Genomic DNA, 138,510 nt, shown 5'->3' with positions numbered 1-138,510 from the left:
GGAGCTGAGCTGTCAGGTGTAGGAGGCACTGGTGCAGACAACAGCCAAGTGAAAGGCACGGTCAAGCTGTCCGTGCTCACTCACTGCAGGAATACGAGCAAGGCTGCAGCAGAGAAGGCACCTCTGCCCCCTAGTTTGTATCAGTTTTGTTTTGGGGGTATTTACACTTCTTATTGTGTATATTTAAGGTATACAGCAGGATGTTTTGATACACATATAGAGGGTGAAGTGATTACTGCAGTCAAGTGAATTTACGTAGCCCTCATAGAGTTTACTGTGTGTGGGTGTGTGGAAAGAGCACCTAAGGTCTCTTCTCATTTCTAGCATACAGTACAGTATGATTCACTGTCATCCTCATGCTGTATGTTAGGTCTCTAGACTTACTCGTCCTGTGTAACTGCAGCTTCGTACCTTTTGACCTGCATCTCGCCTTCCTCCACCGCCTACCTGTGGTAACTACAGTTCTACCCTGTGCTTTTATATATTTGACTTTTTAAGACCTCACAGCTAAGTGAGATCTTGCAGTACTTGTCTTTCTGTTCCTGGCTTATTTTATAGTGTCCTCTAGGTTCATCCATGTTGTGGCAAATGGCAGGATCTCCTTTTTCAAGGTTGAATCGTATTCCATTGTGTATATATATGCCACAGTTTAGTTGTGGATTCCCTTTTGGATCACACAGATGTGGAGAAAATTGGCTTCAAGCTCCCCTTCAGCAGGAGGTCTCAGGTGTGGTGCCTGAGGGAGGACTTGGCTGAAGGAAACAGATGCCTCTGAATGAAGGCACCCAGCCAGGAGTGCACATAGCTCTGGAAGAGCATGGGTTGCGGTGGGGTGGACCGGCTCCTTGACTGCAGCTCCCAGAGCCTTGTCATGCACTGGCTGTGCACAAGTCAGGTGTGGGAGGGCAGCTTGCCCCCGTGAGGCCCACCAGGCAGTCTTTATGATTGGCCACGGTTTGGCGTAAAGATCACACACAGGTGTTTGGCCAGGAGCTGGACGACTCAGTCATAGCTAAGCATTCAGTTGAGTTTTGCTCTAGGATTCCTAAAGTACCTTAAAATGAAGACGTGTTGGCATTTTAACTCTAATGCAATTGTGCAGTAGGTTTTTGAAGGAGGAAAGGGGCAATTGGGGCCACAGGTACTTTAAAATCCATTTCAGGCCAGATGTGGTGGCTCATGCCTGTAATCCCAGCCCTTTGGGAGGCTGAGGCAGGTGGATCACGAGGCCAGGAGTTTGAGACCAGCCTGGCTAACATGGGGAAATTCCATATCTACTTAAAAAAAAAAAAAAAAAAAAAAAAATTAGCCAGACATGGTAGCATGCATCAATAGTCCCAGCTACTTGGGAGGCTGAGGTGGGAGAATCACTGAAACCCTGGAGGCAGGGGCAGTAAGCTGAGATTGCACCACTGCACTCCAGCCTGGGTAACAGACTCAGACCCTATCTCATAAAAAAATCCATTTCAGTGCAGTTGTTTAAAGTAATAAAAAGATTGCTTCAAGAATTAGACCCTCAATGCTCAATTGTCCTTTAAAAGAGTTGAATGCCACTGATTTCTTCACAAATGTCTATTTTTAAATCTTGAATAAGTTCTGAGCTGTGTATATATATATCAGATCCTTTATGTGGTAAAATAACATGATGATGAACAAGTGAGAGTGAGCCCCAAACATCCTGTAGTACCCAGTGCCCTTTTCATCTCAGATGAAACTGTAGAAAATACTTTCTGGGGTTCTTTCTGCATGGCAGTCATTCTCTAGTGAAATCGTCTGTGGCAGGTTTTGGTTGGTGGCGTTGATTTAGCCTGTATCTATTGGAGCATACTTTTTACCACTTTGACAAGAGAGAAGTGACAGGTGGTTCCCCCACGTGGTGTGGGTGTGCTGAGATGGGATGGTGGGTGGTTCTGTCAGCACCCATCGCCTGCTTGCTTATCTCTTGCCATACCTGGTATCCTCCGGGGCAACGCAGAGCTCCCTGGAATATATGCCATCTGGCCCCGCATCAGCTACTTTTGGTGTCATGGAGGAGACAAGTCTAATGGGAGACCTGGAGTGCTGCTCCTCAAATGCCAGGAGGAGAGCTGAGGAAGGGGCCTTGAGGATGGTAGCACTCTGACGAGGAGGTGGTGGAGGAAAAAGAGGCCATGGGAAGAGAGGGTGGGAGTACAGATGGAGGAAATGGTGAGAAAGGAAGAAGAAAAGTTCAGGAAGTGTGCAGGGAGTGAAGCCAGGAGGGCCAGAGCATCGCTGGGGAGCAAGGAGGTCCCTTTGGAAACCAGCTGGGAAGGAGGCTGAGGTGGGTTTGTGGAGGGCCTGAAATTCACGGCAATGTTCCTGCACTGCCAAAGGGGAATCACTTCGCCTTTTTTTCTCCTTTGAGAGAACAGTTGACGATTGAAATTACAACTATGTTTTTAAGCCATATTTTAGCAATCTTTTAAATATATATATACATATATATATATATATATATTAGAATCATAGTACATAATGTAACAAGAAAATCGGAGCTGTAAGTCCCACCGGCTTCTAGGTCTCAGGAACCCTGAGCTCCAGGGAAAAGTGTTTGAGGATCTCTCCATCAGGAAGGTAACTGAGCAATTGCAGGAGCAGGGAGTGACTAGAAGGAGGAGACCTGCCAGGTGGCTGTTGTAAACGGAGGGAATGGGACCCAGCACAGGGAACAGAAAGGAGGTATGTGTGAGAAATGTGGCCAAGCTCACCTGGATTGCGTATGATAGCTGATTGGCTGTAGGAGAGCTGGAGCAGGTATTAGGTATGAGATCCACAGGCTGCTGGGAACGCAAAGAGCCAGGAAGACTAGAAGAAAAGTTGGTAGAAGGAGGCAGAGACACCAGAGGGGTTGGCTTGGGTTTCCTTGAGTTTCAGGTGTTTGGAGCCACCTCAGATGAGATGCTTGAAACACAGTTGGCAAAGAGAGCTGTGACTCAGGCAACGGGTCAGCCTGCTGACAGATGTGGGAGGCTGCTGCATGGAAGGGGATTTGAAACATGGGCTGGGTCTGCACAGAAGATTGGGCAGGGAGAAGGCCAAGGCTCTATTGGAGAAACAGCCATCCAATTTTAAGTCAGAAGGAGGGAAGAGCCAGCAAAGCACAGATGGGTGGTGACATGAAGACAGCAAGCCAGGTACAGTGGGCAGGGACATTGGGGATGACCAACAAGCGGCCTCCAGGATAGGAGGACATTACAGGTGCCTTTCCCATGGCGTCTGGAGGAAACATGGGCTTGTAACCTTGCAGGTCACTGTACCCCCTGAGTCTCAATTCCTTTTTTTCTGGGACGGAGTCTTGTACTGTCGCCCAGGCTGGAGTACAATGGTGTCATCTCAGCTCACTGCAACCACAACCTCCCTGTCCCAGGCTCATGTGATTCTCCTGCCTCAGCCTCTCAAGTAGCTGGGATTATGGGTGCACACCACCATACCCAGCTTTTGTGTGTGTGTGTGTGTGTGTGTGTGTGTGTTTTTGGTAGAGATGGGGTTTCACTATGTTAAACTGCTGACCTGGTGATCCACCTGCCTCAGCCTCCCAAAGTGCTAGGGTTACAGGCCTGAGCCACTGCACCCAGCCGTGAGTCCCAATTTCTTTTGAGTCAAATTGGGGTCATTTTCTGCCCTACCAGCCCCAACTGCCCTTGTATGTTGGTTAAGTAAGATAAGTGTAAAAGCACTGGCCATCTGCTCCGTTCCAGCTATAACAGGAGCTAGACTGTGGACAGTGTTGATGTGAGGCCACCAGGGAAGAGGATTAAAGTATGTCGGAGCTCTTGTTCCTTTGTTCAGGCTTGACACTGGCTCCTTTGTCACCAAGTCGTTACCACAGGAGCACTTAACTTCTCAGACATCCCAGCTACCTTTGTGGGAAATACCTGTTGGGAAGTATTTTTGACACAAGTGTGTGCATACATTGGGAAGGGCTCTCTAGGGACTATTTTTTTAAATAGCATTTGACAAGATTATTGCCTTAAGGTGACAGTGAGAGCTAATGCTTCTATAGCTCCTATTCTGTTCCGGATACTGTTCTAAATACAAGTAACACATTTGATCCTCTCAGCCAACCCCATGAGGTAGATACTGAGAAAATTAGCACTCAAAGAGGTTTAATAACTTGCCCAAAGTCGTAGAGCTAGTGAGTGCCCAAGCCAGGTTGGAACCCAGAATCCCAGCTCCGGAGCCAGTGCTCTGAACCACTGTGGAAGAATACCAGGCCGGCTATCAGCATGCAAGCCAGGCAAACAGCCTGTGCTAAGACCGTCTGCGAAAGGAGAGCATACTGCATTTGTCCAGTCAGAAGACTTGATGGGAGAGGTGGATGTCAGCCAGATCCTAATGGATGGGTATAAATTAGTTAGCATTTATACTGTGCTCTCCAACCAAGCTAGAACTCCATCTCCTTCGGGGTGGCGATCTCAACCACTCCATCAAGATGCGATCATTATGAGGACAGTCAGTGGGCCATATGAGTGGAGGAGATTCCAGGCAAAGTGATGGGAAGAGCTATGAAAGTCCAGGGATGAAGTCAAAGGTGACTGTGCCACCCGTTTGCCTAGCTAGGACGGCCCCACCATCCTGCTATCCCAGTGTCACTACTAACTGCATAGTTCCCCCTTTTACTCCCAAGTGTCCCGATTTGATAAATCATTAGCCTGAGGAAGTCTGCAAAACATTGAAATCACTTTCAGAGTTTTATACACATGTGCATTGCTTGTGGGTATAAGTCCCTTACTCAAAACATGCCCCAAGGGGGCCATCCCCATGGTGTAGGGAGTTTATTTATTTATTTATTTATTTATTTATTTATTTATTTATTTTTAAGGAAAATGAGCCTAGCCTTTGTGTGCAGCACAGAATCCAGTGGAGGAAATACAGCAGATGTTGGTAGGAGGCTCCAGAGACGAGGCCCGTACTAGATGGGAGAGGAAGGCGCTCCCCCAAGACTGCCGAGGTATTGGTGGTGATGTTTATCTGAAGCTGGGAGGTGGGTTCCTCAGTGTCCACTTTATTATACCTTCCAAATATGACACACATGCTTATTATGCACTATTGTATCATACAAGTGATTAAAAACCACTGGGGAAAATATGTACATGATTCAGAGCACGGGCTCTGGAGTTCCTGTGTGACTTTGGATGAGCTGATCTTAAACCTCCATTGCTTATTTGTAAAGAAGACAGAATAGCAGCACCTGTCCAAGGATTTCGAGGATTCAAAACAATCTACCTGAGCCGCTTAGTCTGTAGGAAGAGCTCTATAAATGTTGGTTATGATTCTCTTCCCCTCTCAAAAAAAATCCCTTCTTCACCTCTATCATGCAATTAAACAAGGGTGCACAGAGACCCAAGAGTGTGGAAGAGGAAGGCACAGAGTGATGGAATCAGTAAGTGGTTTCCTTGAAAATGGATGATAGTCATTTGGTACATTTTCCCTCCTTTTTTAACACAAAGTTCATTGACCTGACTACTCAGGAAAAATAAAAACATGATATGAATATTGGAAGGATTTGATATTGTAGACCAGGTGTTTTCATGCCAGTTAAAATACATTGGCTAGTCTCCATTCAGGAAACCCCACAGACACTGAGTCTGTTCAGCCTCTCACAGAACCATCAGAACCATATTAGTAGCTGTTGCTAAGAGCTTATAAATATTTATAAGAAAGGATCAGTACATTGTTATTTATAAATATTGAAGTTTAATAGAAAGGCTGTAATGCATTCTCCAAAATTAAGAGGCAAGGAATAATAATCATCTCACAAAAAATTATTGCCACCTTTGCTCAATAACTTTGCAGGCTACAGAAGTAAACTAAGCCTTTCTTCTTAGTCTAAGTCTTTGGTTAAAACACTTTAAATGCAATAAAGCCGTTACTAAAACTTGAAAGTGATCTTTGAACACTAAGCTATAAAAACTACTGAACCTCAACACAAAATCAAAATGAATACAAAAGCAAAACCTTACGAAGAATTTTTCTGACATTTGACGGAAAACACAGATTAATACTGAGGTGCAAAATAATAAAATATGTTTTAAAAGAATTCAAGTCATGTCATTGTATTACTTTTGATTCAACACAGGCCATTAACCTTTTAAACAAAATAATCAATAAAATTAATCTCATAACCAAGAAAAAAGAACAATAGAATTAAGAATTCTATTAGAATTAGAAGAGAAAGACCATGATTTTTATGGAGCGAAGGCCTGTATTTAAAACTATGTTTTCCTGATGCTTTGATGAAATGTTGGGGCCTTGCTGACCCTGGAGGGACTGCCCCTCCCAGGGCTAGCCCATGTCTAAAACTAGTAAATTTCCTAGAGATAGCAAAGGACTAGCCTGCAAGTGCACCTTTCCTACACAAACCAGCCGATCCGGAGCCAACTCAGCCAGCCACCTCCTTTATGGCTGTCACACCCTAGGCAGATATTCCCCAGCCCTGATCAACCCCGACCGGGGCACCAGAGAATTAGGGACAGTTCCCACATACCAGAGCCTGCTGAAATTAATGCAAGCAGCCAATCCTAAACCCACTGAAATTACTCAAAGTAGCCAATCCTAAACCCACTTAATTTATGCAAAGTAGCCAATTTGAAACCCACTGGAATGATGCAATAGTTCATCCTAGACCTGCCAACATGATGCATAGTAGCCAATCCTAAAGGCACAGAAATGATTCAAAGTAGCCAATTCTAAACCCACTCAAATTATTCAAAGTAGGTAATCCTAAACCCACTGGAATTACTCGAAGTAGCTAATCCTAAAACAAATGAAATGATTCAAAGTAGCCAATCCTAAACCCACTCAGCTGCTTACCCTGTCTCTTCTTCCAGGAATAGCCAGAGTCAAGGCTCTTGCCCAGGCGTCCCCAAACTTTTTACACAGGGAGCCAGTTCGCTGTCCCTCAGACCATTGGAGGGCCGCCACATACTGTGCTCCTCTCACTGACCACCGATGAAAGAGGTGCCCCTTCCTGAAGTGCGGCGGGGGTCCAGATAAATGGCCTCAGGGGGCCGCATGCGGCCCGCGGGCCAGGCCATAGTTTGGGAACACCAAGTATTCCTCCCCTGGCTCCCTCTGCCTCCCCACGTGGCCCTGCACTGAGTGGCTGCCCCCTCCTGGGGTCTGTGAATAATAAACTGTCTTTTCAATGGCAGTCGTCTCCCATCTGTTGGCCTCCCCATACAAATAATAATAAAACCCATCTTTTTAAACAAGGCCTCTGTGACGGGCACTGTAAATACAGGAGTAAAACAGAGGCCAGGGTGTAACTTTCCTGTGTTTCTGCCTTTTTGTATTTGACTTTCATTTGCTCATCAAATATTTATCTAATAAGGTGATAAGCATCAGCCAGCCAAAGTTCCTTCTAGGAAATGTTTTGAAAAGGAAGGGGGAAGACCCCCTTTATTCGAGTACTGAGTTCATATCATTTTTCATTAAATCACTGCTATAGAAGCTTTAACAAAAGTTACAGCCACTTTTGGATCTTCTATGATAACTCTTCAGGAGAACTTCAAATTTATTCCTTTTTCATTTTCCCAGGACTTGATGGGACTTCCTAAAAAAGATTGAAACCTCTCTAGGGGAGCCAGCCTCGCAGTAAGACGGCTTTCCCTCTATGTCAGGAATGAAAAATTCATCCCGAACTCTCTGTAATTGTTTCTGCCCTCACGGCAAACCTTCTCCACCGAGGATGCCATCATTACTTTTGCCAAGTAAACAGTTCCCTCACACTGTCCCCCTCTATTAAGTTGAATCTCTCTTTTGTAATTTCAGAATATTGCTTCTTTGAAGCGAGGAGAGGAAAAATGGTGGAGGGAAGGTGTTTTTTTCATAGTGCTGTTTAATAGATAAAATAAAGGACGCTAAGGACTGCATTTCAGTTGGTTGTATTCAGTGATATTAGGACACTCTTGGTTGCAGGCTTCAAAAGTCCAACTTGTTCTATCTTTACATTGAAAGGGGGAAGCTCTTTCAGGTTATTGGGAAGCTCTTGGGGTGTCCGGTGCTCTTGAGAGAAGAGTTGAACGGCCATCCTAAAGGCAGGGCAGCAGCATCCTGGTCTCGCAGCTGAAATGCCCCCAAAGTGCCTGTCCCTACCCTGTCTGCACTCTTCCCTTCTAGGCAGAACTGGTTTTCGGTGTTCTTCCAAAAGATGCCAGGAAATCACTCACTGGCCTATCTTGAGCTGGCTCTAGGGAGCTGGGATCATGTTGGAATGATGATGGCGCCAGTTGGAGGTGGTGGTTGGAGCAGAAGGGATAATTCCTAGCAGGTATCAGGTCCTGTTCCCAGGAGGCAGTGAGTCGCACCAAGAAGAGAGCCGTCTTAAAGTAGAAGTTCTCATTTCTGTTTGTGGAATGCAGTCTGAAGCCTCTCTCTGCCACAAATTATTGGGGGCTTCTCACAAAATGTCTTTTCGCCCCATCTTTCATTCAGGCTTGATTTCTCCTCCCAACAGCACCCTCCTGTCCGCCATCCCAGATGGCTGAGCCCACACCGGCCCCAGCACCTCCCTGCTCCTCTGCCCACCAGGAAGGCCTGGTCCCTTCCCACCCCCACCACGCATCTCCTCATACCACACAGCACCTGTATGGCGCACCTCTGAGAGTGTTTCTGGGGGCCAGTCATGTATGTGTTCTCCTCCCCTGAGGCTAGAAGCTTGACACGCAGGGATCCTGTTCCACCCATCTTGGGTCCCCAGGACCTGGCGCACAGAAAGCACAGAAATCAGTTTCTGCCTAGTAGTTGGAGGGCCTCATGACCGACGCTTCCTAACAGTGTTCAGGCGATTTCGAAGGTGGCCATCTGCCCACCCGTCTGCCTTGTGCAGTCTGGATTCTTCTGTCAGTCAATCCATATTTACTAAAAACACCTTTGGGTCCAGCAGTCACGGTTACAAAATACAGTCAAGTCAGAGTTTTTGTCCTCAGAGCTTCGAGTCTAATTACAGAAAAACAACAAACAGAGAAAACAATTAGAAGGCAATTAAGTCCTGGCTGTGAGGTGCTGCCTGTGTCAAGGTAATGACTCGGTGCTAAGGGCTTGTCCCCACATGGTGGGGGGATACCACCTCACCTGTTGGGTCAGGCTGGGAACAGGTGACAAAAGCCTCATGGGGTCTCAGGCTCTCGCCTCAGGACCCTGAGCTGGGAGAGGCCTGGCATGGTGCCCAGCACATCTTAGTTGCTCAGGTGCCATGACTCCCTTCGTGTCTCCATAAGCCTGAAAAATGTTGACAAAATCCTACCCTCCAGGGCTCTGGGCCACTCAAGGACTTAGATGCAACACCAGCAGTTTCTGACACAGGATAGGCCCTGGGTAAACAGGTGTTATCACATGGACAGCAAAAGCAAGGCCATCACAAGGGGAGAGTGAAGCCCAGCCCACAGGTAGTATTTAGAGAGGCAGGTGACAGCTCTACCGGGCCTTTTCTCCCTGAGAAAAGAATGAATCGGAAAACAATACTAACTTGCTGTTTTACTGGGTCTTGGCGTCCCAGTCCATGGTTATTTCTCCGTCTGTGAGTTGGTTTGGCTTGCATTCGCTGGTTTGGAGTTCATGGTGATATTCTTTCTTCTGGGGGCCCGGCTTGGTCCTCACCTGTCTCCCTGCACCCTGCCTTCTCCAGCAGGGGAATCACAGGGTGGGCAGCTGCAGCCTGAATCGAAAGTTGGGAGGCCTTTCTCGATAGACATCTTTGCAAACAAAGAACATCAAAGCTAGAAGCCATGGTGCACACAGTCAGCACTTCAGTCTTCTTGCAGAATAAGGCGAATTTACATGACCCTAGAATTCCGTTAAGCCACGTCGGGGTAATGGAGTCAGGTGAAAGTAAAGGACTCCTGCCCTGGCCAGCGGCATGGACAAGCAAGGCTGTACGGCATCGAGAGGCTCACAGTTCTCCTGATGTTTACTGTGGGCTGAGGTTCGCATTCCACCGGCTTCAGAATTCCTGTTCAGTTCATTACTATGATGGGACACATTCGAAATTTTTATTTATTTTGAGAAGTGATCTCACTCTGTTGCCCAGGCTGGAGTGCAAATTCTAGCTCACTGCAGCATCAAACTCCTGGGCTCAAGTGATGCCCCCACCTCAGCCTCCAGAGTAGCTGGGACTATAGGTGTGTGCCACCACGCCCAGCTAAGTTTTTAAATGTTTTCTAGTGATGGGATCTCTCTATGTTGCCCAGGCTGGTCTCAGACTCCGGGCCTCAAGTGATCCTCCTACCTTAACTTCTCAAAATGCTGGGATTACAGACATGAGCCACCACACTCAGCCTTCAAAATTTTGTACTCAAATTTTGTCACAATTTATTTAGTTTCTGATTTTCTTGCTCCTGCCTTTAAAATACTTGTTTAAAAAGCATCGTGGATTAATATTGATTAATTTTGTACATAATTTCCCTAAACATAAGCCCTGGGTATCATGTGGTATGTGACGGGTATTTCTAGCTGCCTATGAGACCTCCCCATATGAAGGCTCTCCCTGCCCAGACTGACTCTTGTTCCCTCCCTCTCCTCCGCTCCTAGCCCTCCTGCCTCCTCATGTAGGATCTGCAGGGAAGCAGGGGGCTATGCTGGCAGCCCACCACCACAGAGCCATCTGGGTCTCCACTGGCCACTGCTGAGGCTGCCCTGCTTATCGGTAGAAATCTTTGTGGTTTTCTTGGGTCTCAGAAGAAGCAGCAGGAGAATCTGGTGGCCTTGCAAACTCAACCCCCATGACAAAATGGAACCACTCCTGGGTCGCTTGAGAAGGAGGACCACAGCGTCCTGTTGTGAGGGGAGTGTGCCTCGATGCTTGTGAGGCTGGAAGGATAAGACAAAAGTGACTCTGAAGGAAGTGTTCAGTATTTCTTTTTTTTTTTTTTTTCCTCTTTTTTTTTTGTTTTGAGATGGAGTCTCACTCTGTTGCCCAGGCTGGAGTGCCGTGGCATAATCTCAGCTCACTGCAACCCCCGCCTCCTGGGTTCAAGCAATTCTCCTGCCTCACCCCCACCCCACCCCCCCAAGTAGTTGAGACTACAGGCATGTACCACCACACTGGGCTAATTTTTGTAGTTTTAGTTGAGACTGCATTTCACCATGTTGCCCAGGCTGGTCTCGAACTCCTGACTTCAAGTGATCCACCCACCTTGGCCTCCCAAAGTGCTAGGATTACAGACATGAGCCACTGCGCCTGGCCAGATATTTCTCATTTCTAACACACTTCGTATGTGGCTGTGACCCCTTTCATTATACTAATAGCTCTAAAATCTTTTAGAATAAGCTTAAGCTATTTGATTAACTTCTGAGCTCAATAAGCACACAGTAACTATTAAACCTGAGTCCCCTTCATATTCTGCATTTTAAATCTAATTTGCCATATTCTGCATTTTAAATCTAATCTCAAAATAGATTCCTAGCCTCCCTACGAAGGTGTTGGGAGCCTCTAGAAGGGAGCATGGCCTGCCCACACATGCTGTTAGCGCAGCGAGGCTGTACCTACGCTGTTGTCAGACCTGACATGGCGCTGGTTTCAGCCACTAAGCCTGTGGTAATCCATAGTCCATCACAGCAGCCAGAGAAGCTGCCGCAGGTGTTCACAGAGTACCGGTTGTTACTTTTAGACCAGACAGAATGGAGACTAGTGGTTGTGTGTTTCAGAACAGATAGAAAGAATGAGGAAATTAGGCTGGGGCGACAACTCAAGGTGCCTGGGAGATGTTCCAGATCCAAACTCAATAATAGAAGTTTCTTTTCCTCCATGTATGAGGAAGCCTCTCTCTGGCCAAGTCTTGGGCCTTGCCCATGGATGGGTTAACTGGGTGTGGCAGCCTGGAGCCCTGTACTGGGAGGACTCAGAATCTGAGTTTCACTGGATGAGAAGGAGCACAGCGGGACTCCAGGTAACCTCAGTGGGGCAGGGGCTGTGAGAATATCTGCTGTGTCTTCCCAGGCAGTCCAGGCATGCACGGGTGGTGAAGCATGATGTGAGCTGGCCAGAGCATGGGAGTGGGGTTGCCCTCAGTCATGGGCTCCCCACGTCAGGGCGCACGTGCCCCTAATAAGCATGTTTCTTTCATTCATCCAGCAAATGTTTATTGATCACTGCCCCAAGCAGCCCTGTTCTAGGTGCTAGGGATGCCCCTGGAGCAGATCAAAAGCCCAGCCCTCATGGGACTCGCATTCCAGCCAGGGAAATAAGCCTTAAACTGAGCCAAGTACTTGATGTTCCCCCGGTAGAAAATGCCAGAAAGGAGGGAAGGGAAAGGTGGAGGGGTGGGAATGAAGAGGTTGCAACTTAGGATGATCAGAGGTCTCGATGCTGCAGTGGTGTCTGAGCAGAGGTGAGAAGGCAACCTATGCGCACATACGGTACCCGAAGGCTCTGGGGGCGGGGGGCGCAGAGTGAGCTCAGCTCATGCAAAGGCTGAATGGTAGGATAAGGAAGAGGCAAATGTGTCCCAAGCAGAGAGAACAGGGAGTAGATGAGGTCAGCAAGGCCAAAAGGCAGCCAATAGAGCCCTGACATTATTTAGGGCAGCAGGCTTTCCTTGGGTGAGAGGGGAGCCATGGGAGCGTTCTGAGCGGAGCTGACTCCTCGGGTGACAATGGAAGTAGGGCGGCCAGGGCAGTGGCTGCTGCAAGTCAGGTGACATAAGGCAGTGGCTTGGCCCACAGTGCTAGCAGTAGAGCTGGAGGAAAGGAGCCCGGCTCTGGATTTATTACGTTATGATCAGTTGAACTGCAGTAGCCTAATCTGTGTGGAGACAGGATTGTGAAAATTAATAGTGAGAGGGTGAAAGATACGTGAATAAGAAAGGGGTGATCTCACTGATGTTCTGTGTCAGTGATTCTGGAAGTTATATGTGCACCAGAATCACCTGGAGGGCCCAAGACACGTGACTGGTCCCACCCCCAGGTCATTCAGGGCACCCAAGAGAAGACCTGATGATCTGCATTTCTTTTTTTTTTTTTTTTGAGACGTAGTCTTGCTCTGTTGCCAGGCTGGTGGAGTGCAGTGGCACAATTTCGGCTCACTGCAACCTCCTGGGTTCAAGCGATTCTTCCGCCTCAGCCTCCCAAGTAGCTGGGACCACAGGCATGTGCCACCATGCCCGGCTAATTTTTGTATTTTTTGTAGAGATGGGGTTTCACCATGTTGGCCAGGATGGTCTCGAACTCTTGGCCTCGTGATCTGCCCGCCTCGGCCTCCCAAAGTGCTGGGATTACAGATGTGAGCCACTGCGTCCGGCCCAATAATATGCATTTCTAACTAGTTCCCAGTTGATGCTGATCCTGCTTGTCCAGGGACCCCACTTTGAGACCGCTTCTCTAGTTTATTAAGAGTTATCGAGTTATCAGGATAGGAACAGCATCAACTGAATGTCTCAAGTGGCGGGGAATCTAGGGATCATTTAATCCCGCTGTTACAAGGCAAATGCTTCCCCAGGCAGACATCAAATGTAGGGAGCATTGCAAGACCCTGGGCACCTTGGAGGCCAGAAAGTCTGCAGTGGGAATTTGGGGTCCCACTGATGTGCAATCTCTGACACCCGCCCCTCATTCCCTTTAATAGACCGGGAGGCCCAGGCCCAAGGAGACTGTGGTTGTCCTAACCACTATGAAAATATTTATAGTGAGAACTAAGCCCCCCAGCCAGCTGAATGGACTTCCTCTTAGCCAAGGGGACCCCAGAGGAACCTTAAAGAAAATTCTGGGCCATAGCAGGACAAGAGGTCGGACGTCTCGTTATATAATACCTTCTCCCTTTTGCAGTGTAGACACAACTGACCAGCATTAATGTTAAAATAAAGACCATAAGACTGACAGAACAAACTCTTTATGGTAATAAGCTACCAAATTATAAACGAGACCTAGGGCCATGGCAGGGAAGGGTTAAGTCACACACTCAACATTTAAAGAATCACCTAGATTCTAACTGCCAGAGATTGTTTTCTCTAGCAGCGAGACAAGCACTGGCCTTGACATAAGCAGTGTTGAACCAGCAGCAGCTCACCCACTGCCAGACACTGACTAACTCAGCCCCTTCCACCAGCCGTAACTACAGCTTTGGAACAGCATCAGCTGGATGTCTCAAGTGGCGGGGAATTCAGGGGTCGTTTAATCCCACTGTTGCAAGCCAAATGCTTCCCCAGGCAGGCAACAAATGCAGCAAGCATTGTTAAGACCCTGGGCGCCTTGGAGGCCAGAAGGGCTGCAAAGGGGAATTGGGGTCCCACTGGTGTGCAACCTCTGACACCCACCCCTCATCCCTTTTAACAGATCCAGAGGCCCAGACCCAAGGAGACTGACTTCTGTAACTTGCTCCTGATAAGCCACCACAGGCCATGGACTGGTTCTGGCTGGTTTAGAGAGGCTGCTCATGTGAGTGTGTTGACACCCTGCTTCACCTTTTGACATATAGGGCCTAATTATAATACATTTAAATGTTACGTCTCCACCCCAAGGAGAACCTGGAATGTATATAACACGCATGTTTGCCTATCACACATGTGCAAGACCCCCTTTCACGAATATTCATGGCTCCTCCTGTATCCTGTTGAATATGTATACCTGGCCATAGCTTTGACTGGAGGCTCCATTTCCCAACCTATTGGAATGTCCACCTTACAGGCTGTAACCATGTATAAGAAATAAAGCTCTACTTCCCAAAGTTATAGATTTCCTGATTGTTCTGTTTACAATAGCAACTAGAAAGTTGAACCTGTTAATTTTATCAAATGCTGACCAGCTCTCATTCCTGAATTGTGTTAACATAGTGATTTGTTTGAAGTGAAAAAAGACAAATTGTAACTAGTTCTCACCTAAGGCAGAATGCATGTTATTATGTGCCTGTATTTGCCTAAAAATATATGTGTGTGTGGATAAGTGTAGATAATGAGATTATGGATAATATGCTTGCTTCTTTCTTCATTTAGGTATGACTGGAATTTTTTAAAAACTTGTTTATGATTCTTAAATGCCTTGGGTTTCTTAAAGCCTATGTATAACTTTTAAGAGGAGAAAATGCAGTGATTTTCCATGTGAAAATAAGGGTACCTCGAGCTCTATTAGTACCCTTGTTTAACCACGAGATGGAGTAGTTTACAACCGAATAAGCAATTACACACCCAGAGACCAGAAGGAAGAGGATGCAATTCCTGCCCCACTCCTGGATTGAATCTAGGTGATTCATGCACATTTTAATGCATCTTGAAAACATCAGACGTATTAATTATCCTTTTTAATGCACCTTTTGCAGATGAATCTCTAAATTCTGACTTTTTCTTATGCTTATATTGAGCCTATAATTATCTCACCTATTAAATTGATTCCTTTCAATGAAAGAGGTAAATTATTAGAGAAGACTAGAAGCCAGAGCTAGGGTACTTAGCAGCAGTAGCTTGCGTGCTTGCTTGCTTCTTTTCTTTCTTTCTTTCTTTCTTTCTTTCTTTCTTTCTTTCTTTCTTTCTTTCTTTTTTTCTTTCTTTCTTTCTTTCTTTCAGGGTCTCACTCTGTCACCCAGACTGGAGTTCAGTGCTGCCATCACAGCTCACTGTAACCTGGACCTGCTGCTTCCAAGCAATCCTCCAACCTCAGGCTCCCAAGTAGCTGAGACCACAGACGTGCACCACTACTACTTCCAGCTAATTTGTATTTTTTGTAGAGATGAGGTTTCACCATGTTGCCCAGGCTGGTCTCAAACTCCTGGGCTCCAGTGATCCACCTGCCTCGGCCTCCCAAAGTGCTGGAATGACAGGCGTGAGCCACCACTCCCAGCCAACAGCAGCTTCTTCTAACGAAGGAGAATTCTTGCAGATAGGAGGCTGGGATCCACTTCTTCCACCCCACATTGCCCTGTCCCTAGCATAGAATGGCTGCCATTTGACTTTCAGTTCCATTTCAAAATGCCTATTGTATCAATATTTTGAACCATTCGTAACCTCTCTAAATGTTAGTGTACCCCAAAAAGAGAAAAAAATAAAGATAATTTAACTCAAAGTAGAAGAAGACAAATATTAAGAGACTAAGGCTTAGGACTGCAGTCTAACCTACGACTTGGACGCCAGAGAGGTTGGGATTCTATGACAAGCTGCCAGTAGGCTCCTCCAGGGACAGACCCCAATAAAATGAAAGCTATGTACCTGTGTGCTGGATACAGAGCTGGCAAGGACAGCTCTCTCTGCCCTGCCTGCCATTCGCAAGGCATGGCGCCTGGGCTGGAAATGTTCAAGGTTTAGCCAGCATCTTTTCTATTAGAAGCATCCAAGTATGCTTTGGACTGCAGGGAGGAGACACCCATTACCATCAACGCTCAATCGCAACATCAGAGACCAGGAGCTTCAAATGGAATTGCCACACCACATAAAATCCATCCTATTAGGCCTTGATACTGTCAGGTAGAGAGGAAAAACAATCCAGCGATATTCGCGCTTTTTTTTTGAGACAGAGTCTCACTCTGTTGCCAGGCACCAGGCTGGAGTGCAGTGGCACAATCTTGGCTAACTGCAACCTCCGCCTCCCGGTTCAAGCAATTCTCCTGCCTCAGCCTCCCAAGTAGCTGGGACTATAGGCACACGCCACCACACCCAACTAATTTTCTGTATTTTTAGTAGAGATGGGGTTTCACCATGTTGGCCAGGATGGTCTCGATCTCCTGACCCTGTGATCCACCTGCCTTGGCCTCCCAAAGTGCTGGGATTACAGGCATGAGCCATCGCGCCCAGCCCGATGTTCTCTTTTAAATACAGTACTAGCTAATAAGATATAAGGCTAGTTTTTGTTGATGTTGTTGTCTTGAGGGAAACTGTAGCATTAGGATTCAAAACAAGCTTTCCAAATGGAAAAAGAAAAAAAAAGTCAGCCGTAATCTTACCATTATCTCCAGCCAACAGCTAGTATCAGTTTAGGGATTCTCTTGTAATGTACTTTTATGGGAAAGTATACTTCACTTAGTTGCAATTAGAGTATACATACAATTTTAGGACTAATTTTCCATTTACTATCATAACCATGTTTCTGTGTAGCTGTAAGCTTCATAATTATAACTTTAATGACCACATAATATTGCATCCATTGAGCATATGTTCCATAATTTACTTAACTCGTCTCCATGCCATTAGCCACATGTGCTTTTTAAAAATAATATTGTAAATAATGTGCCAGGAGCATATTTGTATGGATGCTTTTTCTTTCATTTATCCTTAGGGCAGATTCCCAAAACTGACTTTATATCCATTGCCTAATGACTTTCCAAAAGTACTTTGCCGTTTCTGACATGTGTGTCTCAGCCTCGCCGTGTCGAGATCCGCTTTGAGCACGTGCTTTTTCCAAAGGTCTCGGCTTCCGAAGGGTCCCTGCGCAGTGCCTGCCAGCCACTCTTCTCCGGCCTCAGGCAGCCGGCAGCCCTCCTCTGCTGAAGAGGAATGCTCATAAACATGAGCTCCTCCTCTTGTCTTCTGACCTCCCAGGCCTGATCCCATGACCACGCTTCTGCACTGGTTTTTGTCCCTTTATCTGCGATCTTCCATTGGCCTCCCACAGGCCAGACCCTAGGAGCCACTGCGTGTCCCCCTAGTCCCCAAACGCCCACTTCTGATCTCTATACTCCATATACACCCACACTCTCCTTTATGCCTCAGTCCAGGGCAAGCTGGTCCCTGCTCCTACCCCTTCCATAGAATGTCCCTTTCTAAGGTCACCAGCAATGTTACCTGCAGAAGTGAGTGGGCACTTTTTGGTTCAATTTTATTTGATCTCTTTGAGACATTTGATGCCATCCTTCCAGAAATATTTCCTCCACCTCAGCTTCCATATCCTCCTACCCTTCTGAGGCTTCCCACCAAGTGCCTGCTGTCTCCTCTCTGTTGACCCAGTCCCTAATCATTGGTTTTCCCCCAGAAAGGAGCACAGCGTGGATAAATGCATATACGGTGATGCTGTGGGACCTCGCCCCCTCTCTGCTGTCATGTCAGTTCTGAAATTTATAAGCCCTGGTGTGTTTCCTCTTCCCCAGCTTTTCAACTCCCCATTCCTGAGTTTCAATTTCCATCTCTTCTTTTCAATTTCACACGCATGATCCATGGACAAGCTCATCTACTTCCAAGATTCTAACTCTCCCCTATGCTAATGACTTCCCAATCTGTGTCTCCAAGATCTTTCTATTGACTTTGACTCGTCCCTTACTGCCTATTGGACACTGTATCCAAATATCCTGTGGAATCTCAGATTCAGCAGGTACTGAATAGAATCTTTCTTTTCCCCTCCCACTATACCTGCCAATTGACCCATGTTCTCTTAGTGAGTGGCACCACTCTCCTCCTAGGTGATCAAGATCAAAAGCTGACGTCATCCTAGACCTCTCCCCTTCCTCACACCCACAGTCTCTCCAGGGAGCTTGTCCATCTCACTCCCTAAAAATCTCAAGTCTCTGGCCTCATGTCTATTCTTTATTGCTTCCTGAGCTCAGTTCACACCTCCCATCAGCTCCTGCCTGGATTATTTCCATGGTCCAGCAACAGCCTCCATGCATTAGCTCACCCCTCCCAGTCCTCCAGGAGAGGCCATGGGGTGCAGTGTGAGTTCTGAGGTTCTGCAGGCTGACTATCCAGATGCAGTTCCTGGGTCTGCCTTCTGCTATCTGCAAGCCTGGGTAGGTTTCACTGGTTTAAAAGTAAGATGGAGATAATAACAACATCAACCTCAAAAAAGTAGGTGTGAGGATGGGGCAGTTGTGAGGATTAAATGAGTTGATACATGTTAAGTACTTTGCACAGCACCTAGCACATATTCAGCACACATTCAGTATTAGTTGTGTTATCATCATTATCATCTTCTTCTTCTTCTGCACCAGCAGGGAGCTCTTTCTAAAGGATTTTTCCAACCACTATCCTGTTCAAAACCCATCTGTTTGAACAGAAATTTGTACACCGTGTTCTTAGCAGCATTATTCACAACAGCCAAAAGTGAAGACAACCCAGATGGCCATTGAGGGATGAGTGGATAAGCAAGACGTGGCATACCACACAATGGAATATCATCGAGCCTCTAAAGGGAAGGAGATTCTCACACGTGCTGTGGCATGGACAGACCAGGAGGACGCTGTGCTGCGGGAGACAGGCCGATCACAGAAAGACAAATACTGTATTTCCTCACAAGAGATACCTAGAGTGGTCAGTTCACAGAGGCAGAAGGTAGAATTATGATTGCCAGAGGCTGGGGAGAGGGTAGTAGGGAGTTACTGTATAATGATTACATTTAGTTGAATTACAATGGTTGAATTTAGTTGAGAAAGATGAAAAAATTCTGGAGACGGATGGTGGCGATGGTGGTATGACAATGTGAATGTACTTAATGCCACTAAACTGTGAACTTAAAGTGGTTAAAAGGTAAATGTTATGTTACACATGGTTATATATCTGTTTATATATGTGTTTTTATAACATAAAAATATGCATATTATATATATTCTATACAAAATACAAATCATATGTATAAAATATTGTACACATAGTATACAATATTGTGATATATAAAACATGTTATACATAAAACATTTTTAAAATAAAATTTATATATTGTTTTATATATTAAATATGCATAAAATATGTATATATTATGGGCATATGTATATATTTAAACCACAATAAAAAATTCAATTAAAAAAAATTCTTCGACCTCCTCTGCACCTACAGACATAGGTCAGAGGCCAAGGCATGTGCCGCGCCCTGAGGGATCTGTCTCAGCTCACCTTTCAGGCCTTGTTGCCCGCTCTCTCCGGCTGGCTGCAGCGACACAATGCTGCCCCTACAGTGTTCTCTGGGGCTGTGACCTTGGCCAACACCCAGCCTCTGCAGGGCGCTCCCCCGGTCCCAGGCCTGGCCTTCCGCATCCGTGGGACTGGATCCACAGCGCCTCCTACAGGAAGTCAGGCCTGCCTGTAGCCCCAGAAGGGCCCTGAGCACGCGCACTCACTGCTCATGTCCAACCCAGGCGTGGGCGTCCATTGTGCCCATCTCCCTTAGGTGACTGAGTTGTCATCTCTGCCGCAGCCCAGTGTATGATGGAGAGTAAAACATCAACTCATACTTGGCAAATGAGGAAATGGATCTTTTCTCAAGAGCTGTAGCAAGGCAGTGATATTCCTTGGTTTCGTTATGTCCCTTGGCTGTGGAATAAATGGCAGTTTTTAATTTCTCCGAATGCTAATCATAGTTATTACCCTCTAGTCCGTCTACCTAAACTTCCTTCTCACCCTAACAACTGCGGGTAATTAGTGTTTCACTGTGGAAATGTTTTTGACCAGGGGTGTGCCTGCAGGACTGTCCTGGCTGCCTCCTCTTCAGGAAGACTGGTTTAGATGAAGCTGTCTCAAGAGAAAATTGGGCAAAAGTTGCTAGTGCAAGATGCCCCCTCCCCAGTATATTGTCTCCCCAGCACTAGCGTGTATTTGAAACAATCACAGCCATTACCCTAAGTTCAGCAGTAACTGAAGAGCCGTTCACCAGGGAATGCCCCATGTGATTTGTGATGTGGGCACCATGCCCTGTGCTGTGCCAGCTCAGACAACAACACAGCTCAGTTCCCACTAATGGGAAGAACCAGGGGCTCAGGGCAAATGCAGAGAATTTACACGTGTTCATTCCCCTGTTAAATGAAAAAAAGAGCTAACTTCATTCTTTCCAACTTGAATCACCCATAGAGATAGGAAGCAAAACTTTTATAACAAATTGCAAAGCCAAACTGGATGGACTTCAGGGCAAAGCCATGTGTATTTGAAGATCTATGGAGATGTCTGCAGCAGGATTACTGGAGTCCTGTCCCCCATCTTGGAAACTCACACAGATAATGAATACTTCCATGAGGAAACCTGGTTTCATAGAATGAATGGAGCTATTTGACTGTAAATTCCCCTTTTGTAAAATGAACTAAGTTTTCTCGAGGGCATTATTAAACTTTTGAAGGTGTATTTTCACACTCCCTATAATTCCTACTTTGTACAGAGCTTTGCTTCAGCTCTGAAGACAGGGATATCTAACTCAACATTCACTTTTATCCTTCACTTATTAAACTCAGCAGTCAACACAAGTTGATTCCCAAGCTGTGAGGTGAATATACATGTTTACAGTATATAGACTGTAACTTGCCCATACAAAACCTGTCCATGGAGACCACTTAGAGACCTGAGACCTGGTGCTTTTCCTAAATGGGGATGAGGACGGTATCCAAAATCAGTCTCAAGATCAGAGCTGGACTTTTTTAGCCTTGCCAACAGACTTTCACTCAGACAAGCCAGCATATGGCATTGTGAAATATTAGAAATGATTCTTGTTGAACTCTGTCATTTAGGGAAAGGGTCATTGATTGCCCAGAGAATACACAGCAAGTTGGTGGGCGCAGCCAAAACAAGAAGGCAGGCTTCCTGCCTCCCAACTCTGAACTCCTGATGCTACATTTCAGCAACCATGATGTTCATGGAAAAGCAAGTCCTGGCCAGGAACAAGGCCTCAGGTCCCAGATAGACCCCAGGCACCATGGAGCTCCCAGGCTGATGGGGTCCTCCCCACACCTTAGAGCCACATGGGACAATGGGACAAACTTGTTCATTTGTTTTTTGTTGTTGTTGTTTTTTTGTTTTTTTGTTTTTTTGTTTTTTGAGACGGAGTTTCGCTCTTGTTACCCAGGCTGGAGTGCAATGGCGCGATCTTGGCTCACCGCAACCTCCGCCTCCTGGGCTCAGGCAATTCTCCTGCCTCAGCCTCCTAAGTAGCTGGGATTACAGGCACGCACCACCACACCCAGCTAGTTTTTTGTATTTTTAGTAGAGACGGGGTTTCACCATGTTGACCAGGATGGTCTCGATCTCTCGACCTCGTGATCCACCCGCTTCGGCCTCCCAAAGTGCTGCGATTACAGGCTTGAGCCACCGCGCCCGGCACTTGTTCATTTGTTGACTCAATCATTCACACATTCATGCATTCTCCAGCCAGTCACTCTCATTCGGCTGGGAGGTAGCACAGCCTGAGTCCAGATCCGAAATACTTGGCCTGAATCCAGGCTCTGCCACCTACTTGCGGAACCTTGGGTGTGTAATTTGCCTCTCCGTGCCTTACTTTTCTTACCTGTAAAATGAGGATAACACTATTGTTTACTTGATGCCATGGTTATAAGAAATAGCATATAGAAAATGCTCAGAACGATGCCTGGCACATAGCAAGTTGTAGAGAAGTCTCTAATCGAGCATTAAGTTATAGGAGAAATACCTCCAGTTCTGGAAGGAATGCATAGACTGGTCTGTTTGAGGCCCCTCTCCCAGCATCTTTGACACTGCCAGCATCAGTGATGATGAATGCGTCTACCTGTCACTCAGAGAGGCCCAGGTTTCACAGAGTGGAGGAATTTGGGGGTCAGAGGAGGTTTTGGCTTATTTCAATGCTCACGTATCTCTGAGCTTGAAATGAACCAAAATAAATGAATACAAGATTCAAACAATATTTTGATATTATGCACATAAGATAGAAAGGTTTGTTTAAAAATATTAGCATAAGCAGAATATAAGGTATTTGGATTTTTCTAATGAGAGAGACAAGAAATGAAGCCGAGTTTAATTTCTGCCGATTCATCGAAATGGTAAGAGGCGTTAGGGTGTTGTCAGGAGGAAGCGTGCCACTCTCTGCCGTGGTCTGGCAGAGCCTCCGCGTTTAAACAGAGATTTCTCTCTACTTCTATTCTCAAAAGCCATTTCAGGTGTGAGAGAATCTTCTTGAAATATTAATAAATTAAATAGAAAACTGCTTATCCTAACAAGAAATTTTCCTGATTATCCACTGATTCGTATTATCTACAAAGCAGGAAATAAGTTCATAAACGGCTTTTATTTTTAATTTTGTTAAGTGGGAGGGGGTGGTTATTTTTGCAAGTATTGATGAATATGTCTAATTTTTAATTTTTTCTCTAACTTAAAATATTTTCTATTTTGATTTGGGAATGACTGAAGCTGCTATGAGCATCCACGTATATTTCTGAGGATGAGCATAGGTCTTCATTTCTCTGGAATAAATGCCCAAGAGCATGACGGCCTGGTGATTGCATGTTTAGTTTTGTAAGAAACTACCAAACTGTTTCCCAGTTTGCTGTGCCATTTTATGTTCCCACCAGCAACGTATGAATGGCTCAGTTTCACAGCATCCTCACCAGTCTTTGGTTTCATCACTTTATTTTTATTTTAGTCATTCTTCCAGGTGTATATTCATATCTCATTGTGGCTTAATTTGCATTTCCCTAACGGTCAGCGATGTTGAGCATCTTACCATGTGTCTGTTGGCCATCCGTATCCTCTTCAGTGAAGATGGGTTATGTGTCTGTCCATGTCTTTCACCTGTTTTCTAATTAGATTGTTTTTGTTTTACTGTTGAGTGTTGAGAATTCTATATTCCAGATACTCGTCTTTTACCAGAGGTGGGATTTGCAAATATCCCCTCCCACTCTGTAGCTAGCCTTTTCATCCTCTTACCAGGATCTCTCACAGAGCAAAAGTTGTTAATTTTGATTGGGTCCATTTTTTCTTTTATGTTTTGTGTTTTTGGAATCAAGTCTGAGTTCTAACTCCTAGTCCTAAGTCCACAAAATGTTATTCCATATTTTTTGAAAAGTTTTATAGTTTGACATTTTGCATTATCAAAAGCCTGTGATTCATTTTCAGTTGATTTTAGTTGTATAGGTTGTGATGTTTAAATCAAAATTCATTTTTCTGCCTGTGGGTACCAGTAAAAATGAGCACACCAAGCACCCAAACCCAATTTCTAAATACTTGTGTTTATTTTAAAGAAATCCTGACTCCTTGGAGAAGTGGCGGGATTGTCTAGGACAGCGACTGTGCAAATTGAGCATGGTTGTAATATGGTAATGTCTTGTAAAGTTAACCACACACTTGTCATATGACCCAGCAATCCCACACCTGTGAAAACCATAATATGTCCACACAAACACTGCAAATTTCATAGCAGTTTTATTCTCACAAACCCCAAACTGGAAACAGCCCAAATTTCTATTAACAGGTGAATGAATAAACAAATTTGGTATATGTTACAGTGCAGGGCTAGAAATAACAAGGAACCAACTATAAATACACACCAAAGTGTAGATAAATCTCAAAAACATTATGCCAACGAAAAAATAGCAGACACAAAAGAACACCTAATCTGAGATTTAGTTGATACGAAAACTGAGAAAGACAAAATGAATCAATGGTGATGAAAGTAGATCGTGGTGCCAGGGTGAAGAACTCACCCAAAAGGGGCATAAGAAAATTTGGTAGGATGATGGAAATTCTGTGTCTTGATAGTGGTGGGGTCATAAGGTGTTTATCTTTGTCGAAAATTTCTGAACTCTAGTTCAAATGAGTGCATTTTATTTTCTATAAGTAATATTGCACTTGATGCTTTTAAAAAAAGATTAAACTAGATTAAACTGGGAAGTCAAAAGGGCACAGAAGCCATATTGAGGACCTTCCTCTGGTCAAATCAGGACAATTTGAACATTCAAGAAAAATAATCACTTTAAAATAAAGAAGAGGGGGCTGGGTGTGGTGGCTGAACTCTTTGGGAGACCAAGGTGTTCATTTGGGATCATTTGACTCGGGAGTTCAAGACCAGCCTGAGCAACATAGTGAGGCCCAGTCTCTCAAAAAAAAAAAAAAAAAAATTAGCCAGATGTGGTGACATGTGCCTGTAGTCCCCGCTACTTGGAAGCTGAGGCAGGAGGACTGCTTGAGCCCAGGAGTTTGAGGCTGCAGTCACTTGTGATCGGGCCACTGAACTCCAGCCTGGACAACAGAGCAAGACCTTGTCTCTAAAAATAAAAATAAATAAGGAATAAACAAAAACCTAGGGGACCATAATGAGTAAATGAAGAGAGAAGTGTGGGCAGAGAGCGGCTTGTCTTCAGGGATCCATATCTCAGAAGTAAACACGTCAGAAGAAGGAAGGAGATGATCCCCAGCAAAGTCAGGATCATGGGTGAGGAAGCAAGCACAGAATGTGATTTTGAGGTGCTGGCAATGTTCTATTTCTTGATCTAGGTAGTGGATATATCTAGTGTTCCCTTCAGAATTATTAAATTCCACATGTTTATATTCCTATTATTTTTTTCACAATAAAAAGTGTGTCCTCTGTATTCAGAGAAGCAAAAATCTAAGTAGCGCTTTTAAAAATACTATTTCAAGCCATGGATTCTATTTCTGTAATCCAAGCACCTACTATATTTGACAAGGGGAGATATCTGTGTAATTAAAAATAGAACTAATTCTTGCATAAATGTTATCAAGAAAGCCTTTTTTACAACTACAGATAGCCCTTCTTAGAGAATCCAAGATGAGAAATATCAAGTTGTCAGAAGAGAAATAGTTTTATGATAAATGATCTCTTCTCATTTTAGAAGGGTTTGAAAATTCCTCAAGCTATAAAATGTCTACTCTTTTCTGGAAATGGAAAAAGGAAACAGAATGAAGAATCTTCTTAATTTCAATGAACATCCAGCCTACTGAGGGTCTTAGGTGGACTGCGTTCTCAAGCTCCTTCTGAAAATATTAAGTTATCAAACGAAATTTGATTTTCATAAAAACAAGGAATTTGATTATGACCTTGAGAACTGATTGGAATCTAATGTGTTTGGAGGTTGGTGGCAGGGGCTCCAGCAGTGCCAGCTCGGGGCTAATTGATGAACGCTGTGTGTTCATTTTTGCTTCCTTTCTTCCCTTCCGCAATGGCGCCGCTCCCCCATCTTTACCTTGATAATAAAAAGCTGGATGATAAAAATTGAAAATAACAGGCAGATTCCATCTCTCTGAGCTCAATCTTGGGTGAAAATCTTTTCATCTCCAGAGGTTTCTTCTTCTTCTTCATTCTAACACATTTATTCTGCTTTGCCCAGAAAGTTATTTTGGTTTGAGACTACCCTTATTTATTCATTCTCGTGGATAAAAGCAGAAACCTGGATAATGTAAAATGATACAAATCCAGGAATCTTTTCTATTTGACTTTCAAATGTGGGCTTGTACTTACGTTTGATTATGCATATGTTTAATATTCTGGGGGCGTTCAATTCAGACAAAATAACCAAGTTGCAGGATAAGCATCTACCTGGGAAAAGTCTGAGAAGCCATCCGAGGTTCTGAACTCCACTCCTTCGCCAGCATCTAGGCCCAGAGGACAGGCAGCCTTACACCTCAACAGAGGGCAGATTAAAGCCCAGCCCCACCCCCAAGCCCATCAACTTTTCACCCTCTTCCCCGAAGCAAGGAAAGCCCGTGCCTCCCAGGGCATCCGGGTGATCTGCGCGCCCAGACACTGCTCATCATCTTAGATGCAAACATGGCACGCGCTGCTGATATCTGGGAAGGGACCCTCACCTTAAAGGAGATGACTTCTTGAAGGTCCAGAGAAGCCTTTATTAGTCTTTCCTTCCCTGCCAATTTTGAGGTTAGTTGTCGCCCGGGTTCCCCCAACTCTCAAGGGAAGCGGATTAACACAAGGAAGAAGGAGGATTACGGGCACCCCCCTACAGTCCTCCCAACTCAACTGCTACATTTACAGCCATCTGTCCACCAGAACAGGTTAATCAGGTGACAGGAACAGACATGCAAGCAAGTGCTCAAGCCGTTTGCAGCAGCCTGCTCAAAGCTAGCATCGCTGGATCTTCCCTCCAGACCATGTTAGACGCCCTCCTCACGACTGGTTAATTTAGAAAGAGGAAGGAGAAAGAGAGGAAAAAAGGAAGAAAGAACGGGAAGGAGGGAAGGAGAGATGGAAGAAGGAAGGAAGGGAAGGGAAGGGAGAGAGAAAGGAGAGGGAAGGAGTGGGGAACAAGGGAGGATATTTTGCAGTTGATGGCCTCTGCCTAATTGATAGAGATGAAACCCTCCCTGTCCTGAGGTTTCCTCCAAAGCTGCCTAGAAGTTTCAGGTGGGCATGGACATGGGCGTGTGTGTGGACCAGAAGGAGCTGATGAGTGGAGGTGCCTGTGGCCTGTGCTTCCTGTGCTAGGCACTGCCTCCCAGAAAGCGGCACATCTCCGTGTCAACCCCAGGCAAAATCAGCTTCCTCCCCTTGGAATCCTGGCCGGCCCGCTCTCCTGCAGTTCATCCTCTCAACCCCAGAGGGCTCCCTTTTGTCGCCTCCGTGGGGAATATCCTAGTGCCATTGCCCACTCCTGGTCCTCAGCAAGCTGCGTAGGACTCTCCGCTTGGTTGGCTCCTGATGTGCAAGAGAACGCTTTTGAAGCATAGGAGGAAATAAAAACAAATGGACCTTTTTCTCATTCCAGCCAGCTTTACAAGAATACATTCCAGCCATGGCCTTAAAATACCTCATTTGTCATGCAAACCTGAGCAGGGATCCTGTTTTTCTGGGCATTTGCAGTCTTCCTCCCAAGCTTTGCCTGCCACGGATGCCATGCAAGGGGAACCTACATCATCTACAAGAAAGGAAAACACCGCAGTTTAATAGCACAAAAGCATTGTGCCTGCAGAGTTCTTCAGAAAGATCACTCAGGCTGCAGTACAGGGCATGAATTAAGCGTGCACAAGACGGGAGACAGTGAGGCCATATGCTGTTATAAAAACCCAGGCAAGGCACGGTGGTGAATTTAACTAAGGCAGGGCGGTGGAATGGCAAAGAGGCAAATTAAAGAAATAGTAATATTTAGGCTGCTCTGCCTATGGAGTAGCCATTCTTTGTTCCTTTACTTTCTTAATTAATTTACCTTCAAAAAACAAAATAAAGAAATACTTAGTATTGATAGGGAGATGGTAAAGCTTCCTCCTCAGTCGTTGGCTCCAGGAGGAGACGGCATTTACACCGACTGAAGGGGCAGTGCAGGACTGTAAATGGTGCATGGTAAGGGCAGTGGGCTGGAAGGGAGGACGTGGAAGACGAGATCAGGCTAGGCCTGTTGACAGGAAACAGGACTTTGCCCACTGGCTTGGAGTCCCTGGCTGGATTTTCTAGAAGCAGATTCTGAGATGGAGCTTGGGTGCAAGATGTTCATTGGAGATTTTAATGGGCCCAGTTCTGTCTTCCCATTAGTCACATGTTGAAGTCCTAACCCCCAGTACCGCAGAATGTGACAGCGTTTCCAGATAGGTCTTTAAAGAGGTGATTAAGTCAAAATGAAGGCCTTAGGGTGGGCCTCATCCGATACGACTGGTGTCTTTCCAAGACGAAAAGGAGATTAGGGCATAGACACACTCAGAAGAGAGACCGCGTGAGGACACAGCAGGAAGGCAGCCATCTGCAAGCCGAGGAGAGAGGCCTTGGAAGAAGCCAACCCTGCTGACACCTTGACACTGGACTTCCAGCCTCTGGAATTGTGAGAAAATAAATTTATGTTGTTTAAGGCCACAGGCCTGCGGTACTTTGCTATGCAGTCCAAGATGACTAACACAGAGATCAGCACCTGTGAAGGGAAAGGGTGGACAGGGAAACTGTACTGTGACATGCACCCACACAAAGCTGTAACCAACCTGAAGCGTGGCTTTGGAGCAAGAACGGCTCCCCAGAATCACAAGACAGCTGTGCCTTCCTCCTCTCTCTCACTTAGTATGCAGATGTGAGCCGACCTTGTACGAGTGCGACCTCGGGCAAGGCAGCTCTCTGCAGCTCGAAGAACCAGAAGGAGCCAATGAGTGGAGATGCCTGTGGCCTGTGCTTCCTGTGCTGGGCAGGGCACTGCCTTACAGAAAGTGGCCCATCTCCGTGTCTATCCCAGCCCACCCTTCACCCTGTTCTGGTAACTCCACTTCTCCTGGACCCCAGTAGACCTCTGTCTCTGAGAGAAAACATGTCTGTGATACAACCAGTGTGTCCATGGTCAGGAGCTCACTGCACGCCTCCTTTGCTGTAATTGTCAATTGGTCCTCTAGTCTGAGGCTGTGTGGGGCCTGTTATTTACAATGCAGATTTTATTATTATTGAAGTATGGTGAGGCCAGCAGATCGGGAGATGACTGCCATTGAAAAGATCATTTGTTACAGTTCCCAAGAGGCAGCCACGCCATGCAGAGACACACAAGGAAACACCAGGGTCAGTCAGGAGGCAGAGTGGACGGATGCTGGATGGCATGGGCAAGAACCTTCATGTGGCTTCCACAGGAAGGAACAGGTGAGGCATGGTTTGCAAATTTAGAACTGGCTTGTTTGAATAATTTCAGCAGGCTCTGGGGTGCAGGGCCTTCCCTAGTTATCTGGTACCTGGGCATGGGGTAAGAAGGGCAGGGAAATACTGGCCTGAAGTGAGAGACCTTCATAAACGAAGTGGTTGGGGTGTGGGCTCTGGATTCGTGCATATGAAAACTACACTCACAGGTAAGTCATTTACTGGCTCCAGGAATTGGCTAGTCCTAAGAAGGGCAGCTTCTCCAGGGTCAACAAGGCCCCACATGACAAAACATCAGAATAAAAAAGATAGGCACAAGACAGGCTCACATGCCAGTGACTCAAACACTGTGTAAGCCTGTGGTTGGTGGTGCTGAGGCTGCATGAACAGGAAAGGCAAACCTCGATCCAGAATGTGTATCCTTCTTGTGAAAATGAACCACTGACCCTTCCAGAAAGACGTCCAGTGTAATTACTTGCCACCCATTGACCAACTGGACTCTTTGAGGAGTGGTGTCATACTGGGATCTATTGTCTGTCTCTGTTGCTGGCAGGTCAGAGATCTGGCAGAGATTGTGGCAAGAACAGCCTTGGTAAGTGGGAATCTATGCTTGATACCCATGTGGACCCTCCATTTCTGCTGTCGTGGCCATTTAATTCATGTGCTCCCTGTGTCAGCACTGGAGTGATTAGCGATAGAGACAGGCTGGCCATCAAATATTTGAGTCATTTTGTCTATCTGGTTGTTTAGTGCAGTGATTCTCAACTGAGACGATTTTGCCCATCCCTCTTTTGAGGGCATTTAGTAATGCCTAAGACATTTTTGGTTGTCACAAGTGGGATGGTGCTAGTGGTGTCTAGTTGATAGAGACCAAAGATGCTGCTAAACTTCCTACAATACACAGGATAGTCCCCCACAACAAAGAATTGTATGGCCCAAAATATCAATAATGTTGACGAGTTAGTGTCTGTTCCAAGGTGATTGCACTCTTGTGGATGATAGCATGTTTTACAATTATCTTCATTATTCATGATCCCTCCCACATATCCATCCACATGACTTTACCCTAGACTTCTCTGAACATGATCTTCCAATCTTATTCCTTCTGGGCTCCTGACCAGTCAACCAGGCCATTCGCCATTGCCCAGGAATCCATTTATGTTTTAACTTATACCACTCCCTTCTCATACAATGTCAATGATCACATATGCTGCTCAAAGCTCTGGCCTTTGCAAAGATTTTCCTTTGCCATTGTCTTTCAGGGTCACCCTTGAAAGTACTCAAGTTGCTGTAGCATAGGCTGTAGTACACTTGACGTCCATTTGCAGCTTCCACCCACGAACCAAGCCAACCCATTTGTAGCCCCAGCTCAGGCTTCCTCTTCCTCCTGCTTCTGGTTGTAAAGGACCCACACAAACACACATAGCCATAAGTGTGAACGGAGATTAGGGGAACTGATACAACAGAGGTGGATGTCACTGAGGTCTGGAACATCTGCTCATTCATTCCTTTGAGCCTGGAATGCCTGAATGTGTCAATTTCATCTAGCATCTTACAGAGAATTGCTCCTGAGTCCACCCAACCTTATGACTCAGGGAGTCTTCCAGGAACCAGCTCGTGGTAGGTAATTCTCCCTGCCTGGTCACTGGTCGCTAGTTGTCTTGTGGTCTGGAGACATGACTCTACCAGGATCCAGCAGCATGGCAGAAGTTGCTTGTCCAAAGATAGCATGGCCTTGTTACAGAACCTCAGGGTTTTTTGATGTGATTCTTCCACTGGGCCCTGTCACAATCTCCACACGTCATCTTTTCCTGTATTGATACTTCCAATACCATAAGGTCCAAGTGGCATAAATGCTTGCCCTGAAGCCTAGACCCACTGCAGAGCCATTTCTCCTTCTGGGCCCCACTCAAAGCTAGGAGGCATTTATGTTACCAGTACATGGACAGAAGTGGTACAGAAGATGCTGTGATGCAGGCCCCCTCCAAAAACCAGTGAGGTCACCATGTATCTATCATACTTTCTTCCTCATCTCGAGAGGTGCAAGATGCAATAATTCATCTTTCATCTTGAAGGTGATGTTCCAGCATGTTTCTGTCCATAAACCCCTAAAAATATTACCAATGTGACCAGTCCTGAAATCTCTGTAGGGGGTTATCTCCCACCTTCTGGAGCACATGTGCCTTACCAGGGCCTCCAATGTCCTAGCCACCTCCTGCTTATCTAGCCCAATCAACACAATGTCACCTATGTGATGGATCAATACAGGTGGTCCAGATAATGCAGATATCTTCAGACAACATTATAAGAGAGAGTGAGTTAACATAACCTCAGAGAAAACCATGTATGTATATTGTTGTCTGTTCCCTTTGAAAGTGAGCTATTTCTGATCCTCTTTTTCTAATTGTGATAGGAAATAACACATTTGCTGGATCAATGGCTGTATAGCATGTTCCTCAGGCTGAATCACTGCAGTAGTCTGAATGTTTGTGTCTCAAAATTCAAAATTCATATGTTGAAATCATGACACCCAAAACGATGGCATTAGGAGGAGGACTCCCTGCCTCTTCCACCATGTGCGGACACAGTGAGAAGCACCATCTATGAACCTGAAAGTGAATCGACACCAAATCTGCTAGTGCTTTGATCTTGGACTACTCAGCCTCCAGAACTGTGAGAAATAAGTTTCTGTTCTTGCAAGCCACCCAATTTAAGCTATTTTGTTAGAGCAGCTCAGAGAGACGCAGGCAGTCACCCTGCTTTAGCAAAGCCGCCTCACCTAGTGCAGCAGCTGCAATCAGGTCGTGACCTGGTTGAGCCTGTGGTTGATCTACAGTCTTCCTCCAGTATCCACCCAGTTTAACTGGTGATCAAAAGGAGAAATGATATGGGCTTACCATCTCTGCATCCTTTAGATTCTTAAAAGTGTCACTTATGTCTGCATCACCACCACCTCATGCAGTAGTGTTTATGATCAACTGTCTTATCTGGATGGAAGTGTGGGCAGTTTCAGAGGTTTACACTTGGCCCTTCTCACTGTACCTCTTAGTGCACAGTCCAAGGACCCAATGTGAGGGCTGCATCAACTGCTAAATATGTTGATCTAATTATACATTTTGGAAATAAAAGGCATCCAAATTGCAAAGCAAGAAGTAAAACCATCTCTATTTGCAAATAACATAATCCTACATATAGAAAATTTCAAAGAATCTGCATGGAAGCTACTAGAGCTAATAAATACATTCAGAAAAGCTTCAGGGTACAAGATCAACACATAAAAATCAGTTTTGTTTCTAAACACTTGCAATGAACAATAAAAAAAAATTTAAGAAAATAGTTTCAATTATAGTGAATAATATACTTTAGAATAAATGTAACCAAGGAAGTGGAACACCTGTACACTGAAACAAAAATACATGTTGAAAGAAGGGAGGTCTAAATAGATGAAAAGACATCCCGTGTTCTAGATAGAAAGACTTAATGCTGTTAAGATGTTAACACTACACAAAGCAATCTACCGATTTAACACCATCCTTGTTCAAATTCCAACAGTGCTCTTTGCAGAACTGGCAAAGCCAACCCTCAAATTTATATGTAATTGCAAGGGACCCCAAATAGCCATACAATCTTGGAAAAAAAATGAACAAAGCTGGAAGACCCACATCTCCTAATTTCAAAACTTACTGTAAAGCTAAAGTAATCAAAGCAATACGGTACTGACCTAAAGACAGACACATAGTCCAATGAAATAGAATTGAGAGTTCAGAAATGAACCATACATGTGTGGCTAATTGATTTTTGATAAGATTGTCAAGTCTATCAATGAGGAAAGAATAGTCTCTCCAACAAATGGTGGTGGGACAACTGGATTTCCACATTCAAAAGAATGACGTTAGACCTCCTACCTCACATATAAATAAAAATTGGCTCAGAATAGAACAAAACAGCCTAAATATAAGAAAGAAAACCATAAAAATCTCAGAAGAAAACATAGGGGTGAGTCTTCATAACCTTAGGTTTGGCACTGGGCTTTTAGGGGAGAATCCATTCCTTGTCTTCTTCAGCTTCTAGAGGCACCTGCTTTCCTCTACTCATGGTCCTTTCCCAGGAGTGTCATTACTCCAACCTCGGCTTCTGTCATCACAGCTCCTTCCCTGACTGATCAAAAGCATGAGTGACAAATGAAAAAATAAATTGGGCTTCATCAAACTCTAAAACTTTTTCCATCTAAGGACGATTGTTAAGAGGGTAAAAAAACAGCCTATAGAATAGGAGAAAACATTTGGAAATCACCTCTCTGATCAAGATTAATATCCTGAATATATAAAGAACTCTTAACACCCAAAAACAAAAAGATAAATCACACAATTAAAAAACAGCAAAGGACTTGAATGGACATTTCTCCAAAGAAATATGCTTATGGCCAATAAGCACATGGGTATCTACCCAATATCTTAAGTCATTAGGGAAACACAAATCAAAGCCACAATGAGATACCACTTCATGCCTACGAGGATGACTGTAATAATAATAATCAGAATATAACAAGTGTTGGCAAGGATGTGGAGATATTAGAACTCTTGTACATTGTGGTTGGTATGGAAAACAGTTTGGCACTTCCTAAAACTGCTGAACATATAGTCACCATATTGAGATGTCGATCACCACCTGCAGAGGTCTGTCCTGCAGACCCTGACTCAATGATGGATGAATAAATGCACTCTCACACCTATTTCAGTGATTCAGGTGGGCTAGGGATGGTCATTGGCTGCTTTTAGAGGGTGACTGCAGCCATCGACTACAACTCCCTCCACATACTCCCATTTATTCAGCATCAATTTCATAACAGAGGTTCTAAGTCAACATGCTTGTGCATAATTAACATGGTTAAAAGAGTGGTTTTACGAATGATAAATGCTTTAGGTTCCAGAGCCCAGAGTAAACACCATTAACGGGTAATTCCCCTTGACCTCTCCCTGAGAGGACCATCCAGCACAAAGTTTACTTGAGCAAACAGAGTAGAGACAAAGGGATGTGGTGTAAACAGATTTAACTGGGAAAGTCTCTTATGGTCCATGTAGTTTTCCTAACATAATGGACCGACTGCCTTCAGCTTGTCCCTTCCAAAAGGTTTTGAAGTAATCTATAACTTGCTCTAATATTTCCCTAACATTTTGTCAGCCATCCCAAGTGAATTCCAGTATCATATGACTCATCAATTTCACTCCTAGGTTTATACCCAAAAGAATTCAGAACAAGAGCTCAAAACGATACTGGTAGAGTGATATTCATAGCAGTATTATTTACGATAGCCAAAAGGTGGAAACAATCCAAGGGATCCTCAATGGATGAATGGATACACAAAATGTGGCATATACATACAGTGGAATGTTATCTGGCCAGAATAAGAAATGAAGTTCTCACACATGATACAATGTGGCTGAACTTTGAAGACATAATGTTGAATGAAGTAAGCCACACACAAAAGGACAAATATTGTATAATTCCACTTACATGATCTATCTAGGTTAGGCAAATTTATAGAGACAGAATGTACATTAGAGGTTACCAGCAACTGCAGGTAGGAAAAGATGGGGAGTTATTGCTTAATAGTTACAGAATTTTGGTTTGGGATCATGAACAAGTTTTGCAAATAGGTGGTGACGATGGTTGCAAACATTGTGAATGTAATGAATGCCACTGAATTATCTATTTATAAATAGTTAACATGCCAAATTGTATGTTTGATTATATTTTACCAGAATTTTTAAAAAAATTCTTTTCAGGCCAGGCATGGTGGCTCACGCCTATAATCCCAGCACTTTGGGAGGCCAAGGTGGGCAGATCACATGAGGTCAGGAGTTCGAGACCAGCCTGACCAACATGCAGAAACCCCATCTCCACTAAAAATACAAAAACTAACTGGGCGTGGTGGTGCATGCATGTAATCCCAGCTACTCGGGAGGTTGAGGTAGGAGAATTGCTTGAAACTGGGAGGCAGAGGTTGCGGTGAGCTATCACACCACTACAGTCCAACCTGGCAACAGAGCAAAACTCTGTCTCTAATAATAATAATAATAATAATAATAATAATAATAATAATAATTCAAAGCAGGAAGAAGCAGGATTGAAGGACTGGGCTGAGAAGAATAGCAAACTGCAAGGCAGGGCTGATAAAGCCCCAGCCCATCGGGTAGGAACCCTGGAACAAGTGTATCCTATCTATCAGAGGATACATGTCAATCAGGACAGTCAGGACATGTCATGGCAAGCAGGTCAGAATGACTGGGCTATTCTGGGACACAAGTATCTCCACCTCACTTAATCACAAGATGAGGCCTGGAAGGGGCATGATCCAGGTGAGGCAGCTCTAGACAGCTAGAAGCTCTCTACTGACTGCAATTCCCAGAGCTGGATGGCAAGTCCTTTTCTGAAGTGGGAATAAGGCAGCCCATCTTTGTGCTTCTCATACATGCCAGCATCCAGGAATAGTATGCATTCATAGTACTCTGGTTAGCTCCTTTAAGCCTGGATTCAGCCATGGTTTTCAGTTACCAAGGTCAAAATTCCTGAATGCCCCAGGTATTCCATAGAGGAAGGATTCGGAGCCTTAAGGAAGTAGGTATGTTATGTTAGAATGGATATATTATGTGCCATCTGTACATTTACCTTGTAAGCATACTCCCTGGGAGGGTCTAAATGATACCTCCCTTCCTAAGGCATTAAGAAATGGGCACATGTACCTTTGAAGAATTCTGTGGCTGTATCCTCCGAAGGGGATGTCAGGGTGGGAGATACTCCAACAGAATGGGTTCCCTGATCTCAATGGAAACAACTGGGACCTGGCCTGGTAGAGGCCAGATGGCACTGCAGTCATAGTCAGGGACAATGGGGAAGGGAAATCTTCCCAAAACTTCAGGTCATACATCAGGACGTTCACTTGCGTGGAAGAGATCAGGATCTACACTGATTCGTAAGCGGTGACTTACAGGATGAAAGACCAAAATGAGAGCACTGGTGGCAAGGAGCTCTTGGATAAAGGAATGTGAATAAAGCTCTTTGGAATGTGACATCATTCGAAATCCAAGGGAATCTTCCCAAGAGACCAGATTCAAGGCTCTCACACAATAATCAGGCTCACAGGATGACATGTTCTGTAGCTGTCAGTCAGCCCCTTTCCCCACCACACTATACAATTACCAAGCAGCCCTGGAGCAGGATGGGAGTTGTGCAGGACTGAGCAACAGGGCCTTCTCCCTGCTAACGTAGATCTGGGCACTTCCAATAGTACCCAGTTGAGCCCCTGATATGGTACTATTCTCTTGGGTAGTTGGAGCCAATGGTGGGCAACGTGCTACCTCTTGAGGGGCTCATTACTCTCATCTCTGTCATCATAGAGGAGACAGCAATCTGTCTTCAAAAGGATAAACTCATAATCTGGGTATGGATTTGCCACCCCTGTCCTCAGGGTTCTGCCAGATCCTCAGAGTGTGGGCTTCAAGAATTCCTTATTCAGGCCGGATGTGGTGGCTCAAGCCTGTAATCCCAGCACTTTGGGAGGCCGAGGCAGGTGGATCATGAGGTCAAGAGATCGAGACCATCCTGGTCAACAAGGTGAAACCCCGTCTCTACTAAAAATACAAAAAATTACCTGGGCATGGTGGTGCGTGCCTGTAATCCCAGCTACTCAGGAGGCTGAGGCAGGAGAATTGCCTGAACCCAAGAGGCAGAGGTTGCGGTGAGCCAAGATTGTGCCATTGCACTCCAGCCTGGGTAACAAGAGCGAAACTCCGTCTAAAAAAAAAAAAATAGAATTCCTTATTCATAGCCAAGTAGCCAGGAGACACCATGTATGATGATGACAGTTCACGAAATGCACTGGTCTTAGACCAAGCCCCACCATCACCTGGAAGCAGCCCTCATAGAATGGCAAGATGGTCTGCCGGAGGCTCAGTTATGGTTACTACCATAACTGAGATGGGAGGCGGCACCCCTGGAGTTGCTGGAGGCTGTCTTACAACAATCAGCAAATACCTCAAACCAGTGGCCAATATTTGGTCGGTCTCCCCAGGAGCCAGATACATGGGTCTAAGACTCAAAGGGTGGAGGTGGCTGTGTTTCTGAGTCTGTAATACCCAAAAATTCACTGGAGGAATTTTTGCTTCTCATTCTGTGGCCTTGGATTGGATGATTATGGAAGTCCCAGGAGGAACACAATCATGGCACTATGTTAAATTAGAAGCTGAGACTGGCCCCTGGCCATTTGAGGTTCCTCAGCTGCTGAACCAAAAGGCCTGGTAAGGGTCACTGGACCGAGAGGGTGACAGATCTTAGTTACCAGGAAAAAAAAAAAAACTGGGTTATTGCTACTCCATGGGGACAGGAAGGATTGCATATGTAGCCTGGGAATTTACGGAAGACAGAGCCTTCTAGTACTTTCTTGCATAGCAGTCCTCACCCACAGAAAACTGCAGTGAACTAGGGACCCAAACCTGTTCAGATTGGAGGTTTGGGTCAACACAGGACAACAGAGACCCTCTCTGAGGGCTGCAGAGAGTTAAGAGGAGCATGGCGTAAGATCCGCTGCAGTTACCAGCTGGGCCTCAGGACCAGCTGCAGAAGAGGAGACGGCAGCAGATGTGTTTGTGTTCATTGTTTTCTTTCTTCCCCTTTTTCTCATTGTTCCTGCTACACTGCATGAAGAGCACTGCTAGGGCTAAAATGTTAGGTTTCACAGGGCCCTGTGGCTGCGATGACATCACCTGCAACAATGCAGTATCTAGCGAGATTTTGCATGTCCCTCTTTAGAGGCCATGAGTAGTTTTTAGCTGAATGGAAGACAAGAGGAGAGAGACTCTGCAGGTTATTTTGCATCAGGCCCTCCAGGTCCTCTTTCCATCCTTCTCCTGCTTCATGGCTGGCAGGTGGGTTCTCTGGTTGGCATCCAGCAGGTCCCTTGTACTCTGGTTTCTGGCTGGGACCAGCCAATGGTGGCACCAGCAGGAGATCACCACCCCCACAGCCGGTTTCTCTACTGACAGCTCCTGTCTGCCTGGAGCTGCTCCTCTAGATTCTGGTAGCCGTCCTCTCCCTTGGCCTCTGCAGGGCCATAAGGGGTCACCACCTCCCACCATTGCTAGTCTCAGGATTCTGCACTGGTCTTTGTTTCCTTCCCTAACCCCTGGCGACAGCTTGTCAATATCCCTTCCTTTAAACGCTCCTCAATTCCAGCTGGACAGTATGATTTACTTCCTGCTGGATCTCAGAATTGTCTGAAAATAACAAAATAAAAGATTGAAAAGCCATTGAAACTCTTTTTTAAATTTTGAAATATAACTTACATGAAAAGAAGCATATATAGCATGGATCTAACGCTGAATAGATCGTTATAAATGGAACACACATGCTACCAACACCCAAAAATGAAAGCTGGACTGTGGCCAACATTCCAGAAGCCCACCGAGTCTGTATTCCTTTCTCCATTCAGAGGCATGTCCTATGGCTGTTGTCACAATTCACCACAAACTTAGCGGCTTAAAACAACACAAACTTATTATCTCACAGTTCTGTTGATCAAAAGTTTTAACCTGAGTTTTGCAGGTTAAAATCCAAGTGTTGGCAGGGCTGCGTGCCTTCCAGAGGCTCTGGGGGAGGGTCAGGCTCTTGTCTACTCTGGCTTCTAGAGGTACCCACATTCCTCGGTTCCTGGCCTTTTCCAGCAATGGCACCTCCTCTGACTCTCCTGCTGCTCTCTTAGAAGAACCTTTGTGATTACTCTGTGCCCACCCCAAACCTGTGAATATGTTACCTGACAAGGCAAAAAGGGCTTTGATCCCTTCCACCTCGGGATCCTTAACTTACCTGCATCTCCAAAGCCCTTTTACCGTGTAATGTAACATATTCACAGGTTCCTAGGATTAGGATGTGGACATCTTTGGGGCTATGATTCGGACTGCCATACTGACTATCTGGATTTTTATGATAATCATTTCTTTGAATAAAGCTATTTTTAAAGATGAATTGACTAGGCCCATTTATCACTGGTGACTTTCTATTTAGGCCACAGCCTGGTCACTGGTCAGCTTGTAGTGGGCTGCTTTTCACTCAGCCATCGGCCCTGGCCCCTTCCATTTTAGTCAGGAAAGCAGAATGTCATGGTGCAAGATAGGTGTTCCTCAATTGAACAAGCAATGCCTTCTGGCCACTTTTTGTTCATGAGCTTTTCTCTAGTACTATGACCTGGAGAAGTATAATATTATCCCCACCTTACAAATTAGGGGACTGAGGCTTATGGAGCTAACGTAACTGGCTTCCAGTTGCTCAGCTAATAAATAGCAGAGCTGCAATTCAAGGCCAAATTTGGTGTGACATCGAAGCCACTCTCTACCCTATCACACTGCTACCCTTCAAGAGAAAGCAATTCTCTTCATCTGAGGCCATGGTATTAAGGTGGCCTTAATTAATGTGATATTCCCATGCAAATACACTTTTGATACAGCAGTCCCAGGAGCAGACAAAAAGTGTTTTGAAATATGAGCCCTGAAAAATCAGGAGCAGATGTAATGTACATTTCCACAAAATTTCCACTTTCTGTAGCATAAAAAAAAAAAAAAACACACACACAGAAAAACAAAAACTGTCCACCGAGTCGCCTTAGCAGATGCACGGCTCTTTTCTTGTGAGCGGAATGGCGTGTTGGTTAATGGCTCTCATAACAAAATATGTCCTAGGGTCATTATTTATAATAGGCTGCAACAACAAGCAGTAACAAAGCTGGCATGTAGCAATAGGCAGTGTAAAATTTTAATGGGAGGCATTTTCTGGATTTTGATTTTAAATGTCTTATTGTTACAAAATGAAAATAGCTTTCAAGAAAGATAGGCATTGTGTCGGAGGCGAGGAGGTAGAACTCCTCAAGTATGTTTGCTTGAGACACCAGAGGAAAGAAGGCTGGCCAGATCGCTTTTCCCTGACGCTTAAATCACATCATCATCAATAATAACATCAAATTACACACCATCTCAGAACAGCTAACTGCTTAGCACACACATAACATGAGCAGAAAAATATAGGTTAGTATTCCTGTGCCAAGATCAACTTGGAAGAACCTGTTTGACACCTACTATGTACTGGGCATGGTGCTAGGGCCTGTGGAAACAATAGGAATGCATCTGATTTAGCAGCCATGACATCAAACAGCTTGAGATCCAGCATCACTGCTTAGGACAGACCCACGACTCCGCTGGAACTCAGAACTGTCCGCTGTGTTGGGGAGGCAACAGACTGGCAGTCATGGAGGGGCAGGACTTATAGAGAGTGGAGAAGAGTTGGGCAAGCAAGGGCAAAAGCACCACAAAGTTTAGGGCAAGGAATCTGTGTTCATCAGGGTTCTACAGGGAAACAGAACCTATAGACTGCAGAGAGATTTATACAATGAGATGGCATATATGGTACCTGCTCCGTGATTATGGAGGCTGAGAAGTCCCACCATCTGCCATCTTTGAGCAGGAGACCCGGGAAAGCTGGTGATTTGGTTCTAGCCCAAGCCCGAAGGCCTCACGGTGAGGGTGGCCGATGGTGTTAAGTCCCAGTCCTAGTCCAAAAGCCGAAGAACCTGGAGCGCTGGTGTCCAGGGCCAGAAGATGATGTCCCAGTTCAAGAAGAAAAACAGCGAAGCCAGGAGCGGCGGCTCACGCCTGTAATAGCAGCAGCACTTTGGGAAGCCGAGGTGGGCGGATCACGAAGTCAAGATATTGAGATCATCCTGGCCAACATGGTGAAACCCTGTCTTGACTAAAATAACAAAAATTAGCTGGGCATGGTGGCACACATCTGTGGTCCCGACTACTCAGGAGGCTGAGGCAGGAGAATTGCTTGAACTGGGGAGGTGGAGGTTGCAGTGAGCCCAGATCATGCCACTGCACTCCAGTCTGGGTGACAGAGCAAGACTCCATCTCAAAAAAAAAAAAAAAAAAAAGAAAAAAGAAAAAAAGAAAGAAAGAGAAAGAAAGACAGCAAAACTGCCCTTCTCTCTGCTCTTTGTTCTATTCTGGCCCTCAAGGGATGGGATATGCTCACCCACGCTGGTGACTGTGATTTTCTTACTCAGTCCACTGATTCAAATGCTCATCTCTTCCAGAAATGCCTCACAGACACACACAGAAACAATGTTTTGCCAGTTCTCTGGGCATCTCCTAGCCCAGTCAAGTTGACACATAAGATTGACCATCATAGAAACTGTGTAAAAATGATTATTTATTGCACGGCTTCCAAATGGCAGGTTTTGACCCATTTGTGTATTGTGAAATCAATTTAATCGATGTTGAAAAGTGCAATGGGAAAAGATCGAAAACAGAGTGTATTGCACATAGTAAGGGCAAGTATTATTTTATGAAAATTCTAATATAGTTTTATATAGGCAGATACATGTATGCACGGGTCACAATGTGAAATGCATCTCTTACTGCAGGTGACAGTCCAGAAAAGATGATGAAACTCTGATTGAAGAGAAACTGTTGCGAACTCATTATAAAACCTTGGGACCTGTTAATCAAACCCATTGCATGAATCTACTTTTCTTGAAACACAAATCACCCAGTGATACAATCAGGGTTCAGGAGCCGTTTCTCCTGCATGTGCCTCAGAATAAGTGTGCCTGGAGCGTAATAATATTAGCAATGGGCTGGCAGTGGAGAGCTACCATGTCCTAAGTGCTTCACGTGTATTCATTCTTCACAAGGTCCCTTAAGGAGGTACTATTGCTATGCTTATTTTACAGATGGGGACACTGGGCATGGTGTCATGCCAATACCTTCCCCGGGGCTGTGCAGCTAGGAAGGGCAGAAAACAGCTTGGAATTCAGCATGACCCCTTCACGTTTAGCTTATTTCACACTGATTCCTGCTAAGACTGTAAGCTTTTTGAAGGCAAAATATGTCTCATTCCATCTAACATGTTTGTTTATTGTTTGGTATTCATGTTATCTCTTGCTGCATAACAACTACCCATACCTAATGGCATTAAACAACCGTATTTCATTCCCTGGATAAGGAATCTGGATGGGATATGGAGGGGGTGACTAATCTCTTTTCTGCAATGCCTGGGGTCACAGCTAGAAAGGTTCAAGGAGCTGGAGGTAACTTGAAGGCAGACATTGGAGTCATTACATTTGTTCATACATCTGGTCCCTGGGCTGAGACTGTTGACCTCAGTATCTCTCTATGACCTCCCCCTGTGGCTTGGACCTCTCCCAGGCTGAGTTTTGAGTGGGTGTCTCCCAGGAGGAAATATTGGAAGGTAAGCATTCCAAGTGAGCCAGAGGGTGCACGCCTATTATGATCTAGTCCCAGGAGACCACATATCAGCTCTTCCAGCATTCCCCATCGGCAAGCCCAGCCGGGGTGCACAGGGAGGGGACATGGACCCCACCTCCTGATGTTTTAGAACCACTCCGTATGACATTCTTAAGTTTTTATTTTTTAGTTTTCAACTAGGATATGAAAGTTTCCTTGTCAAGACAACCGGATTTCCTCTGATGTGGCAGAGTGAGTGGCTCCAATTCCTTGTGATGCATAGGGCACTTTGTGGTTAATAATCTGCTGTTCATTAGAATGATCTGTCGTCTCTATAATAGTAAATGGACTGGAACCACAGATAATTTACTGCCTTAATTTAGTTGCTAGCATTAGGCTTATTTTAAAGTATTTTCTCTCCATTTGGACTAAATGTCTTTTATCTAAGCTTATCTTCAATGTCAATAAGCTTAGCATTCCTCAACAGCTGGAGGCCCAGATATTATATATCTCCCCTTCTATTAATCTTCTGTAAGTTGATCTTTATAGCCATCTAATCCATTCATCACCTCAAGCTGTCCTTTCCACACTTGCATGGTCTTCCATTTAGCTAAACCAAACTCTATTTCTTCATCAAGACTAAAGTTCTTTGTCATTTTCACAGTTTACAGAGTTCTTTCTTAGAGCTGGTTTGAAGTGTCAGATTGTCCACAAAGAATAAATGGGTCCTCATAACGTTCTTCATTATGTTTGATCTGGACACATTACTAGAGATTTTCGGTAAAAATTATTTCCCAAAAGAATCAGAAGATCTGAGTGTCCCCCAAATATTTCATTCTGCAAGAAGACCTGCAGTTTGACAGTTCTCCCATGGGCAGAACCAGACACCACATTTCATTTGTTCATCTCAATCCACAAAAGCCTTAGATTCAATATTGCATTATGGCTACATTGTGGCTAATTGATACAAAGTACATCAAAAGTTTTTTAAAAAAAAATCGGTATAATCCATATTACTAGGGAGGGAAGGAAAAGAGAGTTACAAATGAGGGAACAAAAGTGGTAGAAAAGGTCAAGGAAAAGGGCAAGGTTGATTCTCTTCAGAACAAGGTCACTGAAATTCAGAACCACAATACAGCAAGTAACTGCACTTCCCATTTAGGGGATGAGAATATACAGCAGAGAATATACAGGTGAAGATACAAAATCAGAGAGTCATCATCGGGGCACTCAAACGCCCCTCACAGAAGCAGGTCTCCTCGCTTCCAGGGAAGGGCTGGCAGGTGAGCAGGTTTGGGTCACCTGGGCTAGCCACTGGGCTGGCTACAGGACATGGAAATCCTGGCCTGGGCCAAACCCTTTGGGAGGACAAACTATTTTCTGTGTGCATATTACATGAAGTGTTGTTTGTACCAGTACCAGGTCAGGCAATGGACAAGACATTACAGGAAACGCTGAGACTTGATAACAATTCCAGCTCTCAGTACATAGTCTAGAGAGGTCGATACAACCCACACAGCAATAAACAGCTCTCATCACAATCAACAGCTCGAATCAGGAATGCAGGGCAGGCCCAGGGTCTCAGACTGGAGAGAACATCCTCTGCCTGAGGTGGTCAGGGACAGATTCACAAGAGGAGATAAGGCATAGGGAGGCGGGAGAGGGAATGTCATGTTCCACTAACTGAGACCAGTTCAACTGGGGTGAGGGGACAGAGAAGGAACCCTTCCCCTCAGCATCCTAAGGATGATTTCCTGGATCCATGGCAGTGGGGAAACTCATAGTGTCTGGAAGTCCCACTGAGGCTGGCAGTATGCATCTGTACCCATTTTCTCTTCTGCACATTCTGCTTCTAGTGCAGCAGAAAGCAGGTATGGGCGCTGTTTGTCTGCTTAAAGTAAGGCTGTAACTCCTTTGGAGCAGTCGGCCCTCTGGGCTTTAGACACTGTGGTCTCCCATGTAGGGGGTACCAGCAGTATGAATGCTCCAAGCACCTTGCCAGCCTTTCTGTATCGGGCACTATACACCTATAAACACCTCTGGCAGCCCCAATACACAGGTTTGATCCACAATCCCACTTTTTCCTAATGAGGTAACTGAAGCACAGAGATGCCAAGTAATTCAGCCAAGGTCACACAGCTGGCAAGAGGTATGGGATTGAAAGCCAGGTGGTGTGAGTCCAGAGCCTGCCTCTTGGCCACTCTGCCTTGCCACCTCTTAACGCTGCCCTCAAAGCCACTTACTAACAGCCAGCCTCGGCTCTGCCACTAGAGGAGTTCAGGGAAACTGACTGTCCAGGGGTCCCTTGCCACAGCCAGAACCTCTTCATCCTCTTTAGATGCTCTTCTAAGGTGTGCCTGAGCATCCCTTTCCATCTCACCTGCGCAAGACTTTAATATAGAATAAAGCTACCGCGATAACTTCCCTCTTTGCTGTGCTCAGGCCTCAGGACTCCAGGCAAACCAATGGCAAATACAGCTTTTCTGGTGGGGGCCAGACCCAGCAGAGCCTTCAGGAGCCGGCCCATAGGACTCCAAGGGGATGCAGGGGACACTTCAGCCCACCTCTGTAGTTTGTAACCTGCACTAGGGTTAAGGCATTTTGTGTGAATTGAATGGAAACCCTTATAATTCAGATCAAAGTTCTTTGCATGCGTTTTTCTGAAAGGATAGGCTTCAATCAAAATTTTCAAGAGGGCAGGGACAGAGTAATGAGTGTTGGGCCCATGATGGATCACATTCTCTAGTTGTGCAGTCCCTAGGTGACTGCAGGCCAGCAACAGGTTTGCAGGACTTTTGTCCACAAGTAGCTTTGGACAAAATTCAGGCCCAACGAAAGTTAAGCAGCACAGTCAAAGTGCTAAACACGGACCTGGAAAATGGCTGTTCAATGAATAGCTATCAGCTGCTCAGTGATAATCAGAGGGCATCGGGAATTATTCTTAATTTTGTAAAGTGGCATTATAATATTGTAATTATGTTTTTTTAAAGTCCTTAGCCTCTTGGATGGGGAAGGGAAGGAGTAAGATGAAAGAACGGAAAATATTGACAATCTTTGAAGCTCAGCAATTGTGCATTCATTGCACTATTCTACCTTTAATTTTTTAAATTCCATAATAAGAAGTTTTTAAAATAAAAATAAATCAAAGCTACTCTTTATACCAAGATGCAAATGTCTGAGTCAAGCACATGACTGGGAAGCTTACTTCTCCCAGAAAAAAAAAAAAAAAAAGCCTAAGGGTCCCCTCACAGGCCCAGGCAGGATGGCATGTGCTTGTCCCATTCCCGGCCTCGACCCATCCCCACGGGGGCATCGGCCCAGGACAGAACAGGTAGCATCTAGGTCCTCCTCTTAAAGGGCTCAGACCCGGCAATCTCCTCTCAGCCTGCCACTCGGTAGCCCTGCGTCCTCGGGCATTTCACCTCCCAGGTCTCAGTTTCGCTGCTCATAAAATGGTTGGACCATCTGGAGGCGAGGTGTGCGGGTGCGTGGAAGGAGGAAGGTGAGGATGCTTCCCACGGGTGGCCAGGTGAAGCCGGGAGTCGAGCATTTTCCTAAGATTGCTCGCTGCCGCGGGCGTGGGTGGTGAGCATCACGATTAAGAATGAACACACACACGCACACATACACCTCCTTCCTCCTTCCCTTCCTCTTCCTCTCACCCCTCCCCCCGGGGGGCGGTACCCTGGTCTCGCGGGGGAGGTTTTGGGGCGGAGGACCGGGGAGGACTGCGCCCAGGAGGGTGGCTGGCCGCAGGAGGAGGGTTTGGGTTCGGGCCGCTGCAGCTGGGTGGCCGGCGCCGCGGCGGCCCCTCCCCCGCTTTCCCTGGCCGCCGCCCCCTCCTCCCTCCGTCCTCCTCCTTCTCTCCCTCCTCCCTGTCCCCCACCCTCCTCCCGGGCCCCGGCAGCTGCGGCTCGGGGAGCAGCCGGCGGCGCCGCGACCGCGCAGCCTTTGTCTCAGGCCGCCGGGCGCGCGGGGCCCAGCGCAGCCGTAAGTGACCGGTGGCCGGGCCGCGGGGGTCTCGGCGGGGAGCGGGCCGGGGGTCGCGGGCACTCCCTGCAGTGGGGGCCGGGCCGGCAAGATCCTCCCGCCGCTCGCCTCCCGGGATGCTCGGGCGGTGCCGGCGCGCGGGGGCGCGAGGGAAGCGGAGCGGGGCCACAGCCGAGGAGCGCGCGGGGCGCAGAGAGGGGCGCGGGGCCCGCCGGGCCGCGGGGCCGGGGTAGGGGGTGCGGGCTCGCGGGGTGCCGCAGCCTGGCGCCCACAGACGTGCGGCTTGGGTGCAAATCCTGTTTCTCTGGGCAGAGGCCACGCGGGGACGGAGGAGGCAGAGAGAACGGGCAGTGATGGAGAAACGGGAGAGGAGCCGGCCAAGCGCCACCGTCACCACCATCACCAACCACCACCACCATCACTGACCGTCGCCCATCCCAGCTCCCCTGCCTCACCTCCCATCTCATATCCCTGTGCAGTGCCAACTTTATCAGATCATCTCCTTTTCACTGGGTACGACTTTGGAAAAGCGACAGAGTGCGCCAAATTAGGAATAAGTACATCCGCTGTGGGACATTTATCTTCCCGTTTCCATTTCGCCACCTCAATTTTCCCATCAGGAAAGGGGGCACAGCGGCACTTCATTTCTCCTAATCACACTGAGATGGCTGGGTTGCTTCCAGTTTGTCCAGTCCTGTACTGGACGGTTATATATGCTTGGTGATGATGATGATAAAATAATATCTTCATTAAGTTGGACAATTGGGAGTTTTCAAACTTACTCTCCTTTGACTTCTGAGTGTCGAAATGCCAGTAGCAAATAGAAACGTAAGGAAAGTGAAAGGTTCACTAACACAATACCAAGAATAGATGCAAAACAGGTACTTTTGTAGGGACATCACCCAAGACAGCTGCAGGCAATGCTTCTCATCTGCAGTGTGGAAAGCATCCCCTCAGTGCCAAGTGGCTTTGGGAGCGCCTCAATCTGGATGTACAGTTTCCCTTGGGGTTTTCACCCTATCTAAGGAATGCTTTCATTGCTGTTTTTTAAAATTGGCTTTCACCAGGCCCCAAGGACGGCTGACCAGTCAGAACAAATACAGCAACAGAGCCCCGGGGCTGTTGGTAAGCCCAGCACCAGAAGGCAGGGAACCTTCTTAGAAGTAAAACTTCCAAAAAACAAGCTCTTAAACCCTCCGCCTTTTCCTCCGTTGGTTAGAAAACGAATCTTGAACTTCTGTGTTTTATGTTCTAGTCTAATAAAAGACAGCTAGACAAGCCTACGTTTCTTGACAAGCTGGGAAAATCTTCCCGAAGTCAGGGAGCAGGGCTCCTTTTTTTTATTTTTTTCTTTTTCTGAGTTGGAGATAGCCTCTCACTCTGCCTCCCAGGCTGGAGTGCAGCGGCGTGATCTCTTATCACCGCAACCTCCACCTCCCAGGTTACAGCGATTCTCCTGCCTCAGCCTCCTGAGTAGCTGGGATAACCCGCGTGGGCCACCATGCCTAGAAAATTTTTGTATTTTTAGTAGAGACGGGGTTTTACCATGATGGCCAGGATGGTCTTGAACTCCTGACCTCGGATGATCCACTTGCCCCAGCCTCCCAAAGTGCACAGGCGTGAGCCACCACGCCTGACCGTGGCTCCTTTTTAATAGGGCTATGGAGTCACCCACCTGGTGTTTTTTGCCCTGTGTCCTGTTTTTACAATTCAAGAAGGAAAGTGATCATATTAAAAATAATGTGAACCCAGCTGAGCTGCAATTGTCATTACCATAGTTTAAGACTTCTCAAATGTCGAAGTATAATTATACGTCATTAACTCAGACTTCTCTAATTTGTGAAGTAGAGTTTTAAAATAGGGTAAATAATTTTGTGGAGAATGACGCTGAAATCATTCTGAGGACCTGAAGTTTAAGTAAGGCACAGTAAGTCTAAAACAATGATATTTTCAGAACAAAGTCTTAAAGAATTACTTTGCTATGTTTTGAATTACGGATCTTTGGGAAATAATTAGCATCTCAAGGACACTTCAGGCCAGTGATAGTGTTTTAGTCTTTGCGGTCTGCTATCACAAAATGCCTCAGACTGGGTGATTTCCAAACAAGAGAAAGGTATTGCTCACAGTTCTAGAGTCTGCCAAATCCAGGGTCCAGGTGCTGTGGCTTCTGGGTGCTGTGGCTTCAGTGTCTGGTGAAGGCCAGCTCTCTGCTTCATACATGGTGCCTTCTATGTATTCTCACAAGGTACATGGGGCACACAGGCTCCCTGGGGCCTCTTTTATAAGGGCACTAATTTCATTCATGACAGTGGGCATTTGGGAGCTAATCTCCTAAAGTCCCACCTCTTGATACAGTCGCATTGGGGATTAGGTTTCAGCATATGAATCTGTGAGATTACCAACATTCAGACTGAGTTCTAATGTTATATCCAACACACATTGTTTTAGCCCATACAAATTGTTATAGCCTATACTAATTCTATGTTAATTTAAAAACCATTCATTTGCTTTTATTGAGATACGATTTACATACATAAAATGCACTACTCTTCAGTGGACAGCTTGATGAATTTTTGCCTATGTATCCTCTGGTGAAACCTCTATCAGCAGTAAGTTACAGACTATTTTCCATAGGTCTAGGGGATCCCCTCATGCCTTTTCTCATCAGTACCTCTCAACAGAGCCCCTATCCCCTCAGTGGAGCCACTACTAGACTTCTATCAACATAGAAAAATGATTTCTTTTAAAATAATTTCTAGGTAATTTCTTTTACATTTTACTCTGTTAAATGCAATTGGCCTATTCCTTAAATGAAATTGGCCTGTTCCATTTATGACCAAATCCAGGGCTGAGCCCAGTGCTATGTAGACACGAGACCATATAGATATGAGTCATGGCGTTATTGGCACATAAGGCAAAAAAAAAATTCAACAAGCAGAGGCAATACCCTGTATGCAGATACCGAGGGTTAGGGGAACCCCTGAGAATCTGGGTCTAACCCAGTTTTGTTTTGTTTGTGGGGAAAAGGGAAGGCTTTTTGAAGGATGTGAATTTTAAGTTGAAAATGGAAAATTGAGTAGAAGTGATCCAGCTAAAACGTGGTAGGGGGAAAACGAAAGTCTACGCTAGGTGGAAGAAACATCTTGAATTCCAGCCTCAGAAATAAGAGAGCACTGAATGTTTGAAGAACAAAACTCAGTTGAAGATGATTGGAGTATAGGGCTGTGGGAGAAACGTGAAAATAATGCTGAAGAGGCCATAGGGACCCTTTCAGAATGACACGAAGGCCCTGTTGAGGGGTGGGGCTTGGCTCTGAGAACTAGGAGAGTTCTAGAACCGGCTTGTGTGGTAGGCATGGCAGGAGGAGACTTGAGGATTCAGCCAGCGGCTGTGGGGTTGGGAGATTACAGGAGGCACAGGTGGGAGGCCAGGTGGGCATTCAGGTGAGAGACAGTGGTGACCTGGACTAGGCAGTGGCAACAGGAATGGGGAGACATGAGTGAAATTGAAAGAGAATTATGGGGTAAAATGAACACAAGTTGATGTTTGCCAGGTGAAAATTCAAGGAAAGCCCTTAGGTTTCTTGGGTCTTACAAAATGGATGGATAATGGTACCCTTGAAAGATGAGGGAAGAATCTTGTGTATATAATCTCCTTCCTTGGTATGTTTCTTTCTGTGTGTACTTAGTTTCACTTGCAAGTTAGTGTGTGATGCATTCAGGTAGAAATATCTGCTGGGGAGTTGTAACCCACACTGAGCACGCTCCATAGGCCAGGCATGCTCTGTCACTTGGGAGGCAGTCACAAGCAAGATGATGAAAACCCTGCCCTTTTGAAACACAGGTGAGAGCTTCAGTCTGAGAACCCACCAGGTTTAAGGTGTGACAGAAGGCTTCAGAGTGAATGAGATGGCTCAGTCAGATTTCAGTGAAAGGGCAGTAGCCCAGGATAAAACCCCAAGGAACGCTAAGAGACTAAGAAGGAACAGAGGAGAGGAGATGGGAAGGAAAGCAAGAGAAGCCGGGCTTCGCAGGTCTAAGGAGTGATCCCTAGTGTCATACACAACTGCGAAGTTAAGGGAGATGAGGACTAGAGATGGTCTGTTGCAACAGTTCTCAAAGTGGGGTCCCAGGACCAGCAGTGGCACTGGGAGCTTGTTACGAATGCGGATTCTTAAGATCCACTCCAAACCTGGTGATTTGGAAGCTCTGAGGGAAGGGCCCAGCAATCTGTGTTTTCACAGGGTTTCCAGGTGATCCTGATGAGTGCTAATGTTTGAGCACCACAGCTTTACTGTGTTAATTGATAAGTCATCTGTGATGTGGAAACTTGGTGAAAGTAACTTCATAAAATTTACAGGCTGCTTGGGCAAATTTTAAAAATGTTTCAACAGTTAATGTTTTATTGTATTTGTTAAGAACTTGCAAATGGTTTATTATGTTTTGCATGTTTGGTTTTTTTTCTTTGGTTACCCGTTGATATTTGATCCATATTTTTTTTCCATCTGTTCTGATTTTTGAAGTTTCATTCCTATCTCCTTTGAAACACATCACTTTACAGAGTCTCAATATGTTAGGGCACTTGCATCATTGACATTGGTTCACTGCCCAAAACAGAGTGCAATCATGAAGATAAGTGTGTCTTAACTCTGAATGGCAACCTGAGAAAACACCTAGATGGTTAAATTAGCTCTTCCAAAAAGTTCCAAGACCCTATTAGGGATACAGTTCTAATTATCTGAACTTGTTACCCATGTGAAGTAATTGGAAGTGTGCCCTTTTCATCTCAAATGCTCCAACAACATAACCGTAATTATTGTACCTCTAATGCACTTAGAAAGGAAAGAACTCTTACTACCTAGGCCTTTTCCTGGTCTTTTGTTGCAAGCCTCCCAGGTACTTTATTGTGTTTGACAGGAAGAATTCGAGCATACTGTTTTGTTTTGCTGTCATCAGGGAAAACCTATGGTAAATGAGAAGACAGTGATGCAGATACTACCCTTATAGCTATCCCTGTTTACTGAAAACTTTGCTTTTTATATGAATAAAAACTGATAAGTAGTTCCAATACTTTGTACAGTAACAAGCACAAAGAAGGACCACAAATGTTGAGTGAATGGATGGATGGATGAGTGGGTGGATAGATGAAAGAATCAGTGGGTGAATAGGAAGATAAATGGATATATATAGATACACATGTAGAGGGCAGACAAAAGAATGGATATATGGATGGATGACTGGGTGGATAGATCAATAAATGGGTGGGTGGATGGATGGAAGGGTAGATGGATGCATCACTGGATAGATGGATGGGTGATGGATGTGCAAATAGATGGGGAGGTGGAAGAGTGAATGGATAAAAGATGGTATGAGAAACTTCTACCTAAAGAGGCAAAAGCAGTCTTTTTTAAAAAAAAATTATTCTACCTGAGGAAGGTACAGTACAGTGAGCTGAACCGAGCTGAAGACTTGAATGGCTTAGTGACATTGTCCCTTATTCTTTTGTGTGTGTGTGTGTGTGTGTGTGTGTGTGTGTGTGTGTGTGTGTGATGCATTTTTTATTGTCTTAAACATCTTTTTATATATTTATTGTATATTTGTGCTTTTTCCTTATGAATTGCTTGTATAGCATTCTTTTTTTTTTACACGTATGAACCCCAAAAATCTGAGACAGGTCTTAGATTTTTTAGGGCATTTATTTTGCCAAGTTTGAGGATCCCCGCACCCGTGATGTATCCTCATGAGGTCCTGCATTGTCCCTTATTCTAATGTGATCTTGTTCAAATTCTCTAACACCTCTGAGCCCCTTATGTGAAAGGATAGTATCACCCACCCAACCTGCTGCCAGGTTTGCGGTCAGGACCAAATTGTAAAATGGCCGTGAATGTGCTGTTAAAATTGTAAAGTGCTATAGGAATGTAAATACTTCTTGTTATACGTGGTTAGATACTGGACTGTCGTGTGGGGTTGCTTCAAATATGCTAGGACTGCACTTCTGCTCTGCTTTGGGGATGGCTCATTCATTCGTGCACACACATTTGTCATTGGTAAGCTTATGTATCCAAGAGAGGGGTGCATAAAAGTAATCTGAAGTTACTTGCTACTGAGAATATATCACGAGTGATTTATTTTTCAAGTCAAGGGCAAGCCAGTGGCACACAATGAGCCCCTCCTCCTGTTCCTCTGCTGGTGCTAATGATCCTTAGAGGTAGACCAGCTTATCTCTTCATTATTTACAAGGTGCTCTCACAAACCTTTTCAGTGCACACAGATCCTGTTAAGTGGGTGTTGCCGCTGCCACTTTACAGATGAGGAAGAAGGAGAAGCATTCCCCACTGAGACCACCGAGCCAAGACTCCAACTCAGGTGCTCTGGCGAGTCCAGTTCTCTTTTCACCTGAGAACTTCTTAGTTATGAAGCTCCCAGGAAAACATGTATCCTATTTCAGAGGTGTCAGCCTATTGATCTCATTTGTGTGTTGATTCTTTTGAAGACTCATCAAATGGGTGGAAATGGGATTGGAATTCCCAAGTGGCCGGTAAAAGGCACATAATCCGCACCACACCCAAAGGAAGGTGACTACCTGCATGTGCTTTTGATCCTGACATAAGCACGGGAGCTTCCAACTCAAGATCAAGCTCAAGTTGAATGTTTGCAAAGCAAAAGTGAGCTCTGATGGAGCTAGCACAGCCCCTGAGCCTCTGGATGCATTCGGGCTATATCCTTGCATCGGGTACATAAAAAATGTAAAGGCAGTGGGACTTATAGCAAGGCATTAGTGGATATTCTCAAGGTTGCAAGTTATAATCAGTCCCAATAAAACTGATCTTTGGGCCAATTCACACGAAGAAAATATACGCATCCTTTCACTAACAGTTTATTCATACATCTTACAAGCATTTATGGAATGTTTACTGTATACAAAAAAAAACATATGTTTTATAGGTTTTTTTCCAATTATCTTTTTTTCATCCCTTAACCTTTCATGAAAAAAGAACTGAGATGGAAATTAGGCAACAAAGAAAAAGGAGTTTTAAAACTGTAGGAATATTGATGAGAACATCCTTTTGACTTTCATATTATTACTGGCCTCAGACACTCAACCCTATTTCAAAATTGTTTCACAGCTCTAGGGACTTTTGTGAGAGCTTCTTTCTTTATGTCATGGAAGTCTTTATAAAGCCTGGTGCTTGAAATTTTGTTTGGAAGATGACAAATCGTTGTGTATTTTTGGAGACAAAAGGCTTTGTGATTGCTCTTCAAACCAGGCCACACACACTATGTAGGAGATCGTCTTTAGTCAGGGGGAATGGGTCAAGGAAAGTGGAACTTGGCAACAGACAGAAGCTCCCAGAAAAATCATGTCCTTGAGTGCAAAGAGTGCCGATCTGCACTGAAGGCCTGAGGAAGCCTCTTATGCTGGTTGGTTCCTAGTTTGCCATTTTCCTCTCTGCGCCTCAGTGTCCTATCTGTAAAACGGAGATTGCAGTAGACACTTGTAGGGATATTGTAGGGGGTCGGCCAGCACTTACATTGAAGACCTCCTGTGTACCATGTGACACATTTCTCTGGCGTTATATGATTTAATCCTTATAACGTCCTATGAGAGAGGTACTATTATTAGTCCCATTTTACAGATGAGGAAACTAAGTACGTGCAGCCCTATTGAGTGTCTGGAGCAGAGTAGAAAATTTAGCATCTATAAGCGCTAAATTCAGTTTTCCCCAGTCAATGAAGACAATCAATCGTACCTGCTCTACCACTGGGCAGTAGACTTGTGAGGACGTTCAAGTAAAATGTGGACTATGAAAGCACTGTGATGGGAACGTGCTCTAGAGACATATATAGCTCCAGATGTCAGACTGATGGGGCCACGGACTGCACCCACTACTGGACTGGACTGGCCACCAAGGGGGGGGCACTGATAGCCCCAACAGGAAGGAAGAGGTACCCAGGAAAAGGGGTGTTCCATGCTCATGTCCCTGTTCCCAGCTCTGCTTCCCACTCCTACATCCATCACCACCTCAATATCCTCCTACTACCATCTGGAAACCTGACTTGGCGTAACTCTGTGAAGCAAGACCTTTGACTCCTGACTGTCTTTCAGGGGACGAGGAAGGTCAAAGTCTGGGAAAGAAAGACTGTTATCTTTGAGGAGCAATTTACTTCTTTGTGGTGTCTCTGTTTCCCTTGGATGTAATGGTATATACCTTGCTTCTTTTTGTTTGTTTGTTTTGTTTTTTTGAGACCGGAATCTCATTCTGTCAGCAGGCTAGTGTGCAGTGGTGCGATCTCAGGTCACTGCAACCTCTAACTCTCTGGTTCAAGCGATTCTCCCGCCTCAGCCTCCCAAGTAGCTGGGACTATAGGCACACACCACCACGCCCAGCTGATTTTTGTATTTTTAGTAGAGACGGGGTTTTACCATGTTGGCCAGGATGATCTCGATCTCCTGACCTCGTGATTTGCCCACCTTGGCCTCCCAAAGTGCTGGGATTACAGGCTTGAGCCACTGTGCCCACCACCTTGCTTCTTTAGAGAAGACATCTGACTTCATTGCTACTTCCTGCAGTTGCCCACCTGGTCTGGCGCCTGGCTTTTTGTCCCCCATTGCTCTTTCCAAAGTAGTACATGTTCTCCTCATAGGCAGAATAGGATTGACACATCCACCCCCTTCAGGTTAGCCTCAGCTCCTAGTGGTGTCAGGGGCATTTTATTGGGCAGTTATTGGACAAAGGAGGAAGGAGGAAGAAACTTGACTCCATCCTCTAGGACTGGCTTTCTGGAATTGAAAAGCAGATGACAGTCAGCAGGGATTAGTGGAAGAAATGAGCTCACCCTTTCTCCAGTGACATCAGCCTCTCCCTTTCTACAGGAAGAAGAGAAGAGAGAGGTGTATAGATGACTTTGACTGCGACTGTGTTTATGTCCAACACACTGGGGAAAAAATGGTGCACATTTGTGTCAAGCTGAACCGGGGTTACACATCCACAAGCTGGAATCTGGTTCCGAGTTATACCATGAGGACTTTTGGCTTATTTTTTGGGGAAGCTTATGTGCCCTCAGTAGAAAGACTGTTGACTCTGCCTAAATTTCTTCCATGTAGTACAGGACAATGAAATGTATGGCAGGTACAGTGGCTCACGCCTGTAATCCCAGCACTCTGGGAGGCTGAGGTGCTTGAATCACTTAAGGTCAGGAGTTTGAGACCAGCCAGGGTAACATGGTGAAACACCATCTCTACTAAAAATACAAAAATTATCCAGGTGTGATGGTATGTGCCTATAATCCCAGCTACTCAGAGGCTGAGGCAGAAGAATTGCTTCAACCGAGGAGGCAGAGGCTACAGTGAGCCAAGATGGCACCACTGCACTCCAGCCTGGGTGACAGAGCGAGACTCTGTCTCAAAGAAAAATAAAAAAGAAAGGACTATGAAACGTAAATATTCATTATTTATTTGATATTCTTATTTTAGTAACAAATAGAATCTAACAGCATTGAAATCAATTAAAATTAAAACAATCAGCCTTATCAATACTTAAAGAAAATCTTAATTTGTGCATTTGCTAATTTTTCTTCTCTTCTACATCAAACAAGCAAAATGGATACAACAAAAAATGTTTACTGCTGGTTGCTGTTGACATCAAATAGCCATGACATGCAGTGAAAAGACAGACAGCAGCTTAATCTCACAGAAACGCTGTCTCTACTTCAGCAGGTTTTGTCTAACAGTCTATTTGCCATGCAGAAAACATTCTAGTTTTCTAGAAACTGCCTTATGCAATTTCCCAGAGACAACATGGTGGGTGGGAAAGAATATTGCACATGAGAGGGGAAACTTTGCTTTTGTTGTGACTCCACTTCTATCTAAGCTTCTGACATTTGCAGGTCCTTTAACCTCTCTGAATCTCACTTTCCTCTTTTGTGGAATGGGTGGGTAAGGTGCGTGACCGCCAGGGTCCCACCCAGCTCTGCAGTGCTATGATTCCATGATTGTATTCATTTGTGTGCTGTTTCTCATCTCTTTTCTCTTACGTTCTGAACTCAGCATCCATTAACTATATGCTGTTACCATAATTACCCAATCACTGAACCCTGCATGTGGAGACTAAAGTCACTACTGTTGATGTTAAACTGTTTCATTATTTTGGAGGGAGGGCGGGAGAGCGTGCTATGCATGAAGCTCTAATTATAGTAATATAGTGCATTAGATTATAGCTCTCTTTAGCCCTATTTTATTCATGATCATAGCCCAGGCAATCCAAGCCAAGATTTTTCTTTCCATGCTTACGTTGACCACATTTCACACATCCAACAAGAGGCAAGTTCTCCTGAATGAAAAAGATGGACTGAGACTGTGAGCCTCAGTTTATGGAGGGTCAGCGAATGGGAGGGCAGGGGCTGTACCCACCCCACATGACACTCATGAGTGAGACACACTTTCGGGTGCTGGCCTGGTCGCTGGTCCTCTGCATCTTTGGCTCAGGGCCTGTGAGGACTGTGCACTTCCAATGTATGAAGCTTCCACTGAGACTCCACCTGGTGCCAGAGATCCATCAGAGAGGTGGCCTTCTCGAATAGAATATTTTCTTAGAGATCTCTGCAAAAGAAATATTAGTCAGATATTAAAAATTCAACTTTGTCTAGGAGAGGAATGCAAAATTCCACAAATATTTAACATGTAGCAAAAGCCTTAAGAGAAATTTCATGCATACAGAGACTGATTTGGGGTGTTCCTCCAGATTATCGCTAGTATTGCTGTACTTTTCAGGGCCCTTTGGTGGAAAATATTGCAAATGGTAATTGCTAACATTTACTGAGTATAATGAACTGTTCTAAGCATTTTTATGTGAGTCTCTTAAGGTACTCTAATTATCCACATTTTGTGGATAAGTTAAGTAAGCTAAGTCATTTGTCCAAAGTTTGCACAGCTGGTAAGATGTAAACCCTAGCAGCCCCTCTCTTCCCCCACTCCTCATGATGCCACTTACTCCCCTTATAGGGAAAGCACCTTTAGCCACGGAGGGTGTACTGTCTATATTGCAGACTTCTCATAAATCTAAGAAGGGAAGGGAGCTTTGCTCTAGAGCACCCACCCCCAATTGCTTCAGAGACATACATAGTGGACTTGTCTCTAAACCCTCCTTTTCTGGACCTTCAGAGAATCCTAGGGCAGAATAGAATTTCCTGGAACTGGTGCACCTTCTAGAAGTAAACAGATGCTTCCACACTATACCTCCTACTCACAAGCAGCCAGCCCAGCCTTGCAGGCCATTGATAGGCCTGCTTCCCTTATAGGCCACTGAGCCAAGAAGGCATGATTCTATGCAAGGGAAGAGACCCTGCCAGAACCATAGATTGTGTCTTGTAACTATGACATGGATTATAAGGCAGATGTAAGCAAAAATCTATGGTTGTGGATGGGGAGGAAGAACCAGTTTTGACTTAGCTAATCAAAGAAGGTTTCTTTGAGCCAGACAAGAGCACAAGTGAAGGCCTGGAATGAAAATGCACAGTGTGTGTCCAAGCTCTGGAAGTGGATCACTTTATGCGAGAGCAGGGGAGGATAAGGCTGTAAACAGGGAGGTGAACCATTAATGGCTTTGAACCCCAAGTAGGAGTTTGAATTTTACTAGGTAGCCAGTAATGAGATGGTAAAAGTTACGGAGGTCATGTTGTGTACCTTGAATATACACAATGAAATTTATTTTAAAAACAAAACTTATGAAGGGAAGCAAGGGATAAAATTTGTGCTTAAGGAAATAAACCTGGTCATAATCTGTAGATCAGGAGAAACTAGAAAAAAGGGAGAGGTTGTCAGTTTAGGGAGTAGTTAGGAAGCCATTGAAATGATGTAAGTGAGAAATAACAAGTTTCCAAACAGGGAAAAAGCACAGAACTTAGAAAGAAGCATACTTTCAACTTAGGGAGTATTGAGGAAGTGAAATCTTCAGATATTGTTCCAATGTTAAAAACTGAAGCAGATATAACTTCTAAAGCAAGGAGAAAGATAGTTCAACTAAAATAAATATGTTTTTTTTTTTTTTTCCTCCATGGTTGTCCTTATTTTTCCTGCTAAGTCAAACTAAAATCTCTGGACATTGTGTGTAAGATGAATATAAGAAGACTCTGAAAAGGGAAGGAAGAAGACAGATAGACCCACTAGGGATCTCAGGACTTGAAGCATAGCATGACAGTGAGTTCCTTGAGTTCTTTCCTACCTTTTGAACTCCAGAATTTCATAACATGTTGAGCAGGAAGATCCAGCTACTGATCCCACATGAGGATTTCCACTGCTTGGAGGATAGCAAGAAGCACAGCAAGGTCAACCACCAGAAGGAGGCACCTACAAACCTTGGCGCACTGCATCTGCCATGAGTTCAGAGTGGCCAAGGAGGACTCCCACTCAAGGCACTGATTGGAACAATGCTCAACTTACAAAAGAAGAAAAGATGTAACAAGAGAGCATCTGTAGTGTGTGCTGGTCTCCCATAGCCAGCAGGTTCCTCCTGATAGCTGATGTGGGCAATAGGGGGAACACACAGCCATCTCTTGCTGCAGGCAAAGACCCCATTCTCTCCTACTGGGGACAAATATAATCTTGGGGCTGGCCAGGTACCATATGATATATGTGTAAGCTGTACAAGGAAGCTTACTGCATAATCAGAGCAAGAAAATATTTTCTTCTAATAAATAAAAAGAATCTTTGGCTAAACAACAGCTTAGCACCCAGCTTTCATATGGCAGAAATCTCCAGGCCCAGGGCAGTAATTAGACAATCTCAGGGCAGGGTGATAGGTTGCATAATAGCTTCTTCTCCAACATAACTTAATCCCCCAAATGTCCAGGCCTCAATTGAAACCACTCATCATACAAATAATTGGAAAAAATCTCAACTTGAATGAAAAAAATTAAGCAACAGATGTCAACACCAACATGGTATATTAGAAGTATCTGACAAGGGTTTTAAAGCAGCAATTATATACCCTAAGCATCACAAACATGCATGAAAAAAATGGAAAATCTCAGTGAAAAAAATAGACAATATAAAGAATTAAGTGGACATTTTAGAACTGCAAGTAAAATAAAAATCTCAAAGGATGACCTTGAGAGCAGAATGGAAGGGAGAGAAGAAAAAAATCACTGAATTTGAAGATTGAAAAATAGAAACTACCCAATCTGAATAATAGAGAGAAAGTAGACTGAAAAAAAGAAAAAGAAAAGAACAAAACCTCATGGGCTGGGGGACTATATTAAAAAAAAAAAAAAAAAAAAAAAAAAAAAAAAAAAAAAAAAAAAAAAAAGCTCCAACATTTATGTCATTGGAGTCCAGGAAGAAAAGGATTAAAAGGGCAGGGCTAAAAAAATACTCAAGTAAGTAATGGTTGAAAATTTCCCACATTTGACCAAAGAGATAAACCTTTTGTCAAGAAAATGAGCAAACCCCAAATAAGTTAAACCAAAAGAAAACATGCAAAGACACATCGTCATTAAATTCCTGAAAACTAAATGCAAAGAAAAACTCCAGAATGCCACCAGAGAAAAGTGATGCCTTGCCTATTGGGGAGTGGGGTTGGGGGATTTACAATTTGAATGAGAGCAGGCTTCTCATCGGAAACCATGGAGCCAAAAGAAAGTGACAAAGTATGTTTCAAGTCTTGACACAAAAGAGCTGTCAACCTAGAATTGTATATCCAGTGAAAAATCTCATTAATAAAAGGAAAATCAAGACCTTTTCAGATGAAGGAAAATCATATAATTTGCAGATGTACTATAAAATAATAGAATATAGAACTACCCTAGAGAATGGCTAAAAGGATTTCTCTAAAAAGAAAGAGAAATTTAAAAAGAAGGAATCAGAGAATAACATGAAAGAAGGAAAAATGTGGTAAGCAAAAAATATAGGGAAATAAATATGCTTACCTTCTTTATTTGACTTTTCTAAATTATATTTGATGATGGAAATAAAAATGATAACATGATCTAATGTAGTTCTCAAAGTATGTAGAAGAAATATTGAAGACAATTACATTACACGTGAGCAAGAGTATAGGGAAGTAAGTTTCTACAGTCACTAAAATTGGTACAATGTCAACATGAGTTGAATATGATATGTTGTACATCTGTAATGTAATGTCTTCAGCAATGACTATACAAAGAAGTATACAAAGAGATACATTTAAAGACACTATAGAATATTTAAAATGTTCAACTAGTCCATGAGAAGGAAAACAAAAACAGAGGAACAGAAAAACAAACAACAGAGAGAACAAATAGGAAAAAGCAAAATGGTAGACTTAATCCCTAGCATTGTAATAATTACATTAAATATAAATGGTCTAAGTATGCCAAATAAAAGATTCCACAAAGTGGATTAATAAACATGATTCTTCTATAAGTTGCCTATAAGAAACCCACTTCAAATATAACAAATATAAGTAGATTAAAAATAAAATGATGGGAAAAGTTATACCATGGTAATATTTTAAAAAGGAGAAACTGCTATATTAGTATCAGAAAAGGTGGAATGCAGAGCAAAGACTATTCCTAGGGACATAGGGACATTACATTATAATAAAAGAGTCAATATTCCAAGAAAATATAGCAATCCTAAATGTGCATACACCAAACAACAGAGTGTATAAATGTAAAGCAAATACCGATAGAGCTGAACAAAAACTAATAGAGAAATAGACAAATTCACAATCATAGTTGGAGCTTTTAACACTGTCTCAACAACAGATAAAATAACTAGAAAGAATATCAATAAGAATATAGAGCTTAAAAACACCACCAATCGTGGACTCTAATATATTTATAAAACAGTCCATCCAACAGCAGCAAAATACACATTCTTTTCAAGCACTCATGAACATGTACTAAGGTAAATTACACCTGGGTTATAAAATAAACCTCAACAAATTTAAAGGAACTGAAATCATACAATGTGGTATTCTCTGACCACAACGAAATCAAACTAGAAATCAATAACGAAAGATAACAGGAAAATCTTTAAATACTTGGAAACAAAACAGCACACTTCTGAGTAATTCATGGTTCAATAAGGAAGCCTCAAGGAAAATAAAAATAGATATAGATATAAATTAAATGAAAATGAAAATACAGCATATCAAAATTTGTGGGACACATTTAAACCAATACTTAGAGGGAAATTTATAGCATTAAATGTTTACTTCAGAAAATTTGGAAAAATCTCAAATCAGTGATCTAAGCCCCCACTTCAAAACTAAAAAATAAGAGAGCAAAATAAACTAAAAGCAAGCAGAAGGAAGAGAATTATAAAGATACAATCAGAAATCTGTGAATTAGAGACAGACACAGTGACTCATGCCTGTCCTCCCAGCATTTTGGGAAGGTGAGGCAGGACAATTACTTGAGCCCAGGACTTCAAGGCTGCATTGAGCTATGATCCCGCCGCTGCTCTCTAGCCTAGACAAGAGAGATTTCATCTTAAAAAAATAATAATATAGCCGGGCGCGGTGGCTCAAGCCTGTAATCCCAGCACTTTGGGAGGCTAAGGCGGGTGGATCACGAGGTCAAGAGATCGAGCCCATCCTGGTCAACATGGTGAAACCCCGTCTCTACTGAAGATACAAAAAAATTAGCTGGGCATGGTGGCACGTGCCTGTAATCTCAGCTACTCAGGAGGCTGAGGCAGGAGAATTGCCTGAGCCCAGGAGGCGGAGGTTGCGGTGAGCCGAGATCGCGCCATTGCACTCCAGCCTGGGTAACAAGAGCGAAACTCCGTCTCAAAAATAATAATAATAATAATAATAATAAATAATTTAAAAATAAAAAATAAATCTGTGAATTAGGAAACAAAAGGAGAGCAAATTAATGAAACTAGAAGGTGGTTCTTCAAAAAGTTTTTTTTTTAATGACAAACCTTTAGCAGGATGGACAAAAGTGAAGACAGAAATTTTCTTATCAGGAATGAATAGTGTATCACTACAGATCACACAGACATAAAAGGGATAATAAAAGAATGTTATGAGCAACCCTATACGCATAAATTAAACAACTTAGGTGAAATGAACCAGTTACTTAAAAAGCACAAAGTACCACAAATGCCCCAATATGAAATTGATCATTTGAATAGACCTACAATTTTTAAGAAAATTGAATTCCTAATTTAAAATCTCTTGAAAAAGAAATCTTCAGGCCAAGATGCTTTCACTGTCGAATTCTACTAAAAGTTTAAAAAGAATTGGCACCAGTTCTACCCAATGCCTTCTAGAAAGCAGAAGAGGACAGAATGCTTTCCAATTTTTTTAATGAAGCCATTATTGTCCTATATCTCAACCAGACGATATTAACCAATACAAAACAGAAACTTAAAACACTATGAATATAGTTGCAAATTTCTTTATAAATCATTAGCAAACAGAATTCAGCAATATATAAAAAGAATGATGCATCATAACTTAGGGGGGTTTATTCCAGGTATGCAAAGCTAGTTAAATATATGAAAACTAATCAATGTAATCTGCTCTATTAACAAACTAAAAAAGAAAACCCGCAGAATCATATCAATTGATGCAGAAAAAGCATTTGACAAAATCCAGTATCCATTCATAATTGAAACTATCAGAAAACAAGAAATAGAGGAATATTTCCTCAACTTGACAAAGAAATCTACAAAAATCCTAAAGCTGACATAAATGGTGAAAGACTGAATGTTTTCTAAGCTCAAAGACAAGGATGTCCACTGTCATCACTTCCATTCAGCATATTACTGGGAGTTCAAGCCAGTGTAATAAGGTAAGCAAGGGAGATACGAAGCACTCAGATGGAGAATTACATGATTGTCTATGAAGAACATCCCAAAGAATCTCTAAAAACTCTTCCAGAACTATGTGACATTATAGTATAGATTAATTTACAAAATAAATTATATTTACAAAAATGATTCACAAAAATAAATTATACTTCTGTATAGAGGCCATAAATACTTGGAAACTAAAATACAATACTATTCGTAGTAACTAAAAAATTAAAATAGATGTAAAAATTTTTCAAACGTTTAAAAATGCTGAAAATTGCAAAACATTGATGTAAGGAATCAAAGAAAATCTAAACAAATAAAAAAAATATGCAATGTTCATGGATTGGAATACTCAACATAGTGAAGACAGTAATTCTGTTCAAATTGATATGCATGTTTAATGCAATTTCTATCAAAATCCCAGGAAGATTTTTCTTGTGGATATAAACAAGACTTTCCTAAAATTTACTTTAAAAGGCAAAGGATCTAGAGTAGTTAAAGCAATTTTGTTTTTTTAAAAAAGATAAAATGGAATTAATTTGTCTACTGAACATGAAGGTTTATTATATGGCTACAGTATTAAAACCTACATAGTATTGGTGGGACATAGACACCTGAATCAATAGAAAAAAAAAACCCACATAATTATGGCAACTGATTCCAAAATCAAACACAAAGGTCCCAAAGCAATTCAATGGAAGGATCCTCTTTCCAACAAACGGTGCTGGAGCAATTGGACATCCACAAGGAGAAAAAATAACCTTGATTTAAACCTTTCACTTTGTACAAATGTTAACTTAATATAGATCATCAATTACAATGTGAAACATAAAACTATAAAACTTTGGCCAGGTGCAGTGGTTCACGCCTATAATCTCAGCACTTTGGGAGGCTGAGTGAGGAAGGTGGATCCGAGGTCAGGTGTTCAAGACCAGCCTGACCAACATGGTGAAACTCCGTCTCTATTAAAAATACAAAAATTAGCCAGGCATGGTGGCACACAACAGTAATCCCAGCCACACAGGAGGCTGAGGCAGGAAAATCGCTTTAAGCTGGGAGGTGGAGGTTGCAGTGAGCCAAGATCAAGCCACTGCACTCCAGCCTGGGCGACTTAGTGAGACTCCATCTCAAAAAAACAAAAAAAACAATAAAACGTTTAGAAGAAAGTATAGGCTGGGTGAAGAGATCTCAGAGATCTTGAAAGCATACACTTGAAAGCATAATCCACAAAAGAAAAAAAAATCAAAAATTAGACTTCATCAAAATTTAAAATATTTGTTTTGTAAAGACCTTGTTAAAAGGACGAACAGACAAGCAATAGACTGGGAGAAAATATTTGCAACCCTCATGTCTGACAGGGGATTCTTACGTAGAATATATCAAGAACTCTCCAAAGTCAATAGAAAAAAAACAAATAATCTAATATTAAAATAGCCTAAATACATGAAGAGGCATGTCACTGAAGAAGATATACGGAGGGCAAATAAGCAGATGAAAAGATATCATCATCAACCATCAGGAAAATGCAAATTGAGACCACAATGAGATGCCATCATACACTTATCAAAGCACATAAATAAAATGTACTGACAATAGCAAATACTGGCAAGGATGTGAAGAAACATCTCATACATTGCTGGTGGGAATTTAAAATGTTACACTCATTTTTGGAAAATCATCTGACAGTTTCTCAATAAAAAAAAAAGACAACAAGAAACTAAACATACGCTTACATTGTAACCCAACTACCTCATGCCCGGGCATTTGTCCCAGAGTAAGGAAAACATACGTGCACACAAATGCCTTATGTACACCATTGTTCATAGCAGCTTTGCAACAACCAAAAACTGGAAACATATTATACCAGATAAATGGTTAAACAAACTGTGGTATATCCATAACATGAAATATGGCATTTCAGATAAACATTGAATAATTGTTTAGTACAGATATGTTCTAATTATTTTATGAGACATACATGTCATTTATCTTAAATTCAAATTTAACTGTACTTCCTGTATTTGTACGTGTTAACTCTACTAATTCTAGTTTTTGTTCATCTGAACTGACATAGTTCCCCTTCTCTAAACCATGGGCAACTGGTTTGCATCTCTCAGGTCGCTGATGCAGCTAAAATGAGTGGACCAGGAGTATGCTCTGCAGTGGCATGGAGCCAAAACTCCCGGTCACACATCATTCTGACTCCAGCTTACCAGCTGTGATCAGGGCAAATCACCTAACACCTCTAGGCCTCAGTTTCCTCATCTGTTAAATGAGGGGAAGAAGGGAGGTTAAACGAGTCCTTCCACATGAAAACTCACTGGAACTGCAGAGTGCAATACACGTGATAGTATGTCATTCTGTGAGATTAGCCTGCTGCTGTGGGCCCAATAGAAAAGGGGCTTTGGCGTCTGAAGCAGCCTGACATAGCCCTGAGATAGCTGGATTGGCTTCATGCTTTTCTTGATCAAGAGAACTTGTGAAAGTCTGTTGCCATATTGTTATTATCAGTCAGCAATTGTCACAATAATGCTGTGTAACCAACAAGCCTAGAACACAGTGGCTGACAACAGCAGACATTTATTCTCATGCTCATGGATCTGCAGGTACACTGTGGTTCAGCTGACCTAGGAAGAGTTCAGATGTGAGACTTTTCTTTATGCTATGGATCAGCAGGGCCTGACCTCTGACTTCAGGCTGGGTTTGGATCTGCCACCCCTATGTTCATCTGGGTGCCAGACTGAGGGCTGCAGCTACCCAGGGCACATGTTTGCAAGGTAGATCTCTGCAGCTTGTTTCAGCTTGCGTCTGCTAACATTCCCTTGCAGTGTAAGCAACAAGTAATACGTAGGGTGGGAAAATCTGTCCCACCCACAGCAGATGAGGGTGAGAAGTGAATATTTGCTCAACTAGAACCCAGTCGTGATGTGATTTGGGCTTTAGTTTAGGTCAAACTTCGGTTCAGGATGCTTGGAACAGTCTAATCCAACCCACTCAGATTGATGGTAAAATTATCTTGGCCTCTTCATCAAATCTCAGGCTGCAGTGAGCTAAGCCTGATTCCCCAGGATGGCTCAAAGCTAGAACGATTTTCAGATTCTCCTTGCACTGGCATTGCCTACTTCCTAGAAGATGGCCTGGCCTTGAGGCAGCTTCCTGCAGCTATGCTCAGGATGGTCACCTACCTGATGTTTTCTTCATGGTGCAGAACATCTTTTATCTGCCTCTCCAAGTCCCATCCCCACTCCCACCTCCCACCATTTTGCCACTTCTTACCCTTCTGAGTCGTGTGGACTCATCTGCTTGGATTTGAAGAATCACTAAATAACTAGCAGAAGATTTTAGTAGATTGGAGAGTGAGGTTGGGTATTTGTTCCCCATAGGGTAACTCTGGTCTGACTGTGGGGTAGCCTTGAACTGACTGCAGGGTAGCCTTGGACTGACTGTGGGGTAGCCTTGGACTGACTGTGGGGTAGCTTTGAGCTGACTGTGGAGTAGCCTTGAACTGACTGTGGGGTAGCCTTGGGCTTAATGTGGGGTAGCCTTGGACTTACTGTGGAGTAGTCTTGGACTGACTGTGGGATAGCCTTGGGCTGTCTGTGGTTGGGCTGACTGTGGGGTAGCCTTGGGCTGACTGTGGTTGGGCTGACTGTGGGGTAGCCTTGGGCTGACTGTGAGGTAGCCTTGGACTGACTGTGGTTGGGCTGACTGTGTGGTAGCCTTTGACTGACTATGAGGTAGCCTTGGGCTGTCTGTGGGTGGGCTGACTGTGAGGTAGCCCTGGACTGACTGTGATTGGTCTGACTGTGGGGTAGCCTTGGGCTGACTGTGGGGTAGCCTTGGACTGACTGTGTCCCTCCACCAAAGTCACTGCTCCTCTCATGACAGCCTTTCTTACCATTTCCTCTTCCCAAGTTCCAGAATCACCCTTCCTTTAGCCATACAACTTGTGTTGGTTGCAGCTCCACTGTTACTAGAGTGGATTTCTGAAGTACTCCCCAGGCGATTTTGCTGTAGCCAGTCCACATCTCCATAAAAAGCTCCTTTATTAAACCCTCTTCAAGGCAAGGCAAGGTTGCTCACGCCTATAATCCTACACTTTGGGAGGCCAAGAAGAGACACCAGGAATTTGAAGCCACCCTGGGCAACATAGCAAGACCCTGTCTCTACAAAAAATTTAAAAATTGCTGGGCTTAGTGGCATGCTCTGGAGGTTGAGGCAGGAGAATCACTTGAGCCTGAGACTGAGACTGAGACTGTAGCGAGCTGTGATCATACCACTGCCCTCCAGCCTGAGCAACAGAGTGAGATCCTGTCTCTCTTTCCTGCTGAGACCTTGACTGATTGACACAACCTTAGATTTCACATTTGTCCTTAGAACATAAAGAAAGGGACCCTGATATATAGGCCTTTTATGACTATATTCCAATTCTATATTTTATACATATATATATATGTGTGTGTGTGTATAATTGTTCTTAGTTTCCCCTAGCATGATAACTCCATGAAGAAGCCAGAGGTACATAAATTTTGCCCAGTTTCAATTCACATTCATTACTATAACCCCAGTGCCCGAGAAAGCACTGGCATACAAGAGAAGTTCAACAAATATTTAAATAATTCTTGAATTGCTGAAGATAAGTGAACATCACTCTCACACAGGGCTTGTTTGCCTTTGTTTGACATAGAAAATAATGCTGTGTTCTTTATTGCAGGAAAGGCTAAAATAAGTAACTAGGGGAGCACTATTGCTGACTTGGAGATGTTTCTAAATTGTGGTAAAATAGACCTAACATAAAATTTGCCATCTTAACCATTTTTAAGTGTTCAATTGAGTGGTACTTTCATGCGGTTAGGCAACCATCACCACCGTCTATATCCAGAACTTTTTCATCTTCCAAAACTAAAACGCTGTCCCCATTAAACACTCACTCCCCATTCCCCCTCCACCATGCGCTGGCACCACTATTCTCCTCTCTGCTGCTATGAATTTAACTACTCTGGAAACTTCATTTATATGGAATCATACACTACCTTTACCTTTGTGACAGGCTTCTTTCACTCAGCGTAATGTCCTCAAAATTCGACCATGTTATAGCATGTGCCAGAATTTTCTTCCTTTTTAAGACTGAATAATATTCCATGGCATGAATATCCCATATTTGGCTTATCCACTTACCAACTGATGGACATTTTGGCCGCTTCCATCTTTCACTGTCTGTGAATAATACTGCCATGAACATGGGTGCACAGGGAGATATTGGAAAACATGCCTGCTTTCAATTCTTTGGGGTATACGCCTACAAGTGGAAATGTTGGATCTTTGGTAGTGCTATGTGGAACTTGTTGAGGAACTGCCACCCTGCTATCCACAGCAGTGTATCATTTTATATTCCTACCAGCAATGCGCAAGGGTTGCAGTTTCTTCACATCCTCGCAATACTTTTTATTTTCTGCATTTTTCAAACAGTAATCACCCTAATAGGCCTGAGGGGTGTCTCATAGTGGTTTTGATTTGTGTCCCCCTAATGATTAATGATGTTTAATGTATTTTGTGTACTCATTAGCCACTTGTACACCTTCTTCAGACAAATGTCTAATCAAGTCCTCTGCCTGTTTTTAATTGCATTGCTTGTTGTTGTTATTGATTGCAGAAGTTCTTTATATATTCCAAGTAGTCATCCCATGTTGGATATATGCCTTGCAAATATTTTCCATGCTTTGCATTTTTACTTTATCTTATTATTTTTAATTTATTATTATTATTTTTGAGTCAGAGTCCCACTCTGTTGCCCAGGCTGGAGTGCAGTGGTACCATCTTGGCTCACTGCAACCTCCACCTCCCAGGCTCAAGTGATTCTCCTGCTTCAGCCTCCTGAGTAGCTGGGAGGTGCCCACTAATTTTTTTTTTTTTTTTTTTTTTTTTGGTATTTCTGATGGACCATGTTAGCCAGGCTGGTCTCAAACTCCTGACCTCAGGTGATCCACCTGCCTTGGCCTCCCAGAGAGCTGGGATTACAGGCATGAGTCACCACACCTGGCCACCTTTTCACTTTGTTGATGGTGTCTTTGTATGCACACAGAGTTTTAATTTCGATGAAGTCCAATCTGTCTTTTCTTTTATTGACTTTATCAGATTTGGAGATTCTTTGGGGCATCATTACAGTGTGAAAATACAGTATAATTTCCTCCCAGAGACCCTACTCCTGGGTGGCCCCCACTCAGAACCCATCATACACCCAGCAGAGCAAGTGAGGCACAGTGTCATATAAATTCTGTTTATTATTCTGTTTTCCACCAGACTGGAAGCTCCCAGATGCAGAGAATCCCACTTTCCTGTCCATCAAGGGGCCTGGCAAGGGGCCTGACACAGCATAGAGTGGGACTGTGTAAATGGTGAGAAGTAAATGAAGGGGTAACTGAATAAATGGCCCCAGGAAGGAAGAAATTGGCCTCTCAGCAGGGCTGCCGAGCTTCAGCCCTGCTTGTTTGCAAATCTCTTTCCTTCTTTCTTTCCTCTTTGTCCTGGGAGGTGGCTTTTCAGTGGGACCTGGCTTTTATATAATTGTTTGTGCGTAACAATACTGCTCTATGGCTCTCAGGCAGTGGCCTAATTTTCCTCCTTTAATAAAAGGTACTTGCCTTCTGTGGGAAATCAGTGATTTACTGAGTGACCAAGGACCGTTTCTGTCCATAATAGAAACCAGTATAGATAAGCTAGCTGCTGAAGGTGAGGACAGAACATGACCAGCTACTTCTGAATAGGAAATTAATTTCATACCCTGGTGTGTCCTTGCTTATCTGGAGTTAAGTTCACCATGATGCTCTCCCTCAGATGGCTGGCCTCAGGACAGCCAGTCCAGACACCTTCTGAGTGAACTTTGTGTATATAGCTCCCTAATGAGCCCCCAATAGGAAATCAAAATTGGGAGCATTCATTCCACAATAAAAGAAAATCTACTGAATAGAGCATGAATGGTTGTTAATTATCCTTTCCTAATTTTTCATTCCTCTTGGGACTGCTGGTATCACTATCAGATAAGGGGTGGCAAGCACCACAGCCTAGGAAAAAATAATAGAAGCAAAAACATGAAATTAAGAAAATTTTCTCAGTTAACTTTTGTGTAATTTGGGACAAGCCTATCATTATAAATCATTATTTAATTTTAGCAGCAGAACATCCCAATCAAGCTTATAAGCCTTTTTTGTCCTGCTGGAGCAAGCTTGAAAAGTCATGACATTCTAGAAAGAGCAGGGCTTTGAACTCAGACAAAGCTGGAGTTCAGCCCTTAGAATGTTTCTCCCCTTCCCTCTTAGACGATCTTGCACCCGTTATATAATCAGCTTCAGCTTCCATTTGCTCATCTGTAAAACAGGGATAATGAACAATGCCTTATAGCGCTGCTGTAGGATTCAGTAAACAGCATTTGTAAAGCACGTCACATACGCTGCATAAATATCAGCCCCTAACCTCCCCCTTCTGCTGCATGTGGCATTTGTCATGGACACAGCAGTCCAGGGATGAATTGCCTGTTAGGTGATTCCTAATTATCTACTGATTCCTTTATCAAACATTTGTGAGTCCCTTGAGAAAGGAACTGTGGTAGTGAAGGATTAAAAGCTGGGCTTGTGTATGGAAGCGTGGTCTGATCTGTAGTTTGCTTTATTTCCATGACTTGTTTCCAAACTGCCCAAGATACCTGGGTTGGTTTGAGTGAATAGTGGTGGCTGTGTTGATCGATGTCGGAATTCCCCACATGGTGTGAACTGCATGGAAGGATGCTTTAGATTTCATTCATTCTTGGCTGCATCTCAGTGCCCAGGGCTCCCCGAGGAGAGCCCTCAGCACTCACGAGGACCACACACCTGCATCCAGCAAACAGCCATTGTTTTGGCCTCATCTAATGCAATATTATTTCCTCTTTCCTGAGGCTCACATCAGAAAAGAGACGGAGGCAGGCCATGGGATAGTTGATGGTTTGGTTTTTATCTCTTTCATTTCCTCGGAGCAGGAAGTGAATGGAATGGCTTCCTCCAGGTGCTATTTCTGTCCCCAGGAAAGAGCAAAGGGAAATGGCAATTCGTGGAAATCAACTTGCAGGGTTAAAGGATTTATAAGAAATTATAAACAGACTGCACCATGGGGCCCAGAGGCAAGTGAGGAGAATTGGAATCCTGTTTATTAAAGAGATAGAAGGCGCTTCCTTATTTGTTATCACAAATTTCTCCATTTTTGTTCCCTATGGAGAAATCTGTCTCCGTAGATATTTATAGTTCAGACTCTCAGAGAAAGGAAGCCCCATCCCTGCTGCTCGGAAGTTGTCTTCTGCTGACAGAGCACAGTGGAGGCACTGACCCTGTGTCTGCAGAGCCACATTCAAGAGGACAGAGGGTCACTGGGGTTTCCAGGAGGAGGTGTGGCTTCCAATCTTTCTTTTTTTTTTTTTTTTTTTTATAACACAGTCTCAGCAGAGACATTTTCATCATCTGTTCTTTTCATTTTTAAAGAAGGTTGGCAGCCAAGATGGCTACTTTTCTAATATTGACCCCAAGTTGGAAAAGTCCCCCATCTCTGGGATGACCAGAGGGGATTTGGTGACAACCAGGAAGTCCTCCTCCACCTGTGTGATCCTACATCACTTCAGAGTGAGCACTGGGACATGCGTGCACCTGGTCCACAGCAGAAGAACTGTCACTCGGCTTAGCCTTCTTGTCCCGAAGTCATTCTGCTCACTCCCTGAACACTCACTGCGGCCCAGGACAGTGCCTTGCCTCTGGAGGCAATATTCAGGGGTCACCCTTGCCATCTCCAAGGAGCTCAGGTTCTGGAGGGGGATGCAGAAGAAAGCAAATGAACTCAGAACTGTTTGGAGGGCACCGTTCTCAATGGAGCCCTAAGCACTGTGCAGATTGATGGGGGTCAAGGCCTGCTACCCCAACACCTTGGCATTTGAGGAAACGGCAGAAGCAGGAAAGTCTCTCTCACCTTCCCCCCAGAGGCAGATCATGAGACACGCATGTGAGAGGTGCCCTTTTTGTACCCAGAGGCAAAGAACATCCTTATTTCTGAAAACACAGGGACACAGAGAAGAATGTGAACAACCAGACCTTGCTAAGTTCTCACCGGCTTGGTGCCATTAGATCAGACATCCTTTGTCCAGTCTTACTTTTCTACAACTATCCATTTCTTCATCAAACCAAGCGTAAGAATATATGTGTAACCATTTCTTCGGGTCTTCATTTCCTCATGAGGGCTCTTATGTCATGTAAAACTTACATTAAACATGTTTGCATGCTTTCCTCTTGTTAATCTGTCATTTGTTATAAGGGTCTCAGCCATGAACTGAGGATGGTTGAGGGAAAACTACTTTTCCTCCCTGCAGGGTGGGGGTGTGAGGCAGGGTCATGGGAAGGCATGGATTCCAGAAGGGCCGTGTAGTGAGCAAGCGGGGACGATGGGGAAGGAATACTGCCAGCAGGTGTGAGACTGTTTGTGAGGCTCACGGCTGTGAGAGGGCTCACTTGGTAGCAGCAAAGGGCTGGAGATCCCGATGGGGAGGGAGAGGGACAGGATCTCGGAGGACAGAGGTTGGGGGTTGTGGGGGGCCTGAAGCACGTCCTGCCTTACTTGAAGGACCTGCTGCTTGACTCTGAAAGCAGCAGAATTCATCCAGGTTCCCTTGTACACTGGATTTCTGGTTTTTTGGCTTTGAAAAAAATATTTTGCCATGGAAACATTCAAGTAGACACAGAGGTAGAATAGTATGACCAACCTCTTCATACCTGTAATCCAGGTTCAATCATTATCAGTCCATGGTCAATCTTGCTTCATTTCTATTTTCTATTGCTCCCCTCCCCCTGACTTATTTTAATTAAATCAACCCCATGAGATAATATTATTTCATTTGTCAGGAGTACAGGGTGTATTTCTATGAGAAAAATACTATTTTTTAAGGCACCATAATCTCATTATGGCACCTTAAAAATGAACAATCATTTGATAATGTCATCTAATAATCAGTCAGTTTTCAAGTTTCCCCACTTGGCTCAGAATGTTTTTGTACAGTGGTATGTTGAATCCAGACAAGATCCACACATTGTGTGTGGCTGGAAAGTCTCTGAAGTCTTGTTATGTCATAACAGTTCCTCCGCTCCTCACTACCACCTGCCCCACCTCACTGACCATGCACACTTCTTTGATTTGGTCACTGAGAGGATTTGAGCAGGTGTGTCATGGTCTGGGGGTGCTGGCTAAAACAATCCCCTGAAGAGGGTAGACAGAACAGGGCCAGGTGACACAGAAACATGGTTGGAAAAGGAAAAGTGTGCAAGGACAAGGGAGTCACGATGTTTGAAAGGAGGGCTCCTGGGTCTGGGAAGTAGTTAAAGTGAAACTGGAAAAATCAGTGACTGATTGGAAGGACAGGGTGAGTGAAAAGAGGAGTCAGCTGGTGGCACCCAGGTTTCTGATTTAAACAGTTGAGGTCTAGGGTGTTATTAACCAGAAGAAGGGAGTTGGGGTAGGGGGAGGAGCAAGGTATTATCAGAATACAGATTTGGTTGTTTAAACAAAGATCAAAACAAAACACACACACACACACACGCGTGCACAAAAAGTGACTTAGACAACATTATTTCTGCCTAAGTGTTAAAGCATAGCAGCTTATAACTAAAGTGGTGGTTCCATAGTATTGGGAAGGAAAAAAGGTTTAATTGGACCTACAGTTCCACATGGCTGGGGAGGCTGCCGATTCATGTCGGCAAAAGACACTTCTTACATGGTGGTGGCAACAGAAAATGAGGAAGAAGCAAAAGCAGAAACCCCTGATAAACCCATCAGATTTTGTGAAACTTGCTATCATGAGAATAGCACAGGAAAGACTGGCCCCCATGATTCAGTTACCACCTCCTGAGTTCCTCCCACGACATGTGAGAATTCTGGAAGGTACAATTCAAGTTGAGATTTGGGTAGGGACACAGTCAAACCATATTATTCCACCTCTAACTCCTCCAAATCTCATGTCTTCACATTTCAAAACCAATCATGTCTTCCTAACAGTCCCTCAAAGTCGTAACTCATTTCAGCATTAACCCAAAAGTCCACAGTCCAAAGTCTCATTGGAGACAAGGCAAGTCCATTCCACCTATGAGCCTGTAAAAGCAAAAGCATGCTAGTTACTTCCTAGATACAGTGGGGGTACAGGTATTGGGTAAATACATATGTTCCAAGGGGAGAAATTGTCCAAAACAAAGGAGTTACAGGGCCCATACAAGTCTGAAATCCAGTGGGACAGTCAAATTTTAAAACTCCCAAATGATCTCCTTTGACTCTATGTCTCATATGCTGGTCATGCTGATGCAAGAGGTGGATTCCCATGGTCTTGGGCAGCTCTACCCCAGTGGCTTTGCAGAGTACAGTCTTCCTCCTAACTGCTTTCACAGGCTGGTGTTGAGTGTCTGCAGCTTTTCCAGGCTCACCATGCAAGCGGTCAGTGGATCTACCATTCTGGGGTCTGGAGGATCATGGCCCTCTTCTCACAGCTCCACTAGGCAGTGCCCCAGCAGGGACTCTGTGTGGGGGCATCAACCCCACATTTCCTTTCTGCACTGTCCTAGCAGAGGCTCTCTATGATGGCCCTGCCCCTGCAGCAAACTTTTGCCTGGGTATTCAGATGTTTCCATACATCCGAAATCTAGGCAGAGGTTCCCAAATCTCAATTCTTGTCTTTCATGCACCCATAGGCTCAATACCATGTGGAAACTGCCAAGGCTTGGGGATTCCATCCTCTGAAGCTGCAGCCCCAGCTGCACATTGGCTCCCTTCAGCCATGGTCAGAGTGGCTGGGACACAGGGCACCAAGTCCCTAGGCTGCACACAGCATGGGGACCTTGGGCCCAGCCTATGAAACCACTTTTTCTTGCTGGGCCTCTGGATCTAGGGAGGAAAGGGCTTCCATGAAGGTCTCTGATATGGCCTGGAGACATTTTCTCCATGGTCTTGGGGATTAACGTCAGGTTCCTTGATACTTATGCAAATTTCTGCAGCCAGATTGAATTTCTCCCCAGAAGATGAGTTTTTCTTTTCTGTTGCATAGTCAGGTGGCAAATTTTCCAGACTTTTATGCTCTGCTTCCCTTATAAAACTGAATGCCTTTAACAGCATCCAAGTCACCTCTTGAATGCTTCGCTGCTTAGAAATTTCTTCCACTAGATACCATAAATTATCTTTCTCAAGTTCAAAGTTCCACAAATCTCCAGGGCAGGGGCAAAATGCCACCAGTCTCTTTGCTAAAACATAACAAGAGTCATCTTTGCTCCAGTTCCCAATAAGTTCCTCATCTTCATCTGAGACCATCTCAACCTGGATTTCATTGTCCATATCATTATCAGTATTTTTGTCAAAGCCATTCAACAAGTCTTTAGGAAGTTCAAAACTTCCCCACATTGTCCTGTCTTCTTCTGAGTCCTTCAAACTGTTTTAACCTCTGTCTATTGTCCAGTTCCGAAGTCACTTCCACATTTTTGGGTATCTTTTCAGCAATGCCCCACTCTCCTGGTACCAATTAACTGTATTAGTCCATTTTCACACTGCTGCTAAAGATATATCTGAGACTGGGAAAAAAAAGAGGTGTAATTGGACTTACAGTTCCACATAGCTAGGGAGGCCTCAGAATCATGGCAGGAAGCAAAAGGCACTTCTTACATGGTGGTGGCAAGAGAAAATGAGGAAGAAGCAAAAGCAAAACCCCTGATACACCCATTAGATTTTGTGAGACTTATTCATTACCACAAGAATAGCATGGGGAAGACCAGCCCCATGATTCAATTATCTCCCCCTAGGTTCTTCCCACAGCATGTGAGAATTCTGGGAGAAACAATTTAAGTTGAAATTTGGGTAGGGACACAGCCAAACCATATCAACTACCTTGTTCCATTATCTGCTGGTCCAGCATAGCTCACCACCAGGCACATGTGGCCCAAGTGAAACAGAAGGAGAGTATGCCTCTCCCCGTGAAGGTTATCACCCACAAGTAGCTGACATCCTTTTGCCTAGCACTTGGTCATGTGGCCATACATAGCTTCAGGGGAAATGGTAAATGGCTTATGCTAAGACTCTGGTTCCACAGTAAAGGAAGAACAGGTGAATAGATGGGGTGTGGGAGTCTTTGCAACAGAAAGTGTGATACAGTTTGGCACACATTGAGTTTCCAGTACACATGGTAATTTCCAGTGGAGATATGTGCAACCCAAGAGAAGTCTCAGGTGGAATGTTGGACTTACAAATTGTGATTTTCATTAGGAAGCCACAGGTGTTTGATCAAGGGAGAAACCCAACTGACCTGGGATCTAGGAAGGAGAACGTTGCAAGCATGTCTTTTGCGAGATCAGCTGGGAAAAAGCAAGGCTAGAACTGGATCATTGAAGAGCTGCTCTCACGATCTTGAAGACTTTGCAGGGGAATAGCCACAGGACTTAGCAACTGGTTAGATAGGATGGAAGAGGCAGAGTAGGGAGTCCAAGGTGACTCAAGGTGCCCAGTCTGAGCACCTTGGCAGGGGAAGATGATGCAGTTTACAGAAAAAGACAGAAGGAGGGACAACTCTCTCACAGCATGGTGGACAAGGGCTGGGAGGAGAGGAGGAAGGTAGACTTAGTTTTAGTTAGTTTAATATTAGGTGCCAAGAGCCAGCCAAGTGGTAATGAGGTAAAGGCTGGTAGAGAGCCTCGATTCGGTGTCAGAGTTAAGGGTTCAAATGCAGGTTCTGCCACTTCTCAGCCATGTGACCTCAGGCAAGTATTTAACACCTCTGCACTTCAGAGTCCTCGTGGGTAACACAGGAGTAGTGATTGTGTACCTGCATGTAAAACAGGCATGGAGCAGGTGCTAGGTGGGTGTGATTTTATGATTACAAGGGATAATAGTAAGTTGTGTCACTGGCAGTTGGAAATACAAGCCAGAAACTCCAGGGAGGGGTTACAGGCAAAGATCTGGGAATTTCAGCACAAAGATGGGAGAGTGTAAGGTCCCCAGAGTGGGAGCTGGCAAATGGCAGCACACCCCTAAGGAACACACACGTGTTAGGGAGGCTTCCCTGACCCTCCACCACCAGGCCTGGTCTGTGTACCATAGATCTCACTTTCACGGCTCCTACCAGCCTCTCCCTCTCCATCATTCAGCTGATTGATGGAAAAGCCCATCTCTCTTACACCCATGGGATGAGGCCCCATACTGAATCCAGTCCAGCCTGCCAAGCCTCACACAGAATAGATGTTCAGTAATTTTTTGTTGTTTGAAGGAATCAGGCACCAGGGGAAGAGGAAGGATTTTCCTGAGGGTTTAATTTTTTGTTGTTTGAAGGAATCAGGTGCCAGGGGAAGGGGAAGGATTTTCCTGAGGGAGCCTACAAATATTTGTGTGCCAAACAGAACTTAATGGAGAAGAAAACATTAAGGTGAGGTTGAGGGGAGAAGGGAGGGTTAACCTTGCCAGCACTTCCCAGGACTTAACAGCAGCTGCACTCCACCCTAAGGCTTATTAAGTGTTAAAATGGTTTGCTGAGGAAGAAGCCTTGAAATGCGGTTAGCCAAGCGAAACTGATCACGTAAGCAAGTGAAAAACAAACAGCCAGTGTAGGGATTGGTTGATTAGAAGCTGAAAACACACACATTTGTGGCTTTCCTCGAGGTCTGCCAGTCACCTTCTTGGTGCTTATCCACGAAGCCTCAGGGGGACATCCAATAACTCCGAGCACTTATTTATTTGCAAAGGACTACCAAGTATTTAACAAACACAGTGAATGACTCTGGGGGCAGAGGAACCATCCTGCTTCTCTTCTAAGAAGGAAGAAGGAACAGCTGTCCACTCAGTGTCCTCCTCCAAATAATCCAACATTATCAAAGCAATCATGGACACCCTGGCTCTCTAGCTGTGACTGTATCACCAACTGAGAGCAGGAAGGGCTCCCAGATACCACGGAGGGCTGCATGTGGGTGCCCTGAATTCACAAATTCCCATGTTGAAACCCAAGCCCCAGTGTGATGGTGTTAGAGGGTGGGGCCAGTGGGAGGGAAACAGGTCAAGAGGATAGAGCCCTCACAAATGGAATTCATACCATCATACAAGAGGCCCCAGCGAGCTTTTTCTGCCATGTGAAGATACAGTGTAAACGTGGCTGCCTGCAGCCCCAAAGAGAAACCTGAGCAGAACCTGACTATCTCTGGCTTCCTGATCTCGTACTTCTAGCTTCCAGAGCTGTGAGAATAGATTTCTGCTGTGTATAAGCTGCCCAGTTTATGGTACTTTGCTATCACACCTCAAAGGGACCAAGGCAGACGCCATCCACTCCAACCGCATGCCCTCATCTTAACGATGAGGAAACAGAGACTGTGAAGGCAATGGATAGGGCAGAGAGTGAGTTTCACTGAGTACCCACTGTGTGCGCGGCCAGTGCTAGCTGCTCCTTCGCATGTCTTGCAGAAAAACCTCGTATTTTCTGTTGCTTGCTGGAAGCATTAATATGCATGGCTCAGTCAGTGATGGCAAACCTCCATGGCCAGTTACTGGCAGAGCTTTGGCCCAAACCCCAAGACCCCATCTGCTGCATCAGTCAGGAGGGGTAAGGTGATGCTGCGAAAACAGCCCATAGAGCGGCAAAGGACTGTCTATAACCCATGTTCTGTGTGCACCACGGATTGGCCGGGGCTCTTCTGTCGCCTTCAGTAGGAATGCGCGAGGGACCCGGACCAGGGGAAATGCCATCTCCAAGTGCCAGAAGAGGAAAAGGAAGAGAGTGACTTAATGCTGACTGTAAATATCCGCCCAGCATGGTGGCGCATGCCTGTAATCCCAGCTACTCAGGAGGCTGAGTCAGGAGAATTGCCTGAACTCGGGAGGCGGAGGTTGTGGTGAGCCGAGATCGCGCCATTGCACTCCAGCCTGGGTAACAAGAGTGAAACTCCGTCTCAAAAAAAAAAAAAAGAAGAAAAAAAAAAACCATCCGCCCAGAAGCAGACACTTCACAGTTCTCTGGGCATGCACGCGACTTGTCACATCCACCCTCAAGGGAGAGGAGAGGGCAAATCTACTGTGTGGGTGGGAAATACCTGGTGGGCAGCATGGTGGGATCACCAGCACACTTTTTCTCCTGTCCCTCTTGGCCCCCAGAGAAGCAGTGAGATAGTCCCTGGATGGCAGAGCCCCCACCCCTACCTGCACATCACTCTGCTTTCCCCAATATCTCCCTCTGCCTGGCCAAAAAAAAAATCCCAAAGTCTCTATTGTTTCTCCTATGGCAATGGCATATATATGTCAGCAGACATTTACCGACCTTAGAACTGACAGACGGTATAAAAACAGAACTGAAATTATAGGCTACAAAGTCTAATAAAATGGCATTAGAATTTCCCCAGATTCATCACATCAGTGTTTATTTTCTGCATGACGCTGGAAAGACATTCCTTTCTAGACTCTTTCTCTCTCTTTCTTTCTTTCCTTCTTTCTCTTCCTTTCTTTTTTCTTTTTCTTCCTTCATTTCCTTTTCCTTCCTTTCTTTTTCTTTCTTCATTTCCTTCCGTCTTCCTTTCTTTCTTTTCTCTTTCCCTTTCTTTCTTTCTTCCCTTCCTTCCTTCCCCTCTCTCCTCCCTCCCTTTATCCTTTCTTCCTTCTCTCGTTCCTCCCTTCCCTGCCTCCTTTCTTTTGCCTCCAAACTGTATGCAGAACTTTTATATTATTTTAATTTGAAATTAATTTAAGGAAGTAAAGAGAGTTCCTAAATAGCATTTTATATATCGTATGTGGGTATATATCATTATGGAAGCATTTAAACATAAGCAAATGTCGAGTGCATAGTACGTGGCTGTTTTAAAATGCATTTGCGAGGCCTTTCACACACCTCTCATCAAGAAGTAGACTCTACGTCCCTCTCTCCTTGTAGTCAAATGGACCTTGCAACTGCCTTGGCCAAAGAATGTGGTAGAAATTATGCTGCCACATAACAGCAGGGCAATCCGGGGAAGGAATCTGAAAGAGCTATGGTACTGGAGAATCACACACAGGAGCCCGGGGAGCTTCCAATGTGGTCGTCTCCCTAGCCCAGGTGCCAGGCACGTGCCTGAGTGAGCCCTGAACTGATTCCAGCCAGCCGACTGTAATTACACGAGAGATGGTCTTGGCCCATTCAGGCTGCTATAACAAATCACTGCAGACTGGGCAGCTTGTAAACAACAGAAAGTTATTTCTCACAGATCTGGAGGCTGAGCAGTAGGAGGTCAGGGTCTGATGAGAGCCTCTTCCAGGCTGCAGGCTGCTGACTCCTCCTCGGGTCCTCAGCTGTCAGCCAGCAGCAGGCAGCAAGCTCTCTCGGAACCCTCATCCTTATCATTCCCCAAAGGCCCACCCCAATCCCATCACACTGGGGAGTGGTGTTTAACATTGGAATGTGGGTTGGAGAGACACAAACACTTAGTCCTTAACAAAAAAAAACCAAAGCAAAGCCGGGCGCGGTGGCTCAAGCCTGTAATCCCAGCACTTTGGGAGGCCGAGGCGGGTGGATCACAAGGTCAAGAGATCGAGACCATCCTGGTCAACATGGTGAAACCCTGTCTCTACTAAAAATACAAAAAATTATCTGGGCATGGTGGTGTGTGCCTGTAATCCCAGCTACTCAGGAGGCTGAGGCAGGAGAATTGCCTGAACCCAGGAGGCGGAGGTTGCGGTGAGCCAAGATCGCGCCATTGCACTCCAGCCTGGGTAACAAGAGCAAAACTCCGTCTCAAAAAAAAAAAAAAAAAAAAAAAAAACCAAAGCAAGAATCATCTAGCAGTGTTCCTTAACTCCCTAGAAGCTTGAGAGAAATAATAAGATGACAGTGGTTGATTTAAACCTCTACGTCTTAAATTTGATATGTTGCACAGCCACAGGTAACCAGAACACATCTAACAAACCCCATGTACCCATGTGCCCACCCGGCAGCTTCACCAGTTATCAGCTAAAGGCCAATCTTGGTACATCTAAATTCACACAGTGGTTCTGCTGTGTATTGTTTAGAAGCAAATCTCTTATGTTTCATTATATCATTTCATATGTACCTATTCCAGCAATTATCTAAAAAGATGATTGTAAGTATGTATCACAAATGTCTATACATACAGAAATATGTATGTATAAAACACACACACACACACACACACACACACACACACACACACACATATATATATATATATAAACACAGCACCATCTGTTGTTAGTTGAATTGGGGCCCCAAAAAAGCTATGTCGAAGTCCTAACCCCTGATACCTGTGACCTTATTGGGAAATAAGATCTTTAGTGACGTAATCAAGTTAAGATGGTGTTACACTGGATTAGGGTGGACATAACCAATGATTGATGGATAGAGGGACTCACAGACACAAAGAGAGAAAGCCACATGAGGATGGAAGCAGAGGGTGTGCTGGTGCATCTACAAGTCAAGGAACACTAAGGTTTGCAGCAACCACCAGAGGCTGGGAGAGGGGCTTGGAACAGATTCTCTCGCATTGCCTCTAGAAGGGACCAACCCTGCTCACACCTTGATTTTGAACTTCTAGCCTCCAGAACTGTGAGAGACTCAGTTCCTGTTGTTTTAAGACACCCAGTTTATGGGACTTGCTTTGGCGGCCCTGTGAAGTGAACACAGTATCCGAGATCACTCTGGGTTTTTTTTGTTTCTTTGTTTTTATTTTTTGGTTTTTTGTGTTTTTTTTGTGGGGGGAGGGGGGTGGTTTTTTTGAGACAGAGTCTTGCTGTGAGGCCCAGGCTGGAATGCAATGGCGAGATCTTGGCTCACTGCCACCTCCACCTCCTGGGTTCAAGCGATTCTCCTGCCTCAGCCTCCCAAGTAGCTGGGATTACAGGCACATGCCATCACAGCCGGCCACTCTTTGTAATTTTAGTAGAGACGGGGCTTCACCATGTTGGCCAGGCTGGTCTCGAACTCCTGACTTTGCATGATCTGCCCGCCTCGGCCTCCCAAAGTGCTGAGATTACAGGCGTGAGCCACTGCGCCCAGCCGGAGAGTACTGTTTTAAGTTGGAGATTTGGTGTGTGCCTATCCTCTCATGCATTGCTTCTCATTGTCAAGACTTTTAGAGATTCTAGTCACACATGGAATTATTATTTTGTCCATAATAAAAACTAAAAGACTGTCAACAGCACTGCACTTATCACTGTGGTTTCCCTCTTGATGGAATGCCCAATAGAAGCAGCCATTGCCTGAGCCCAGACAAGAGAAGGCAGTGACTCAGGGATGTTATGGAACCTCCTACTTTAGCCCAGGGCATGTGGGTTTGAGGAGTTGATTCTTCTGTCAGAGGTTTGTTTTTCAGTTGTTGTTGTTTTTTGATTGTTGTTGCATTTTTTTAAAATCAGATGAACCCTTTACATTCTAAGGTACTCTTGCGGAAGCAAATGAGATGGCTCATGAAAACACTGGCCTAATGGCCAGCACACTGAAGCATTGCTTCCGCTTTGAGTGATCAAAGTGGGAAGAGATCCCAGGTTGCTGAGTCTCGTGAGCTCCTCCAAGGGTTGAAACAGCTGCAAGTCTGTGCTGGGAAAGCATGAAGTGGGTCCCATCTTCTCTTAAGTCCAAGCAGAAAACATCCTAGCTTAAGAGGCCACCCCTTGATGTGTGGGGCACAGAGTAGCAGGGTCTGAAGAAATGTGCATTAGGAGTGTGGGGGAAGGATTCTAAAAAAGCATTCTGAAGTTCTGCTATAAGAAAGTTAATCCTTTTCTCTGGAGCTTTGAATTTGCATGTTCCAAAATATATGCAGTAACCCTAGTGGTTCCCACCACCATGGAGACAGTTAACTCATTAGAGTCCCTCCAGGACTGGAGAGCCCGGATGGCAGGCAGGCACGGGCAGCCACAGGAGGGGTCTCCAGAGGCTGCCTTGTGCCTACAGGCTGTACTGGGGTTGGCTAAAGCATAAGACCGATGTGGCAGGCTGCAGGATTGGGGGTGGGTCCTCCCAGCCGTCCAGATCTTGGAAGCGTAGTTCTTATTCCTGATTCTTCCGCTGGGCAAGTATTTTGCCTCTCTGAGCTCGAGTTCCTTCCATGTTGAAGGAGGGTGTTGGGCTGGACAACGCAGAGGCCCCTTCAGGATCCCTCCATCCGAGACATCACTAACTACAGCGGCACTCACGGAGGCCAGAGAAAGGGCTGTCTGCTTTTACAGCTGGCTGTTGGCCTGCCTGTTAAGTTTGGTTTCAAGGAAGAGAAAACAGAGTGAATGGTGGCTTTAGCAGTAAAGACGCTTGATCAACTCAGGGGACCACAGGTCCAGGACCCCGATCCAGGGCTGCCGGCTCTGCAGTACAGCTGCCGCTGGTTTTCAGCCTTGTGTGGCTTCCTAGGTGCCAAATGGCTGGGCCCCCTCTCACACTCTTGCAGTTTATACTGGAGCAAAAATCTTTCCCAGAGGCACCATGGCCAGCTCCCCTTACATCACAATGGCTAGAACAGGGGCCTGCCCACCTGCATGGATGTCCAGGTGTGTTCGGACCAAATCCAAACTCGGTCGGCAGCAGGAAGAGAGACTCCTGCTGAGCAGGCAGCCCGTTGGCCAAGCCAGCTGTATCCACAGCTTCTCTGAGCTTCCCAGTCAGAATCATGGCATTAATCACAGTGTTATTGCCATGGAAAAGAAAATGAGCTTCAGGATAATCTGCTTTACAAAGCTGCTTCTGGAAAATTCCACTGGCAAATGTGGGACTTGCCTCTATTTCACTCCCTCTCCTAGCAAGGGGCACCTCGTTAGGGGGCCTGTTCTGACAGAGCCCAGGGTAGGTTTTGTCATGACCTGGAGGGAAGGGGCCACCAGCGCCCCTCCCTTTATGAGGAGCCTCTGATTGCACCAAGCCTCGTGACCTGAGCTCTGCCACAGGTGAGTGAGACAGAGAAAGCCACAGAGATGTCTCCATAGAAACCCCAGGGACTCCGTGCTGTGGTCACCCCCACAGAAAAGCATTCACCCTGGCCCCTTGGCCAGAGCCTGCCCACTGACAGAAGCTGCTTCTTGTTTTCACTGCATTTTCTCAAAGACTTCAGCTGCTCATCCTGATTTCCCCCTGAAAACGATTTCCCCGTCACTAGCCCGTGCTGACCCCAGAATCCAGGACTGTGGCGTGAGATGCCAAGAGGAAGGAGGGGAGGGGTGGAATGCTGCATCAATTCTACTGGAGAGGAAAGATATGGATGAATGATGAAGGTGGAGACGGTGTTTTTAAAAAGGCGCAGGGTTCTGCCACAAGGCCGCCTGCCATGTGGAGCAAGCATGGCATTTGGAGACCGATAATCCTGGCTTTGACATGTATTAACTATGTGATTTTGGGAGTCTCAGTTTCCTTATCTGGAAATGGAGACAGCGACGGCTTCTACACAGGGCTGCTGTGAGCAGAGTGGATACTGTCATTGAAGCGTTGGGCGTACGATGAATTAAAACAGCAGGAACGTTTTCTGTATTGAGAGTCAGTTTAATGTCACTGAAGGAGCACACGCCTTAGGGCCAGTGAGACCTCAGCTACATCCTGTCCCGCTGCTTCCCCTCTCCGCAGCCATTGGCAGGTCACTGGCAAACCTCTGTAAGAATCTGTAGAATGGGCTAATGCCATCTGCGTTGTAAAGATTAGAGAAATTATTCTTTTTCAAATATTTACTTTTATTTTTGTGGGTACATAGTAGGTGTATTTATTTATGAGCTACATGAGATGTTTTGATACGGGCATGCAATGCATAATAATCACGTCAGGGTTAATGGGGTACCCATTTTCTTATGCCCTTAATCTTTGTGTTACAAACAATCCAATTTATACTCTTTTAATTATTTTAGAATGTACAATTACACTATCATTGACTATAGTCACCCTATTGTGCTGTCAAATACCAGGTCTTACTCATTTTTCTAGCTATATTTTTGTACCCATTAAGCATTCACACCTCCCTGTTACCTCCCACTACCCTTCCCAGCCTCTGATAACCATCCTTCTACTCTCTATCACCAGGAGTTCAATGGTTTTAATTTTTACCTCTTACATAGTAAGTGAGAACATACAATGTGTGTCTTTCTGTGCCTGGCTTATTTCACTTACCTTAATAGCCTCCAGTTCCAACCATGTTGTTGCAAATGACTGGATCTCATTCATTTTTATGGCTGAGTAGAATTCCATTGTGTATATACACCACATTTTCTTTACTTGTTCATCTGCTGATGGACACAGGTTGCTTTCAAATCTCTTTTATGAATCACGCTACAAACATGGGAGTGTAACTATCTCTCTGACATACTGATTTCCTGTCTTATGAGTATATACCAAGCAGTGGGATTGCTGGATCATATGGTAGCTCTATTTTTAGTTTTTTGAGGAACCTCCAAACTGTTCTCCACAGTGGTTGTACTAATTTACATTCCCGCCAACGGTGCAGGAGGGTTCCCTTTTCTCTACATCCTCTCCAGCATTTGTTATTGTCTGACTAAAAGTCATTTTTAACTGGGGTGAAATGAGATCTCATTGAAGTTTTGATTTGCATTTCTCTAATAATTGGTGATGCTGAGCACTTTTTATATGCCTGTTTGCCATGCGTATGTCTTCTTTCAAGAAATATCTATTCAGGTCTTTTGTTCCCTGCTTTTTTTTAAATTAAAAAAAAAAAAAAAAGTTGCCTAGGCTGGAGTGCAGTGACGTGGCCATGGCTCGCTGCAGTCTCGACCTCCTAGGTTCAACTGATCCCCCATCTCGGCCTCCTAAATAGCTGGGACCACAGGCACGTGCCACCATACCTGGCTAATTTTTGTATTTTTTTGTGGAGATGGACTCCCACCATGTTGGAGGTGTTGAACTTCTGAGCTCAAGTGATCCACTCACCTCAGCCTCCCAAAGAGCTGGCAAGGTCACCTGCAGATAGGGGTGCGCTGGGGCTGTAGACAGCAGTGCTTCGGTTCTCAGATGGGAAGTCTAGGAACACCAGGGTTCCTTGCTACCGTTGTTTTGCTCTTGGTAAGGAGGGATTTGGAACCAAGAGGCCTGCTTTGAACTAATTTGAGATGTGCTTAGATACTAAAGTGAGGCTGTCAAGCAGGAAGGTGGATCGAGGAGTCTGGGGCTTTGTGGAATGATGTGGGCTGAAGGTATCATCACACGAAGATGGGATGTACAGCCAAAGTCTGAATGAGCCCTGGAGTGAGCCCAAGGGAGTGACAAACGTGGAGGGAGGCTATGCTGATGGAGTTAGACGCCATTTCAGCTGCGTTCACTACCTCATTGTCTGCTTAGACCTGGAGATAGAAAAACTTTCATTTCCTCTCTGCCAAGCCTCTTTTCCCCCTCCTTACCTCACAGGGCCACACCCACATCTCAGGTCCTGAAAACAAAGACGTTCTCAGTCTCAAGATAGTCTAGTCCCTCCCAGGTTCTGTGATGAGAGAGAGGCGAGTGGGCTACTTGCTTTGGGTGGGAAACTTAAGGTGATGCCAAAACACTCTGCAATCAAGATACGTGGTATTTTAATGCAAAACATTTTTTAATCAAAATTAATGCCAAAAAGGTTCATGATGAATAAAATATCAAAATGTTTTTTAAAAAAACAACATCATTGACACTACCTCCCTCTATTGGATCAGAGGCAAAAGGAAAGATCTGAATTCTGCCCTAACTTTAGGTAGAAAGTGAAGCTCCCCACGTCCCTCATCCTGGGCCCGGCCTCCACAGCCTCCTCCAGACTCCCCTGCACATTGAAATTAATCATTGCTCTTTTAAGAAAAAGCAGGTGGCTGGGCCCCTCCTCAAGTAAGTGCAAAGGGAATGTCAGGGGCGGGACCTGATCGTCCCCAGGGATTCTGTGGTGCAGTCAGGACTCGGAATTTCCGAGTTAAATGCTGCCTTACTTGGCTTACTACCAGTCACTGCCAGAGTCCAGAGGACCACTAGAAAGCCAACCAGCCTCCTCTGGGGCTTCTTTAGCAGAGAGAGGAGGAACTCAGTAATTATCCTTTTATTTTTTCTGCACAGAAACTGGAGAAAAGCCAAAAGTCAAGAATCTTTCTGACAACCCCACATGTGTAGGTTCCTGGAGAGTCTCTTGCAGCCACAGACTGTCTGGTGGCTCACTCTGGGCTCACCTGCCTGCTCAGCAGCCGATGGTCCGGTTCGGAGTCCTGCGTCACCTGTCAGAGCAGGTCATTAGGCATCACCCGGCTGCACTGTCACCTTCCCCTGTGAAAACAACAAACCCCTTTGTAAGGGGGTTGTGAGAAGCAAAATCAAAGCTAATACCATTCACGGTGCCTGGAACGTGCTAAGGCCTCAGCAAAGGGCAGCCATTGTTACCACTATTGTTACCTAACTAACAAACTTCGTAATAACAGCACTGAAGGTGAGTACATGCATTCCTTTAGCAGAGCGGACAAAGTCTGCAGGTGCGCGGGCAGATTCACTGTGCTTTCCTCTGGGAAGCTATGCTCATTTAGTCTGGCAATAAATATTTATTATTTACCCTCTGAGAACCAGGCGCTATTCTAGACACTAGGGCCAGGATGCGGAAAAGAACAGACCAAGGCTCTCCCTTCGCAGTGCTGATGGAGAGACACAATAAGTCGAAGAACAGGCAAATGTATCATTCAGTGTGAAGTAGAGGAATGTGCTTTGGAGAGTAAAGCAGGGTAGAGGGACAGAGAGAGCCTGGGGTCGCTGTGTTAGCCAGGAGGAGGGGGACACTAGGGCACAGCCATGAGTGAGGTGGCGTGAGCCATGGAGTCACCTGGAGGAAGCACAGTGCTAAGGTCCTGGGTACAAACACTCCTGGCTTTTGTAGGAACCATAGGGACTCGCACAGCTGCAGTGAAATGGGGAAGGTTGGAATCTGGTAGGAGGGGAAGGGTTTGGGCTCTGGGTTTATATTCTGAATGCGATGGGAAGGTTTTGAAGGGGGAGAGTGTAGTATGGCTTGATCACTTTTTATACACGTTAATGAGAGATAACAAGTCTAATAAATCCTAATGCATTAGCCATGTGGGGCAGTCGGTGGGGGGTGTGGCGGTGGCTGTAGAGGCCCCCAGTGAGGGGATACAGGGCTTTGCCTGCCACAGGAAACTTCTACCTGCCCCAGCGAGCAAACCCTCCCTGAGAACACTTCCTGAACCCTGCTCAAGGCCCAGGAGTGGGCACACTCCTGCAAGACAGGGTTCCAGGAGCAGCCCTTGGTACCCTGGGCCATCACAGGTGACCCCCAGCTCTAAGGGCCTTGCTACCACTGCTACCACTGCTCTCCTCCAACCCAGCAATGCTTCCATTCTCTCTGTAGAAAGAAAGACAAGAAGGCCAGAGGAGTTAGAAGCAGAATTTCTGCACCAGGGAGTGGCTTCTTGAAATAACCCTAGGGTTCAAAGTGTTTACTTCTTTGGGTGTCTGAGCTCTGGATGTCCCTCCCTCCAGCTGGGGGCTTGATAGCAACTGAGCACCTGCATATGGCCAGGACCTCCTGGCCTTTGTCAGTGCTGGGCTTTTTTCCAGCCTAAAATAACTGCTCAGCTTGCTGCTATTTGCTGGTCTTTGTGCTTCAAAGCAGGCAACCAGGTTAAACCAGGTGCAGCTGCAGCCGGGCTCTGGGGAAGTGGGCATAGCATCTCAGGAGGCCCTCCTGTGATGGAGGGAGGAGGGCTGGAGCCCGCAGCGGAGTGGGTGGGAGAGCATCCAGCAGGTACGTGTGCAGCTCCCACTGTGTGCCAAAGACAACCAGACAATCCCAGGTGCTCTAGGGACACAGCTAACAAAACAGGCAAAGGACCCAGCCTTTGGGGGCTGACAGGCCGGGGGAAGACAGCTCCCCTAGCTGAGTTCCTGCCCCTTCCTTCCCAAGTAAAGTTTCTGCTGTCACTACATAGAGATCAACACTACTCTGAGAAGAGCTCATGCTTCAGTCTTTCCCCACTTCTCCTCTTAGCCTTTGCAAAGTCAGTTAAAAACGTAGCACTCGTGCTAAAATCACTCTTCAGTCTGTGGAGGCTCCACAGACATGCATTATGCACCCTCCATGCTGGACATTATGTGCAGAATGTTTATTGCTTGGTGTTCATTTGATTTTTTTTAAAGCAATGTATCATTGGATCTCTATTGAATTTATATTTGTATTGAGTTTTCTGGCAGTATAGGAGCCACACACATTAATAGCTTATACTGTTAAAGAAAAAAATATGCAATGACACTTGATAAAGCACAGTTGGGCCAACTTTATTCAGGACCATGTTGATAGATGTAGGGAGAATTACAACGGGGTTTTGCAGAGGGGGAGAGATTGGGCTCAACTCCTAATCCAGCATGGGCAAGTGGGAGCAGGGTCAGGGTCAATGGATGGAAATTACTGAGAGGAAGCATCAAGGGTATGGGGGATTCTGGCAAAACTAACTTAACAGGCCTGAAAACAGCCTGGGGTGACTGGCTATCCCCTGGGGATGGTGGAGGCTGAGGACGCTGATCAGGTATGGAGGTTGATCAGATGTCAAGGATAAGAGGATCTTGCCGAACTGACTTAGCAGGATTCTTTGCTACGACTGGATTTTACAAGGAAGTGCACAGATGGGTTTAGCAAAGATTGAAAAGCCTGACTGAAGTTTGGTCAAGCAGAGACTTCTCATCAACACCGACATGTACTTTTGTGCATATTCAAATGAGATTATATTTAGTGTAACTGAAATCAAGGCAGATCTGTACCTAACTGGCATCTAACACTGAATTTGAAGAAAGGGCTTGTGAAGAAACTTCAGGCTGAAACGAAGGTGGGGCAGCAGCTTCCCACCGGGAACACCTTTTATGGCCCTTCAGTCAGACTTTGGAGTGAACTGACCCTGCAAAAGCACAGACAACCCCAAATCTCCTGTAATACAAAGGACTAAAAGACTTCTTTAGTTTGAACTTTCTTTGCACTGAGAAAGGTCTTCCCCTGAGCGTCCTAAGTGTACCAGTATAGAAACCAGATTTCTTACATTTGAGTCACATGCCCTCCTCAGAATAGCTCCTAACCTTGGACTGGAGCATGGTAAGATTTGATGAATACATGTAAATGAAATTTCACACATTTTGGTTTACCGGTCATAAGAGAACTTGGCCTCCTAGGTCCACCTAGGGAAGCAGCTATTTTCTCTTCAGATACAACATAATCTTCCCTTTTCGGTACCACTGTCTTTCTCCCCTATCCCGCCAGCCTTTTCTATTTGGACCCGTATCATCTTCTTATTGAGGAAATCAATCAGAGGTTGCTTTTTATAAGCTTTCTCATTCTGGTTGATTTAGCTATTATTGGACCATTTTGATTTCTTCCTAAAGTATTCATATTTAATTACATGTTTTTCTTCTGCCTTTGGTTGAAGTGTGCTAATTATGTGGTATTTAGTCTGTCTCAAGTTTATTATTAGACTTTTCATTGTTCCTCTATTTGCTAAATTGCAGAGAATTTGTATTTTTAGGATTCTCTCCATTCATGGTGTCATTCCTTGAGGAAAGCCAAAGAAATATCAAAAAGTTGGCTTCGTTCAGTGTTTCCAGCTCCAGGTGTAGGATCCTGTGTACTGAATTGAAGCTGGTTGATTCTGTTGTCAGCCAGCTTGCGAGCATTTCTTTAACCAAGTCCGCTTGGTACTAGAGCCTTTTCTTACAGTGAATGGTTGAAAACCAGGGGAACTGAAGTACTGAAATGTTTCATCAGCACCTTTTGGCACTTTATGTGCAGCTCCTGCTGTAGAATCTGGCTTTGAAGATGAATATAAAGCTATCCACATGGTTTAACGGTGACCTGGCTCACAACCTGTGACTCCATCATACCACTGTGGTTTCTGATATAAGGACGTAATCAGCTCGCAGATGCTGCTGCAATGCCCTTTCTTTCAACATCAAGGGAGCCCCATCTGTTCGCCTCTCCTTCTTCTTGGTCATTTCACAGCTTATTAGAAGCTGTTTCATAGAATGGTGAGGGGGCATGACTATTACTACTATTCTCACTTGGTTCAGTTTTTCATTCATTCAGTCAGCAGTGATCTGCTGAAGGGCTACTGTTTTAGGTGCTGAGGATAGAACTGTGCACAGACTAACTAATGTTCCTCTCCTCTTAGAGTAGAGTTTATATTACTGTGGCAGGAAATATACTCTAGCTAAAAACAAATGAAAATATAATCTGTCAAGTGGTATGGGAGGTTGGTTCCCCAACTCTTTACACTCTGCTCATATTAGAATTATGCACCACACTTTACCATGTGACAATGGAGTTTCTCCACCAGCAGGCAGAGTACATTTTCCTGCCCCTTGTCTTTGGAGTTGGCTGTGTGACTCCCTTTGGACTGTGGGATCTTTGCGAGCACAATGTGAGCACAGGCTTGAAATGTGCTTGCAGGGTTTGGCCTGCTTCTTGTACTTCTGCAAATACACATTACCATGAGAACATACCCTGGGTGGTCTCTGGTCCCAGCATAATGAGACAGTTGTGGAGCCAACTTGGACCCAACATGCAGCCTGGAGACAAGCTCAGCAGACCTGAAGATGGAATAAGAACCACTCAGCTGAACCCAGCCTGAATCAGCCAATCCAGTAGGCCTATAGGTCTAGGAGTATGAGAATAAAGGCTTGCTACTGCAACCAACTGAGCTTCAGGAGTGATTTCTTGTGAAACATTATCATGGGAAGAGCTGAGTAATAGAGGTGATGGTATAGGCTAAAAGAAAAATAAAGCAGAGTAAGGAACAGAAAAGTACTCATTGCAAGGAAAAAGGAGTAATATTTTTTTGTCAGTGGTGGAGCAGGCTCTCTAGATATGGTGGCATTTGAGCAGAAACTTACAGCACTCACCATCGTTGTTGAGCAATTACTATATGCCAGGCACTGAGTTATCACATTTATTTTCCATACATTTAATGTGGTACACACTGATAATATCATCATTTGTAAGATAAGAAAATTGAGTCCCAGAGAGGTTTTTGTGATTTGCTCAAAGTCTCACATGCAGTAAATAGAAAGGTTGGGATTCTCTTCTGTCTCAATCCCAACTGCGTGTACAGTAATGCACTTCTAGCACTAACCATCCAGAGTTAGCGTGGTCTCCACAAGTCCAAGAGCATGGTCTCCGAACAAGACTGCCCTTACTTCAGATGCCAGCTGCACTTCAAGGATCATCAGGCTACTCACAATTATAACTGTCTATACATTGAGGGGTTCCCACAATCTCCCTGAAACCCAGGTTCAATGATTTACTAAAATAACTTTCAGAACTCAGAAAGGCACTATACTTACAATGACTATTTTATGGGGATTTGTTTTGTTTTGTTTTGTTTTGTTTGAGAAAAGTCTCCCTCTGTCACCTAGGCTGGAGTTCAGTGACACAATCATGGCTCACTGAAGCCTTGAATTCCTGGGATCAAGCAATTCTCCCACCTCAGCCTCTCAAGTAGGTAGGACTACAGGCACACACCACCATAGCTGGCTAATTTTTGTATTTTGTTTGTTTTTCTCTCTTTATTGTTGTTATTGTTTGTTTGCTTACTTGTAGAAACAGGGCTTCTTCATTTTGTCTAGGCTGGTCTCGAACTCTGGAGCTGAAGTGATACTTCCACCTTTGCCTCCCAAAGTGCTGGGATTATAGGCATGAGCCACTGTGCCTGGCCCAATTATAGTTTTAGTATAAAAAAGTACAAGGAGAAGGAACAGCCAAGTGAAAGACATAGGTGAGCTCTAAGAAGCACAGAGTTTCCATGCCCTCTGCTCATGGAATCAGGGCATAGCACTCTCCCAGGACATTGATCTGTTCACTGATGAGCTTCGGTGTCCAGAGTGTTTTGTTGTTGCTGTTGTTGTTGTTGTTGTTGTTGTTTTTTACAGAGTCTCGCTCTGTTGCCAGGCTAGAGTGCAGTGGCATGATCTCAGCTCACTACAACCTCTGCCTCCCAGTTTCAAGTGATTCTCTTGTCTCAGCTTCCCAAGTAGCTCAGACTACAGGACTGGGTCACCCGCCACCCAGCTATTTTTTGTATTTTTAGTAGAGATAGGGTTTCACCATGTTAGTCAGAATGGTCCCAATCTCCCAACCTTACAATCTACTCTCCTTGGCCTCCCAAAGTGCTGGGATTGCAAGCATTAGCCACCAGACTCAGCCCAGTGTCCAGAGTTTTTATTGGGGTTCATTATGTACATTATTTATTGAATCATTGATCCCATGATGGACTCAAAATCCAGCCCATCTCCCCTCCCTGGAGGTCAGGTAGCTGAAAGTTCCACCCTTCTAATCATGTGGTCGGTTCTTCTGGCCAGCCCCATCCGGAAGCTCTCTAGGTTGCCACCATGAGTTGTCTCATTAGCATGACAAAGACATCTCTATCACAAATTTCAAGAGTTTTAAAGCTCTGTGCCATGAACATGTAAATGAAAAAGGGGAAATGGAAACTCCCGAAACAGATTAAATAGCAGAATTTATTCAGCAAAAGAAAAGCTTTGTAAACTGGAAGAAAATTCTAAAGAAATCACCCAGAATGCATAACTGAAAGATGATGACACGGAAAATAAGAGAGGTTTGAAGATACAGAGAATAAAGTGAGAACTTCCATCAAATGTCTAAATAGAGTGACAAAAGGAGAAAAAGGAAGAGTGAAAGAGACCCAAAATTGGATGACATAATGGTTAAGAATTTCTAGAAATAGTAGGAAAATTTTAGCTTTCTTAGCTTCAGGAAGCCTAACTAATGTCAAGTAGATATTTTAAAAACATCTGGAGCTTCTAGATAATTGAACACATGGAGGTTCCTGGAGGCTAGTGTGCCCTGAGAGGGCAGTGAGGCTCCTCATCCCTTCTCCCATATCTCACCCTACATACCTCTTCTGTCTGGCTGTACATCTGTATCCTTTGAAATATTTTTTTAGAATTAACCAGTAAACATTCCTTTTTCCAAACTTTTTTTCTCTGATCATGGAAGAATCTGGGATGCAAGTACCAGCTTCTGCTTCACAAGATCTCTTCTACAGGAGTCACTCTGGCTGGTAAAGTACATGATGGTCTATTCTTCCTGGAAATAGATTTTACTGAAGTGTTTGCTGATCCAGCCCACACAGGAGAATGTGCCTATAAAAATTCTCCAGAACTTGGCCAAAGACTTTTAAAATAGGGAAGAGAATGTGGTAGTTTTGTATTACTAAGATAACAGTAGTAGCATCCGCAATGATATAGACAAAATATTTCTATAATGGTATCCAAAAAATTTAAAAAAAAAAAAAAAAAAAAAAAAGGCCACATATGGTGACTTCCACCTGTGATCTCAGCACTTTGTGAGGCCAAGGTGGTAGGATTACTTGAGCAAAGGAGTTCAAAACCAGGCTGGGCAACAACGTAGCCTGTTCTTATTTCATTAATTAATTAAAATAGAAAAAAAAGAAAAGAAAAATAAAAACTAAAAAAGACATCTACAACTGAGCATAACATAGAGAAATTATAGAACACTAAAAAATAAAATTTTTAAAGTCATTCGAAGAGGAGAAAAAACAATACAAAACAGCCAGAGTAAACACAAAGGAATTACAAGACTGACAGCTGATTTCTCAACCTACAGTGAAGCAAGGAGACAGTGGAAGGATATCTTCAAATGACTAAAACTGCTAACTTAGAAAGGACTAGAATGAGAAAAAGGACAGCAATTGAAGCTTTTAAAATAAAGTAGAAATGAGAACCAGAAAAATTTAAAAAAAATTTTTTTTTAACTTGGAGGTGCCATCAATTGGCATTGTGGGTTAAAGAAGAGGTAGCCTTCAATCACAGCTCTAAGGGTTTCATGCTGATTGTCTTGAGCACTGTGTTGCCATCATAATCAAAATTAGAAATCAGAAAGGACTAAATTGGAGACAAAGATGATGAATTTGGGGATTTTACTGTCATTATTACTATTGTCATTTCTGATTATAAGTGTGAAACATGACACATACATCATTTTAATAATCTCTTTGGTTTTTCATCAGAGAAATGAAAATTAAAACCACAATGAGATACACTCTTACAGCAGTCAGAATGGCTATTGTTAAAAAGTCTAAAAACAACTGATGTTGGGCCGGGCACAGTGGCTCACACCTGCAATCCCAGCACTTTGGGAGACCAAGGAGGGTGGATCACCTGAGGCCAGGAGTTCAAGACCAGTCTGGCCAACATGGTGAAATCTAGTCTCTATAAAAATTAGTTGGGCATGGTGGTAGACACCTGTAATCCCAGCTACTGGGGAGGCTGAGGCAGGATAATCACTTGAACCTGGGAGGTGGAGGTTGCAGTGAGCCAAGATTGTGTTCCTGCACGCCAGCCTGGGTTACAGAGCAAGACTCCATCTCAAAATTTAAAAAATAAACAAACAAAAAAACAGATGTTGGTGAGGATATGGAGAAAAGGGAACACTTACATGCTGTTGGTGGGAATGTAAATTCTTACAACTTTTATGGCAAACCGTATGGAGATTTCTCAAAGACCCAAAAGTAAAGCTACCATTTGGCCTAGCAGTCCCACTACTGGATCTATACCAAAAGGGGAAGAAATTATTATATCAAAATCCATCTGCACTTGTATGGTTTATCACAACACTATTTACAGTATCAAAGATATGGAATCAACCTAAGTATCCATCAGTGGTGGATTGGACAAAGAAAATGTGGTATAAATATCTACCATGAAATACTACATAGCCATAAAAAAGAATGCAGTCATGTCTTTTGCAGCAACATGGATAGAACTGTATGTCATTAGCCTGAATGAAATAACTCAAAAACAGAAGGGCAAATACTGCATATTCTCACTTAACAGTGGGAGTTAAACAGTAGGCACACATGGGTGTGTGTGTGTGTGTGTGTTTGTGTGTGTGTGTGTGTACACACAGAGAATGAAATAATAGACAGTAGAGACTACAAAAGGTGGGAGTAAGGGAGGAGGGTGAGACTTGAAAGATTACTTACTGGGTGCAGTATTCACTATTTTGATGATGGTTCACTAAAATCCCAGACTTCGCCATGATGCAATATATTCATGTAAGAAACGTGTGCTTGTATATAAGTATATATACATATAAGTATATAAAAAATGTTTTTTAATTTTAATGTGAAAAATTATATATATAAAATATATATTTTTATATTAAAATTATATGATATATATTTTATGTATATTAAAATATATATAATGTTTTTTAATTTTAATGTGGAAGAATTATATCTGTTATTTTCTATAGGTAGAACTATTTTACATATTTTTAAAATAAGGTGACATGTGTCTATGGAAGAAAATCAATAAATTGTCAAAACACACCCAAAGAAAACTCTAACCAGTCGTTGCTAAAGAGTTCACTCCCGTTCAAACTCTGTGGTTGAGGAGCTTGAACGCCTCAGTGTTCTGGTACCAGTAGGACACTCAGGCAAACCTTAGAAGCAGGGGACAAGGGCAGATGCTGGTTGATTTTTGATGATTGGCTGAGCATGTGTTTAATCTTTGGCTGAGACATTTGCACTGCCAGCAGAAGAGGAACAAAAGCATGAAACGCCGTTCTCAGCGCCGTCCCCTCATGCTCTGTGCCTACTGCAGTGAACTGGGATTGACAAGGCAAACGTTAGTCATGACTCCATTAACCTTGTTTCCTTGGGAACCACTGAATGGAGGGGAGCATGCCGGTCACATTTAGCAGCCTGCTACGTGTAAGGCAATTAGTTCCAGGATTTGTCAGATGACAGTTCTATTTTTGAGCACTTTCTTATCAATTAGGAGAAAAATATCTGACGTGCAGAGATTTCCCCGCAGTTTGGGTTGCGACTTAGTTTGCAAGCAACAGGAAGGCAAGTTCAAACTGCTTCATACAAAGATCATTATAATTTGCTCTTCTCAGTGGAGGGTCTTGATGGACTGACTCAGGGTTGGGATGTAAGTGAGGAGTGAAGAGGCTGATGTTTAGCTTGCACGCCTCATAACGGAAACAGATTGTGGCAGACATCTCCTTCATCCTCAAAGGCAGCCCACACAGTTCTTCAGAGCTTTCCTCTGGAAATTAATAGTGGTGCAGATTATGGAAGTAGTTATTTTATCTTAATCATATGGGTTTGGGGAAGTTTTGTGCAACCATAATAAAAATAATCACCACAGCCGCAGCCATGTACCACACGCCAGGCTGTGTGCTATACTTGCACATCCATCGTGCCACCCAAGCACCTCAGCAAACCCTGGGAGCAGTCAGGAGACAGCAAATTGGCCTCCAGTATGAGCATGATAAAAGAAAGTGAAGAAAGTTGTGAAGAATTCATAAACTAGAAGTTCTGTGGCTGTGGATGGTATCCATTATCCATCAGTTTACAATGTATGTATGACTCTTTTAAGTTAAGAAAACTGAGGCTCAGCTGGACCTGGTGGCTTACACCTGTAATCCCGGCACTTTGAAAGCCTGAGGCAGGAGGATCACTTGAACCCAGGAGTTTGAGACCAGCTTTGGCCACAAAAATGAGATCCCATCTCTACCAAACATAGAAACAAACAATTAGCCCAATGTGGTGTCAACACCTGTAGTCCCAGCTTCTTAGGAGGCTGAGGAGGGAGGATAGCTTCAGCCCAGGAGGTCAAGTCTGCAATGAGCTGTGTTTGCACCACCGCACTTCAGCCTGAGAGACAGAGCAAAAACCTGGGTGGGACAGAGGGAGGGAGGGAGGGAAAAAAGGAAAAAGGGAGAGAGGAAGGGAAGAAGGGAGGGAGGGAGGGAAAGAGAGAGAGAGAAAGAAAAGAAGGAAAGAAAGAGAAAGAAGGAAAGGAAAGAAAGAAAGAGAAAGAAAGAAAGAAAGAAAAGAAAGAAAAAAGGAAGAAAGGAAGAAAGAAAGAAAGAGAAAGAAAGACAGAAAAGAAAGAAAGAAAGAAAGAAAGAAAGAAAGAAAGAAAGAAAGAAAGAAAGAAAGAAAGAAAGAAAGAAGAGAAAGAAAGAAAGAAAAAGAAAGAAAGAAAAATGAAGGCAGGCAGGCAAGCAAGCATAAAACTGAGGCTTAAAGATCTGAAAGCTGCAGAGCTGAACTTCAGCCTAGTTGTGTCAGTTTGCATGTTACAATCTTATTATACCTTATTATTCAGAGCATGACCTAGCCTTGCAGCATGGGCTTCACCTGAGGCTTGGCCTCACCCAGACCTACTGAATTAGACTCTGCATGGTAACTCAACCCCAGGTGGTCCTGAGGGAAGTTTGAGGGACTCTATACCCATGCAGCCAAGGACAATTGATATGGGAAATGCATATCACTGGGCATCACTAGAGTGATATAAATAAAGTGCCAGTTGAGTGGGCAGAGAAGACCTAGGATTTTAGAGAAGGAGGTGTCAGGGACTGGGATGGTAAGGAAAATCAACCCAAAGGGGGTGAACCTAGAGGGAAGAGTTAGGACCTAAGACCACTAGCTCTTTAAAATGTTTTTGCAAAACATCCCTCTCACTTAACCACCCCTCTGTCTCCATGCATAGCATAGGGGCTACTGGAGTCTCCTGGAGTTGACCATTTTGTCCATGATCTGGTGACTGCCTGTATTGGGAAGCAGTACCAAGTGGTGAGGACAGCTCAGGTGAAATGAGAGGCCGTCTGCTGGCTGTGATGGCACAGGAGAATGTCTGCCTTGCAGTCTCAAATCCTATTTGGAAGTATGGGTGATGAGACTGGTCACCCACTTACCCATGCCTGCATTTCTTTCAAAGCAATCTTAAATTAGAAGTCTGTTTCCAAGGAGTGCTTTCTGTATTTAAATTCAAAGATGAAATACACATTTTAGAAAAATTCACATATTTAGGTACTGTCTTAGTCAACTCTGGCTGCTATTACAGAATAGTATAGACTGGGTGGCTTATAAATAACAGAAATGTATCTCTCACTGTTCTAGAGGCCAGAGGTTCAAGATCAAGACACAGCAGACTTGGTTCTTGATGAGAGCCTTCTTCCTGGTTCATAGACAGCACTGTCTTGCTGGGTCCTCACAGGACGGGAAGAGTGAACACGCTCTCTGGGGTCTTGTCTTATAAGAGCACTAATCACAGTCATGAGGGCTCCACTGTCGTGGCCTAATCACCTCCCTAAAGCCCCACCTCCTAATACCATCACCCCATAATTCATATGTTAGGATTTCAACATATAAATTACGGGGTGTGAGGGGCAGGGTCACAAATGTTCAGATCACAGAAGTCACAGACAATGATTTCAGCCTATCTGCTAAGATAAAGAATTTTTCTTAGCCTGTGAGTCTTTCTTTATCTACAGTCCTGCCTGGCATATACCTATTTACAAAAGAGATAGAATAGGCCATTACTGATATGAACTAAATGTTATTGAAAGGTCAAATCTAAAACCTCACCCTGTTTCCACAACAGCTACCCTCCTTCTGGTCTCCACCAGCCTCCTGTGACCTTAAGAAGGTATCACCATGACCCTGCTGCAGCCTCTCCCACTCCAACCAACCCACCTACAGTCTTCCAGACAACACAGGCCCTCTATCAGCTGCTAGCTCCTGCTTTATCTTTATTACCACCACCTGGTCATTTTCACATTTATTTGTTTTATTTCTCCTTTTATTTTCTATCTCCCTGTTATTTCAGTGAATTCAGGGGCTTTAACAATTTTGTTCACCACTGTATCCCTAGCATCTAAAATAGTGTCTCTCTAGCACAATAAACACTGATTGAATAAATAAATGTGTATGTAAATAACAAAGTTGATGGAATGTGCTAGTTAAAAATCACTGGGTGGTGAGTACTGTTTAGGATTGGAACACTGCAGGTCAGGCAGTAGAGGGAAGGGGATGGTAATGACATGGACACATCCCTCACCTGGGGACTGCAATGTGTTTCATTATATGTACCCCAGAAAAAAAACAAGGAAAGAAAATGTGGGCAGAGCCATCTGAGTAAAGAGCTGAACAGATGTGTTACAGATCCTGAGTTACAGAAAGGTGTTCACCTCTGCACCCCACAGCATGGCACTGTGGGGCAAAGGAAGCCACGTCACATTACCAAACCCTGGAAACAGCTCCTGATCAGCACAGAGTGGAAATCCTACAGGCCTTTCCCAACTCCGGAGACAAATCAGGGGTGTGTCTCAAAAAAAAAAAAAAAATGCTCCTCAGCACACAGTCTTGGGAGATATGCTGCAGGGATCAAGTGTTTTTGTCAAATATGATTTGGAAGCCCTGAGTTAACCAAGTTAATAGTTTCCTCCCTGCAGGACTTCTCAGAATCCTTATTATGCAAATTCAGATGATAACTCACCCTACGATTGTGGTCTAGAGAGAAATGGACAGGAAAAAAAGATTGACAGATACAATCAACAGGTGTAGGGGATAAATGAGGAGGGAGTATAATGTCCAAGCTAACTCCAAAGTTCTCAGGCAATAGTTGGACAGTGAGGCCATTTGCTGAAGGGGAGACTGGAAGAGCAGGGTTTCTGCTTAGAGGGAAAGAGCATGAAGTTGGTGTGGGCATGTTGTGTAAGAGAAGTCTGACAGATGTAAGAGGAGATGACAAAGAGGGCAACAGAGATTGAACTCAGAGGAGAGTATTGTTCTCCAGAACACCTGATGGAAAATGCTGAGGCAGGGAGAAAAGAAGAGGAATGTTTTTTTGGGCTCTGAATTCTCAGGGAATTGGGGATGGCTAGTGGCCTCAAGCTTTTCTGAGGCATTGGGGAAATCCCAGTACAGTGAGCCATCTCCGTAGGGTAGTTTAGGAGGTCAGGAACTATGATCTTTCCCCATCCCAACCCATCTTAGCCTCTGGATCAACCTATCAGGCAAATTTCAAACTCCAGCATCAGCATTGAGCATGGGAACATGATGTATACATTGGACTAGTTTTCAACTAGGGATGGCACAGGAAATGCCCTCTCTCATGCCAGTGCTCTCCATCATGCCTGTAAATCACAAACACTTTGGAGACCACAGACAGCACTATGATTCATTGGCAATGTTTGCTGAGACCTCCGAATGCCGTTGGGCCTAAGCCTTGCAGGAGGTCATCAGTCAAGTAATCAGGCTCATGCCCGCGACACTTTAAAGTGAGCAACATAATAATGGCTATTTAAGACATCACCTAGTAGCATGGGCTAAGAAGAAAAATGAAGCTAGATAAGGAGATAGAGAGTGATGGGGCATATGTTGGTCAAGAAAGGTCTTTATAGATGAAGTCAAATGATCCTTGCTTTCAGATGATACAATTTTATATTTAAGAAAACCTAAAACTGCCACCAAAAGCTATTCAAATTAATACATTTAGTAAAATTGCAGAATACAAAATCAACATACAAAAATCAGTAGCATTTCTATATGTGAACAGTCAACGATCTGAAAGAGAAATAAAGAGTAATCCCATTTGTAATAGCCACAAATAAAATTAATTACCAAGGAATAAGCTTAACCAAAGAAGTAAAAGACCTCTACAATGAAAACTATAATACATTGATGAAAGAAATTGAAGAAGACACAAACAATGCAAAGATATTCCATGTTCATGGATTGGAAGAATCAATATTGTTTAAATGTCCATACTTCCCAAAGCAATCTATAGATTCAGTGCAATTCCTGTCAAAATACCAAAGACATTCTTCACGTAAGTAGAAAAAACAATCCTAAAATTTATATGGAACCACAACAGATGCAGAATAGCCAAAGCTATCTCAAGAAAAAAGAACGAAACTGGGGGAATCACATTATTTGACTTCAAATTATACTACAGAGCTATAGTAACCAAAGCAGCATGGGAATGGCATAAAAACAGACCCATAGACCAATAAAACAGCATAGAGAACCCAGAAACAAATCCACACAGCTGCAGTGAACTCATTTTCAACAAAGGTACCAAGAACATACATTGGGAAAGGACAGTCTCTTCAATAAATAGTGGTAGGAAAACTGAACATTCCTGTTCAGAATGAAACTAGATCCCTGTCTCTTGCCATATCAAAAAGTCAAACAGAAGTGGAGTGAAGACTTAAGTCGAAGGCCTTAAACTATGAAACTACTATGAGAAAACATTGGGGAAACTCTCCAGGACACTGGTCTGGGCAAACATTTCTTGAGCACTACTCCACAAGCAGTACTCCACAGGGAACCAAGGCAAAAACAGACAAATGGGATCACATGAAGTTAAAAAGCTTTTTCACGGCAAAGGAAACAATCAACAAAGTGAAGAGACAACCCACAGAATGGGAGAAAATATTTGCAAATTACCCATCTTACAATGGATTAATAACAGGAATATTTAAGGAGCTCAAAATATTTAAGGAGTCTACAACTCTATAAGGAAAAAATCTAATAGTCCAATTTAAAAATTGGCAAAATATTTGAATAAACAACTCTCAAAAGAAGACATACAAATGGCACACAAGTATATGAAAAGGTGCTTGACATCACTAATCATCAGAGAGTTGCAAATCAAAATTACAATGAGATCTCATGTCATCCCAGTTAAAATGGCTTTTATCCAAAAGACAGGCAATAAAAAATGCCAGAAAGGATGTGAAGAAAAGGGAACTCTCGTACACTGTTCATATGAATGTAAGTTGGTACAACCACTATAGAGTACAGTTAGGAAGTTCCTCAAAAATCTAAAAATAGAATTACCATACAATGCAGTGATCCCACTGTTGGATATACACCCAAAAGAAAGGACATCAGTATATCAAAGAGATGTCCATACTCCCATGTTTGTTGCAACACTGTTCACATAGCCAAGATTTGTAAGCAACATTAAGTGTCCATCAAATATGGTACATATACACAATGGAGTACTATTTAGCCATAAGAAAGAATGAGACTGAGTCATTTGCAAAAACGGGATGGAACTGAAGGTCATTTTATTAAGTGAAATCAGAAAGACACAGGCACAGAAAGACAAGCATCATATGTGTTCACTTATCTGTGGGAGCTACAAATCAAAACAACTGAACTCATGGAATTAGAGAGTAGGAGGATGCTTACCAGAGGCTTGGAAGGGTAGTGGGGAGATGGGGATGGTTAATGGGTACAAAAACATATAAAAAATAAAGAAAATAAATAAGACCTAGTATTTGATAGCATGACAGGGTGACTGATATGGTTTGGCTGTGTCCCCACCCAAATCTCATCTTGAGTTCCCAACTGCTGTGGGAAGGACCCGGTGAGAGGTAATTAAATCATGGAGGCAGGTCTTTCTCATGTGGTTCTTGCGATTAGTGAACAAGTCTCATGAGAGCTAATGGTTTTAAAAAGGGAAGTTTCCCTGCACAAGCACTCTTCTCTTGTCTGCCACCATGTGAGATGTGCCTTTCACCTTCCACCATGATTGTGAGTCCTCCTCAGCCATGTGTAACTCTAAGTCCAATAAACCTCTTTCTTATGTAAATTACCCAGTTGTGGTATGTCTTCACCAGCAGTGTGAAAATGGACTAATACAGTGACTATAGTCAATAAGAATTTAATTGTACATTCTAAAATAAAAGAGTATAATTGGATTGTTTGTAACACTAATACAATGGATAAATGCTTGAAGTAATGGATACCCCATTTTCCACGATGTGGTTATTATGGATTGCATGCCTGTATTAAAACATGTCATGTAACCCATAACTATATATGCCTACTATCAACCCACAAAAATACAAAATGTTTAAAAAGACAGGCCTTTCTGATCATATGATTGTTAAGTAGCGTTAAAAAAAAAATGATGAAGCGAACTTTGTAGGTAGCTGGGGAAACAGTGTTCCAGGAAGGAGTGAAAGCTGGTGCAAAGACTCTGAGACAATAATGTAACTGAGAGTTTTGAGAAGCATTAGGAAGCATCATGGCTGCAGAGAGTGAGCAGACTGGAGAGTGATAGTGGGTAAGAGTACATAGTGGCTGGAGGTTTGGATAGTGCTGGATTTTTATTAATGGGCCTAAAAGGCTTTGGTAAAGTTATTGGAACTTGTTCTGAGTGAGATGGAAAGAGGGTTTTGAGCAAAGGGATAAGTGATTTGCCTTACTTTTTGAAAAGACCACCCTCGCTCCTATGCAGAGTGGAAGGAATAGAGACAGGAGGCTACTGCAGTAATCCAAGCTAGTATGATGGTGGCTTGAACAGGAGTGCAGGGGTGAGAGTCAGTCAGGAGGTTCTGGATGTATTTTAAAGGTGAAGTGAACAGGATTTGCTGATGGGTTAGAGGTGGGTTATAAGAGAAAGAGGAGCAAAAGTATTAATGCAAGGATTTTGTTTAAGCCACATGAAGACTAAAGTTGCCATCTGCCCAGAGATGGGACTAGATACAGAGCTGGATTCAGATAGGGCAAAGAGTGAGTTTGAGGCACCAGCAAGACATCCTGGTGGAGGTATTGAGAACATATGTATTATTGTAAGTATCTGCCCCCAGCACAATGGCTCACACCTGTCATCTCAGTGCTTTGAGAGGCCAAGGTGGGAGGATCACTTGGGGCTACTAATTTGAGACTAGTTTGCGCAACAAAGTGAGACTCTGTCTCTATAAATAAAAAAGTTTAGAAATTAGCCATGCATGGTGTCACATGCCTATAGTCCCAGCTTCTCAGAAGGCTGAGGCGAGAGGATTGCTTGAGCTCAGAAGTTGGAGGCTGCAGTGAGCTGTGATCACACCATTGCACTCTAGTCTGGGTGACGGAGTGAGTTCCCATCTCTTAAATATAAAAGTATCTGAGTTCAGAGAGGAAGTCTCAACTGGGAGATAAAAATTTTGAAGTGTCCAACACACAGATATCTTTAAATGTCCAGAGATAATAGTCTCCACAAAATTACCAGTTAGTAAGTCTTGGGACTTTAGGAGATTGCCTACAGAGTGAGATGTCTGAAAACTGAAGCTTGTAATTTCAGTATTTAGAGGCTGTGAAAATGAGGAAGATCCAATACAGAGACTGAGAAGGAGCAGCTAGAAGGAAAACCAGAGGCATTGTGGGACCAGGGGCCATGTGAAGAAAGTGTTTTAGGAAGAAGGAATTGTGTTCAATACTGTGGCCGGGCCAGCTAGGAAGAGGGCTGAGAAGTGACCACTGGGTTTGGCAATATGGAAGGTGGGGCAGGAGGGGATCTTTCCCAGGAGTAGGAGTAGTGGGTATGTTGTCTGGACAGAATTTAAAAATAACTATTAACTGACTAAAAATGAGCATTCTTTTTATCCTCACCATGCAGTGGCAATTCTGAACAATGTAACTTAAAAAAATCTTTAGTTGATCTAAGTTCTAAACACTGTTGCAGTTGTTACTGGGTTTAAATAACACATGTAAAAGTTTCAAATTAGCATGTTTGTGTTCATTTCCCTTAATACAATGGTATCCTGAGAGAACAACCAGTATATAGGCAGCCCTCCAGATACGTACTCAGCTACATTGTTTGCTTCTAGAGTCATTTGCGACTACCGAAAAGGGTTTGAGCCCAGTTCACCATCCCCAGCCCGTGAGACCATATTCCTACATTTAAACAGATTTGCCGTGGACAATGACAGCACGGAGATGGTCCAAACAAACACAGACCGGCCTGCATGACATAGTAAGACTCCATCTTAACAAAAACAATTAAAAATTAGCCAGACATGGTGATGCTTGCCTGTATTACTGGCTACTATGGAGGCTGAAGTAGGAGGGTTACTGAAGCACAGGAGTTCAAGTCTGCAATGAGCCATAATGACACCACTGCATTCCAGCCTGGGTGAATTAGTCCATTTTTACATTGCTGTAAAGAACTCACTGAGGCTGGATATTTATGAAGAAAAGAGGTTTAATTGACTCACAGTTCTGCAGGCTGTACAGAAGCATGGTTGGGATGCCTCAGGAAACTTACAATGGAGGAAGTCGAAGGGGAAGTAAGCACGTCTTACCATGGTGAAGCAGGAGAGAGGGGGAAAGAGAGAGTATGAGTGGGGGGTGGGGGGAGTGCCCACACTATTAAACCATCAGATCTCGTGAGAACTCACTCACTATCAGGAGAACAGCAAAGAGAACATCCACCTCCACGATCCAGTCACCCCCTGTTAGGCCTCACCCCTGACATGTGAGGACTACGATTCAACATGAGATTTGAGTAGGGACACAGAGCCAAACCGTATCAAAGTCTTGTCTCTAAACAAACAGAACTTCAGTTACTTCAATTCTGTCATTCAAAAATGTCAGTGTAGCCAACTGATGTTTTTATTTGTTTCAAATTTAGGACAGTAAAAGAGCGTGCAGACGGCAAGGTGCAATGTTTTGGTTGCCTAAGTGCAAATTTTCATCATGAAATATACTGAATTTGAATAGCTTGGAAGTGGAAACTTATTCTCTTTTAATTGTGTTTAAATTAGAGAATGAATCAAGGAAACAAAGATTATTGCTGACTATAATTGTGCTGTATAGAGGAGAGGCGGTTGAAAATGGCCTGCAAGGGTGTGAAATATGCTAGGGATGTCTTCTTTGGAGGTCATGGGGTAATGTCAAACAGAGCAGTTTTGTGGAAGTGGTGGGAGGAGAACACGGTAGGAGTCAAGAAAGAATGGAGAAAGAAGGAGAGGAAACAAGGAGCGGAGACAACTCTTTTGAGGAGATTTGCTGTACAGCAGGTAGTGGGTACTGTGAAATCCAGGGAGGGCTTCCAAAAACGTGAGATGCTAGCCTGAGCAGTACAGCAAGATCTTGTCTCTACTGAAAAATAGACCAGCACGATGGCATTCCCTTTAGTCCCAGCCACTTGGGAGGCTGAGGTGGGAGTATTGCTTAAGCCTAGGAGTTCAAGACCAGCCTGGACAACATAGTAAGGCACCATCTCCACAAAAATAAAAAAAAATTAGCCCAGCATGATGGAACACACCTGAAGTCCTAGCTACTTGGGAGGCTGAGGCAGGAGGATCACTTGAAACTGGGAAGTCGAGGATGCAGTGAGCTGTGATCATGCTACTGCACTCCAACCTGGGTGATGGAGCAAGATCCTGACTCGGTTTTTTTTAAAAAAAAGATGATATGCTGTTGTATATTTGTGCTTTGATGGGAGTGAGCCAATAGTGAAGGAAAATGAACAATACAAGAGACAGAAAGGAGATGTGCTCAAATGGTGTCCTTGTTGGGAGGGGATGGCCTCAGGATCAAAGACAGTTCAGCCGTGGCCGGGAGAGGGCAGGTGTAATTAGCATGCTGGGTTTGGGCACAGCCTGGGGAGGCTCTATTCTTGTTGCTTCTGCTGATTCTGTTAGGCTGGAAACAAGTCACACAGCACCGGGGTATGGAAGAGATGATGAGGATTGAAGAGAGAGGAGAAGGTAGAAAGGGCCCCTCTAGGAGAGAAGGAGGGCAAGTTGACCAGAAAAGTGTAGACAGCTGTGATAGTCGAAGGTTCTGTGCATAGATTTGCAGGGAGAACAGCCAGCACTCCAAACACCTGGAATGTAGTTCCAGTTCTGCTGCGTACCGACCATGGCACCTGGCGTGAGCTCCTGAACCGCTGTAAGCCTCAATTTTCTCATCTGTTGTGTGATGATGAGAACCCTGATTCACGACTCTTTCTCTGAGAATTAAATGAGATCAGTAAACACCATAACACAGGATTTCGCTCACATGAATGCTGTTTCCATTTCTTTCTCTTTGGTGCACGGGTCTCGCAGACATTGGCATCACTGGAAATTAACCTCCTATTTGTTGCTTCTGGAAACTGGGTCCCTCATGCCACACTACCTTCCCCAAACCCTCTGCATTGACTTAGAAATATATCCCCTTAATAGTTTACAAGACCCAACACCTACCCCTGGTTCCAAAATAACTAGCCATGCAGCCTGCCTCCCTGATCATGAAGCACTCCTCATTGGGAGAAAAAGATGCCTTAGTCTCATGTGAAGGTCAGAAAATGCCACCCCACCCTAGCCTCTCTGACTGCCCCAAAATATGATACCAGACTTGGAGTGAGGTCTAATCCCAGCTCAGTCCTTATTAGTTGTATAATTCACTCAACCATAATGACCAGTTTTCATAACGACTGCACCATTTCCACTGACCAGTGTGTGACCTTGAGTATGCTATTTGCCCTCTAAGCTTTAGTTACTTTCTCTGCAAAGTGGGTTAACTAATAGTCCCTACCCTGGAAGGATCCTGTACAGTCATTGTAATGATCACATACAATGTTATAGGTAAAAAGCATGGTTCTGTGCCTGACACATAGTAATTATAAACAGTAGTCATTTCTTTTTCAAAAAATTTGAATTAATGCATTTTTAACTGTGGTAAAAAAACACATACTCTAAAATTTGTCGCCAACCATTTAAAAATGTATAGTTCAGTGGCGTTAAGTACATTCACACTGTTGTACAACCAATCTCTGGAACTCTTTTTGTTTTGTAAAACTGTAATTCTATGCCAATTAAACAACAATTCCCTATTTTCTAATTCCTCAGCCCCTGCTTACCATCCTTTTACTTTTTCAGTAAATTTGACGAAGAGGTACCTCATATAAGTGAAATCATACTGTATTTTTCTTTTTGTGACTGGATTATTTCACTCAGCATAATGTCTCAAAGTTCACTGATATTGTAACATATGTCAGAATTTTCTTCCTTTTTAAGGCTGAATAATATTCTATTGTATGGAAAGACCACATTTTCTTTATCCATTTATTCATCAATGGGCACACATTGTTTCCGCCTCTTGGTTACTGTGAACAATGCTGCTGTGAGCATGAATGTACAAATATCTGCTCACGATCTCGCTTTCACTTCTTTGGGTGATCACGTGGTAATCCTGTTTTCAATGTGTTGAGGAACGGCCATACTGTTTTCCATAATGACCGCACCAGTTTACACTCCCACCAGCAGTGCACAAGGGTTCCAATTCTCCACATCCTCAGCAACTCTTGCTATTTTCTTGTTGTTGTTTGCAGTGGTCATCCAAATGGTGATATGGAGGTGACATCTTGTTGCGGTTTTTTGTTTTGTTTTTGAGATGGAGTCTTGGTCTGGACTGGAGTGCAGTGGTCAGACTGGAGTGCAATGGCGCCATCTCAGCTCACCACAACCTTCGCCTCAAGGTCCAAGTGATCCTCTGCCTCAGCCCCCTTAGTTGCTGGGACTGCCAGCGCATGCTGGCAGGCCCAGTTAATTTTTGTATTTTTAGTAGAGATGGGGTTCTCCCCGTTGGTCAGGCTGTTCTCAAATCCCCAACCTCAAGTGATCTGCCCACCTCAGCCTCCCAAAGTGTTAGAATTACAGATATGAGCCACTGCACCTGGCCAGTTTCATTTCTTATAGTGAAGAGTATAAGGAATGCATTCAATTTTATCTTTTTTAAATATTTATTTATTTATTTATTTATTTATTTATTTATTTATTTATTTAATTTTGAGACAGGGTCTTGCTCTGTCACCCAGGCTGGAATGCAGTGGCACGATCTCAGCTCACTGCAATTTCTGCCTCCCAGGTTTAAGCGATCCTCCTGCCTCAGCCCTGTTAGTAGCTGGGATCACAGGTGCGAGCCACTGTGCCCAGTCTTATTGTGGTTTTGATTTGCGTTTTTTGGATTTCTAGTGGTGTTGAACATTATTCTATATGCCTACTGCCCTTTCGCATATCTCCTTGTAGCGATGTCTTTTCAAGTTCTTTGCTCAGTTTAAAACTAGGTAATTTGATTTTTTTTGTGGTTGTGGTGTCACGTCTAGGACATCACTGCCGTATTCAATGTCATGGAACTTCCCCCTGTGCTATATTTTAGGAGTTCCAGAGTTTCAGGTCTTAAGGTTTGAGTCTTTAGGTTGTAGTTAGTATTAATATCATTATCATTGTTATTACTACTTCTGCTGCCCAGAATGCCTCCTGCCATTGATGCAGAAAATTAAGAGCTTACTATAGCACATTTTGATCTAATAAACAGTGACTGTGTTCACTCACATAAATCTCTCTGATATCCTCGGTAGAAGGAATATAAAAGAAATAGATGTGATCCCTTCTCTCAACTAAGGCCTAATCCACCAGATAAAATATTAGTCTTGTGTCTTCTCGGTGCCACCACTTTGTTCGCTTGCAGCCTCTGCTCTTGCTGGGGTGTGATCATTCATTCCATTTGCAGTTGTCACTAATGCTTTGCTTCTTTCCAACTGGGCTTTCTCCATCACTATGTTGTGCAAAATACAAGAGAGAGTTGCCACCACATCTGTAGCAATTAAGGGACATTTCCCTCTGGCATTCAAGCAAAATGAAAGGGCTCTGAAGAAGACACACACGTTGCAATTGTTGCTAATGCTGTGGTCAAGCCTTGGCTTGAGGAACAGTTACTAACAACAGAGAAGGCTCATCAGCCCCTGCTCAGTGTGTGCAGTCTACAACGTAGCCATTGGCAAGGAAAAACACTGCTCTTTCAGCTCAGAGCCACCATTGCCACCAAGCCAGCCTTAGGCGCATCCTCTCTGTTGATTTCTGGAGTCTGTCTGACTGGAGAGACCACAGCTCATGGGGGCCCTAGTTTGTGTGGCAGGAAACCACAGCCTGTTCTTCCCTCTCATCTCAACTGCAGCTTTACCCTCTCCCTCTTTCCCGCCCCCTTGACTGGCTGGGGCTTTTCTATGTGGGAGGATGGAGATGTTACTTATGTCCTAGACTAGAAAGCATACAGACCTACATGAATCGGAATCAAGGGAGGAGGCAGCCTTCTAGTCTGGACGAACTCAATAAGCAAAGACATCAGGAAGCAGCACCCAGCAGAGTGCCTGAGTGACACGGAGCCCCCGGGAGCCCACCTGGGGGGCTTCACAGGTGCATAAGTCTGCTGCTGTGTGTATCTTCCCTAAAGGGAGACTTGAGGAGGGTTGCAGCTGCTTGCAAGCTCTGAGGATACTTCCTCCGGGAATGAGTCCTAAGTGCTGGTGATTCCTAAGAACGCGATGGCCTCACAGGATGCTGTGTGGTCCCTATACAGAACTTGCATTTTAGCAGCCTAGTAACTCACTGGCCTCCCTCAGAAAACCCCCTTGAAGGAGGGATTGTGTCTTTCTTACTGACCTAGTCCAGTGTGTGCCACCAAAAAAGGAGCCTTAAGCAGTCCATGTATCTCTATCCTTTCCCTTTCCTCCTCTTCAAATCCTGACTTACCGGTCCCTTTCCTGCTTGGCCTTAAGCGCTAGGATGGCTTTGCTCACTGCTGCCCCTCAGCTCCTAGAGAGGGCCTTGGAATCACGATTTTGTTACTCGAAAGGAGGAATGAACGGATGGATGTGTGACCATGAATCTTTTAGAACCAGCTTGCTATTTCCTAGCTCGGTGAGGGGGACACAAGAACCATTTATGATTCCTACTACCCCAATGTTAACCTGACTCCACTATCCCTCACCAATAAATACCCTCGTTCCCCGGCCCTTCTCACTCTGACCACCTGCTTCCTACCTGAAGTGGGAGTGGGGTGTTCAGCCCTGTATTAGTCAAGGCTTTCCAGGGAAACAGGACCAATGGGATGTGTAGACAAAGAGATACATTTATTTTAAGGATTGGCTTGTGAAATTGTCAAGGCTGCGAGTCTGAAATCCTTAGGGCGGGCCAGCAGCCTGCAGTTCCCAGGAAGGGTGGATGTTGCGGCTAAGTGGAAGGTGATCTGAAAAAGCAGAATTCTCTCTTCTCTCTTTCTCAGGGAAGTTCAGTCTTTTTCCCTCCCACTGACTGGATGAGATCCCCTCACATTATGGAGGGTCATCTGCTTTACTCAAAGTTTACTGAATTAAATGTTCATCTCATCCCCAATATACCTTCACAGCAACATTCTGATTGATGTTGGACCGAGTAGGTACTGTGGCCTCACCAAGTTGGCACATAAATTTACAAGCTTTACCAACACATCCACCACGGTGAGCCTCCAGCTAGTACTGCCTGAAAAGCACACCCCACTTTTCACTACCCTTCACTCCAACATGGGAAGAGCCAAGTGGGCCCCTCATTTTCCTCATTTATACAAAATTCTTATAGAAACTCCATGAAAATATGACTCTGACTTTCTCTGGGGAACACAAACCACCTTTCCTTCAAAGCCCAACGACTGTTTTGTGCATGTTTTATATTAAATGTTTTCAGGAAGACAAAGACGCCCTCGCATGGTTTATATTAGCTTCTCAAAGGTATCGGTGGAAGTTATTTTGAACAAAGACATTGGGTATTCCATTTCCCTGGACCCAGCTGGCCTCGCCTAGCCTCTCATTTCCTGCCAGTCTTCCAGCAGGGCAGGAAATAGAGAACACGCGGTCCTGGGATGCTCCCGAGGCACGTTCACATCAGATAAGCGGACTGCAAGGCCCAGAGGGAGAACAGGCAGGCGGATTCACTCCTTTAACTATTTCCTCCAATCCATGTGGTCACTGCTGAAAGCTTTCCATTGCTGATGGCGGGTTTGCCGGACTCAGAAGCTCATAACATATGTAAAGGAAAGATCAAATGAAACAAATGCAAAAAGGGCCTCGTGGCTTAGTGGTTTGCAAAAGTCCCTCCTTACTTTCTTAATCATGGGCTGTGGTACTTTTCATTCTTACAACTGGCCTGCAACCCACTCTTGGCTCCAGGGTGTGTGACAGTTGCCTGAGCCTGTTTCCCACCCAGGGTCCCCCTCTCTGTTTTAAGAGCCCACCTTTCCTCCCTCATGATCATTTTGAGTGTTGCCCCAGCTGGCCTCATAACCGTGGGTGCCATGTATGGAAAGCCCACATGGAGAGTTAGCCTCCAAATTTTGTTTTCATCCTTCCAACAAGCTTGGGCACAGATATTTCCTTCCCTCTTATAGAGAAGTAAATTGATTCTGAAAGCTCAGGTACCTTGGCCATAGCTACCCAAGCAGGCAGGGCCAGGGCAAGATCAGGACTCAGGCTGGCCGATCCCAAAGCCCTGTGGTCTCTGGCACGCTGAGGCAGAAGCGGAGAGTGTTTTTTCAGTTCCTCTTTCTCTCTCCTTCTTCTCTATGAGACGCCTGGTCTCAAGAGCTGGAACTCTCCAGCTCCTCCCCTTCTGCCCAACATTGCTTTATTTCGGAACAGATTAATAAAGTGATCCATCATGAGGTGTGAATCACTGAGGTTGATAATGTATTCCTTCTCCCTGGGGTAGTACAGGAACTTGGCAAACTCTATCTCTGGCTGAGGCCCAAGGAATGACACCTTCTCATCGCTCCAAAACGTTACAGTTCGGCATGAACCAGGGGGTTTGTATCTGGTAATGAAATTTGGGGTAAAGGCCTGTGGCTAGGGGAGGTTTTGTTTAATTTGTATTTGTGGGAGCACAAAAGAACCTTCCTTCCTCCTCTAGGAGGCATAGCCCTGTAGCATGCTTTGCTCATGAGCTTGCCTGAGAGCCTTTCTTTGGGAGAGGTCAGGGACATATTCTCTGAATTTGAGGCAGGAATGCAGTCTCATTTATTTCTATGTATCCACAGGGTCTGACACATCAGAGAGGCCCAAGAAATCCTCGGTGAACAACTCCTGAGTTAATGAATACACTCATTTGTTTGCTCGTCCAAAACAAGGTTGTTGAGTACCTCTGGTACGTTGGCCACTCTGTAATGTGCTGGGGACACAGGTGAAAAGACAGACATGATTTCTGCCCTGAAAAGATAGACACAAATCAGGGGAAGCACGACAGTGTGAGTGTGACATAGGGCAGTGACCCACCCCTGCCTGGGGCTCAAGGAAGACTGTGGCAGGGCTCAGTAGATGCAGGGCAAGCAAGGAACTGCAAGAAAAGAGAAGAGCACGCACGAAGGGCTGGACGTGGTGGACATGTTTAGATACTACACGTGTCCAGATATCACAGATTCTACATTGTAACCAGAGAATGTTGCAAAATGGGAGAAGTAAGAGAGGATCCTAGAGAGTTGGGCCAGATCCCAAAAGGTCTTGTCTACTAGTATTTTTCAAACTTGTCTTGACTGTAATCCACAGTTCAAAAAAAAATACATCTTACAATCAAACTCAGGCACACACCTAGGCATGAATCCACAGTCACAAACAACACCTGCCCTCATCATGCGCAAACCACTCTAAAGTATTTCCATTCTATTCTACTTTTTAAGTGCTGGTTATTGATTTTACAACCTTCTATGACTCTGCACGCACCCTTGTAAGTCACGAAAGAGCGCCTGGACTTTATCCCAAGGTGAAGAGGGAGCTGTTAACGGATTTTAAACCGAGGAGTGAGGTGGTCTAGCTTCGTTGGTGAGAGGACACTCCAGCCACTGCAGAGGGTGGATTGTGGTGGCTGTGAGGAGGGCCACCCTGGGGCCTGCTGGTTGCTGTGATCCAGTTGAAAGAGGATCACACTCCAAACACAAGCACTGATGGAAAAAAGTGGATTGATTTTTGAGATTCTTAAGACAGAGAATAGATGATTGGTTGGAAGCATGGGGTGAGACAGGGAGATGTCAAGGGTAACTCCAGGATGCTGCTTTGGAAATTGCAAGGACAGTGGTGCTGACTGTTGAGATACAGAGCATGGGGAGAGCCCCCTGAGAGGGTGAAGCTGCTGAGTTCCATGTTGGGCACATTGGGTATGAAATATCCAAGAGGCAATGTCTTGTGGACTTTGGTACTCAAGAAAGGGAACTGGGTTGGGTGTGTGGAATTGGGCTGAGCAACATTCCAGAACTTACAATAGAAGAGAGAGGTCTCCTAGAGAGGTTATGTGAGAAAAGCAAGGACAGACCTGGTACACTCCCAGTCCTTCTCCAGAGTGATCTTTGAATCCAAGTCAGAATCAAGTCATCTCCTCTTAAACACTCCAGACCTCTGGATAATGTTACTCAGAGGAGGTTAACTAACACAGAACAGGCTTGTGTTTGACCTGATTGTTAAAGAGTGTCTCAAGAAACTTGACCTGAGCCTCCATTATGGCAAATAAACCTCTTCTCCTGCTTGAAAATGGGGGAAGCCACATGGAAATTGCTAACCTGAGGGCTGGTTCACTCCTGTGGCTGGCCCATGTATTCCAGTGTTTTCCATCTTGGCTGTTTTTGAACTAAATGTGTTCCTCATGCTGGAGAAAACATGTGTTTGATGTTATTAGAAACCTGAACAATTAAAATATGTTGGAAATTACTAGAAATTGGAGCAGCTGGTATTGAAATATTCTAGCCCTAGGTTTAAATGAGTAAGTTGGCTTCCTTGATAAGCAGTAGTATTAAATTCCAGCCCCCCAATTTGGCAAAGGACTTGGCTGCTATCCAAGATGTGGCCTGAAATAGCAGGTTCTGCCTGTCCCCCTCTCTCTCCCTTCATCTCACTGTCTCTGTTTTCCATTCCTGCCCATCACATCCAAGTATCTTGAGTTAAAACAGAAATGACATAAAATGGAAACATACAGATAAAATGCTACTCGTTTTTTAAATTGACCTTTTTCTTATTAGCAAAATAAGATACGTTAACTGCAGAAATCTTAGAACATATAAGTTAGTAATGGAAAAAAGGAAAATCATTCATCCATCCAGTAAATGTTTACTGAGTGGCCACTGTGCTCCAGAGACTGTTATCAGTGTTGGGATCCAATAGTGAACAGAACCAGCGGGATTCCCTGTCTATCATGCATGTTAGTGATAAGTGCTAAGAAGAGGGGGACAGGGGCATGAACTAGCAGTGGGTGGTGATTAACATGGTCACTGTGATGAACGGAGAAGGACACACTGAAAGGTGACGTCTGAAATAAGACTTGCAGGCAGTGAGGGAAGGAGACATGTGGACCACTGAGGAAGAATATTCTGGGCAGAAGGAAGGGCACGTACAATGGTCCAGAGGCAGGAGCCTGCCCCATCTGTTGAAGGCACAGCAAGGAAATTGTTGTGAAGGAGCCCCATGGGGGCAGGGGGACTGGGAAGAGAGGATACGGGAGTCAGAGAGGGAAGGCGGAGCTGAGGGAAAGAGCTTAGAGAGCTTTCTAGATTTGTGAGTAATAACTTTGACTTTCCCTCCCATTCCCAAATGAGTTTGGAGCCAATGGAGGAACTGATGCACTAAAGTGACTTGATCTAATTTGCATCTGACCAGGAGCGTCTTGGCTGCTGTGCTGATGAGGGACTTCAGGAAGGGGAGGTGAGAGCCAGGGAGATCAACAGGGTCAGCCCAAGACAACCATTGCCTAGGCACACTTACTTCCAGTCTTGTTTTTAACACACACACATTTATAAAAGGGTCAAGTTCTATCAACTCTTCTTGAACCTTCATTTTGTACTTGTTAATTCATCAACATCTTTCCATGCCATTGAATATTTGCCTAGAGTGTCACTTCTGATGCCTACGATAATTTTGTTTTAGATGCTATATGGCCAAGCAGAAGGATTAAAAATCTAGCCAGTAGCTAGCACTCACCATATTGTAGGCACTGCAGGGCTTCTCCCCGTAACACTGAGAGAGGGAATCTCAAGATGCCCATTTTCTGATGAGGGACCAATGGTAAGGAACTGGCCCAGGTTCCTAAAGACTCACAAACAGCACAGTCAACATTTATCCCAAGTGCTGTGTCCACTCTCCTCCTAACCAACTTGCTGTTATTGAATTCTGAATGAGTTTGCAACTTCTCTCTTTTATAGGCATAAAGCATTCCTGCAGCTAAATCTTTGTAAATGTCAATAATTGTTTTCCTAGAACCAATTCCTAGAATGGAATTTCTAAGTCAATTCGTTTAAGGTGACAAAGAAATGATATTTGTTTTGTAAATTAAACAATTATGAACAAATTGTTTCAGATGCCTAGAGGAACCAGATATTTATTGAACACGATGGATGACAATTGATTTACAAGCAGTAATTACCATTGGTCTGATGGGGTTTCTTTGAAATGTAACTTCCTGTTTACATAGTTTCTCCTGAACAAGAACTTGACTGAGCATAAGCAGGCATTTCTCTAAATCCAGCCCTTGGCTCTGTGTGCCCCAAGACAGGTTGGTGGCAGTACTCTACAGCAGACACCCACACCACACCTCACCCCTCAGAGATTCAGGCAGATGCCTCCTGAATAGCTATGCTGCACCATGGCACCATGACAGTATGCCAGGGCAGAGAGGCATTGTCACATTCTAGATGCCCACGCCCGCCAGCCCAGGAATGAGACAATGGAATAGTATTACAGTTAGACCTCCCCCATAGCCACCCTGCCATTCTGGGCAGACAAGCTATGCAGTCTCTAAGTAGAAATAAACCCTACCTCTGGGTTTGTGGTAAAAGTTAAATTCAACAGTCTATTACGCTAATATTTGGCCTAGATGAGGCTCTCAGCAAACTGTGGCTAATACCATCATCAGCTTCACTCAGATTTATCATTGTGGGTCCTCTCTCCTCCTCTCAGGCTTCCTTTCCCCCTCCCAGGCCTCTGCCACCAGAATATAAATATGTGCTAAGAGAAAAGCATGTGTTTATATGAGAGACCTAGAGTAGTCAAATTCATGGAAATAAAGTAGACCGTTACTAGGGGCTGGAGGAGGGCAAAACAGGGAATTTGAGTTTAATGGGAGCAAATTTTGTTTTGCAAGATGAAAAAGTTTTTGCCAGGCATGGTGGATTACACCTGTAATCACAGCACTTTGGGAGCCCAAGGCGTGCGGATCACGAGGTCAGGAGTTCGAGACCAGCCTGACCAACATGATGAAACCCCATCTCTACTAAAAATAGAAAAATTAGCTGGGTGTGGTGGCACGTGCCTGTGATCTCAGCTATTCAGGATGCTGAGGCACAAGAATCACTTGGACCCAGGAGGCGGAGTTTGCGGTGAGCCAAGATTGCGCTACTGCACTCTAGCCTGGGTGACAGAGGGAGACTCTGTCTCAAAAAAAAAAAAGGTCTAGCAATTGTTTGCGCACCAGTGTGGATGTACTAACTCCTGGATGGTACACTTACAACTGAGTAATGTGGTAATGCACTACGTTTCATATTATATGCATTTTACCAGTTTTTTTAAGTAAAAAAAAAAAAAAAAAACAACTTTTGTTCAGGAACTAATGTGCTGACACCACAATATTCTCATTAATCTTAGTGGTCAGGGCAAGGGTACGCTTGACGGTTGCTGGTTATCATTTCCAACGCTCCTGTGCAGTAAGCTGGGCCCCGGCACTTGTTTCAGACTCTCCTCTGCCACATCCCTCCCCAAGCATCCCATGGAAACCACAGCCCCGCCACAGGGTGAGCACATTCCTGGCAGGGTAAAATCTCTTTTAATGAAGGCTTGTTGTGTTTTTGTTTATTTGTTTAATGTAAATTTAATCCCAAGTCTTTGATATCCCTATGAAATAAGTGTTATGACTTAAGAAAACACAAACCTTCCTTTGGTCCTCTGCCCCTAGCCAGCCTGCTGCATTTCTCCCTCCCTCCTTTCAAAAACATTTCTTACATCTTCTCTTCCACCTCGGCTTGCGTCTCTCTGTTTTAAAATGCAGGGGTTTTAGGCTCATGCCTGTGGTCCCAGTACTTTGGGAGGCCTGCAAGGCAAGCAGATTACAAGGTCAGGAGATCAAGACCATCCTGGCTAACATGGTGGAGGGAGAAAGAGAGACAGAGAGAAAGGATGAAAGAAAAGAAGAACTTTTTTTTTTTAAAGGGAGAGATTCATTAAAAGAAAATAACAATCTGAAACATTTACATGTTTAGTAGTAATATATCCTCAAAATACATAAAGCAGAAATGTATAGAACTTCAAAGAGAAATAGCTCAATCTACAATTATAGTTAGAGTTTCATATCCAAGAAGAACTTTTTTTTAGGAAATATAAACTAAAATATCATTTTGCTCTTAATTAATAGTAATTTTCTCTAAATATTAATATTCTAAATCAGGGAGCTTTTATTATTATTATTTTTTTTTTTTCTGAAATGGAGTTCACTCTGTTGCCCAGGTTGGAGATCAGTGGAGAGATCTCGGCTCACTGTAACCTCTACTTCCTGGGTTCAAGTGATTCTCCTATCTCAGTTCCCTAGGAGCTGGGACTACAGGCATATGCCACCACACCTGGCTAATTTTTGTATTTTTAGTAGAGATGGGATCTCACCATATTGATCAGGCTGGTCTCAAACTCCTGACCTCAGGTGATCCACCTGCCTTGGCCTCCCAAAGTGCTGTGATTACAGCCGTGAAACACCACGCCCAGCCCAGAGAGCTTTTAAATACTTCTTATATATTATTATGAGTTATCTGTTGCCAAAATTAGTTTTGTTTTATCCACTTGGGCTCTTTTCAATTCATAGAATACAGGGGCACTGTTTTGTGTTATTTATTTCAAGGACATCTTCAGAAATGGTTCTTAGAAAAGAGAAACAAACGCCGGGTGCGGTGGCTCAAGCCTGTAATCCCAGCACTCTGGGAGGCCGAGGCGGGTGGATCACAAGGTCAAGAGATCGAGACCATCCTGGTCAACATGGTGAAACCCCGTCTCTACTAAAAATACAAAACATTAGCTGGGCATGGTGGCACGTGCCTGTAATCTCAGCTACTCAGGAGGCTGAGGCAGGAGAATTGCCTGAACCCAGGAGGCGGAGGTTGCGGTGAGCCGAGATTGTGCCATTGCACTCCAGCCTGGGTAACAAGAGCGAAACTCCGTCTCAAAAAAAAAAAAAAAAAAAAAAAAAAAAAAAAAAAAAGAAAAGAGAAACAAACAATATATAATAATTCCTGAAGATTTCTTCTAAATCACTTTGCACAGTCAGTCACTGGGGGAGTTTTTGAATGGTCTTGGAGTTCTGCTTTGGGTAAAGATGACGTCTGAACTTCAGCTGGTCCCTCCATGCCCCTCCTGTCTAGAAGGGGCCTTTGAGGATGGGCTCTGGGAGCAGAACAGACCAACTCGTTCTTATTGATGTTGAAAACCCGCTGTGCTGAACCTCAAGGACTCTGTAATGGGTTGGATATTGTCCCCACCAACATTCACATCTACCCGGAACCTCAGAATATGACCTTATTTGGAAATAGGATCTTTACAAATGTAACCAAGTTAAGACGAAGTCATAGTGGATTAGGGTGGAACCTAAATGCAACGACTGGTGTCCTTGTAAGAAAAGGAGAGGAGGGGCAGAGACATAGAAGAAAACCAGGTGAAGGCAGAGGCAGAGATTGTCAGGATACAGCCAGAAACCGAGTACCAGGGATGGCCAGGAGCTACCTGGAGCTGCAAAGGCAAGGAAGCCTGCTCCCCTAGAGCCTTCAGAGAGAATGTGGCCCTGCTGACACCTTGATTTTGGGCTTTCACCTGCCAGAACTGTAAGAGAAAACTTTTTTTTTTTTTTTTAGACGGAGTTTCACTCTTGTTACCCAGGCTGGAGTGCAATGGCGCGATCTCGGCTCACCACAACCTCCGCCTCCTGAGTTCAGACAATTCTACTGCCTCAGCCTCCTGAGTAGCTGGGATTACAGGCACGCGCCACCCTGCCCAGCTAATTTTTTGTATTTTTAGTAGTAGAAACGGGGTTCCACCATGTTGACCAGGATGGTCTCGATCTCTTGACCTTGTGATCCACCCGCCTCAGCCTCCCAAAGTGCTGGGATTACAGGCTTGAGCCACCGCGCCTGGCCGAGAATACATTTTTGTTGTTTTAAGCTCCCTAAGCTTGTGGTAAACTGTTATGGTAACCTTAGGTAGATCCAGCCAATGAGGCCAGCATCCATCCGGCCTCACTTAGGCCGGGTCAGTAGATGCTACAAGATGAAGCAGCTCCCTGGTGACCTAATACATTAATAATATCAAGTCTTTAGGGATGATAGAGCCTGAGATTGGGGGAAGGAGGAAGAGAGCAATGGGGTAGAGGAAGATGAAATATTATCTTAGTAACAATTTTCAGTAATAGTAACAGTCACCGTGTTAAGCACTGTGCAGAGTGCATGATTTATTTCTTATGCTAAGTCTAGGTAATGAATATTATTGTCTATATTTTATATGTCAGGAAAATTAACTGAAAAGGCTAAAGGGCTTTTCTCCAGTCACACGGGTTGTAAGAACTAACTCCAATGCCCCATCACTAACCATTCGGCAGTGCCTCCTCTCAGAGCTCAGGTCTTCCTGGATTGGGATTTCCAAAGCAGCCTTCCAATGTTAACCTTTTGAGCAGCAAACATTATCACAAGGGTGGCTTCTGGGTAAATTTTTAGATAACCATTTAATTAGTAGTGCATTGGGCATAACAGTCTTTCTGGGATGTGTCTGGATAGTCAAGCAGGATGGGAGGACTCCACGGCTGATGTCCTCTTCCCTTTACGAGCAAACATGCAAACATCGCCCTCTCCCTCAGCCTAATGTGAGCACTTTCTACTTAAAATGATGGATGCTTAAAAAGTGAGGGTGGAGTCCACTGATCTTTTACAAAAAAGCAAAGGCAATAATACAATGAAGACAAGACAAAGAGAGTCTTTTCAACAAATGGTGCCGGGATAACGACATCCATGCGCAAGAGAAATGAATCTTGACACACACCTGTGTCCTTCACAGAAATTAACTTAAAACGAATCACAGACCTCAGAGTAAAATGTAAAACTATGAAACTCCTAGAATATGAAATAAAAGAAAATCTTGATGACTCTGGATTTGGAGATTCATTTTAGATGCAACACCAAGGGATGAGCAATGAAAGAAAGAATTGATAAGAAGGACTCCATTAAAATAAAAAGTTTCTGCTCCACAAAAGACATAATCAGGAGAATGAAAAGATAAGACACAGACTGGGAGATAAATATTTGCAAAAGACATATCTGATAAGGGACTGTTATCCAAAATATGTAAAAAGCTCTTAAAATTCAACAATAAAAAATGAAACATCTGATCAAAAACATGAACAAAAGACACAGAAGAGGATAGACTGATGGCAAGCAAACGTAAGAAAAGATGGTTCAACGGCATATGTCATTAGGGAATTGCAAATTAAAGCAGCAATGAGATACTACTACACACCGATTAGAACGGCCAAAATCCAGAACACTGACAATGCCAAACGCTGGGTTGAATGTGGAACAACAGAAATTCTCACTCATTATTGGTGGAAATGCAAAACGGTATAGCCACTTCGGAAGATAGTCTGGCAGTCTCTTACAAAACTAAACATACTCTTATAGTATCCAGCAATCTATATTCATACACCTTGGTACTTACCCAAAGGAGTTGAAAACTTACGTCCATACAAAAACTTGCACACGGATTTTATAGCATCTTTGTTCATAATTGCCAAAACTTGGAAGTAACCATGATTTGTGTCTTAGTCTGTTCTCTGCTGTAAATACCTCAGACTAGGCAGCTTATAAGCAACAGAAAGTCATTTCTTGCAGTTCCAGCAACTGGGGGGTTTAAGATCAAGTTGTCAACAGATTCAGCATCTGGTGAGGACGTTTTTCCCTATTCATAGAATGGCACCTTTACTGTATCTTTACATGAAGGAAGGGGCAAGAGACCCCTTTTGGGCCTCTTTCAAAAGGACACTGATCCCATTTATGAGTCCTCTACTCTCTAGCCTAATCACTTCTCAAAGGCTCTACCTCCTAATATCATTACCTTGGGGATCAGAATTTCAATGTATGAGTTCTGGGGGAACACAAACATTCAGACCATAGCACTGTCCTGCAGCTGGTAGATGGATAAATTGCAGTCCCTCTGGATAATGGAATATTATTCAGTGATATCAAGTCATGAAAAGACATGGAGGAGACTTAGATGTGCATTACTAAGTGAAAGAAGCCAGTCTGGAAAGGCTACACATGGTATAATTCCAACTACAGTCTTTTCCTCACTATCCATACTGGATTTGTTCCAGAAATTCACTTAGGTACCAAAATCTTTGGATGCTCAAGTCCATGGTATAAAATGGCACAGTACTTGCATATAACCTATCCACATCCTTCTATGTAAATCATCTTTACATCATCTTTAGATTATTTATAACACCTGATATAATGTAAATGCTATGTAAATAGTTTCTGTACTGTATTGTTTAGGGGATAATGATGAAAAAATACCCAAACATGTTCAGTACAGATGCAATTTTTTTCCCAATATTTTCTATCTGAATTTGTTTGAGTCCATGGTTGTGGAGACCAGGGATACAGGACTGACTCTATATGACATTCTGGACAAGGCAAATATAGGAAGACAGAAATAGATCAGTAGGTGCCAAGGATTGAAGGGTCGGGGGGAGGATGAACAGGCAGAGCATGGGTGCAGTTAAAGACAGCAAAACTATTCTGCGTGACACTACAATGCTGGAAATTATACATCTGTCAAAACTCGTAGAACATACAACACCAAGAGTGGTTGTGATATGTCAGTGCAGGTTCATGGCTGTGACCAATGGACCACTCTGGCAGGAGATGTTGATAGCGGGGGCGGTTGTGTATGTGTGGGGCAGCAGGTGGATGGGAAATCTCTGTACTTTCTCTCCATCTTGCTGTGAACATAAAGCTGCTCTACAAACAACTAAGGCTTAGGAAAAAAAAAAGTGATTGGGTGGGAAGTAGAATGAGGCATGCAGATCTCAGTGCAGGCAGGTTCATATGACACCCCAAGTGCTACCCCAAGACACAATCTCTAATAGCTTCTCATTTCATCAAGAGTCTGGTACAATTCTTTCTTTAATTTATTCATTTATTTATTAACTATTATTATTTTTTCTCTCGCCATGTTGCCAGGGCTGGTCTCGAACTCCTGGCCTTAAGCAATCCTCCCACCTCAGCCTCTGACAATGCTGCGATTACAGGTGTAAGCCATGATGCCTGGCCCATTCTTAATTGTAGAGGATAAATTCTCTTTGCATCATGTGGAAGCAGAGCTCAGCCTCTTCCAATTCTCTATTACATTCTGTTACCATCCCCTGCCAGTCTCGAAGGTTTGGGCACTAAGAGTCCTCTGAGACAGAGTCTTGGCCCCTTAGCCAGGGATTTTAATCCAGTAAGTCTGCCATGGGGCCCCAGAATCTGCCCTCGCAATAAGCAGCCCGTGTCGTCTTTATGCAGCTATCTGCAGATCACATCTGGGGAAAAGCAAATCAGATTATAAAGCTCCAAAAGGCAGAGCTCACCATTGAATCTCTCATGCCTGACCCATGGTAACGCTGCTCAGTATATATTAACTGAACAAATGAATACATTAATTTCTTGTCCAGTGTCTTAGAAAGTTAGGATTTTATGTCCAAGTTTTTTTGTTTTTTTTTTTAACGTGACAGAAAAGGAAAATGGCCCAATGTGCTAAGTCGGCTGACAGTGCAGGGGAGGGAAGGGTCTGGTACTCCTTGAGGTTCTGGATTTGTGTTTTCTGCCAGCTGGAGGGATCTGACCCACTGGTAGAGAAGAATGGCACAAGTCCACCTTAGAGAAATGTCAAAAGGATAAGCCAGGTGACAGGCTTCAGCCTCACCAAGCAATGCCGTGTGACCTCATGGGAGTAAAACAGCTCAGGTGATGAGATCATGAAAAGTCGCGCAAAGCATTAAACACTGTACATTTGAAACATTCAAAATTGACCTTATTAAGAAGCAAAATTAGCAGGAAGAAATCAGGACCCCACCCCAGGGGACCCACATACCCCTAGTTGGTTCAGACAGCCCACAAAATCTGGTATGTTTTGTGCTTGGGACAGAACCTGTCAACTGTCCCAAAAAGACCCTTCCCAAGCTGGGCATAGTGGCTCATGCCTGGAATCCCAGCACTTTGGGAGGCCAAGGCAGGCAGATCACTTGAGGTCAGGAGTTGGAGACCAGCCTGGCCAACATGGCAGAAACCTCGTCTCTACTAAAGATACAGAAACTAGCCAGGTGTGGTGACACACACCTGTAGTTCCAGGTACTCAGGAGGCTGAGGCACAAGAATCCCTTGAACCTGGGAGGCAGAGGTTGTGGTGAGCCGAGATCACGCCACCGCACTCCAGCCTGGGCGACAGAGAAAGACATTGTCCTTCCCACCCCTGCTCCAAAAACAACAAAAACAAAAAACAGGACCCTTCCCTACCCCTGTCTAGTGTTTTGTGATATGCAGCGTGCTTTTCTAAATATCCAATCTTCACAACAACCATGTGAGATAGGAACCCTAAAATCACTTTACAAAAGAGGAAACGGAACAGTTGGGGATTTTTCCCAGGTTATAAGGCAGAACCAGGACTATAATTTCAATCTTCTGACTCCAAGCCTTGACGCTTTATTACAGAGGTCCCCTTTCCTCCTGTATTTCATTGGTTCATTATGACTGTGTGTTGGTGGGTACTTTGGTGGCTTTATGTAGGCAAATAAATTTAGCTTGTCTTGCCTCCTGCCCTACTAATACTTCCTAATTTAATATCATGGGTATCAACATAGGACAGGGCACAAGGACTCAGTGGTTTAAATGATGCTCCAACCTTGCTCCTCCATATGTTGTAGGCCTGGTAGGAAGGGCGGAGGTGCTGCTAGAGTTACCAGGCTGTCAATTCAATGGGCGGCAGCTCACACCTGCAATCCCAGCAAACGGCAGGCAGATCACCTGAGGTCAGGAGTTGGAGATCAGGCTGGCCAACATGGTGAAACCCTGTCTCTACTAAAAACACAAAAAGTAGCCACGCATGGTGGCGGGCCCCTGTAATCCCAGCTACTCGAGAGGCTAAGGCAGGAGAGTCGTTTGAACCCGGGAGGCGGAGGTTGCAGTGAGCCCAGATTTGCCATGGCACTCAAGCCTGGGCAACAGAGAGAGGCTCCATCTCAAAAAAAAAAAAAAAAAAAAGAAAAGAAAAGAAAAAAGAAAAGAGAAAAGAAAGAAAGAAAGAAAAGAAATTGGCAAGGTCTTGGGTTATATGAGGAATGCTTTTTTCTAAAATAAATGGGAACACTTATTAAAAAATTCAATCAGTTGACTGCAAACAGACATGAGGGCTCTTTTTGGAGGTAATGAAAATGTCCTCAAAGCAGACTGTGGTGATAGTTGCGTAACATTGAAATTGGCTAAAAATGATTTAATTGTAAATGTACAGTGGGCAAATGTCATGATAGCATAAACTAGGTCTCAGTGAAGCTGTCAAAAATGTTAAAACATCAAAAATAATTTTCCTAGATACAAAAGCTGTGTCTGTTTTCTTTATATTACAAATGAAAAAGTATATTTTTACCAGGCTTAGGGGTTTTGTTTGTTTGTTTAGAATTAGAGCATAAAATGTCCGAAAAAAAATACCAAAGGCACAAAAATGTTTAATATTAGTTTTTGAGAAAGCCGGGTAAAAGTGTGGTAGGGGGCCCTGCAGATGTCATTTTGGAGAAGGAGACAGGATTCGTAAAGTAGCCATGTGAAATTAGAGGCGTCAGTACTGGGTTTTTCTCCCGTGTAAGCCGCAGCTGTCCTGGGAGCCCCTGGGTGCAAGCTACTTGAGATGTCACAGCTCTACCTGGAGAAACACAACATTGGCAGGTCTTATTTTTTAGCGTCTTGAAAAAGTGCTAATTGCCTCAGATTTCATTAAAGTATAAAGCTCCATCCATTTTTATACAAGTGCCATATGTTTTGTGCCTCTAGCAAAATCTTCATATATGGTTCGGGGACTTTTAAAACCCTACCTTAGATGCAACACCTCTAAATCGGTTAAGAAAGGAAGTGAAAAAGTTGGCTTTTAATAGTAAAATGCACAAACAAAATTCTAAAGGATGAATTTGGAAACTGATGACCCTGTGGATTACATGTTTTGGCCTCCTCTAAAGCAGTGGTCCCCAACCTTTTGGCACCAGGGATCAGTTTCACGGAAGACAATTTCTCCACAGGACCAGGGGCGGATGGTTTCGGGATGAAACCCTTCCATCTCAGCAGATTGTCAGGCATGAGAGCATCAGGCATCAGATTCTCTTAAGGAGTGCGCAACCTAGATACCTTGCGTGCACAGTTCACAACAGTGCTCAGCTCCTATGAGAATCAAATGCTGCAGCTGATCTGACAGTAGGTCGTGCTCAGGCAGTAATGTGAGCTATGGGAAATGGCTGTAAATGCAGAAGAAGCTTCACTCGCTCTCTGCTCACCTCCTGCTGGGTGGCCTGTTTCCTAACAGGCCAGGGAACTCTGGGGGTTAAGAACTCCTGCTCTAAAGAAAGGTGGTAGCATAAAGATACATAAATATGTGTATTTTATGGCCATCCTGTGGGTTATTTTGGACTTTTCAGAAGTTCTTAAACAACCAATTGTTTTTTTTTTTCTCACAGCCAGAGCAAGCATAGCCCGTCAATTGAAATCATAATCTATCTGAATCTAGAGAAATAAATTTGTCCACACAGTGAAACCTTCACATACACTGAGTGGGTACCCCTAACATGGGGCTTACTCAGGACAGAGGAAAGGAGGGAAGAGTTGAAGAGTAAAAGAGAAGTTGTGACTCAGTTTTCCGTTCTTCCATTTTCATCAGCTTAAGCAAATCACCTAATTGCATTGACTGAGTTTCCTCATCTGTAAATGGGAATAGTCATGTATCATCCCAGTGGCTATGAGAAGGAAGTAAAAGCACATTTTGGAAGCTCTTTGTATATTTAAAGTCTTATTCCAATACTACATATTACTGTTTCTTTGGTCAGAGCAACGATTCTGTCACTGTTAGATTGAGGATATATAAAGGCCTGAAATCTTCAAGTTGGTCTCTAAGATGAGAGTCTCCCAGCGACCAGCTGGTGTGCAAGGCTCTGGAGCTGTGAATGAGTTGCTGGTATGTCTGAGGCATTAACCTCTTAGAGGCCTGTGGTCGGTCACTCTAGTGTGCCCTACAAGTAACATTTTCTATATGAGTCTTGACTTTAAAAGGGTGGGAAAGCACCAAGGATTGAACAAAGAGATGAGATAGTGTCTGAATCCCCGTGGCCAACCTGTAACTCCCATGGGTCTGGCATTAAATCCTACCTTCTCGACAGCCTCCAGATTTTAAATTTGAGGGGACAAATAGTTCTTATCCACGTTTGCTTGAGAAGCATCTGCAAAAGCTCCTGCATCAGATGCACACAGGGTCCTGCAGGCCTGAGGGCAGCCCATGTCCTAAGCACCTATCAAGACACCTGTATCCCTGTGACAGTCCCACACACGGGCCCTGCACTCACGGCCTTCACATCTTACCTTTCCTGCTGAAAGACATCCTTGCTGTGGCTCCCAATGCTGACTCATTTCCTTATATAAAAGTCTGATAGGAACTGCCAGTTTTATCATTATCTGAGTGGCCTCTCTGCATAGCCTACGGATTAAAGCACGGGTCCTGGAATCAGACCATCTGGTTTTAGTGCAGGATCATATGACTGTACTTTCTAGGAAAATAACTGTGCATCCAGCTCCTCGTCTGTAAAGAGGAGTCAATGTGAGGATTAATTGAGAGAAGCCAGGTTAGTAGATCCCACAACTGAGAAGGTTTACCCTGGAAGGCTTATGAAAATGCAGGTTGCGCCCCCTGGCGTCCCAGGGTTTCTAATTCAGCAGGTCTGGAGTGGCCCTGAGGATTTTCCTTTCTCAAGTTCTTAGGTGATGCAGATGCTGAAGATGCAGGAGCTGAGCTTCAGGATCACCGAGCCATCTGAGGGGCTTAGCCTGGAGCACTATCAGCACCTGAGAAATGTTAGCCAATACTAAGAAGAATAGGCAATGAAGATTTGCCTCATTAAAAGACTTCCCAGTTGTGTTCTAGTTGAAAATTTCTCCCCAAGAATCTTGTCCAAGTTGAGGAATAAAAAATCTGGTTCCCTTCAGTTCACTTTTCTTTGAAGTTAAGACACGTGGCACGACACCTGTTTCTAAACACAGCTACTTGATGTATTACTTTTGGCAGCTCTTGCATATTTTTTTCATCGCCAATAAAGTTATTGAAATTGAAATACGCCATCTGTTTGAGAGTTTGTATCAAAAAGACAGGTGACGAGGTTGTAGGTAATGACAGAGTCAAGCTGTTTCCACAGCAAAGGGCTGTTCCTCGCTTCCCCATCTGCCAAAATTGACTTCATTTCTTAGATTTGGCATTTCTGAACCAATATGTTCTTCTGCAGCAGGGATTAAAAATCCAATATAACAAAACCAATTGGTTGTACCAGCAGCAATATTAAAGACTGCGGAGAAAGAGCCCAACAAATTTCTACTATTTGGCTGAAATAGAACCAGCAAAGAGAAAGGAAATTCTGTCAGATGTATATATACATATATAAATGCATATATATAAAAAATTCCAAATCTGATCATTAAAATGTAGATGTACCTGTATGTGGTGTGTACCTGACTTTTTTCCTAATGTTTGTGAAAAACAGTTCCAAAAGACCCGCCTACTCTCACTGCGCATGTGAGCGTTTCTTTCTCTGATCAGGGGGTGGCAGCCCCGCCCTCAGAACACACCTGGGCGCAGCCTTCATCCCGCAGGGTCCAGGCGCGGAGGCACCGGGATGCACGTGACACCTTCCGAAGGGGCAGAGCTGGAGAAGGGGCCAATAAGGAGGGATGCTCCGACAGACGAAGCCACGGGGGAACAGGGACGAGCCCAGGGCAGCTTTTGCTGGAGGGACAGGGGAAGTGTCACAGGGGGCGGGTGGAGCTGCTGGGGAGGATACGGCAGCATGTGGGATATGAAGGTGGGGAAGCTTCCGTCGTTTTCCTGATCACCTAACAGGGATGCTGCGGGCTTTCTGGACCGGCCGGGACCTCAGACACAATAATCCATTCCGTCCCCTGCAGTGCCTTTTGGCCGCTCTGTTTCAGCGCGGGGAGGAAGGAGGCATGTGCCCTGGCCGAAGGCTGCGCGGGGCTCACCGCCCGGTTGCCAGAAAGTCTCCCTCCTCCACGTGGCAAAGTCTCCCTCCTCCACGTGGCAATCGCTGCTGCCCCTCGGCTCCCCGCCACGCAGCTGCCCCGACTGTGCCTCCGCGGGTCTCTGACCCTGCCCGCCTTTGTCTCCTCCCCATTTCAATCAGGGTCAGGCAGATCGTCTTCACGCCTGATCTTGAGGATGGGAAAGGGAGACAGACATTTCTTACCTTCTTTCCTGTCTGCTTAGAGCCAAACGTATTCCCAGCCGAAGATGAGAGCTGCTACCTGAAACGCAAGTTTTCCAGCAAAAGGCCACCAGAATCCCCGCTGACCAGACCGTAGGAGGACGGTGGGGTCCTGGAGAGCTAGATGCCCCCGTGCAGCTGCAGGGACCCCGGCAGTGTCCCCCTGTCCCTCAAAGCTCTCCTGGGCCGCATTCTCCCCTCTCCTGTCTGACTCACGGGGCCCATCACAGCCTGGCCTCCTCTCCCCAAGAAAACCTGGCAGGATCTCCCCATACTGGAAACAAAAGCCTGGACGGGAGGTGTATGGGGACAAGGAAGTGCCAGCTTAAACGGAAGGAAATGGAGGTCAAAAGCTTCGCCAAGTGGGGCTTTGCGATACGATGTCATTTACTTTTGCATATGCTTGACGTTTACCATAATAAAAAGATTTTTAAAGTTGGCAAAAGAAAAAGGGGAAGGGAACAAAGAGAGAACGATAAAAGAAGGAAAAAGGGAAGGAAGGGAGGGAGGGAGGGAGGGAGGGAGGGAGGGAGGGAGGCTTTGGAAACCCACCAGACGCTGGTACTTCCCGGCCTCCCGAGGCCGCCCCAGCGCGCCCCCTGGTGTTCGCACGTAGCGTTGTCCTGTTTGGAGAGCCGAGACAAAGGTTCCTTCCCTCATCCCCACAGGTCATCAACTACTGAAGCTCAGTTTTTAGAACTCCATTCTTCCCCTACCGGGAAAGGAGAACAAGTGAGATTTTGTGTGAAATTTGTCTGTACCTCAACTGGTGTAGTGTGGGCGCGGGGGGATGGTTTTCCTTTTCCCCGTGCGTGTCCGTGTCGCAGATAATGAAGTCATCCTCCCCCAGCCGCCATCCTCACCACAGACCCGTCCTTCCCTTGGAGTATCCGTTTCCACTCTCGGCTCCACAGGCCGCTCCTGTGCTGAACTGGAGCTCATCGTGACTGCATCGGAACTTCCCGTTCATGATTTCCCTGCCTTCTTGCCAGGAGTGAGGATGCCGAGGGAGCCCACACGGAAGGCTTTGGAAACCCTGCAGTAAAGGCATTGCATGGGTAGCCACGTGTCCGCTTTGCTGAAAGCGCCTTCTGTGTTTTGCGTGGACACAGCTTACTGAGGACCCTGCCAGTACACAGCTAGCCACACATGGCACACAGCAGCACACAGCATGGTCACCATCCTTTCCTTAGTTGATGAATCACTCTTCAGTTAGAGATGATTATTTACCTCCTGACACTTCCACAGCCTCCCAGTTCCAGGGTGAGATCATTTGGAAAGGAACTAAAACAGATACCTTGAAACGGTTCAGTTCTTAGCTTGCTTCTTTCGCAGCCTTAAATTCATATCGTGGCACTCATTTCTCACCGTGAAAACCGCCAGAGATGGTGGGTGCCGTTACTCCAAGAACAGCAGCAGAACATTTCTTGTTCACTTGTTACCTTTGACTTTGATCTTAGTGCCCTGGTCCCTTGTAATAAAAGCATTGTTGATTCAGATATTAACAATGGGACTGTGACCAAAATGCTAAATTAAAATATCTAAGACAGGTTGTTGCCCGCAAGCTAAAATAATTTTAATCAAATTCAACCTCAAGACACACACACATTAAAAAAAAAAAAATACCTTGCACTATTTGTTCCTTTAGTTAAGCATGAAATCACTCTCTGTAATTATCGTTGTGGGGAAAATCTAAGTTTATAGCATAGAGTGCAGATGAGGAATTCACTATCAGCTAAGATTGAAGGCACACGGATGCACGAGGGGGTGTTTTTTCTCAGTGGTCGTTTATTCCGTGCTCCAGGAGGAGCTTAATCCATTAGAGCTTTCTACATACATGTCATGGTTCCTGCCATCAACACATTTGCCGTTTAATCCAAGAGACAGAAACCCCTAAACTTGGAACAGTGAGGGAGATGGAATTAATTTCTTAATGACCTTCTTTTACCAAGCATTGCACATTATATTTAACAACTCTGGGGGTAAATATGTAATTACCTCCATTTCACAGATCAGAAAACTGAGATGAAGAAGGGTCATAATTTTGGTCTGCATGAGAGATACTTCCCACTTATAAATGAACACACCAGTTTTCTGATTTTTATAGCTCAGAAAAAGTTTGGATACCAGTGCTTACCACTGAGAGATGCACCCATTCTGGGTGTGTTTGGGAAGGAAAGGCTCTTGATCTGGAAGACCAAGGACTGCTTGGGTCTAAACTGAGGTAGCATCACCAAGACATTGTCACTCCCAGATCCTCTAGCCTGGTCTGAGGCCTCCTGGCTTCTTACATTGCCTGCATTTCCCTCAGTGTGAGATATCTGTAGCAATGACCACAAGGAATTTGGAAAAAGAGAAGTTTCTTACAAGCAAAGGTGTATCCAACAGCCAGATGTCCCAGGTGGATAAATGGTGCAGGCTGGATTTCATCCAGCCCGGGAGATGTGACTGCACACCTGAGCTGCTGAACACATTCTTGCCACATCAGTGAGACAAAATTAGAATTAACAATATATTTATCTTTTTGAAAGTGAAAGCAAGTTTACTAAGAAAGTAAAGGAATAAAAGCTCATTTCATCCTCTTTTTTTTTTTTTTTTTTTTTTTTTTTTTTTTTTTTGAGATGGGGTCTCACTCTGTCACCCAGGCTGGAGTGCAGTGACATCTTCTTAGCTCACTATAGCCTCAAACTTCTGTGCTCAAGTGATCCTCCTGCCTCAGCCTCCTGAGTAGCAGGGACTATAGATACAAGTCCAGCTCATTTTTTTGTAGAGATGGGATCTCTCTGTGTTGCCCAGGCAGGTCTTGAACTCTTTGCCTCAAGCAATCCTCCTGCCTCTGCCTCTCAAAGCACTGGGATTCTCGGCATGAGCCATTGCACCCAGCTAACATTGTATTTTAAAAGACCTTGCCTTTGAGGAAAGTTCCTTTCTCCCCATCTGTGCTTCCAAAAGTAATACTATAGCAGCACCACAGTTATCCAAGATGTAACCATTAGGGAAAACTGGGTGAAGGGCACACAGGAATTCACCATATTATTTATTATTATAACTCCATGTGAATTTACATTTATCCATGTGAATTTACACTTAAAGTTAAACACACTTACATTTCTTTAAAAAAATTAAAACTTAAAAATGTATACTTAAAATTTGCTAAGAGAGGAGATCTTAGGTGAAGTGTTCTTATCACAAAACCAAATGATAATACTAGAAAAGTGGCAGGGGAGCGCTTTGGCAAGGGGAGCTGGGTATGTTTTTGGCTTTGGTGGTGATGGGTTCTTGGTATATTGAGATGTAAATTTATACAGCTTTTGACATGTCAGTCATTCATAGAGTGGGTTTTTTTTTTTTTTAAGCTAAACAAATATTACAGCAGCAGCATTAACTTTCGCTTCTTCATCTACCCAACAAGTATTTATTGGACACTTACTGCATGCCAGGCACTGTTGTCAGTACTGAGAGACAGCAGAGAATGAAACAGGCAAAGCCTTCCCCTTGTGGAGCTGGATTCTAATGTTAGTTGGCTAGACCCAGGCTTTCCAACAGGCTGCTGAAAACTCAAGATACTATGTAAATGCTGACTACAAAGTATTGACTTCCTCAGTTCCCCTAGAGGAGAGCTGATTATGTTTTTCTGGGTTGCTTGACAAGACTCAGACAATATTTGTAATACCAAGCTTTGTCCCAAGTGGTAAATAAACTTGTTAAGAAATACCTGTAAAGTTTAAACGCGTGCTCTCTTCGGTGCGTTTGGAAACTCTAACTCCCTTCTGTTTTGTACCTTTGTTTACTGCCCACTACAGAGCGTCCAAGCACGAAGCTGTGCACACAGTCGCTCGAGGCAGAAATGCTTAGGATGTGATCCATGAACCGCAAATTCCAGCTAGTGCCCCCAAAGACAGACGTTTCTCCACAAAACCATTCCAGTGCCCCAGAGGTCCACAGACATCCAGGAAGATGCAGCCGGCAGATAAAGAATGGCAGCCACCCAAGCGCTGAGGGGAGCCCCCCCGGCCACTTCTGTCACGGCTCCAAGGGTCTCCCCACGATGGCCTGCAACAGCACATCCCTCGAGGCTTACCCATACCTGCTGCTAAACACCAGCAAGGCCTCGGATTCCGGGCCCACCCCTCTGTTCGTACCCCTCAGGATCTCCTTGGCCATAGTGATGCTGCTGATGACCGTGGTGGGGTTCCTGGGCAACACGGTGGTCTGCATCATCGTGTACCAGAGGCCGGCTATGCGCTCGGCCATCAACCTGCTGCTGGCCACTCTGGCCTTCTCCGACATCATGCTGTCCCTCTGCTGCATGCCCTTCACTGCCATCACCCTCATCACCGTACACTGGCACTTTGGGGACCACTTCTGCCGCCTCTCAGCCACGCTCTACTGGTTTTTTGTCCTGGAGGGCGTGGCCATCCTGCTCATCATCAGCGTGGACCGCTTCCTCATCATTGTCCAGCGCCAGGACAAGCTGAACCCGCGCAGGGCCAAGGTGATCATCGCGGTCTCCTGGGTGCTGTCCTTCTGCATCGCGGGGCCCTCGCTCACGGGCTGGACGTTAGTGGAGGTGCCGGCGCGGGCCCCGCAATGCGTGCTGGGCTACACGGAGCTCCCCGCCGACCGCGCCTACGTGGTCACCCTGGTCGTGGCCGTGTTCTTTGCACCCTTCGGCGTCATGCTGTGCGCCTACATGTGCATCCTCAACACGGTCCGCAAGAACGCGGTTCGCGTGCACAACCAGTCGGACAGCCTGGACTTGCGACAGCTCACCAGGGCGGGCCTGCGGCGCCTGCAGCGGCAGCAGCAGGTCAGCGTGGACTTGAGCTTCAAGACCAAGGCCTTCACCACCATCCTGATCCTCTTCGTGGGCTTCTCCCTCTGCTGGCTGCCCCACTCCGTCTACAGCCTCCTCTCTGTGTTCAGCCAGCGCTTTTACTGCGGCTCCTCCTTCTACGCCACCAGCACCTGCATCCTGTGGCTCAGTTACCTCAAGTCCGTCTTCAACCCCATCGTCTACTGCTGGAGAATCAAAAAATTCCGTGAGGCCTGCATAGAGTTGCTGCCCCAGACCTTCCAAATCCTCCCCAAAGTGCCTGAGCGGATCCGAAGGAGAATCCAGCCGAGCACAGTCTACGTGTGCAACGAAAACCAGTCTGCGGTTTAGGGGCCAGGGGGCCACAGAGAAAGGGCAGCTGAGCCCAGGTCCCAGGGTGGGCTGGTCTGTCCTGCTCTGTTCCCCGGCGCGTTGGTTATAGTCTATACTTTGTGGTGGCTATTTAAGCACAAAGGTACTCCTTTGTAGTCAGATGAGCTGCAGCTTCCAAATTTCAGATTTTGGCGAGATGAATTATTTTTGTTTCTCTTTGCAGAAGAGCTGAATATGGGGCTGATGGGAACTGCAAAGTCCTTAAGGCAAAAATGGAGTGGGCTGGGGAGAGCAGAAGTTGGGCAGAAAGGGAGGAGGAGGGTGACAGGGAGTGAAGCTGGTTGAGTGTGGGGCAGGAGGAGGCGTCGGTCACAAGAGCTTCAACCTGCCCTCCGAGCCCTCTCTGCACCTGCTCAGGAGAAACCCCAATAGCTGTCAGCTCCTGGGTGTTCATTCATTTTGTTTGACACCAGAGCGCTTCAGTTATTGATGTCTGTGGTGTGTGGGAATGCACCAGTTTCTCTATGTTGGTCAGATGTGCATTTCTGGCCATGCCTAAGTATCTTTTCTGGAAACAAACCAAAATCACATGGGGAAGTGGAGTGAGCCTCTGTGCTTTGAGCTCCCTGGGATGATGCATGGGGGTCCTCAGAGACTCAAAGCCCAGAGAAGGTACCGGGCAGCCCAGCTGAAGTGAGAAGCACATCTGGGCACTCCTGCATGTCCTCAACACCCCCCACCTGCTGGGCCCACCTCGTCCCTGCACCTCGAGGCCGCTCAGCCTCCCTGTCTGCTGGAGAGCCCCTTGGCCCTTCTCTCTTTCCCTCCATCCCTCTCCCTGCTTCCCTTTGTTTTTATCCCATCCGTTTCCAGTGTGCTGTAGCTTTCCCACTGAGCAAGCAGCTGTAGTGACCAGCTTTCAGTGTGAGCAGTGGGCAGGCTGGGCTTTGTTTACACATTTCCTTTGAACGCCTGGAGCTCCAGAGCCCTTTGAGCCACCAAATCCACATCAGCACTGGACTGCAGTCCATCAGTGTGGACTGCAGGTGCAGCACCACACCAACAAGCCCAATTTTTGGGGTCCCCCTTGGTCTCTGTATTCCTCCTACCTCATTCAGATCCACTGCTGCCATCTGTTTACCTACTGGGACTGGATCCCAGGAGTGAAGTTGGCCAAAGGGGACTTCTCCGCTTGTGCCCTATTCCACCACCACCAGGGGTCCCCACACTGGTTTATGAGGGTCCCGAGTCCAGGGCATAGCATTGAGCCCACTGGGCTCTCCTTATTTTTCCACATCTGAAGAGGGTGGGTAATTTATGGAGAGATTTAAAAAATCTGATTCCAGGTCTGACGCTATCAGGAAGTAGTCATGTGACCTTGTCTGTTTCTCCTCATTTCCCTGGGCGTCAGTTTCCCCATATGCAACACAAGAAAGCAGGTCTAGATGATTTCCAGTGTCCCCTTTCATCTCTCAAACACTCTGATTCTGAAATGCGTGTTTTCTGCCTGTAGTCATCAGGTCCCCTGCATTCATTTATTCATCCATGCAAAAAGCACGGATTGTCTACTAGATGTAAGGCGCTGTGGGGGAGATAGTGATGAATGAGGCATGGGCCGTGCCCAAAAGCAGTAGTCTGATTTATCTCAGGATCATGGTAACTCAAATTCAGCCTAAGAGCACAGAAGCCTCATTTTTGCTTCACTCCTCATTTCTTTCTAAACTGCATTAAGAGCCAGCTCCCGCTTCTCACACTTTCTTCCCACAGTAGTGGTAATGGAGGCAGGGATGAAAGGGGGGTGAAAGTAAGAACATAACTTCCCTTAGCCCTCCTCTTAGCCCAGAGGAGGGTTCAGAAGATAATTGACACTTGCTCCCCTCCCCATTTATACCCAGATGGAGAGAGAGGGAGAATATGTGCAATTGACCTGTGACCGAGGGAGCTGGGCCCCATCAATTCTGTGTCCCCAGTTCACCCAGAAAGGCCAGGATTTGCCTTCAGCTCCATGGAGCAGAGCTGTAGGGCCCCAGCAGTGCCCAACAGCACAGCCAGGTCACCAAGGGGACCAAGCCCATGGGCACCTCCCCTCTGGTGAGGCATTTCAGAGAGTTTACTTCAGAAGCCTTGAACAAAAGAGAAATCACACTGAATAGATGAAGGTATCAAAATTTACATCAATCAGTGTTATATGATGTATGTTGGACAGTAATATATATGTTTCAAAGTAATAATTTTGTATATATTTTAAATAAAGTATTATTGCTCTTTCTGTGTATAAGCCTATGTTCTTGCCAAAATTTGCACCAAGACCATACATATTCAGCCCAGAATCCAATGCCTAACACCCCTACGTCAGTTTGTTCAGACTCCTATAACAAAATGCCTTAGACTGCGTAATTTTTAAACAATAGAAACATTTCTTCCAGTTTTGGAGACTGGAAAGTCCAAGTTAAAGGTGTAGGTAGATTCAGTGTCTGCCGAGGGTTCCTGCTCTGCCTCATAGATGACACCTTCTTGCTGTGTCCTCGAATGGCAGAAGGGGAAGGGGCACTCATGCCTCTTTCACAGGGCACTAATCTCATTCACCCATCTCTTAATACTATCCCAGAGGCCCCATCTCTTAATACTATCCATTGAGTATTAGTTTCTAACACATGAACTTTGGGAGACACCACATTCAGGCCCTAAGACGAAAGGCTTCAGGAAGTCTAGAACCTGAAAGTTAACAAGCAACGCTGGAAAGACTAAAGATAAGATGACAGCTATGACAACTGGGAGACCGTTAGAACAATGTAGGTCACAGCTGGGTGCCCATGAGTTTTGTTTTGTTTTTTATTATGGTGCTGCTAAATCACTCCAGCCAGTTAATCTTCTCTTTTTACTTGCAGTATGACACTTTCACAACCCTATCTCGTTTCACAATCCTATCAGGCCTTGCTTGAATCTTTAACAAACTGATTTCCTAAGATACCAAATAAATATCCGGTCCTAGTCTCCTTCCCTGAGACTCACAGGATAAGCACTGTTTCATTGTTTTATTTATTTTTAATTTTTATTTTTTTGAGAAAGAGTCTCACCCTGTCACCCAGGCTGGAGTACACTGGCATGATCTTGGCTCACTGCAACCTCCGCCTCCTGGGTTCAAGTGATTCTCCTGCCTCAGCCTCCTGAGTAGCTGGGATTATAGGCGTGCGCCACCACACCCA

The 138,510-nt window shown here is 44.5% G+C and overlaps 1 protein-coding gene across 1 annotated transcript; it reads left to right on the top strand.

Moving 5' to 3' along the window:
- The first annotated feature begins 46,172 nt into the window (after positions 1-46,172).
- Positions 46,173-137,534, top strand: GPR45 (G protein-coupled receptor 45). Its single transcript, XM_074400490.1, has 2 exons — positions 46,173-46,438; positions 133,959-137,534. The coding sequence occupies exon 2, from the start codon at positions 134,021-134,023 to the stop codon at positions 135,320-135,322; it is 1,302 nt and encodes a 433-aa protein (XP_074256591.1). The 5' UTR covers positions 46,173-46,438; positions 133,959-134,020; the 3' UTR covers positions 135,323-137,534.
- Positions 137,535-138,510: the final 976 nt, after the last annotated feature.

This window comes from Saimiri boliviensis, chromosome 1 (assembly GCF_048565385.1).
Source record: "Saimiri boliviensis isolate mSaiBol1 chromosome 1, mSaiBol1.pri, whole genome shotgun sequence".
NCBI lineage: Eukaryota > Metazoa > Chordata > Mammalia > Primates > Cebidae > Saimiri > Saimiri boliviensis.
This window is presented reverse-complemented; position numbering and strand designations above follow the sequence as displayed.

Coding starts and splice junctions, on each gene's coding strand:
- GPR45 (XM_074400490.1), top strand. CDS start 134,021: ATGAACCGCAAATTCCAGCTAGTGCCCCCAAAGACAGACGTTTCTCCA.